General features: G+C 36.9%; 1 protein-coding gene and 1 long non-coding RNA gene across 5 annotated transcripts; both read right to left on the bottom strand.

The window, feature by feature from the left end:
- Positions 1 to 42048: 42048 nt before the first annotated feature.
- MINDY3 (MINDY lysine 48 deubiquitinase 3) lies at positions 42049 to 127835 on the bottom strand. 4 transcript variants are annotated; one of them, XM_045874354.3, is made up of 16 exons: positions 127508 to 127834; positions 115552 to 115631; positions 111860 to 111920; positions 109996 to 110169; positions 106706 to 106757; positions 105739 to 105853; positions 103054 to 103127; positions 102127 to 102206; positions 87803 to 87873; positions 82873 to 82953; positions 65346 to 65418; positions 50622 to 50694; positions 48446 to 48533; positions 48312 to 48340; positions 44830 to 44901; positions 42864 to 43002 (listed from the first exon to the last, which is right to left on the bottom strand). In XM_045874354.3, exons 1-15 carry the CDS (start codon positions 127599 to 127601, stop codon positions 44853 to 44855), a joined length of 1194 nt encoding a protein of 397 aa, XP_045730310.1. In that variant the 5' UTR covers positions 127602 to 127834; the 3' UTR covers positions 42864 to 43002; positions 44830 to 44852. The 4 variants fall into 4 exon arrangements, with proteins under 4 accessions (XP_045730309.1, XP_064448082.1, XP_045730310.1 ...); XM_045874353.2 differs by lacking the exon at positions 48312 to 48340 and having other exon boundaries at positions 42049 to 43002; XM_054507347.2 differs by lacking the exons at positions 42864 to 43002; positions 44830 to 44901 and adding an exon at positions 46970 to 48128 and having other exon boundaries at positions 127508 to 127835.
- LOC135364500 (uncharacterized) lies at positions 65996 to 82865 on the bottom strand. The gene is made up of 2 exons (XR_010411702.1): positions 76938 to 82865; positions 65996 to 75258 (listed from the first exon to the last, which is right to left on the bottom strand). It is a non-coding gene; the product is annotated as an uncharacterized LOC135364500 (long non-coding RNA).
- Positions 127836 to 144179: the final 16344 nt, after the last annotated feature.

Below are 144179 nucleotides of genomic sequence, written 5' to 3'. Positions count from 1 at the left end.
ATGTGATTAACTATTAGAGTAACTAATCAACTGTGAGATATGATGTATGTATTTTGCTGTTGAAACCGGTATCCTTGAATTTTATCCAGAAACCACCAGTTTAAATTTAAACTAGTAGATGTGTCCTTGGTAATCTGGTTGTATTTTAATTCTGAAATAATAATTGCACAAGCCAATATTGAGTCTTTAAAGTAGAAATTTTAAAGAGTGAAATAAGGTTGCTCTGTTTAGCATTGCCCATGGGGCTCCTTGCTTTGACTCTAATGACTAGTTCCAGTGACTGAGATGAAAATATTCTTTGACTTGGAAAATGATAGCACTAGGTGTTATTAACTTGCTGTAATGACCTTTTGACAAGGCAAAGTTTTTATTTTATTCTTTATTTTTTCTCCTTTTTACTGATTGCTTGCTTACCACATGGCCAGAAATTTTTGTCTCCTGTTGACCCCTCATAAGGACCTGTTGGCCTTACATGAATGGCACAGAGTTTGAATATAGGCAGATTTCCTAAGAAAAACTAACGAATTGACATCATTTATAAATCAGGCTCTTGCAAAGTTGGTTTGTGTGAAATGATCTCTCAAATGAGCTTACCCTTGGATTAAGTGAACAGCTTGAACTGCTGGATGTTTAGTCTGTATTTGGCCCAGATACTCCCTGAGATGGCTGTGAGAAGCTGTCCCTTTGGCTCCTCCCAATGACCCAGGTTCCCTGATGCTCCTGTCCTGATGGAGTCACCTTGTTCACTGTCTCTGAGCTTGGCCATGTGTCCATTGTTGGCCATTGAAACATCAACTAATGAAACATGAGTGGAGGCTTGCTTGGCATGAGCACTTTGAGGCTTGTGGTCCTCTTGGGCCACTCCTTTTGAGTCCAGCTTCTGTGTTGTGCAGAAGGTCAAGCAGCTGTGTGTTGAGGTCCATGTGGAAAAGAACAGAGGACCCTGGACACCACCCCATGTGAACTGCCAACTCAGCCACATCTGGTTCTAAGTGACTTTCTTTCTCAAGTTGTGTTCTCTCAATCCTCTAAAGGAAAAATTTGGAGTTCTCTTTATTTCCTCCCTTTTATTTGTACCCCATATCCCATTCAACCCTCCAAGCAGGTCCCATTGATCTTTCTTTCTGTGATTTTTCTAACATTCTGGAGAGTGATGCCAGGTTGATGTTTCTAAAAAATTTGTTTTCAAATGTTATGCCCAAATAGGGTATATTCCTTTTATTCCCATGTGAACTGCCAACTCAGCCACACGAGCAAGGCCATTTGGAATTTCCCACTACCCCAGCATCCCAGCCCCAACACATAATTTTCCCTTGATGAAATACCTTTGGCCTTTCTACCCTCATTTCAGTTTCATGTCCTTGACATACAAATAAAAATAGGCATAATACACCTTAATGCAGCATTTGCTGTACCCCAAGCACACAGATAACTGGTTCATTATCGTGTGATAACTCCGTGGTAGTGAAAGTGTCAAAACATTCCCCACCCCCCAGTCACCGGCTTAAACCATAATTTATCAAATGTTGTTTCCCATCCTTCAACAAATTCTTGGCTAGAGTAATTCATTGAGCAAATGCTTACTGAGTTCCCACTGTGTGTTAAACACTAGTGAACAAAACAAGCAAACATCCTTGTCCTTACTGAGCCTATATTCTAGTGGGAAAATACAGATAATAAAATAAATTAGTGTATCAGTTAGCTTAGAGTTAGTTATGTGGTAACGACCTTCAAAAACAATGACAAAGATTACATCATATGGCCTCTGTAGGTTGGCTGCTATTTCTGTGAGGCTTGGGATATCTGGGGGAAGAGAATTTCAAGAAAAGGGGAAGCAAGTGCAAAGGTCCTGAGGCAGGAGTGTGCAGGGTAATTTGAAAATTGGCCAAGAGGCCAGTTGTGGCTGGAACATATGAGTGTCTTTGTAGGGTGGTTATAGGAATAAGAAATGGGGCGTGGGTGGGTACAGATCATATCTGGCAATATTGACCAGTGTAAGGACTTAAGCTTTGATTCTGAACAAGAAAGGCAACCATTGGAGGGTTTTGAACAGGAGAGTGACATGATCTGAATTGCATTTTAACAGGACTCTTCTGTCTGCTGTGTTAAAAATAAGCTGTAGAGGGGCAAGGTTTTGGGAACCAGGATACCAGTGGGGTGAGGCTTTTTAAAACAATCTACAAAAAAGAGAGTGGTGGCTTATACCCAGAAGAAGCCGTGTGGTGATGAGAAGTGGCTGGATTATGGACATATTCTGGAGGTAAACCTGACGGGTTCCTTTGCTGGTTTGATTGTGGGGAGGGGGCAGGGTGGAGATTAAGAATTATTTTAAGAGTCCTTAACTTTCAGCTCACTTAAAGTTATGAAATGAATCTAGTCTAAAGCTTGAATTTCAAACTCCATATGAAGCTCATCTCTCTCCATTCCCCACCCTTACTGGGACTCTGCCTACTTTAGGGAGTGAGCAAAGTGCAGGGGATGATGCTCCAGTGTGCTGGACAAGGAGGGAAGGGATGTAACTGGAAGGTCTTGCTGCCCTCTCTTGGCTGGCTGTACTCCTTTCTTGGGTGACACTAACCTGCCATTGATCCTCTCATGGATGAGTTCCCAGTGGTGCTCGCTCCGGGGTGGGGGTGGGGGGCATGGAGGAGTTCTTTACAGTGGGCTGAGGGGCTCCCTTCTACAGTTGCCTGATGTGTGACATACTAGACTCCTGGGGGCTGCTATCCCAGCTGGGCCACCTGGACGTAGTTCAAGCACAACTACCCCTACCCTCCCCCCTCCCCACACACCACTGGTGTCCCAGTAAAAATGAAGGTCGTTCCACTGCTGGGTCAAGGTTTCTCCAGTTCTCTTCTGTCTTGTTCAGAACAGCATATGAACATATCCCCAGGCTGCTGTCTGAGAAGGTCTCTCAATGTTGCAGGCACCCACTGTTACAAAAAGTGTTTCCCCTGATGCCTCTTTCATTTGGTCTTAGGGAGGGGAGCCCAGTACCCACTCTCACACATGATTTGAGGAAATGCCCTTTGAATATTGCACTGCCCCAAGGACAGACCATCCCAGACACCTTTCCTCTCATTTTCTTACACAAAGAAAGGAGGAAAGTGGTGATAGGATGGTAGCTAGTGAACCAGTGTAGCATTGCTGAACTAGGAAGAACCAGTAGTAGAGGTGGCTGAGGATTGACTGCAGAAGGAAAGGTACTGATTGGCTTGGCTCCCTGCCCCTGGAGACCACAGACTCCCTGCTTGTCAGTCCAGCTTTGCCTTTGGCTTAGGGACAGGTAGGACCTACTCAAAGATTTGTGTTTGAGCCCCTGCTCTGCTACTTACTGGGGACCTTGAGCCTCAACCTCTGAGTTTTTGCTTTCTCACCTGTGGAATGGGGATGTAACATGAACTCTACCAGGTAGCCTCTGTCTGCCTTTCTGGATAGCCCTCCTACCTGCTGTTTGGAAAGAGTTCCCCCATCTTGGATTTCAGCCCTTTGGGAATGTCTGGTTCCGACTCCTAAATACCCCTGTCCTGGCTGTAACACCATTTCCTCTTAGAAACGTTGCACCAGGGTGTTTACGTTTAGCCTCCTCCCACCTGTCTTTATGAAATCTCAGCACTCTCCATGGCCTCTTCTTAAATATTTAAGCATGAGACCTCAACTCCTCAGTGCAAAATTCTGCTCCCAAACCCCACGTGCTTTTGCTCCACAAACGTAAGACTCCTCTGCAGCCAAACCAAAGCTGCTATTTGCTCAAAGTTTGGCTCCACAGGAGGAGAGAGAAACAATCCTTTATACCTAAAGCAGGCTTTTTTTTTTTTTCTTATGCCATCACCTGGGGTTTTTACCTAATCTAACCAACCCCGCTTCAGATTTCACCAGTCAAGATTCAGTGGGGCCACCCAATATCCTCATTTGTAGGAGTATGAGACCTCTAGTCGGTTGAATCTTTTTTTTTTTTTTTTTTTTAAAGATTTTCTTTATTTGAGAGAGGGAGAATGAGAGACAGAGAGCATGAGAGGGAGGAGGGTCAGAGGGAGAAGCAGACTCCCCGCCGAGCAGGGAGCCTGATGCGGGACTCGATCCAGGGACTCCAGGATCATGACCTGAGCCGAAGGCAGTCGCTTAACCAACTGAGCCACCCAGGCGCCCTAGTCGGTTGAATCTTAATATGTTACTTTATTCTTAATTATCTTTTACTGTAGTTGTATCAGGTGTCACATGTACTGAGGACAGTGGACTCCTCTGGAGGAAGGGGACTCTTATAACCCCAGCAGTTTAAGAGAAAAATCAATTCATGGGGCTCCTGGGTGGCTCCGTTGGTTAAGGATCTGCCCAGGGGCCTGGGATCGAGGCCCTGCACTGGGTTCCCGGTTCAGTGGAGAGTCCGCTTCTCCTTTTCTCTCTCTCTCTGCCTCTCCCATGCTCATGCTTGTGAGCACTCTCTCTCTCAAATAAATAAATGAAATCTTAAAAAAAAAAATTCATGAAATTTCCCTAATTCAAGCGGGTGATTATTAAAAAGGATTACAAATGAGTATTTTACACCATGGTTGAGTCCCGAGTTTGTTCAACAAGGTGTTATTAGAACCACAGAAGGGAATGAGATTTAGTGCTACCTCTTAGAAGCCCAAAACTTACTGCTGTGATTATTAGCATTGTAACTGAGGTCACAGACCTACATTGGGGAATGTACTGAAAACTGTCACTCTGTTCCATAAGAAGTTGGATGGTTTGAGAGCTTGAATATTTTAAATAGTTCTATTTTTTTCTGTCTAGTCCCAGAAGATTTGTGCACCATCTCCTTTAGAAAACGAGTATTTTTGGTTGATCAGGGTATGGAGTCATTATTTGGCAAGTGAATAACCTGAAAATCAATGATAAACATTGTAATTCCCACCACCTACTATTTACTTTGAGCCAGAAAATGCATGCAAAATGTTTAGAATTCCACAATAAGCCATTTCATAGGTGAGGAAAACAAGATAGAAACAAAACAACTTATTCAAGAATGCATAGCTAGTGAATGGAAGGACCAGTGTCAGGGGTCCACTATGCCCTCAGAAACGTCCACTAGGTTAGCCTTTGGTTCCAACTTCTTGCAAGGTTGTGTATTTCAATTAGGATTCTGGAACTCTGCCATATAGGAAAAAGTGGTACCAACTTTCTTGAAATTATAAAAATGAGTAGATGAGAAGTGTGACAGTAACTAAATAAAACGTTGTAGGAAATTTAGTACGTGAAAAAAAAACCACCTTTTTTTGTTTTTCTGGAGCACTGATTTTGACATGGCACATTTCCCCTCTTAAATTTTTAACATGATTATATGTGCATTTATGTGACAAAATGTTTTAATTTAATTCTGCAAGACAGCTAAAAATGGCTTGCATTTGCTCTTTCACTCAAAATATTTGTTTAGAATTAGTCAATTGGTTTAATATGTAACACCAGTGAGTGAGGACAAGAGAAGAAGTGCATTGACAGGGAGGAAAATGTTAATTACATAATGTAACCGCTGTGTTGATAGAATGAGTTAGTGTTCTTCAGTGGAGATGTTTAGTATTAATTCTGATTTGGAACGTGGTGAAAAAAATACTTGTACTGTGAGTCTTCTACTCAAATCAGAAGACTTTCATGGCAAAATACTTTTTTCATACTTAGAAAATTGTTTTAATTACATACCCTGATATGATACATACTATTTTTTTTTAAAGATTTTATTTATTTATTTGACAGAGAGAGAGATAGCGAGAGCAGGAACACAAGCAGGGGGAGTGGGAGAGGGAGAAGCAGGCTCCCCGCCGAGCAGGGAGCCCAACGCGGGGCTCGACCCCAGGACCCCGGGATCATGACCTGAGCCGAAGGCAGACGCTTAACGACTGAGCCACCCAGGCGCCTGATACATACTATGTTTATATGCCAGTAAATCATGTGATGTATTTTTTTTCCTCCAGTTAGATAGTTGTTTTTACAACTTCTGGGCTGGTGTAAATTTGGAATGCAGTACCAGTGTCTCCCAGTCCATATGGCAGTTCTGTGATTTTCACATTCCATCTTCTTCATGAGGAAGAGGTGAGCAGAAAAGAAAAAAACATCCATTGATCATCTAGTATGTGCTGGAATGCTTTATCTTTAATATGTTATTTAGTATGTACAGAAGTGACCACTAAATTCTTGTGAATGAAGATGAATGTCATTTTCAACTTCATCTTACATAAAATACAAATAAAAGTATTTAAATAAGTTGCCCAAATCCATGCTAGGAGCAAATATTCAGAGATGAGACCAGGCATTTTTGTGTCTCATTGTACCGAGCTGTGCAAAAGTCACCTTATCTTTGAAAGCATGGGTGGCATTGTTCTCTGGACTCAGGACCACCGTGGCCTACTGGTGGTCAGGGACAGGGTACAAGGGCCAGACAAAACCAGGCTTGTATCTCAGCTCTGCCATGTTCTGATCATGTGATTATGCACAGTAACTTCATCTCTAAACTTTAAGTACTACACTCGTAAAAGTGTAGTAGGGTTGTTGAAAAGTCTTAGGACCAGCCCAGTGGCTGACGCAGAGACACCATAAGAAATGGTGTCTCTAATTATAATCGAAAAATTTTGTGAAAGTAATACGTGACATACTGTCAGAACTAATGCTGAACTTGACCCGTGGTGTGACCTTTTTTACTAGTTGGCCTCTTTTTTCTGATTGTTACCAAGAATCTTATGCTGAGGAATTAAACAAGAGAAAATGTTTTCAATTGACTATGACTGAGTAGAAATGGGAGTCAAGAACAGTCACAACTTATCTCATTTGACTTGGGTAATAACTGTGTGAGACAGGTATAATTATTCCCATTTTACAGCAGAGGAATTGGAATTCAAACATTAGTGACCTAGCCAGCACACAGCCTGGTACCTAGCAGCTAGTCACTGCATGCTTTCTAAATGAGTAAGTCAAGTATGTAATAGAGCCAGGATTTAAAATCCGATTTTATAATCTCAAGTCCAGTGCTCTTTCTGCTTTATTGTCCGTCTTCCTGGAATGGACTGGGGTGAGCCTAAAAGATCAGTGGTATCCTGTGTTACTCATTCAGCAGTGTTTGATTTTGAAAGAAGAGGGATATGTTGGTTTCATAAGCCTTTATCTCTTTTGCTTAGTTCGTCGATAATTATTTATACATTCCTATCATCAGCCTTTTTTCAATTGAGATATAACTGATCTGTAACATTGTATTAGTCCAAGGTATATAATTTAATAATTTGATATATGTATACTGTATTGCAAAATGATAACCACAGTAAGTTTAGTTAACATCCATCACCACACATAGTTATAGACTTTTGTTCTTATGATGAGAACTTTGAAGATCTACTCTCTTAGCGATGTTCAAATACATTTTACAGTATTGTTAACTATATTCACCATGCTGTACATTACATCCTCAGGACTTATTTATCTTGTAACTGGAAGTTTGTACTTTTTGAGCACCTATGTCCATTTCACCCCCCTCCCAGCCCCCCCCAATCCAACCCCTGTCTCTGGCAACCACCAATAAGTTCTCTGAGTCTATGAGTTCACTTTTTTTTATCCACGTGTAAATGAGGTAATACAGTATTTATCTGTGTCTGACTTCTTTCACTCAGCATAATACCCTCTAGGTCCATCCATGTTGTCACAAATGGCAAGGTTTCCTTTTTTCTCCTGGGTGAATAGTATTCCATCGTAAACGTATACCACACCTTCTTTATCCATTCATCCAACGATGGACTTTTAGGTTGTTTACATATCTTGGCTCTTGTGAATAATGTTTCAGCAAACATGGGAGTGCATCCATCCCTTCGATAACATGTTTTCATTTCCTTTGGATACACACCCAGAAGTAGGATTTCTGGATTGTGTGACAGTTCTGTTTTTAAGTTTTTGAGGAATCTCCATACTGTTCTTCACAGTGGCCGAAGTGGTTTACAATCCCACCAACAGCACGCAAGGATTCCATTTTCTTCCCATTCTTGCCTATTTTGTTATCTCTTGTCTTTTTTTTTTTTTTTTAAGATTTTATTTATTTATTTGAGAGAGAGAGAGCACATGAGAGGGGGGAGGGTCAGAGGGAGAAGCAGACTCCCTGCCGAGCAGGGAGCCCGATGTGGGACTCGATCCTGGGACTCCAGGATCATGACCCGAGCTGAAGGCAGTCGCTCAACCAACTGAGCCACCCAGGCACCCTATCTCTTGTCTTCTTGATGATAACCATTCATACAGGTGTGAAGTGATAATGTAGTTTTGATTTGCATTTCACTGGTGATTACTGAATGCCTTTTCTTACACCTGTTGGCCATTTGGATGTCTTCTTTGGAAAAATGCCTACTCAGTTTTCTGTGCCCATTTTAAAATCCAATTGTTAGGGGTTTTTTGAAAATTGAGTTGTATGAGAGGTGCCTGGGTGGCTCAGTCAGTTAAGTGTCTGCCTTCAGTTCAGGTCATGATCTAGGAGTCCTACTCACTGGGGAGCCTGCTTATCCCTCTCTCTCTGCCCCTCCCCCTGCTTATGCTCTGCCTCTCTCTCTCACATAAAGAATAAATAAATAAATAATTTAAAAAATGGAATTGTATGAGTTCTTTATAAATTTTGGATATTCACTCATTATTTGATGGGCTTGCAAATACTCTCTCCCATTCTGTAGGTTGTCTTTTCATTTGTTGATGGTTTCTTTTGAGTGCAGGAGCTTTTAAGTTTAATGTAGTCCCATGTGTAGATTTTTTTTTTTTAAGATCTTATTTATTTGATAGAGAATGTGAGAGAGAGAGAGAGAGAGAGAGAGGGAATGCACATTGGCAGGCAGAGGGAGAGGGAGAAGCAGGCTCCCTGCTGAGCAGGGAGTCAGACACTGGGCTCGATCCCAGGACCCCTGGATCATGACCTGAGCTGAAGGCAGACACCCAAGCAACTGAACCACCACCCAGGTACTCCTCGATTTTTTTTTTTTTTTCATTTGTGCTTTTGGAGACATATCCAAAAAATCATTGCGGAGACTAATGTCAAGAAGCTTCTTCCTTATGTTTTCTTCTAGGAGTTTTATGATTGCAGGTGTTATGTTTAAGTCTTTAATCAATTTTGAGTTAATTTTTGTTGCTGGGGTAATACAAGGGTCCAATTTAATTTTTCTGTGTATGTTTATCCAGTTTTCCCATGACCATTTGTTGAAAAGATTAACTTTCCCTACCAGATGTTCCTGGCTTCCTTATCAAATATTAGTTGACTGCATATGTGGGGATTTAATTCTGGGCTCTCTATTCTGTTCTATTGGTCTGTGTGTCTATTTATATACCACACTGTTCTGATACTAGCTTTGTAGTATAGTTTGATGTCAGAAAATACGATGTCTGTCTTTTTTCTGATTTCTCATGATTGCTTTGGCTCTTTGGGGTCTTCTGTGGTACCATATAAATTTTGAGATCGTTTCTATTATTTCTGTGAAAAATGTCATTAGAATTTTGATAGAATTTTTTTCTGTAATTTTATTAATGTATCACATTGATTTGTATTTGTTGAACCCTCTTCGCATCCCAGGGATAAATCCCACTTGGTCATGGTGTGTGATCCTTATAGTAAATTCTTGAATTCAGTTTGCTAATATTTTGTTGAGCATTTTTGCATCTATGTTCATCTGGGATATCAGTCTATAGGTTTTTTTTTTTTTTTTTTTTTTTTTTTGGAGTGTCCTTACCTGGCTTTGGTATCAGGGTAATACTGGCCTTATAAAATGAGTTTGGAATGGTTTCTGCCTCTTCTAATTTTGGAGCAGTATGAGATGGATTGGTGTTAATTCTTCTTTAAACGTTTGGTAAAATTCACCAGTGAAGCCATCTGGTCATGGACTTTTCTTTGCTGGTAAGTTTCTAGTTATCAGTTCAATATCCTTACTAATAATTAGTCTGTTCAGATTTTCTATTCATGATTCAATTTTGATAGGTTGAATGTCTCCAGGCATTTATCCATTTCTTCTAGGTGTTTTGACATATAATGTTTATAATGGTCTCTTCTGATCCTTTGTATTTTGGTGGTATCCACTATAACTTCTTCACTTCCATTTCTGATTTCATTTGAGTCCTCTCTTTTTTTCTTGGTGAGACTGGCTAATTGTCACTTAAAAAAATCTTTTTGAAAACCCAGCTCTTAGTTTCACTGATCTTTTCTGTTTTCTCTTTAGTCTCTATTTCATTTATTTCCCACCTGACCTTTGCTCTTTTCTTTTTCTAAATTTGGATTTAGTTAGTTCTTCTTTTTCTAGTTTCTTGAGGTATAGTTAGGTCGTTTGAGAATGTGTTTCTTAATGTGTCAGTTGCTATAGACTTCCCTCCTACAACTGCTTTTGCTGCACCCCATAAGTGTTTATATATTGTATTTCCATTTTCATTTGTCTGCAGATATTTTCTGAACTCTCCCTTGATTTCTTCTTTGGCCCATTTACTACGTGTTGTTTAATCTCCATGTATTTTTTAAATTTTCCAGTTTTTCTTGTAATTGATTTCTAGTTTCATACCATTGTGATCAGAAAAGAAGCTTGATATGATTTTAGTCCTCTTAAATGTATTAAGATTTGTTTTATGATAGAACATGTGATTAATGCTGAATTATATTCCATTGTGCTTCAGAAGAATGCGCATTCTGCTCCTTTGGGATGGAATGTTGTGGAAATGTTGTGTAAGTCCATCTAGTCTAACATGTAGATTTTCTGTATAGATAATCCATTGTTGAAGGTGGGGCACTGAAGTCCCCTACTATTATTGTATTGCTGTATATATCTCCCTTCATACTGATTTTCTACTATTATTGTATTATCTTCTACTATTTTCTACTATTATTGTATTGCTATATTTTCTTTTTTTTTTTAAAGATTTTATTTATTTATTTGAGAGAGAGAATGAGATAGAGAGAGCATGAGATGGGGGAGGGTCAGAGGGAGAAGCAGACTCCCTGCCGAGCAGGGAGCCTGATGCAGGACTTGATCCTGGGACTCCAGGATCATGACCTGAGCCGAAGGCAGTCGCTTAACCAACTGAGCCACCCAGGCGCCCCTGTATTGCTGTATTTTCTACTATTATTGTATTGCTGTATATTTCTCCCTACTATTATTGTATTGCTGTATATTTCTCCCTACTATTATTGTATTACTGTATATTTCTCCCTTCATACTTGTTAGTATTTTTTCTTAATATATTTAGGTATATGTTGGTGCATAAATATTTACAAATGTTATATACTCTTGTTGGGTTATTCCTCTTTTTATATAATGACCTTTATCTCTCTTACTACAGTCTTTGTCTTAAAGTCTATTTTGTCTGATAAAAGTATAATATCTCTGCTTTGTTTTGGTTTCATTTGCATGGAATATCTCTTTCCATTCTTTCCTTTCAGTCTATGTGTGTCCTCAAAGCTGAGATGAGTCTCTTGTAGATGGCATATGGTTGGGTTTTGTTTTGTTTTTATCCCATTTAGCCTCTCTATGTCTTTTGATTGGATTATTCATTTACATTTAAGTAATTATTATTGATAGGCATAGACTTACTATTGTCATTTTGCTCATTGTTTCTGGCTGTTTTATAATTCCTTTATTCCTTCTTCCCTTGCTCTCTTTGTGATTTGATGATTTTTCCTTAAGAGTAGGCTTAGATCCTTTCTCTGCATCTTTTGTGTATGTACTATAGGTTTTTCCTTTGTGGTTAACATGAGGCTTACATAAAAATCTAATATTTATACCAGTCTAGTAATTTGATAACAACTTAAGTCTGAACACATTTTAAAACACTGCATTCTTCTATCTACATGTTTTACGATTTTCATGCCACAATTTATACATTTTTATCTTGTGTATCAACTAAAAAATTACTGTATTTTTAATTATTTTTACTCCTTTTGTCTTATTCATACTAGGTTTAGGAATGATTAGCCCACCACAATTGCATTAAGGTATTTAAATAAATATTTAACTTTGTCTATGAAATTTATATTTGAACATGTTTTCCTATTACTAATTAACATCTTTTTTTGTTTCAGCTTAAAGAATTCCCTTTAATATTTATTGTAAGACCAATCTAGTGGGGATGAACTCATTTAGTTTTCTAGACAGGAAACTATCTCTGCTTCAATTCTAAAGGAAAATTTTGCTGGGTAGGATATTCTTGGTTGTTGTTTTCCTTTCATCACTTTGAATATATTGTGCCACTTTCTTCTGGCCTGGAAAGTTTCTGCTGACAAAAAAACCTGATATTCTTATCATGGTTCCCTTATATGCAACAACTTATTTTTTTCTTGATGTTTTTAAGATCTCTACTTATCTTTGTCATTTTAATTACTATATGACTCTTTTATATCCTATATGACTCGGTGTGGGTATCTTTGGGTTCTTATTTGGAACTCTCTGAAATACCTGAACTTGGATATCTGTTTCCTTTGCCAGGTTAAGAAAGTTTTCAGCCATTATTCCTTTAAGTGTTCTACCTTTTCTGTCTCTTCTCCTTCTGGGACTCTATAATGCAATATTAGTTTACCTGATACTGTCCTCTAAATTCCTAAAGTGTCATCAGTTTTTTAATTTGCTGCTCTGATCGGATGAATTCCACTGCCCTTTTTAAGGGTAGTGCTAATCTTTTCTTTTGCTTCGTTTATTCGGTTGTTGAACCCATGTATTTTTTTTAGTTCAGTTACTATATTCTTCAGCTCTGTTTTCTGTTTGGTACTTTCTTAAATTGTCTATCTTGGTGAAATCTTACTTTGTTCATGCATTGTTCTCCCGACCTTGATGAGCATATTTATGACTATTATTTTGAACCCTTAATTCGGTGAATCACCTACCTCTTCATAACATCTTTTTCTGATGTTCTTTTTGTTCATGTGGAACATATTCCTGTTTCTTTATTTTCCCTGATTCTCCATGTTGGTTTTTATGTAGTAGATAAAATAGCCACCTTTCCCAGTCTTGATGGAGTATTCTCTTGCAGGAGATGAGCCTTATTGTTCTACCCTGTTATAGCTTTTATTTGTTTGTCAAACCTTTGTGATTGTCCCAACTCTCTGATTTGTTCTTTTTTTAAGTTTTTGTTTTAATTTCGGTTAATTAACAGTCAGTGTTATATTAATTTCAGGTATACAATATAGTGATTCAACAGGTTCCATACATCATCAAAACAAGTGCCTTCCTTAATCTCCATCACCATTACCCTTTCTACTTCCCCTCTGGTAACTGTCAGTTTGTTCTCTAAGAGTCTGAATCTTTCCCTTTGTTCATTTGTTTTGTTTCTTAAACTCCACATACGAGTGAGATCATATGGTATTTCCCTTTCTCTGACTGACTTATTTCACTTAGCATTATACTCTCTTGTTCCATCCATGTTGTTGCAAATGGCAAGATTTCATTCTTTCATGGTTGAGTAATACTCCATTGTGTGTGTGTGTGTGTGTGTGTGTGTATACCACTTCTTTATCATTCATCTATGAATGGACACCTGGGCTGCTTCCATAATTTGGCTATTGTAAATAATGCTGCATTAAACATAGAGGTACATGTATCCCTTTGAATTCATGTTCTTGTATTTTTTTTGGTAAATACTAAGTAGTGCGATTACTGCTAGTACCAAGTAGTAGTCCTATTTTTAACTTTTGAGGAACCTCCATACTGTTTTCCCCTGGTGACTGCACCAGCTTCCTTTACCACCAACAGTGTATGAGGGTTCCTTTTTCTCCACATACTCACCAACATTTGTTGTTTCTTGTGTTTTTGATTTTAGTCATTCTGACAGGTGTGAGGTGATATCTCATTGTAGTTTCGATTTGCATTTCCCTGATGATGAATGATGATGAGCATCTTTTCATATGTCTGTTGACCATTTGGATGTCTTCTTTGTAGAAATGTCCATTCATGTCTTTCATGTCTTTCCATTCTTTTAAGATTTATTTTTTTAGTCAGTGGTGGGGGGTGCAGACAGAGAGAGTGAGAGAGAGCACAAGCAGGGAGACAGGCAGAGAGAGGAGAGAGAGAAACCCAAGCAGACTCTATGCTGGCCCAACATGGGGCTCAATCCCACAACCCCAAGATCACAAATCAAGCTGAAATCAAGAGTTTTGGACTCACAACCACTGAGCCACCCAGGTGCCCCTCTCTGTACATTTGATTTTTTATTTTTATTTATTTATTTACTTTTTTTTAAATTAACATATAATGTATTATTTGTTTCAGGGGTACAGGTCTGTGATTCATCAGTCTTACACAATTCACAGCACTCACCATAGCACATACGCTCCCCAATGTCCATCACCCAGCACCCCATCCCTCCCACCCCCCTACACTCCAGCAACCCTCAGTTTGTTTCCTGAGATTAAGAGTCTCTTATGGTTGGTCTCCCTCTCTGGTTTTGTCTTGTTTCATTTTCCCCTCCCTTCCCCTGAGATCCTCGGTCTTTTTTCTCAAATTCCTTATATCAGTGAGAACATATAATTGTTTTTCTCTGATTGACTTATTTCGCTTAGCAAAATACCTTCTAGTTGCATCCACGTCATTGCAAATGGCAAGATTTCATTTTTTGATGGCTCCATAATATTCCGTGTGTGTGTGTGTGTGTGTATACAACTTCTTTATCCATTCATCTGTTGGACATCTAGGCTATTTCCATAGTTTGGCTATTGTGGACATTGCTGCTATAAACTTTGGGGTGCATGTGCCCCTTCAGATCACTACATTTGTATCTTTGGGGTAAATACCCAGTAGTGCATTTGCTGGGTCCTAGGGTAGCTCTATTTTCAACTTTTTGAGGAACCTCCAAACTGTTTTCCAGAGTGGCTGCACCAGCTTGCATTCCCACCAACAGTGTAGGAGGGCTCCCCTTTCTCCACATCCTCGCCAACATCTGTCGTTTCCAGACTTGTTAATTTTAGCCATTCTGACTGGTGTGGGGTGATATCTCATTAAGGTTTTGATTTGGATTTCCCTGAGCACTTTTCATGTGTCTGTTGGCCATTTGGATGTCTTCTTTGGAAAAGTGTCTGTTCATGTCTTCTGCCCATTTCTTGATTGGATTATTCTTTGGATGTTGAGTTTGATAAGTTCTTTATAGATTTTGGATACTAGCCCTTTATCTGAGATGTCATTTGTAAATATTTTCTCCCATTCTGTCTGTTGTCTTTTGGTTTTGTTGACTGTTTCCTTTACTGAGCAAAAGCTTTTTATCTTGATGAAGTCCCAATAGTTCATTTTTGCCCTTCCTTCCCTTGCCTTTGGCAATGTTTCTAGGAAGAAGTTGCTGCGGCTGAGGTCGGAGAGGTTGCTGCCTATGTTCTCCTAAAGGATTTTGATGGATTCCTGTCTCACACTGAGGGCTTTCAACCATTTTGAGTCTATTTTAGTGTGTGGTATGAGGAAATGGCCCAGTTTCATTCTTCTGCATGTGGCTATCCAATTTTCCCAGCACCATTTGTTGAAGAGACTTTTTTCCATTGGACATTCTTTCCTGCTTTGTCAAAGATCAGTTGACCATAGAGTTGAGGGTCCATTTCTGGGCTCTCTATTCTGTTCCATTGATCTATGTGTCTGTTTTTGTGCCAGGACCATACTGTCTTGATGATTACAGCTTTGTAATAGTGCTTGAAGTCTGGAATTGTAATGCCACCTGCTTTTCTTTTTTTTTTTTTTTCAACATTCCTCTAGCTATTTGGGGTCTTTTCTGGTTCCATACAAATTTTAGGATTATTTGTTCCATTTCTTTGAAAAAAGCTGATGGTATTTTGATAGGGATTGCATTAAATATGTAGATTGCTTTAGGTAGCATAGATATTTTCACAATATTTATTCTTCAAATCCATGAGCATGGAACATTTTTCCATTTCTTTGTGTTTCCTCAATTTTTAACATGGGTATTCTATAGTTTTCTGAGTACAGATCCTTTGCCTCTTTGGTTAGATTTGTTCCTAGGTATCTTACGATTTTTGGGTGCAATTATAAATGGGATCAACTCCTTAATTTCTCTTTCTTGTGTCGTCTTGTTGATGTATAGAAATGCAACTGATTTTTGTGCATTGATTTTATATCCTGCCACTTTACTGATCCTGTATGAATTCTAGCAGTTTGGGCATGGAGTATTTTGGGTTTTCCACATACAGTATCATATCATCTGCAAAAAGTGAGAGTTTCACTTCTTCTTTGCTGATTTGGATGCCTTTTATTTCTTTTTGTTGTCTGATTGCTGAGGCTAGGACTTCTAGTACTATGCTGAATAGCAGTGGTGATAGTGGACATCCCTGCCATATTCCCGACCTTAGGAGGAAAGCTCTCAGTTTTTCCCCACTGAGAATGATATTCGCTGTGGGTTTTCATAGATGGCTTTTATGATATTGAGGTATGTAGGTATCCCTACACTCTGAAGAATTTTGATCAAGAAAGGATGCTGTACTTTGTCAAATGCTTTTTCTGCATCATTGAGAAGATCATGTGGTTCTTGTTCTTTCTTTGATTAATGTATTGTATCACATTGATTTCCAGATGTTGAACCAACCTTATAACCCAGGAATAAATCCCACTTGGTCATGGTGAATAATCCTTTTAATGTACCATGGGATCCTATTGGCTAGTATTTTGGTGAGAATTTTTGCATCTATGTTCATCAGGGATATTGGTCTATAATTCTCCTTTTTGATGGGGTCTTTGTCTGGTTTTGGGATCAAGGTAATGGTGGCCTCATAAAATAAGTTTGAAAGTTTTCCTTCCATTTCTATTCTTTGAAACAGCTTCAGAAGAATAGGTATTCATTCTTCTTTAAATGTTTGGTATAATTCCCCTGGGAAGACATCTGGCCCTGGGCTCTTGTTTGTTGGGAGATTTTTGATGACTGCTTCAATTTCCTTAGTGGTTATGGGTCTGTTCAGGTTTTCTATTTCTTCCTGGTTCAGTTTTGGTAGTTGAGACATCTCTAGGAATGCATCCATTTCTTCCAGATTATCTAATTTGCTGGCATAGAGTTGCTCATAATATGTTCTTATAATTGTTTGTATTTCTTTGGTGTTGGTTGTGATCTCTCCTCTTTCATTCATGATTTTATTTATTTGGATCCTTTCTCTTTTCTTTTTGATAAGTCTGGCCAGGGCTTTATCAATCTTATTAATTCTTTCAAAGAACAAACTCCTAGTTTTGTTGATATGTTCTACTGATCTTTTGGTTTCTGTTTAATTAATTTCTGCTCTGATCTTTATTATATCTCTTCTCCTGCTGGGTTTAGGCTTTATTTGCTGTTCTTTCTCCAGCTCCTTTAGGTGTAGGGTTAGGTTGTGTATTTGAGAGTTTTTTTAAGATTTTATTTATTTATTCATGAGAGACAGAGAAAGAGAGAGACACACACACAGAGGGAGAAGCAGGCTCCCAAGGAGCAGGGAGCCTGATGCAGGACTCGATCCCAGGACTCTGGGATCATGACCTGAGCCGAAGGCAGATGCTTAACCATCTAAGCCACCCAGGCTCCGAGACCTTTCTTTTTTCTTGAGAAAGGCTTGTATTGCTATATACTTTCCTCTTAGGACCGCCTTTGCTGCATCCCAAAGATTTTGAAGAGTTGTGTTTTCATTTTCATTTATTTCCATGAATTTTTTTAATTCTTTCTTAATTTCCTGGTTGACCCATTCATTCTTTAGTAGGATGCTCTTTAGCCTCCATGTATTTGAGTTCTTTCCAACTTTCCTCTTGTGACTGAGTTCTAGTTTCACAGCATTGTGGTCCGAAAATATGCAGGGAATGATCCCAATCTTTTGGTACCAGTTGAGACCTAATTTGTGACCCAAGATGTGATCTATTCTGGAGAATGTTCCATGTGCAGTAGAGAAGAATGTGTATTCTGTTGCTTTGGGATGGAATGTTCTGAATATATCTGTGAGGTCCATCTGGTCCAGTGTGTCATTTAAAGTCTTTATTTCCTTGTTGATCTTCTGCTTAGATGATCTGTCCATTTGAGTGAGGGGCGTATTAAAGCCCCCTACTATTATTGTATTATTGTTGATGTGTTTCTTTGGTTTTGTTATTAACTGGCTTATATAATTGGCTGCTCCCATGTTAGGGGCATAGATATTTACAATTGTTAGATCTTCTTGTTGGATAGACCCTTTAAGTATGATATAGTGTCCTTCCTCATCTCTTATTATAGTCTTTGGTTTAAAATCTAATTTGTCTGATAGAAGGATTGCCACCCAGCTTTCTTTTGGTGTCCATTAGCATGGTAAATGGTTTTCCAGCCCCTCACTTTCAATCTGGGGGTGTCTTTGGGTCTAAAATGAGTCTCTTGCAGACAGCATATTGATGGGTCTTGTTTTTTGATCCAATCTGATGCCCTGTGTCTTTTGATTGGGGCATTTAGCCCATTTACATTCAGGGTAACTCTTGAAAGATAGGAATTTAGTGCCATTGTTTTGCCTGTAAAGTGATTGTTACTGTATATTGTTTCTGTTCCTTTCTGGTCTATGTTACTTTTAGGCTCTCTCTTCTCAGAGGATCCCTTTCAGTATTTCTTGTAGTGCTGGTTTGGTGTTTACAAATTCTTACAGTTTTTGTTTGTCCTGGAAGCTTTTTATCTCTCCTTCTATTTTCAATGACAGTCTAGCTGGATATAGTATTCTTGGCTGCATATTTTTCTCATTTAGTGCTCTGAATGTATCATGCCAGTCCTTTCTGGCCTGCCAGGTCTCTGTGGATAGGTCTGCTGCCAATCTAATGTTTCTACAATTGTAGGTTACAGATCTCTTCTCCCGAGCTGCTTTCAGGATTTTCTCTGTCTCTGAGACTCGTAAGTTTTACTATTAGATGTCGGAGTGTTGACCTATTTTTATTGATTTTGAAGGGGGTTCTCTGTGCCTCCTGGATTTTGATGCCTGTTTCCTTCCCCAAATTAGGGACGTTCTCCACTATAATTTGCTCCAATATACCTTCTCCCCCACTCTCTCTTTCTTCTTCTTCTGGGATCCCAATTATTCTGTTTCACTTTATGGTATCACTTCTCTCTCGAATTCTGCCCTCGTGATCCAGTAGTTGTTTATCTCTCTTTTTCTCAGCTTCTTTATTCTCCATCATTTGGTCTTCTATATCACTGATTCTCTCTTCTGCCTCATTTATCCTAGCAGTTAGAGCCTCCATTTTTGATTGCACTTCATTAATAGCCTTTTGATTTCAACTTGGTTAGATTTTAGTTCTTTTATTTCTCCAGAAAGGGATTCTCTAGTATCTTCTCTGCTTTTTTCAAGCCCAGCTAGTATCTTTATAATCGTCATTCTGAACTCTAGTTCCGATGTCTTACTAATGTCTGTATTGATTAGGTCCCTGGCAGTAGGCACTGCCTGTTGTTCTTTTTTTTGAGGTGAGTCTTCCCATCTTGTCATTTTGTCCAGAGAAAAATAGATGAATGAGAGAACAAAATGCTAAAAAAAAATGCTAAAAGGGTAACAATGACCCTAGAAAAATATACACTAATCAAATCAGAAGAGACCCGGAACAGGGGAGAAAAGAAAAGGGGAAAAAAAAGAATATGATGAGGCTGGTGAATATAACAGAGCTACACACTAGATTTTGGGTGTATTTTGGTCTGTTAGAAGAAATTGCCTCCTATAATTTTAAAGAAAGAAAAACTTATATATATGCAAAAGTAAGGGTAAATATGATGAAAGGATGGAATATGATTGTAAAGATGAAAATTAAAAGATTTTAAAAAAGGAATTGATAAGTTGATTGAAAAATCAAAATAAAGAGAGAATGTGATCATGTGGGAGACTAGGACAACATCATACACTAGATTTAGGGTAGAGTTTGGTCTGTTAGAAGAAACTGTATCCCAAAATTTTAAAGAAAAACATATATATACAAAAAATAATGTTAAATACAATGAAGAGACAGAATATGATTATAAAAATGAAAAATTAAAGAAGATTTTTAGAAAGGAATTGATAAGATGTTGGTTGAAAAAGGAAAGAAGAAAAATTCAACTAAACAAATAGAAAAAGAGAAAAATAAAATAAAAAAAAATTAACTTTGAAAGACTAAAGAATCATGGGAAAAAAGCCATGAATTCTATGTGCGGTATTCCCCTAGTGCTGGAGTTCTGCCGTTCTCATGGATTGGTAAACTTGGTCTTGGCCGGCTGTTCTCACTGATCTTCTGGGGGAGGGGCCTGTTGCCCTGGTTCCCAAATGTCTTTGCCGGAGGCGAAATTGCCCTGCCCTTGCCAGTCCGGGCTAAGTAATCTGCTCGGGTTTGCTCTCGGGAGCTTTTGTTCCCTGCAAGGTTTCTGCACAGCTTTGGAGGCTGCGAGTGAAAATGGCGGCTCCCAACTTCTGCCCTGGAGGAGCTGAGAACTCGGGGCCCCGCTCCTCAGTGAGCCCCCAGAGAAAAGTAGTCAATCACTCCCGTCTCCCCGGTCTCCGGCCGCACTCCACGCTCACCTGGCCAGTGACAGAGCGTTTCTATCTCTGGCACCCGACCCCCTGTGGAGTCTCCAAACCCAGCAGATCCCTGCCGTGCGTTCCTGTGCTGCTCCTCCCAGGGGAGAAAGGGGAGTCTCCCCAGATCTGCCGCTTGTTGGGTCCCTGCTGGAAGAGCAGTGGCCCGACTGTGCCACAGATCACGGTCTATGGCAACCCCGAACTGAGAGTCCGCTCCTTGGCTCCATCTCTGCAGCTAGCTTCCCCGCTCCGATACCTGGGAGCTCTGCCACACTCAGGCACCCCCGGTCTTCCTGTGACCCCGAGGGTCCTGAGATCATACTGTCCCATGAGGGTTCCACCCCCTGCTTAGGCACTGGAGCGATGTCCCTTAGTGGAGCAGACTTCTAAAAGTCCCGATTTTGGGCTCTGCAGCTCTGTCACTTGCCAGAAGCGGCCAACAGAGGCCCCCTCCCCCGCCGTCTATCCTCCCGAATATTGCCTTGGATTCACTTCTCTACATGTCCTACCTTCCAGAAAGTGGTCGCTTTTCTGTTCAGAGAGTTGCTGCTATTCTTTTCTTCAATCTCCTGTTGAGTTTGTAGGTGTTCAGAATGGTTTGATCCCTATCTAGCTGAATTCCTGAGACCAGATGAAATCCAGGCCTCCTACTCCTCTGCCATCTTGCTTCTGCCCTTTCTGTACATTTTAAATTGGACTATTTGTTTTTGGGGTGTTTAGTTCTTTATATATTTTGGATACTAACCCTGCATTGGATATGTTATTTGCAAGTATCTTTTCCCATTCAGTAGATTGCCTTTTAGTTTTGTTCATTGTTTCCTTTGCTGTGCAGAAACTTTTTAATCCCAAAAGTTTATTTTTGCTTTTGCTTTCCTTGCCTCAGGTGACCTGTCTAGAAATTATGTTCCTATGGCCAATGTCAGAGAAATGACTGCTTGTATGCGCTCTCTTCTAAGATTTTTATGGATTCAGGTCTCACATTTAGGTCTGTGATCCATTTTGAGTTCATTTTTGTGTATGGTGTAAGAAAGTGGTCCAGTTTCATTCTTTTGCAGATTACTGTCCAATTTTGTCAACACCATTTTTTTGAAGAGACTCTTTTTCCCATTAGATATTCTTATCTCCTTTGTTGAAGACTAATTGGCCATAAAATCGTGGGTTTATTTCTGGGCTCTCTATTCTGTTCCATTGATCTATGTGTCTGTTTTTGTGTCAGTACCATACTGTTTTAATTACTACAGCTTTGTAATATAACTTGAAGTCTGGAATCATCATACTTCTAGCTTTGCTTTTCTTTTTCAAGATTGCTTTGGCTAATCAGGATCTTTTGTGGTTCCATACAAATTTTAGGATTTTTTTGCTCTAGTTCTGTGAAAAATGCTATTGGTATTTTGATAGGGATTGCATTAAATGTATAAATTGCTTTGGGTAGTATAGACATTTTAGTTTTTGTTCTTGCAATCCATGAGCATGGAATGTCTTCCCATTTTTTTCTGTCTTCTTCATTATTTTCATCAATGTTTTATAGTTTTCAGAGTGCAGGTCTTTCACCTCTTTGGCTAGGTTTATTCTTATCTTATTATTTTTGGTGTAATTGTAAATGGGCTTGTTTTCTTAATTTCTCTTTATGCTGCTTCATTATTAGTGTATAGAAATGCAGTGGATTTTTGTACACTGATTTTGTATCTTGCAACTTTACTGAATTTATTTATCAGTTCCAATAATTTTTTGGTGGAGTCTTTAGGTTTTTTTTTTTTTTTTAAGATTTTATTTATTTAAGATAGTGTGAGAATGAGCAAGGGAGACGGGCAGAGGGAGAGGGAGAAGCAGGCTCCCTGCTGAGCAGGCAGCCTGATGCGGGGCTCAACCCCAAGACCCTGAGATCATGACCTGAGCCGAAGGCAGATGCTTAACCAATTGAGCCACGCAGATGCCCCTTTAGAGTTTTCTATATAGCATCATATCATCTGTAAATAGTGAATGTTTTACCTCTTTCTTACCGATTTGGATTTTTTCTATCTATCTATCTATCTATCTGTCTATCTATCTATCTATCTATCTATCTATCTATCATCTACTTATTGTCTAATTGCTGTGCCTAAGACTTTCAGTACTATGTTGAATAAAAGTGGATAGAGTGGTCATTGTTGTCTTGTTTCTGGCCTTAGGGGGAAAGCGCTCAGTGTTTCCCCATTAAGTATGATGTTCACTGTGAACTTTTCATAATTATGGGCTTTATTATGTTGAGGTATGTTCCCTCTAAACTAGTTTGTTAAGGGCTTTTATCATGAATGGACGTTGCACTTTGTCCACTGCTTTTTCTGCATCTATTGAAATGATCATATGGTTTTTATCCTTTCTCTTATTGGTGTGCTATCTCACATTGGTTGATTTGTGAATATTGAACCTTGCTTGTATCCCAGTAATAAATCCCACTTGATTGTGGTGAATGATTTTTTTAGTGTACTGTTTGCTAGTATTGAGGACTTTTCCATTTATGTGCAACAGAGATACTGGCCTGTAGTTCTCTCTCTCTCTCTCTCTCTCTCTCTTTTTTTTTTTTTGTGGTATCTTTATCTGGTTTTGCTATCAGGATGATACTGGCCTCATAGAATGTATTTGGAAGTTTTTCTTCTATTTTTTGGAACAGTTTGAGTAGAATAGGTATCAACTCATCTTTAAATGTTTGGTCCAATTTTTCTGTGAAGCCATCTGGTTCTGGACTTTTGTTTGTTGGGAGTTTCTTATTATTGACTCAATTTCCTTGCTGGTAATTGGTCTGTTCAAATTTTCTCTTTCTTTCTGCTTTAGTTTTGGTAGGTTATATGTTCATAGGAACTTATCTATTTCTTCTAGATTTTTCTAATTAGTTGGCATATAGTTTTTCATAATACTGTCTTAAAATTATTTGTATTCCTGTGCTCTTGGTTGTAATTTCTCCTCTTTCATTTGTGATTTTATTTTAGTCCTTTCTCTCTCTCTCTCTTTTTTATGAGTCTAGCTAAAAGTTTATCAGTTTTGTTGATCTTTTCAAAGGACCAGCTCCTGGTTTCATTGAGCTGTTCTATTTTTTTTTTTTAGTTTCTATATAATTTATTTCTGCTCTAATCTTTATTATTTCCTTCCTTCTGCTGGTATGGTTTTTTGTTGTTGTTGTTCTTTTTTAATTCCTTTGGTTTTAAGGTTAGCTTGTTGCAGATTTTTTCTTGCATCTTGAGGTAGGCCTGTATTGCTCTAAACTTCCCTCTTAAAACTGCTTTTGCTGCATCCCCAAAGTTTTGGACGATTGTGTTTGTTTTCATTTGTTTCCATGTAATTTTTGATTTAGATCCTGGAGTTTTAGAAGTCAGTTGACTCAGGACTAGGTGAACCTGGAGGGTGAATGATAGCCTGGTCCTTTCCCTTAAAAAGACAACAGCCTGAGGAGAGGCAACATAGAAGCACAGTTTGCACAATGGGAGGGAGATCTGCATGTTGGGGGTATTTCTCTGGCAACAAAGGAGCTGGTGAGTGCCATTTTGTTCCCTCAACCCAGCATAAAAACAGAGCCACCTGTGGGAGTTAGTGCTACAAAGACACTTGCTAACTAACCTGCTAGCAGTGTGCCTCACCCATAAGGTCTGAGGAATCACCCACTCCGAGCCTGCTGGCCTTGGTCCTGGGCTCAGCACCAATTTTGCTACACTCTGTGCACCCCACCCAGACACCAGCTGCACAGATACTGTATGCCCTATCCCTTATGCTCCATGCCCCACCACTATGCATAGATCATGTGTGCTGAACCCAGACCAGGCTACCACCACTACCATGCTCTACACCTCAGGCTTCCACAGCACTTCAGGGGATCTGACCTAGGACCAGTGCCAATTTTGCTAACACAACCGCCCCGCCCCCATGCCCTTCTGCAGTCATGCCCCCTCAGAGGTGGCCAGCCTGGGACCCACTAACATCATAGAGATCAAGCACAGCCTACAACAGGCAGAGAGTCAGTGCAGTCATTTGGACTGAAAGGAAAAGTGACTCAGACACAACTGAAGAATGCAAGCAAAACACATAGGAAACTCCTGAAGAAAGACCCCATTGAAGGAGTCACCCTTTTAAGCCAAGGGGCTTGCTCAGTGATCTTCTGTAACTGAGTTTCAGCTTCCCAAGAAGTGTTAATCCAGATATAGCAGGTGATGTTAGCCACAGCACAAAATCCTCCTTGCTCAGCTAAAAAATAATCAAGAGCTATCCTGTTACCAAATACAACTTTTGGCCAGAAAGTCTAAGGCTCTGTATTGGGCAGCTATTGCTCTAGCCACAGATTCTTCAGTAATTTCAAGAATTAAGAAGTTGATGATAGCCTCATTTACATTTATCTTTAGCCAGGGAAATAGGACCTGCCAGAAGGAGTGAATCCTGAATCATGAAAGCCTGCTAGTAGATCTTTTCTAACTTGACTATACAAAGTCAGGGGAGTTAACTAATGAGATATCTTTGCTTGTGGAAAGTTAGAAGCAGGGTTAGATTTTCTCAATGGCTGAAATATTGTTCTTAATGTCGTTCCAATGGCCTGGGAAGTACAAATGAGGGCATTATCTTTCCAGGGCAATGCTAGAGTAATGGAAAAGAAGAAGAAATATTTTTATATTCAGTTAAAGTAGAAAATCTTTATCAGTCATCTTGGGTAGAAGCAGTCTACCCCAATGTCAGCTACCTCTCTTCTGCATCAGTTTGATTTGGAGGTCCCGAGTGTCTATCCAGGACCCAGTGTTAGGTGACGACTTGTTCAACAATGAGATATTCATCCAAGGCTCAGCGCCTTCTAATTTTGCAGCCTTGTCAGTGGTCAGGATCAGTTGGTAAGGTACTTTCCCATGAGGTTTGAGGGCTGTTTTCCTCTGATGACATTTCCAGAACACCTAATCACCAGGCTTCACACTTGACCAACAGGATCCTTTAAATTGGAATCCAGGAAGGCTTCTTTATTTTTAAAGATTTTATTTATTTATTTGAGAGAGAGAATGAGACAGAGAGAGCATGAGAGGGGGGAAGGTCAGAGAGAGAAGCAGACCCCCTGCCGAGCAGGGAGCCCGATGCGGGACTCGATCCTGGGACTCCAGGATCATGACCTGAGCCGAAGGCAGTCGCTTAACCAACTGAGCCACCCAGGCGCCCAGGAAGGCTTCTTTAACCTGTTGATGATAGGCTTTAGCATAACACATTAAAGATTGACCAGAGCTGGTCATATTAGCATGAGATAATGAGAGATAATGAGAGATCAACAGAAAGTTGTATACCAATAGACACTGGTCTATCAGTGACTATCCTGTGTGGAAAGAGTTTGTTTTCCAAAGGGGATAGTGAGAACAGTCAGCAAGACTAAAAGCAATACCTTAGGCCAGGGGAAGTCTGGTAGCTTTGGTAAGTTTACTACTTTTAAGTCTGATGATCCCATTAGTCCTCCTGAGCTTGCCTGAAGATTGAGAATGGTAGGGACAATGGTAATTCCAAGAAGGTTGCAAGGTTTTTGTTAAGGCTCATATGATAGGAGCTCTATAAACTGGGTGCTTCCATCACTGTAGTTTGAGGAAGGTATAGCAAGTGGGAAACATTCTCTAACAGTTTCTTTATCATCAGCCTTGAATCAGAAAAAGCTTCAACCCATCCAGAAAACACACCTACAGTAACAAGAACAGATGGATAACTCATACTAAGTGGCAGTTGAATGAAGTACAGGGTGCAGGTGTTCAAGGGGTCCAGACAGAGGCCTGAAGCCTCTGGGAACAAAGCCAGTTTTTCTAGGATTATGGAACTAACAGGTCAGACATTGTTGGTAGAATGTTTAAAAAAATGTATAGGAGTCTCTGTCAGTGTCTATTCATAATTGGAGTCAGTTTAAATGCACTATGGTAGGTGAAGGAATGCAGAAACTGAAAAATGGGGCTGGTCAGGGCGCCAGCAAGGACGAAGTGGTTGTCTTGGGTTTCCCATAGCCCTGACTGCTAAAGCCATCGTTTACTCATCTTAATTTCTGACTCAGGAGCACACCATTGCCATACTAAAAGGATGGCAAAAGTCTGGCAATGAGGAGCCGTTTCTTGCAGGATGAGAATGGACTTTACACATGCTGCAATCTTAGAAATATGATCTAAAGAAGGCTTAGTATTACCTATTAAATGTTTCCCTTATAATTTACATATCAACTAAACCTAGTTACTTTACCAAGCCCTTTGGAATATTCCAGGTTAAAAAAGATTTCACTTAGAATTTGATTTTGGGAAAGGTTGTGAAAAAATATTAAAGTTTTTAAAGCACTTGCCTAAATTGGATCACAGATAATCATGAAACTTAATAATTTAAAGATAAACTTTCACAATCTGTTACCAAAAGCAGACCAGAAGTCCAAGAATACTGTTCTTTTAACAGAAAGAAAACCAAATTCTAAAACTGCGGCAGCTTACTTTTGATATTAAAATTCATTTTAAAATAAATTCATTTTAATTTTAGCCAGCTTGACTACACATTAGAGATTCCTTTTCCACAAACTTGCAACTTTCTGTTTTACATTCTGATGTTGTCTGATGTTTTTCCTCTTTAAATAATCACACTCGCTTTAGGACCAAATTGCTTTCTTTTCCCTCAACGACAAAGTGTATTTCCATTTCTCATAAATTCTCTTACTGAAAACAAATCCTACTTTCCTGGCGTACAAAGATGTTTTCCTTATTATTTTTAGTATATTTAATTACATCTATTATTTTGAATTCTTAATGCTCAGAAACCTTAATTTCTAGTGAAAACTAAGAAGTAAATGAGTCGAAACTGCTTTACCAGCATTCTTTAAATTTGCAAATTTATGAATATATTTCATAATTTCTAGAAACATATGCCTTTTTCAGTTTTCAAATATCTCACTAACACATCCAGTTATCTTCTGGTTTCTCTGTAGTAAGAAGCCAAAGTAGATAAACTTATGTACAGTAACTAATGTTGCATTATTTTATCTTACTGGGAAATAATCTAGATTTTCAATGAATTTAATTTTTTTTTTAAGATGTTACTTTTAAGTAACCTCTACACCCAACATGAGGCTTGAACCTACAACCCTGAGATCAAGAGTCGCCTGTTCTGACTGAGCCAGGCCAGGTGCCCCATAGATTTTCAATGAATTTAACTTAACTCATCATTTAGCAAACCTTTAAGGTTTCAAGTTACTAAGATTTGGGAAACTATTTAAAAAGCTTACTTAAAAATTTTTATTCCATCTACTTGTTCTTAACATTTATGTCTAGATTACCTATGAAAACTTCATTAAAAACTAGACAAAATTAACTACCATTCTAAGTAATTTTTGCTGACAAATTGCAACAGATATAACATGAATTTAACAGGTGAATTCAGGTAGAATAAAAGATGATTATCTGCATTATATTCAATATTGATAATTCTAAACATGTCTGTTTTAATTAAATTTTAATTTTACTGAAGATTAAACCCAGATCTTATGAACTTGAAAAACATTTGGGTTGTGTCCATTATATTTGAGAATTTAATTACATAGGTGCTTAATTTTTTTAGCCAATTAAATAGAGCTTACAAATTAATTTTAACAATACCATCTGGAGGTAGAAAACACCACATACCTGTAACACATATGGATTGACACACATGAACATGCAGAACCAGAGATCTTATGGCTTCTGTTTTAAAATTATTGTCATTGTTATAAAAGTTGGATCTAAATGTATTTTTCTGGTAGATGGAATACATTAAAGTTACCTGTCTAGATAGGTTAAGCTTTTCCACTTATATTTGGAGAACACAATTAAGATTTATATGTTGGGTGCCTGGGTGGCTCAGTCGTTAAGTGTCTGCCTTCGGCTCAGGTCATGATCCCAGGGTCCTGGGATCGAGTCCCACATCGGGCTCCCTGCTTCTCCCTCTCCTGCCCCCCCTGCTTGTGTTCCTGTTCTCGCTGTCTCTCTCTGTCATATAAATAAATAAAATCTTAAAAAAAAAAAGATTTATATGTCATCCCTTTGGCATATATATTTTATAAATATATGTATGTATACATATTTAAAATGTATATGAATTACCCCCCTGAAGTTTCTCTATCAAAGAGATGGGCTAGGTGAGAGTTCTTGGGAAGACTTTGGAAAAAATTTACCTATAACAGACAGGGCGAAGAATGCACACTCCTCTTGGAAGGACTTCGATTCCCTTAAGGTCAGAATTTTTACAATACTTAAAAGCCTTTTGAGATACATAGGGGAGGTTTTTGGAATTGGCACAAAGGATTGGCGGACTTTGAATCATTTCAGGAACCACACTTCTGGTTTTATGAAGACTAGATTTGTAGAACAAGGACAGTTTTTTTTTTTAATTTAATTTTATTATGTTATGTTAGTCACCATACATCATTAGTTTTTGTTGTAGTGTTCCATGATTCATTGTTTTTGTATAACACCCAGTGCTCCATGCAGTACATGCCCTCCTTAATACCCATCCCCCACCCCCTCCCCTCTAAAACCCTCAGTTTGTTTCTCAGAGTCCATAGTCTCTCATGGTTCATCTCTCCCTCCGATTTCCCCCCCTTCATTTTTCCCTTCCTTCTCCTAAAGTCCTCCATGCTATTCCTTATGTTCCACAAATAAGTGAAACCATATGATAATTGACTTTCTCTGCTTGACTTATTTCACTTAGCATAATCTCCTCCAGTCCCATCCATGGTGATGAAAAGTTGGGTATTCATCCTTTCTGATGGCTGAGTAATATTCCGTTGTATATATGGACCACATCTTCTTTATCCATTCATCCATTAAAGGGCATCTCAGCTCTTTCCACAGTTTGGCTATTGCGGACATTGCTGCTATGAACGTTGGGGTGCATACAGCCCTTCTTTTCACTACATCTGTGTCTTTGGGGTAAATACCCAGTAGTGCAATTGTTGGGTCATAGGGTAGCTCTATTTTTAATTTTCTGAGGAACCTCCACACTGTTTTCCAAAGTGGTTATACCAACTTGCATTCCCACCAACAGTGTAAGAGGGTTCCCCTTTCTCCACAACCTCTCCAACATTTGTTGTTTCTTTGCCTTGTCAATTTTTGCCCTTCTAACTAGTGTAAGGTGGTATCTCAATGTGGTTTTGATTTGAATTTCCCTGATGGCTCAATGATGATGAAAATTTTTTCATGTGTTTGTTAGCCATTTGTATGTCTTCTTTGGAGAAGTGTCTGTTCATGTCTTCTGCCCATTTTTTGACTTATTTGTTTTTTGGGTGTTGAGTTTGAGAATTTCTTTATAGATCTTGGAACCAACATTTTTTTTAAGATTTTATTTATTTGGCAGAGAGAGAGAGTGGCAGGCAGAGGGAGAAGCAGGCTCCCTGCTGAGCAAGGAGGTCGATGTGGGACTCGATCCCAGGACCCTGGGATCATTACCTGAGCCGAAGGCAGACACTTATCTGACTGAGCCACCCAGGCATCCCGGATACCAGCCCTTTATCTGTAGCGTCATTTGCAAAAATCTTCTCCCATTCTGTGGGTTGCCTCTTTATTTGTTGACTGTTTCCTTTGCTGTGCAGAAGCTTTTTATCTTAATGAAATCCCAAAAGTTCATTTTTGCTTTTGTTTCACTAGCCTTTGGAGATGTATCTTGAAAGAAGTTGCTGTGGCCGATGTCAAAGAGGTTACTGCCTACGTTCTCTAGGATTTTGATGGATTCCTGTCTCTCACTGAGGTCTTTCATCTATTTTGAGTTTATCTTTGTGTATGGTGTCAGAGAATGGTCGAGTTTCATTCTTCTGTATATAGCTGTCCAGTTTTCCCAGCACCATTTATTGAAGAGACTGTCTTTTTTCCATTGCATATTTTTTCCTGCTTTGTCAAAAATTATTTGACCATAGAGTTGAGGGTCCATATCTGGGCTCTCTATTCGGTTCCATTGGTCTATATGTCTGTTTTTGTGCCAGTACCATGCTGTCTTGGTGATCACAGCTTTGTAATATAGCTTGAAATCAGGCAACATGATGACCCCAGCTTTGTTTTTTAACATTTGCTTGGTGATTTGGGGACTTTTCTGATTCCATACACATTTTAGGATTGTTCATTCCAGCACTTTGAAAAATCTCATTAGAATTTTGACTGGGATGGCATTGAAGGTATAAATTGCTCTGGGTAGCATAGACATTTTAACAATGTTTATTCTTCTGATCCATGAGCATGGAATGTTTTTCCATCTTTTTGTGTCTTCTTCAATTTCTTTCATGAGCATTCTGTAGTTCCTAGAGTATAGATCCTTTACCTCTTTGGTTAGGTTCATTCCGAGGTATCTTATGATTTTTGGTGCTATTGTAAATGGAATCATTTCTCTAATTTCTCCTTCTACAGTTGCATTGTTAGTGTATAAGAAAGCAACTGATTTCTGTGCATTGATTTTTTTATCCTGCCACATTACTGAGTTGCTGTATGAGTTCTAGTAATTTGGGGGTGGAGTCTTTTGGGTTTTCCACATAAAGTATCGTGTCATCTGCGAGAAGAGAGAGTTTGACTTCTTCTTTGTCAATTTGAATACCTTTTATTTCTTTTTGTTGTCTGATGCTGATGCCAGGACTTCTAGTACTATGTTGAACAATAGTGGTGAGAGTGGGCATCCTTGACGTGTTCCTGATCTTACGGGAAAGGCTCTCATCGTTTCCCCATTGAGGATAATATTCGCTGTGGGTTTTTCATAGATGGATTTTATGAACTTAAGGAATGTTCATTCTATCCCTATACTCAGAAGAGTTTTAATCAGGAAAGGATGCTGTATTTTGTCAGATGCTTTTTCTGCATCAACTGAGAGGACCATATGGTTCTTCTCTCTCCTCTTATTAATGTGTTCTATCACATAGATTGATTTGCAAATGTTGAACCACCCTTACATCCCGGGGACAAATCCCACTTGGTCATGGTGGATGATCCTTTTAATGTATTGTTGGACCCTATTAGCTAGGATTTTGTTGAGGATTTTGGAATCCATATTCATCAGGGATATCAGTCTGAAATTCTCCTTTTTGATGGGGTCTTTGCTGGTTTGGGTATTAAGGTAATGCTGGCTTCATAGAATGAGTCTGGAAGCTTTCCTTCTGTTTCTGTTTTTTGAAACAGTTTCAGGAGAATAGGTATTATTTCTTCTTTGAATGTTTGGTAGAATTCCCCAGGGAATCCACCAGGCCCTGGACTCTTGTTTTTTGGGAGGTTTTTGATCCCTGCTTCAATCTCGTTACTGGTTATTGGCCTATTCACATTGTCAGTTTCTTCCTGTTTCACTCTTGGCAGTTTATAGGTTTCCAGGAAGGCATCCATTTCATCCATGTTGCTCAGCTTATTGGCATATAGTTGTTGATAAAAATTTCTAATAGTTGTTTCTGTTTCCTTGGTGTTAGCTGTGATCTCTCCCCTTTCATTCATAATTTTATTACTTTGGGTCCTTTCTCTTTTCTTTTGGATAAGTCTGGCCAGTGGTTTATCGATCTTATTAATTCTTTCAAAGAACCAGCTTCTAGTTTCATTGATCTGATCTACTGTGTTCCTGGTTTTTAATTCTAATTAAAATCTGCTCTAATCTTAATTATTTCTCTTCTAATGTGTGGCTTAGGCATCGTTTGTTGCCTTTTCTCTAGTTCTTTAAGGTGTAGAGTTAGATGGTGAATTCAGGATTTTTCTATTTTTTTGAGTGAGGCTTGGATGGCTATGTATTTCCCCCTTAGGACCGCCTTTGCAGTATCCCATAGGTTTTGGACTGATGTGTTTTTGTTCTCATTGGTTTCCATGAATTGTTTAAGTTCTTCCTTGATTTTCTGGTTGACCCAAACATTCTTGAGCAGAGTGGTCTTTAGCTTCTAAGTGTTTGAGTTTCTTCCAAATGTTTTCTTGTGATTGAGTTCCAGTTTTAAAGCATTATGGTCTGAGAATAAGCAGGGAATAATCTCAACCTGTTGGTATCTGTTGAGACCTGATTTGTGACCCAGTATGTGGTCTATTCTGGAGAAAGGTCCATGTGCGCTAGAGAAGAATAAGTATTCTGTTGTTTTAGGGTGAATGTTCTGTATATATCTATGAGGTCCATCTGGCCCAGTGTGTCATTCAAAGCTCTTGTTTCCTTATTGATTTTCTGCTTAGATGACCTGTCTATTGCTGAGAGTGGAGTATTGAAGTCTCCTACAATTAATGTATTATCATCAATATGACTCTTTAGATGGCTGCTCCCATGTTGGGGGTGTAGATATTTACAATTGTTAGATCTTCTTATTGGATAGACCCTTTAAGAATGATATAGTGTCCTTCTGTGTCTCTAACTACAGTCTTTAGTTTAAAATCTAATTTGTCTGATATAAGAATTGCTACCCTTGCTTTCTTTGAGGTCCGTTGGCATGGAAGATGGATCTCCATCCCTTCATTTTCAGTCTGGATGTATCTTTAGGTTCAAAATGAGTCTCTTGTAGATAGCATATGGATAGGTCCTGTCTTTTTATCCAATCTGCAACCCTGTGCTGTTCTATGGAGCATTTAGGCCGTTCACGTTGAGAGTGATTACTGAAAGATATGAATTAATTGTCATCATGGTGCCTGTGAAGACCTTGTTTTTATTGATTGTCCCTGTAAATTTCTTTTCTATATCACTCTTGGGGTCTTTGTCCTTTTATAGAACCCCCCTTAATATTTCTTGCAGGGCTGGCTTAGTGGTCACATATTCTTCCAGTTTCTGCCGGTCTTGGAAGCTCTGCATCTCTCCATCCATCCTAAATGACAGCCTTGCCAGATAAGGTATTCTTGGCTGCATGTTCTTCTCATTTAGTACCCTGAATATGTCTTGCCAGCCCTTTCTGGCTTGCCAGGTCTCTGTGGGTAGGTCTGGCGTTATTCTAAATTTCCTCCCTCTGTACGTAAGGAATCTCTTCCCCCTAACTGCCCTTAAGGTGGTTTCCATGGTTCTAAGATTTGCGAGTTTTATTATTACATGCCGGGCATTGGCCTGTTTTCCTTTATCTCGGGAGGGGTCCTCTCTGTGCCTCTAGCACATGAATGTTTGTTTCATTACCCAGATTAGGGAAGGTCTCAGCTACGATTTGCTCAAATATATCTTCTAGTCCTCTCTCTCTCCACCCCCTCAGGGATCCCAATAATTCTGACATTGGAACGTTTCATGGTGTCCCTTATTTTTCTGATTCTATTTTCATGGATTCTGAGTTTTTCCCTGGCCTCCTCTTTTACCTTTTTATCTATTAATTGGTCTTCAGGATCACTAATTCGTTCTTCTGCCTCACTTACCCTAGCTGTTAGATTATCTAGGTTAGATTGGATCTCACTGATCACATTTTTAAGTTTTGCCAATTCAGCTTTCATTTCTGCCCTTAGAGACTCTATGTTGCCATTAATCAATTTCTCCATTCTAGCTATTGTCTTCACAGTTGTGAGCCTGAATTCCATCTCCGACATCTGAATCCATTTGTAAATCTGTGGCATTAGTCATAGTCTCCGTGTCTTTCCTATTTTGGGGGCTCCTCCTCCTAGTCATTCTGTTGAGGGGTAGTTGAGGGAATGTAGAGAGTCCAAATTATTGACCACAATCCAAGCAAGATGCACCTGTTTTCTAGGGACCTTAGGGTTGCTGGCCTCTTGTTTTCCCAGCCTGTCTTCTGGGGGAGGTGCCTGCCGCAGTGTTACTCAGGCAACCGTGTTTGGGCAGATTTGCCGTGTCCCCTTTGGCAGGGGATGGGCTCAGTGAAAACTGTTTTTGGGGGGCTTTTGTTCTCTGGTGGCTTTCCCTGGCAGCTTTCTGCGTCTCTTCCGCGAGTCAGAGCAGAAGAGACCGTTTCCAGCCCCTCTGCCTCAGAGCAGAGAGATCGCAGTCTGTTCTTCAGTGAGTTCTCCAGGCTACACTATCTCCATTTCTGTCTGTGCTGCTATAAACTGCAGAGTCCTGGGTTGTGAGCCCCCCGCAGCGCTCCCAGTCCTCGCCACCAGGTCAGGGCACGTCTCTGCCCTTTGTGCTTCTAAAACCACCCCCAGTTTGCACACGTGGTCCCCTGCTCCTGGTTTCCATCAGGAAGCTGCCCTAAAGTCCTTTCCCCGCCGCTAGCAGTCTGCGAGTCTGTGCCCCGTCCCCAACGTGGGAGGCTGTTGCTCACCGGGGATGTAGGATGCCCACGGCCAGGCTCCCTCCCGCTACCATTTATCCTCTGGTATCTGCCCAGAGAATCACAGGACCGCCTGCGATAGTCTGTTTGTAGAGATCCAGATCTATCTTCTTACATCTCAGGCTGATTTTGTGGGTTTTCAGAGTGGTCTGGTAGATATCCAGCTCAATTCCGGGGACTGGTTGGAATAGGGTCTCCTACTCATCCTCCATCTTTTCCGCCCTCCAAGGACAGTTTTTAATTCCTCAAAGAATTGGGTTGCCATCTAAATGATATTAAAGACTAACCTCTATCCACCTATGTTAGAATGACTTTTTTTTCCCTCTGGCTACCTTTATTTTAAAAAGTAATTTCATAATAGTCACTTCAGAGTGGAAAAGCAGTTCAGACAGAGAATTACTAGGATGAGTACTCAAATGAAAGAGGGGAACATCAGGAGTTATAGCAGTCTTACAATCTTTAGTTCTAGGTATCTTTTCCTGTTTTTCCTTAGCTTTTTTTCCGTAATGAATTTCAGTGAAACTACTTTGGAAATTTGAAAACTTCAGGATACTTCTTCATGCCAGTTAAAATAGGTATCCCATTCCACTTAACTAGAATCCTTGCTTTCAAGTGCATTTCTTAAGTGATCTTACTAACTGGAACATTCCTCACAATGATCATTGTATTTCTAAGTCGTAATTCCCCTGAGGGCTGGTAGCAGTTTGGTAGGACCCTAGCTGGAAATGGAGTTAACCCACATTTCTGTCTGGCCTTATTTTGTCCACCCCCATCTCCATCTAATGGTTACCAAGCCAAGTTCCTCAGGAGATGAAACAAGCTTAGTAAGATTTTGCTGTATTTGCTAGGTATCTGCAATTTTTGGGACTCTAGTTCTGAGATGTAAAATACACAGGTGTGCTGGAAAGTGGTATGCTTGACTCTTGAGAATCTAAGGATCCCATTAGCTAAGCCTTTGGGTTTCTCAGAACTGATACCTAGAAGAAGGACTGTGCCTCAGGGTTGGAGATTGTGTGTGATTCACAGTGTATCTCATTGCACAGAAGTTTTCTTGAGGTTGGTGGGTGACATAGTGTCAATCTAACCCTTGCTGTGGCCAAATTTTCTATCACGGGAGTCTTCTTAAGGTGGTGAGCACCCTAACAGCCTTTAAATGATTGACCTGTGCCCACCAATTTTTGCAGCTTTTTGGTCTTCAAGATCCCTGTTAGCAATAGCTTTTATCTACACTAAAGAAGGCAAACAAACTTGCACCTTAATGTATCTGGAGTAATCAAGAGATGTTACTGTGTCTGGGACACAAGGAGGCCCTTTGTGCACCACCAATTTTCATGGAACCTTACCAACATTTTCCACCTAGGGAATTGTGGTCTGAAAGGCTAGGGGCTTAGCTCTAGCAGCCCCTTCTGCCAGCTCAGTGGGGCTCTGTGCAAAATTGCCAGCTCATTTGGGCTCCAGGCATAACCATCAGCGCTCTCAAGCTGACCTGCCCTGTAAAGGAAATACAACTAGTTTGGGAGCTCAAATGTAAAAAACAAAACACAACAAAACAAAAAACTGGAGCTCACAACTGAGAGAAGCTTACCCACAGCCCTCAGAAATGGCAAGAAAGTGAACTCAAAAGCTTCTTGGGTTCCATGCCTGTGTTTGTCTCCAAATGCTATTGGAGTTCACTTAGGATCCCATTGCTATTAAATCTGTTAAAAAAAAATCAAGTAAAATTTAAAGATCTAACTGGCTTTAAGAAATGACTCATGAATCAAGCAGCATCCCATCTAGTAAATGGGGAGAGGGGGTGGGCTTTGAGGAGTTGTATAAAATGGAAGGTTTTTATAGGAAGGAGGGTGGGCCAAGAAAGTAATTAGCAAAATAAAAGGAAGGATTGTTTCAGGCAAGATCACCTTCTCTTACAAGGAAGTTCAAGGGATCTTATTTTGCATACCATTTCATCTTCCTTTGGGGATGAAGACAGCCCATGTGGCAAGTCATCTCATTGATGCTGACCAGAAAATTCCAATTTATCAATAACCAGTTTAACCTAAGTCATCACATTTTGGGCCTGTGATTTTCTTTTTAAGAGCTCTAATAGTTTTTTTTTTTTTTGGTAGAGTCTTGAGGGTTTTCTATTTATAGTATATCATCTGGAAATAGTTTTACTTCTTCCTTACCAATTTGATGCCTTTTATTTCTTTTTCTTGTCTGATTGCTGTGGCTAGAACTTCCAGTACTATGTTGAATAAAAGTGGAGAGAGTGGACATCCTTTACTTGTTGCTCATCTTAGAGTAAAACCTTTTAGCTTTTCACCATTGAGTATGATGTAAGCTATGGGTTTGTTATAATGGCCTTTATTATGTTTCTTCTATTCCTACTTTGTTGAAAGTTTCTATCATGAATGGATGTTGAATTTTGTCAAATGCTTTTTCTGCATCTATTGAGATGATCATATGATTTATTTTTTTATTTTTTTTTTATTTTTTAAGATTTTTTATTTATTTATTTGAGAGAGAGAGAATGAGAGAGGCTGAGTACATGAGAGGGGGGAGGGTCAGAGGGAGAAGCAGGCCCCCCGCCGAGCAGGGAGCCCGATGCGGGACTCGATCCAGGGACTCCAGGATCATGACCTGAGCCGAAGGCAGTCGCTTAACCAACTGAGCCACCCAGGCACCCCATATGATTTTTATCCTTCATTTTCTTAATGTGGTTTATCTTGTTGATTGATTTGCAAATACTAAATCATTGGAATAAATTTCATTTGGTTGTGGTGAATGATCCTCTTAATGTGTTTTTGAATTTGGTTTGCTAATATTTTGTTGAGGACTTTTGCATCTATGTTCATCAGAGGTATTGGTAATTTTCTTTTTTGTAATATCTTTGTCTGGTTTTGGTATCAGGGTAATGCTGGCCTCATAGACTGATTAGAAGCATTTCTTCCTCTTGTATTTATTTGGAATAGTTTGAGAAGTATAGGTTACTTACTTGTCTGTAACTGTTTGGTAGAATTCACCACTGAAGTCATCTGGTCCTGTACTTTTGTTTGTGGGGAGATTTTTTTTTTTTCTTAACTGACTCAACTTGGTTACTAGTAATCAGTCTGTTTAGATTTTCTATTTCTTCCTGATTCAGTCTTAGAAGTTTACATATTTGTACATTTCAGGAATTTTTCCACATCTCCTAGGTTGTCCAGTTTGTTGGAAAGTAAAATTGTTCATAACAGTCTCTCATAATCTTTTGTATTTCTTTTGTGGCAGTTGTAACTTTTCTTTCACTGATCATTCTTTCTTGAATTTCTCTCTTTATCTTGAATATTCTGACTAAAGGTTTGTCACTATTTTTAAAAATCTTTTCCAAGAGTCTGCTCTTAGTTTCATTGATCTTTTCTATTATTTTTTTAGTTCTTTTATTTCTGCTCTGATCTTTATTATTTTCTTCCTCCTACTAACATAGGGCTGTTTTCTTTAAACATAGGCCTATATTGCTATACACTTCCCTTTTAGAGCTGCTTTTGCTGCCTCCCAAACATTTTGAACTCTAGTGTTTACATTTTAATTTCTCTCCAGATATTTTTTGATTCCCTCTTTGATTTCTTGATTGACCTGTTGGATGTTTAGTAGCATATTGTGTAGCCTCCATTTGTTTGTATTTCTTCCAGTTCTTGAAATTGATTTCTAGTTTCATACCATTATATATCTGTTAATGTTAAACTACTGATTTTTTTTTTTAAAGATTTTATTTATTTATTTGACAGAGAGAGACACAGCGAGAGAGGAACACAAGCAGGGGGAGTGGGAGAGGGAGAAGCAGGCTCCCCGCAGAGCAGGGAGCCCGATGCGGGACTCGATCCCAGGACCCTGGGATCATGACCTGAGCTGAAGGCAGTCGCTTAACCAACTGAGCCACCCAGGCGCCCCAAACTACTGATTTTATCTTAAACGAACTTAATACTTCTGCAGTACTCACTAGTTATGTATTACATATAAACACATTGTACACACACACATACAAATTTATTGATGGGTTTCATATTGTATAGGATTTTTGTTTTCATGACCATCGGAAATATTTGATTTTTAATCTTTCTTATAAAGTCTTTGTCAGATTCTGTTCTCCTCTCAGCACCATTTTGGCTTCATAAAATAAATACTCTTTTGTCTATTTCCTGGGGGTACTGGTTTACAATTTGTATTATCTTTTCCTCAGTGTTTGGAAGCATTTGCTAGTGAAACCCTATAGGCCAAGAGTTTTCTTTGAGGGAAGGCTTTAAAGTATTGATTAAACTTCTTTAACGGATGTAAGATTTTCTTCTTGTGTCAGTTGTTTTATTTCTTATATAATTAGTCCATTCATCTAAAATTTTAAATTTATTGGCATAATAAATATCCTCCAGTACTTTTAATACCTAGAGAATTTCTAGTGTGTTATTTCATTCTTAATTTTTTTCACTATTTTTAGATTTTACTTACATTGAAGTTACTTAACATATAGCATATTATTAGTTTTAGAGGTAGAATTTAGTGACTCATCAGTGGCATATAACACCCAGTGCTCATTACATTAAGTGCCCTCCATTTAATGCCCATCACCCAGTTACCTCATGCCCCCAGCCACCTCCCCTCCAGCAACCCTGTTTGTTTCCTATAGTTAAGAGTCTCTTACGGTTTGCCTCCCACTCTATTTTTATCTTTTTTTCCATCCTTTCATCAGTTTTGTTTCTTAAATTCAACATATGAGTGAAATCGTATGGTATTTGTCTTTCCTTGACTTATTTGGCTTTGCATAATACACTTTAATTCCATCTGTTGTTGCAAATGGCAAGATTTCATTCTTTTTGATGGATGAGTAATATGCCACCGTGTGTGTGTGTGTGTGTGTGTGTATGTATACACATAGGATCCATATTCAGCAAATGTTAACTTCTGGATTTTTTTTTTCCCTATTATGTATCTGCTTATTTCATTTTCCTTTTTTATTCTCACAGTTCAATGTTTTTTAGCCTGTTCAGAATTATGCAACCATCACCATGATCTAGTCTAGAACATTTTTATCACCCCCCCAAAAAACTCCATACACACTAGCAGTTATTCTCCAATTATGTTCTCTTCTCCATTTATCCTCAACCCCTGGTGATTGCTAATCCCATTGCTGTTTCTATGGCTTGCCCATTCTGGACATTTCACAAAAATAGAATCATATAATATATGATCTTTTTGTGATAGGCTTCTTTAACTTAACTGTAATGTTTTCAAGGTTCATCTATGTTGTAGCATGTGTAAATCTTTTTTGGTCAAATATTCAGTTGTATGTATATATTTTCCCATCCATCATTTGATGGACATTTAGGTTGTTGCCATTTTGGGTGAGTATGAATAACATTACTATGAACGCCCACATAAAAGATTTTGTGTAAACGTTTTGTGCAAATATATGTAGCTAGTATTGAATGGCTGGATCATATGCTAACTCTGTATTTAACTCTTTGAGAAACCATACAACTATTTTCCTAAAGTGACTTTACCATTTCGTATCTCCACCAACACGAGGGTCCCAATTTCTCTAATCTTTGCTAAAGACTTGTCTTTTTGATTTTTAGATATTCTAGTGGGTGTGAAATGGTTATTTTGTGGTTTTGATTGGATTTTGCTTAATAACTATGTTGAGCATCTTTTCATGTGTTTACTAGCTGGACATTTGTGTATCATCTTTGGAGATACAGCTCTTCAAATCATTTGCCCATTGAAAAATACTTGTTTTTTATTTAAATTATGAATTCTTTATATACTCTAGATACAAATTCCCTATGATACCTATGATTTCTCCCCATTCTATGGGGAGAAAACATTTCTTCATGAGGTCTTTTGACACACAAAGGTTTTAGTTTTGGTTAAGTCCAGACAATCTTTTTCTATCTGGTATTTTGAGAAACTGTTGCTATGGGTTCAAGGTCATGAAGACTTACTCTTTATAGTTTTAGCTCTTACAATTAGACCTCTGATCATTTTAAGTTATTTTTTGCATATGGTGTGAGGTAGGAGTACAAATGTTCTTTTGTATGTGAATACCTCTTTTTATCTTGTTTACTTTCTTTGGTTTATTTTGAGACGAAAGCTTAGCTTTCCAATTTCCAAACCTTTAATTTAAAGCTGTTCATTTCCCTCTAAGTATTGCTTTAGTCACATCCATAATTTTTGCTTTTAATCATTCAGTAAAACATGTTCTAACTTCCGATTTTTCTTTGACCCTTGCGTTATTTGTAAGTGTGCTACTTAATTTCCCAACTTTTGGGATTTCTCTAGACTGCTTTATGGCCCAACATATAGTCGATCTTGGTAAGCATCTCACATGCATGTGTAAAGAAAATGTATCCACAGCCTTAAGTGTAGTGTTCTATATCTGTCTCTTAGGTCGAGCTAAGGTCCAGTCATGTGAGTAAAGACCCCTCCAGTCTCCCAGCTGAGCCTCTAGATTGAGAAGCAGACAAGCCCTCCCCACTGTGCTCTACAGTCTACAGCCACAGAATTTGTAAAATGATTGTTTTATGCCACGAAGCTTTGGGGATGGTTTGTTATATAACAATCATAAAAAGTAAACACTATTTTGTAGGCTCAACGTTTACGGGAAAATCTATGCTTTTTCATAATCCTATGGAATTTGGGACCAGAGTTAGCACAATGTGTTTTATATACATTTGGAAGAAGCCAAGAGTAACAACAAAAAGACATTGCACAGCTGTAATTCTAGTAGCTAGTATCACACTCCTGAACATAATGTCACCAAAATTTTTCTTATGCTAAAACCTACTTATATTAGAATTGTTAACATTTATCAAAATAAAATTTAAATAAAACCCCAAATTCACAGAGCAAATACATATTCAGCTAAACAATGAAGGTAAAATTTAGTTTTGTTTTTTTTTTTAAAGATTTTTTATTTATTTATTTAAGAGTGGGAGTGAGGGAGAGGGAGCAGGCCCCACCGAGCAGAGAGCCCAACATGGGGCTTGATTCCAGGACTCTGGGATCATGACCTGAGTTGAAGGCAGACACTTAACTGAGTTCCACAGGTGCCCATAAAATTCAGTTCTTAAATTCCTAAGAGGATACTTGACAAATGCTTCTCAAGTGAAGGAAGGAATGTATTTCTGGCTATTCACATTTCAAATTGCTGGGCAACACCTATTGAAATAAAGTAAAATCTCTCTTTAAAATAAACAGGATGGGGCTTCTGTTAACTTTGTCTACTCAGGTTCTAGTACTCCTGGCTGTCCAAGTAAGTTACAGAACTCTGAGGTCAGCATATGGTTTGGTCTCCTTTTCAAGGTGTTGTGGAAGTTCATTAGGCATTTGTTCTATGATGTACTCTCAGGATTGCTGGGCAGACACACTGTTGAGTATTAGTTTCTTTTGAGTCACTAATAGAAAAAATGCCAAGTTACAGTTAAAGAAAAAAAAATGTTTATTTAGACCATCCACCAGGATCATAATAAATAATGTAATATACTAATGTAATAACAGATGTTCTCATGCATTTATCACATAAATATACAAGAAAGCTGGCTTACAGGGCTGCTGGGACAAATTTGGAAAAGTGTATTTGGCAATACAGTAAGTTAACAGTGTTAAGACTATCAACAGATTCTCTTACCTATCATTTTTTTTGAAATACATCCTCTAAATATCAGTGAATAAATGGTAGTTTCTACTTTTTATAAACATGCCAGAGCTAAGCCAATTGGCAAAGAATCCAGGTTGATAATTTATCAGTATTCCTAATGGAAACCAGATTGTAGAGAAGAAACAACAAAGATTTAACTCTTGTGCATTTCAATGTGGAGGCTGATAGACTGCAAGCCAGAATCACTGAAACCATAAAATGTCTGAATGAAATAAAAACCCAAAGTAGTTTATAAATAGTAACTTTGATACTCAATATACAAATGCTGTATAGTATTAGGATGTTTACACTTCAATAAATGATCAATTATCTGACTGTAAAAGTGATGAACCCTGATTAAAGCTAGTAAATTTGCTAGTAAATTTCACATAAAGAGTTAAAATAGGATAACCTTTAACATAAAGCTTTAAAACAAATAATTTAAACATATCTTAAACACCGAAAATGTGTTTTTAATTGTTATTTACAGTTAATCAGTGATACCAGTGTATAGCTTAATGTAGCCGACTGCCAGTCTTGCATCCCTTTCAACATCTGCTATTACAATATTCCTTATAAATAGGCAAATTAGTTTAGTGAAGGAGAGCGATCTGTGGTCCACAGTAATTCAATGTATGGCCATTTGGTTTGGAGACAGCGTTTAATAGGAGTGTCATCTGTTTGTAGCATGGGATCTTCAAAACCCATAACAACTGCGGTCCCTTCAACATACATTACCTGTTGAACAAAGCAAGCCACAAAGGTCAACCAATATTCTTAGCCAATTCTTATGAAGGATATAAAACTTTGCATAGGCTAGCAAACAAGGCGTTGCATATTGTTTCATATGGAACTGTATATTTAATTTTATTTTGATAGATAAGAGCAAGAATATTTGCTTACTAGTTAATGTGAAAATATATTTGGAAACAAAATGATGATACACATTTTAACTGATAGCTTGGCAGTTGATTTTTATTTTTTTTTTTAAAGATTTTATTTTTTTGACAGAGACATAGCGAGAGCAGGAACACAAGCAGGGGGAGTGGGAGAGGGAGAAGCAGGCTTCCCGCAGAGCAGGGAGCCCGATGTGGGACTCGATCCCAGGACCCTGGGATCATGACCTGAGCCGAAGGCAGACGCTTAACGACTGAGCCACCCAGGCGCCCTTTGGCAGTTGATTTTTAGCTTAAGATCATGATTTAAAAAATGTGAATCCCAGGCACCTGGGTGGCTCAGTCGGTTAAGCGACTGCCTTCGGCTCAGGTCATGATCCCAGGGTCCTGGGATCGAGTCCCACATCGGGCTCCCTGCTCTGCAGGGAGCCTGCTTCTCCCTCTCCCCCTGCTTGTGTTCCCTCTCTCGCTGTGTCTCTCTCTGTCAAATAAATAAATAAAATCTTTATCACAAAAAACCTGCATGTATTTTAGGATTCACTTTTTTTTAAAGGAAAAAATCATCCTTTAATTAACATATACCATTTGGAAGAAATGTTTATTTATATAACATATACTTCTTCCTGCTTTAACATGGAGGCACTGGAATGGAAATGCTGTCTCATGAGATGAGAAACTGTAATAGAAATAGAGCTATATATTCAGAGGAGGACTTCACTTTCTTTCAATTTAAAAGTGTTAAATTTCCAGAGCTGGAGGCAAATTTGCTATTGTAATTATGAAATGCTATTCATGAGTGTACTCCGTACTGCATGAAAAATCACGGAGAAAAGAAGGGTGTTGGGACAGAAACAAAAAAAATTGGCAGAAAACTAGCCAGGTAGCTTATATGCAGTGGCGATGATCATATAAAATATACATGGGCAGATGGATATTGGAAACACGTTTTATTCTGATTTAATTGCAATAAACTTTCAGACCTATGAAATAATATACTAATACCCCACCCCGTTATAAGGGCTCACTGTGTACATTAAATGAGTCAGTCATTAATCTCTTTTTGTAGGAAGAGAAATTCCAAATGTAAAATTTAAAAGGAACAGATACAGACTGCCTTCTTCCAAAGTACATGTATGTTTATATATTCAGTGTTTGGTACACATGATAGTAATTATGTTCTTCCAATATAAAAGCTATAAGCTTTCTTAGTTTTAACTGGGAGTTTCCATAAAAACACATTTGCATCTTTATTTGCATTAATATATTACTTTCTAGTTGTGATGAAATAAATTTAATACAATGAGACTACAACTCACATTTTTAACTCCCCACAGTACAACTTCCATTTCTGAAAAATTGTCCACAAAGAATTTAACTCAAGTTATTACAATTATCAGATAAAACAGGACCTATTTCATGGGCAAAACTTGATTTAGTAATATCTATACAGCCAAGAGTAACAAAATGTAGTTATTTTGTCACAGTGAAACTATTGTTCCAAAACTCCAGTGAGGATCTCAATGACTAACATATACTGATCAGATCAAAATATAACCAGTTTTAAAATACGCTGTAACAGTAAAGAGAGTAGAGACTCTTAGAAAGTTTTATGGGAATCAAACCTTGTGATATACTCAAGGTGAAGACAAATTACTCTGAATGACCATACCTTCTCATTATAATTTGACTGCTTCAATCCATTGTAGTGATAGACAGTAAAAGACTCTGGACCACTGGAGCCCTATTATAAATAAAATACTATTAAAACTTTAAAGTATACTTTTATATTAGGCAATTTCTAATTAGCAGTTGAAAGGAAAATTTTGGTTGGAAAATCATTTGCTGAAACAAGAAACTTAAGACTTTATCTACTAGAAAACAAAAACTGAAATAGTTGCTTCTGGGGAAGACGCAGGAAAGTGGGGAAGTATTGATTTTTATCATAAGCTCTTCTGTACTGGTTTATTTTTTTTTAAAGGACAGGGTTCTAAAGCACAAAAATATTTCCTAAAATCTTACCTCTCTTTTACTGGTTGTAAATAATTTGTTCCTCTCAATAAATACGTAAGAGCAGTAATGTCACTTTTCGTTAGCCTGCAAACATCTCTGTACCAATATTTTCCATTCGGCTTACCATACTGAATTAGGGGTTTCCATCCACCCTCCCCCATCTAAATATTGTCAACTTTGAAATAGTGAGAAGAGCCTTGTGGGAAATGAAAACACAAATTATAGTGCTGAGAGCCTTTAATAATATCCAATAAAGAAGTGAAATCCTATAAATTCCTATTTTACTAAACTTGCAGGAAATCTGATCATGTTATCCCTACTGCCTTAACCTTCTGGTCTCAGCTAAAGATCAAGTTCAATTCTCCTAACCTGGTATTCAAGGCCATTAATGGTCTGGCCCCACCTGAGGTACCTGGCTCCAGTTATTTCCCTCAAGGCCTAGGGCCTTGTGTTCCTTGCCTTATCTGATTGATGTACGGATGCACATGGGACAAAAACTGGTCCTGGTCCGTATTAGAATTTGTTCCATTTCTGGAACTAAGAGAAGAGAGCTGCTGGCAACAGTGGCTTCAATGTTCTAGAGAAAGGAGGGGAGTGGGACAGACGGCCCCAGTCCTCCCTCCTTCCGTTCCTGAATGCCTGTAAGCTACTCCTCACAATTCTTACCTTTTCCTCCCACTGCAGTCAATTCAGACTGTGATTTGCAACCAAGAATCCTAAAATACAGGACCTAATCTACCTTTTCTGCCATTTCTCCATCTACTCGGTTGTCTGAATTTTCTGTTTCAGACAAACGTATTAAGTCATTTTCCCATGAAAAGACTTTTTGTTGTTGGCTCTTTGTACATTCATTTTTTTTTTTTTTTTTTTAAACTTCTTGAAAGTTGAGAAGAGATCTAATAAAGCAGCGTGCTTGGGTGGCTCAGTTAGGTAAGCTCAGGTCGGCTTCGGCTCAGGTCATGGTCCCAGGGTCCTGGGATGGAGCGCCACATCGGGCTCCCTGCTCAGCGGGGAGCCTGCTTCTCCCTCGGTCTCTCCCCCACCATGCTCTCTCTCTCTCAAATAAATAAAATCTTAAAAAAAGAGATCTAATAAATCTAAGCTTATAATTCTTTGTATCCTACTCAAAATGCTTTACAAAAAATAGAAAAATCAATAATGTGATCATTTTCTTAATTGTATACATGAGTTGATGTAGAATTAGTCTCTTAGATAATTTGGCTGTTTATTTTCAGAGTACTTAGAAAGTAAACATGATACACAATTTATATTCTTTAGTTCCACTCATTAACAATTGGCAGAAAATGCTAAAATATCAACAGAAAGTAACTGTAACACAGTGGCCAGTACCTACCCTGGACTGCTGAATTAGCCACTGTCTAGCTGTATGACTTCAAGCTATTTTCTTACATTCTCTAATCCTCAATTTCCTCACTGACAAAATGGAGGGACTATAGTACCTAAATTATAAGGCACACAGTACCCCGGGCACAGTTATGAGCTTTAAAAAAATGGTAGTTGCTTCTGCTATTCTTATTATAAACAAATTGCCTTGAAATGCTTCTCTGTATTCCTCTGCAGCCCCCCTAACCTCCCTCTCCAATTTGCCTTTCCTCCAGGCAAAGAAATTGCTCTTCCCTAGCACCTACTTTAAGCATTTGTGGATTACTCAAGTTAGGTATTTTCCTGGCTGCCCTTCTGACCCCAGTTTTGCAACTTTACTTGATTAAATGTTTACTGAGTTTCACAAAATTGGTCTGTTAGGTACAAAGGAGTATAAAGATGACCTCAGTGGTGTGGGTGGTGGTCAGAAGAGATGCGCCACAGAAAGTTCAGAAGAGTGAGAGTAGGTGGGAGTGTGACCAGTCTTCCTCAGAAGCAGCAGGTCTCAAACTCTGGCACCTGGAGAAGGGACCTGAGGACTTGCATTTCTAATAAGCTTTTGGAGATTACACTTTGAAAGAACCAGGGGATTTAAATTACCTCAAGGAATACTACAATTAAAAATTTGATTTCTTGAACTACTAAGTTCTTAGAATATTTACAAATACTACTATGTAATAAATCACATCTGAAAAGAGTTGGTAACTATCCCACTTTGTTTATATTTCCCAAGCACTTTTCAAAATCTGCGCACAAATTTAGGGCAATAGTTTTTAATTTAATGCTATAAAGTTAATGCTATCATTTACTGAACATTAAGATATCTAAAACAGAGAGGATACCACAATCCAGTAGTCATTTTAATAATGTCAGAAAAGAGTATTTTTTTTTTCCATGAAGCATTTACCAAAATTTAAAGAAGTCTTGCTATCCTGTGATATACTGACTTTTTGAATTTCACCTCACTTTCTTTCCTCACATTAACCATAGCAGATCCAGATTCAGAAAATATGGGTTCTCTTTTAATTACCAAGACTGAATGTCAATAATGTCTACTCTGTTAAAGATAATTTAAACCTGAAACATCAAATTAACACTTATATCTTGACATTTTCCCTCCATCATTTTAAGCTTGGCAGTACATGTCCTTTATAAGGGAGGTGAAATAGAAACTGGCATTTCTATTGAAACAATGATCTTTAACATAAACCACAATGGTATCTGATGAAACGATCCCACTATATCTGGCCTAAATTTAGCATCTGGTTTAGCAGTAAAATCCTTCACTGAGATAGGAAACACGAAGAAAAGACAGGCGTAGGCTACAGAATGGGCTTTGTCAATGATGTAGTCATAACTCAGGAGTATTGAGACTAGCTCCTCTCAAGACCCAGTGGAAGACAAGTCCTAATATGAAATAGCACAGCTCCTCTCAAAGGGTCTTCTTTTACTCAACTAAAATGCTCCTGGAACTTAGGCGTTTCCCCAACATATGTACTCCTTTACCTTCTCTATTTATTTAAATGTATTTAAAAAGTTTCCAAAAGATACATACCATCTATGAATAACAGTGACCTGAGAGAAGGAAAATAGGGTGCAGGTGGATAAAGAGGCTCTTTCTCTTTTTACTCCACCTGTTTCTTAATGTGTATATAGTGGTGCATGTATACTCTTCCACTACCCCCTCCCCAGAAATTTTGTATTACTGTTTTGGAACACACATACCCTTCTACCCTCTCTGTATGGAAAAGTACTTACATCATAACTGTGCTTTCTTCGTCTTCTATCTGCATGTTAGACCATTTTACATGAATAGAAAAGAAATGCTGAAACAATCACAAAATGCTCATCCCAGTAGAACAAAACATTAACTATTTCTTCAACTATGTTACCTGATCAGGAAAAAATTCTTGAAGGAATGGACCCAATAATATGATCCCTAATCCTTCTGGATCTAATTTATTCTTCATGAGATTTATACTATGGGGAGGGAAAAAAAGAAAAAAAATCAGTGGATACCAAAGGAGAAAAAGCTTATTTTCCTTCTTTCATAAAGATTAAATAACTAGTACTATAACACATCTGACTGCCAAAAATCTTAAGAGCTGTTCTTTTTAGACCCTTAATGACAAATACACAGGAATGACATCTAATTCGCCAAAACTTGGTTATTTTTAAACCAGAGTGCTCTCTGTTACTATTTAGAATTTAAATGATGATGACGACTTTGGAACATGGTCCCTTATTAGGTAAAGTAATTTAAAAAGCTTGGCTTGTAAAGGCAGGCTTATAACCTCCCACAGGCCATTCTCTTTGCTTCATAGTATGCCTAAATTTAACAATCATATGAGGCATTTAACTTAAAAAAATGTTTAAGCTCAAAGAGAAGAAGAAACAGTATCAAAAGGCACATCAGATAATCAAAAACATCTCCCAAAAGACTTACTTTCAAGAACCAAATGTGAAGGAAGCTTAAAATTTAAGCTTAGACGATGTAACCTGGAGGGTAAAGGTGAAGAGGTAAAGAGAGCTGAGGTGTAGTGAAGGACAGTGAGCGGCATGGACTATAGTATTCCAGAAGCAGTCTCCAGTGAATGGTGCTTTGCTTAGCCCTTGCCATTTAGGTGGAGCCAAGGCTGGTGAAAGGGGTTATGTGTGACTAGGAGGGCAGAGTTGTAAAAATGAAAATGGTCTTTGCAGAAAATTTTCATTTTCCATGTTCTCTCCCCAATCCTACATCCCAGGGTAAATATACCTCGTTCTACAATGCAAAGGATATGACGGTTGAGTGGGTCTGAGTAAAGGCAGCAGGTTAGGACATGAAACAAACGAAGGCAAGGTCATATTTAATGTATTTAATTCATTAATCCTAAGGAGGTGCTGTTCGTTTATAGGCCATCACATATTTTAAATGTGAGTAGACCAAAATACAGAACGAAGAACTCCGTCCAGTCTAACTTAGTATACTAACTTTATAATTCAAGGTATGTTATGTATTCTGATGAAAAAAGGAAAATTAAGTAGATGATAGCTTGAGTTCAATTCTCTTTTGCAAATTACAGTCAATAAACAAGACGGCTTCTACTTGGAAATCCATTCAGAATAAATACATATTTCGTAAAATTGCAAATCATAATTACAATTATACCATTTATTGGACAAGTTCAATCTTCTGAATTGAGTTCCTCTTTAAGTTGGAAACAATTAATAATATCATAGCTCTAGGTAGCAAGAGACAAATTAACTCAGATGTGAGCAATTTGAAAATGTTTGTGTTTCATACTCTCAAAGAAAATACACCAAGCTATTTAAGAACAGTTATATATATCTAGTTCTAAAAACTGCGTATATTAATATGTTTGATGATGCTTTTGCTGAATCTTTTCCTGTGATGTTTTGTAAGCTCTAATTTGTTCATTGTCAGATAACTTTCAGACTGAAAATAAACTGCAGAAGGAGGAAAAGTTAGTATAGATCATAGGTGATCTTTAAATTTTCCTATTTGAGCAAAAGATGTATCCCCTTACTGAGAGATTCTCCTGGATAACAAAAAGCACAAATTTATGAAAGAAGTTATAGATGTATCAATGTACAAAATATAAAAGAATAAAGAGGACATGATATTAACATTTGGCAAGACTGAAAACTATATTCCATAACATACTGGGGTTGCTTACAAAGGTTTAGGTCAGTCAATTTAATGATATAGAATGTCCAGTGTCTTCAATCAAATGTCTTTAAGACCAAGTCAGAAGGTTGCTGGTCCTTTAAGCAGGGCGACTAGCAATACGGACATTATAGGTAATTGTCATTACTTTCAGATATGAACAAAATTTAAAAAAAATGGAAAAGGTTTTGTAGTGAGAAAAAACAATAGAAAAAGAGTTTGTTGAGTCTCTGCTATAAATACGGATTAGTTTGATTTCTTCCTAAATCTTTGCTTTATATAAAGAACTAAGCTGCCGATATGCAGGTTTAGATTTTTAAAAAAGGCCAAAATGTGTGTACTGTTTTAAATGTAATGGAATCCTTTTGAGTCAGTTAAATAATATTTCCTATTTAGCTTACTATTCAGGATCTGAAACAAGGTCCAATGCTTTCATCACATCTTCTAGAAGTGAATCAGGTATAAATCCATTATCTGGGGGAAAAAAAAATAGCATTAGCATCTTGAATAAGAGTTTGCTTCAAGAAATGCTATGAGAAAAATCAAGTGCCTATTATTACTCTCTTCTTTGAGTTTTCTTAGGCACAGAGGCAATGAGTTATTTTTCTAATAAAAAAAACTCCACATGACTTCTACCTGAGAATTCCAAGGAAACTTGAAAGTCAAATTACTCCTTTTTAAAGAGGCTTATAAATTTCAACGATAAAAGTGTTTTTCTATTTAAAGTTTTCATAATTATTTAGTAATTTTGTCTTTGAATAACAATGTGAACCTTTAAATTCCCTTTAAGAAATCCAATTAAAATAAGTCTTTACCAACAAATTCCTTTAGTTACAATGTTGGTTATAATGTCATTCTTTTTGAAAGAATGTTAATGATGTGCTGTTATTTAGATATCTGACAATACAGGACCAAGAGCTATCCCTGTAACAGACTTCATTTAAATAAAAGCCATAGATTTAGTGGGAAAAATTCAAAAGTTGAAATGCAGAACAGAATCAAATGGTTGATGAAGACTAGTTTATGGAAAAAACTCCTTTTCTTGGGCTTGCTGAGGAAATAGCATTGGGAAAGGGCCCAAACTTGGATGATGCAATAGCACATGACACACAAAGAAGGCGTGTAGGGTCATTTGAAATCACTGTTTGAACAAGCAAGTTCATTCCCTTAAATGTGCAATGTCTGAGTTTCTCTACCCATTTACTCATTCCTGGAGACTGTTTCAGCTTTAAATCAACTTTCTACACAATATCCTTTTCAGGAATTAGATAATTTAGAAACAAAGTCTTGTCATGGAGAACAAGATGTACAAAAGACCCGCTTCTATAATCATACTGCAGAATAAAATGTGGTTCTTTCAGGATGTGGCATGGACTCTACCAGAAAGGAAAGAAGTTATGATTTTACAGTCTTAAACCTCTTAAGCAGATGCTTAGCCATTTGAAGAAAAATGGGCCTTGACTAAAAGGCCAAGAATCATTTAGGATTTTTTTTTAAAGATTTTATTCATTTATTTGACAGAGCGCACAAGCAGTGGGAGTGGGAGAGGAAGCAGACTCCCCACTGAGCAGGGAGCCCGATGCAGGACTCAATCCCAGAACCCTGAGATCATGACCTGAGCCGAAGGCAGAAGCTTAACCGACTGAGCCACCTAGGTCCCCCTCATTTAGGATAGCCCCTCATTTAGGATAATTAAACATGTATAATTTTTAAAAGTGAAGGTTTAAATCCAAATTTTCAAGTTACCAGTAATTTGAGGCATAGAGAGTAAGTAAAGAACTTGTCAGAAGGTACATGTGAAAATATTCAAGCTTTGTAAGCTTAAATTTGCTCAGGTTAGAAGGTAGAAAACTCATTTGTTTAGCTAAGTCACAGCTAAAACCTCAGCATTCAAAATGTAAAACAGGCTTTATTTGGCCACTAGTTGACCAGAACAATTCTCCGCATAGGTTTCCTTGTTTTTTGGGCTATCGTGTATATCCACCTGATAAACAGTCTGTATTACAATGTTCCTCAGGAGCCCTGAATGGTGGGAGGTCTTATCTCTTCTTAACATAAATTAGAGACTCAGCTCCCACCCAGATAAGGAGCTAACTAGCACTATAGAGAGGCAAACAACAACTAGGAAAACAACCTTCTTCACTCAAACACGATTAACCTCAAACATAGATATTCCAACATATTTTTAAGATACCTATGAGTATCTTAAGGACAGACATTCTAGAGAACAACAGTAACTACCAACTCAGTGATTCTACATTTAGTGCATACAGTATTTTAAAGCTAGACTATAATGTAATTTTCATAATATACCAAAGACTTTTACTATACCTCCAATTAGAAGAGGCGATTTGGAAAACTCCTTACCAAAAAACCTTTATAGTGATGTTACTTTATTCTTGAATTCATACCAAATAAAGTATCAGACAAATTCTTTAGAAAAAGAAATCCTTAAGTCTGAAAGCAGATGAAGCTTAGGACATCTAGTATTTAGGCAATGAATGCCTGAGAGATGAGTAAAGTAGAGATGCAATGATAAGCCCTTGGTACCAAGAGCAGAGGAAATACCAGTGAGGACCATTTGCTGACCAGTTACCCAGACCTCATCAGCACTCTACAGCTTGAATGCATAGGTAACTTAACCAGATGAGCATAAAATGGACTTCCACAGGCTTTAAGGCTCAGAACAATGAGGAACAGGAGGTGGAGAGAGGACAAGAGGGTGCACCAGTTGTGATCTTAAGCAGTTAAATTGTTTTAAAACACTTGAAAAGGGGAAAAGCGGGCGCCTGGGTGGCTCAGTTGGTTAAGCGACTGCCTTCGGCTCAGGTCATGATCCTGGAGTCCCGGGATCGAGTCCCGCATTGGGCTCCCTGCTCGGTGGGAGTCTGCTTCTCCCTCTCCCACTCCTCGTTTGTGTTCCCTCTCTTGCTGTGTCTTTCTCTGTCAAATAAATAAATAAAATCTTTAAAAAAAAATAAAAAAGGGGGAAAAGCTGTGTGTTTAAAAATTAGAAGCTTTAACTGTAAATTAGCTTTGCAGTTAAGTGAGTCATTTCCTGATCAGCTCACCATTTACACTGAATCCTGATTTCTGTTCTGAAAGCCAAGGGAATAAAAGGGAGAGCCTGGCAAGTGCTGTCACTGGTTAAACTGCTGCAGGAGGAAAGCAAATCCCAGGAATTAACAGAGAAGGCAGGAGACTTGTGAGGGGATGGGGTAGAACACAGCAGCACTTAGGACTGTTAACATTTTCAAACCACTGTAGGTGTGAGAGTCAAGTTTCTTGGGAATAGAAAATAAAATTGAGATCTAAAGGTAATTTAATGCCATTTGTTTTAGTCAAATAGTAAATTCCTTTTTACTAAACACTATATTATACTTTACCTAATCCTATTAAAAATTTAATAACGTATAGCTGCAATTTAATATAACCTATAGAAAAAAGTATGCAACTTTTGTCCCTAGGCGAAATTAAGACATTTTCATTTTCAGTGTTCCTTGGCCTCTTTGCCTTAGTATTACTACTGGTTTGCTCATCTGGCTCCCCAGTAGATGTGAGTTCCTGCCAAGCAGAGGTTGCTTGTCACAACAGCTGCTCAACAACTCTTGTTATATTTAATTATTCAAGCTAATCCTAACTTAAAGTTTCAACAAAGTACTCTGTTCAGGCACCATGGTTCATCCAAAAATGCTTTGTAAACATATGAAAAATCAGAAAGAAAGGAGTAGTTAATTTATGGCTTGTCTTGCAGAACCACCTGTATTATGTGATAGGAAAGATACAAAACAAAACATGGTGGCGGGACACAGAGAAACCTACACCAAACAGCGCTGACCTTGCTACAGCAAGGTGAGGATGGGGGGCGGGGGGGAGGGGAGTAGCAAGGGAACAGAGAAGAAAATGGTATCATTTAAGAGGAATAGAGAGGACTGAATTGAACAAAAGGCAATTTCTAAAGAATGTCTAAGGGCTGATGAATAGTAAACAGTCACTGTATCTCATCAACCTAAAGAAATAGCATTTAAGGGGCTCTTTTTAAATCCAAATACATATCCCTTGCCCAAACTGGGCTGCTTCCTGAAATGTAATTATACCAGGGGGGAGGGCTGAGGGAGAATAATAAGAGAAAACAGAACAAATCCCATTGTGTGTAATACACAAACCTGTGTCTATCATTTCAAATACCATCTATGTAGAATTCAGTGCTTTGAAGAAGACTAAGCTCTGTGCCACCTGTTTTTTTTTTTAAACAACGACATGGTCAATTTATTGAGTACTTGAATAATCCATGTGAAGTAGGTATTAAGTCCATTTTAGGGAGGAGAAAACTGAGGTTAGGAACGTGTCCAACATCACACAGCTGAGTAACAGAGGTGGGATTTGAATCCAGGCTGTCGGATACCAACAGAAGTGTTCTTAGCAGTTTAGGAAGCCGTTTGACTTTTAATTTTGAATTGTAGCTGATATTTAGTGTATGTATATGTGTGTGTGTGTGTATACACACACACACACGGACTCAATTGTATGTTACAAATGTTCACTGTGAGAAGCATATTACAGTATTGACTGTATTCCCTGTGCTGTACTTCTCATCCTTGTGGCTTCAATTTTGGAATTGAAGTTTGTACCTCATGATCCCCTTCACCCATTTTGCCCCCCCCCCGCAACCTCCTCTCATTTGGCCACCATCGATTTGAGTCCGTTTCTCTTGTCACCATTGTTGTTGTACTGCTGGCTTGTTCCTTGGTTTTTTAGATTCTACATCTAAGTAAAATCATATGGTATTGTTCTTTCTCTGTCTGGCTTATTTCACTTAGCCTTATACCCTTTAGGTCCGTCGATGTTGTTGTGAACGACAAGATTTCATTCTTTTTTATGGCTGAGTAACATTCCTGTGTATATACCACATTTTTATCCATTCTTCTATAGACACTTGGGTTGCCTCCATAGCTTGACTATTATAAATAATGCTGCAGTAAACACAGGGGTGTCTCTGTCTTTTCAAATCAATGTTTTCCTTATCTTCTGGTAAATATCCAGAAGTGGAATTACTGTATCATGTAGTACTTGTATTTTTAGTTTTTTGAGGAAACTCCATACTGCTGTCCATAATGCACCAGCCTGCATTCCACCCCCCCTGCATGAGGGTCCCTTTTTTTCGATATCCTTGTCAACACTTAATTTGTGTTTTTGATACCAGATAATTCTGACTGATGTGAGGTGATACCATGATTTTGATTTGCATTTCCACTAATGTGATGTTGAGCATCTTTTCATCTGTCTGTTGGCCATCTGTAGGTCTTTTTTGGGAAAATGTGTATGGCGGGGATGTGTTTTTTTGGTGTTGAACTGTATGAGTTCTTTATATATTTTGGATACTACTCCCTTATCAGATATATCATTTGCAAATACCTTCTCTCATTCAGTGCTTGCCTTTTTGTTTTGCTGGTTTCCTTTGCTGTGCAAAAACTTTTTAGTTTGATGTAGTGCCAATAGTTTATTTTTTTTGTTTCCCTTGAGGAGACAGATCCAGGAAAATAGTGCTAAGTTTGATATCCAAACTACTGCCAATTTGGGTTTTTTGGGGGTTCATTTTTAGGAGTTTATGGTTTCAGGTCTCATATTTAAGTCTTTAATCCAGTTTGAGTTTATTTTTGTGTAGGGTTTAAGAAAGTGGTCGTTTTTCCAGCCCCATTTATTTTAGAGATTGTCTTTTCCTTATTGTATATTCCTGCCTCCTTTGTCATAGATTAACTGACCACATAAGCATGGGTTTATTTCTGGGGTCTCTATCCTGTTTCATTGATCTGTATGCCACACCATACCGTTTTGATTATTATAGCTTTGTATTATATCTTGAAATCGTGATACTTCCAACTTTGTTCATCTTTCTCAAGCTTGCTATGGCTTTTGTGGCTCAACATGCAATTTAGGATTTTTTGTTCAAGTTCTGTGAATAGGGATTTCACTGAATCTGTAGATTGCTTGGGGTGATATCAATAATTTTAACAATATTCTTCCAATTCAAGAGCCTGGTCTATCTTTCCATTTGTGTTTTCTTAAATTTCTTTTATCAATGTCAATGTCTTGCAATTTTCAGAGTACAGGTCTTTTGCCTCCTTGGTTAGATTTATTACTAGGTATTTTATTCTGTTTGATAGAGTTGTAAATGGCATGGTTTCCTTCCTTTCCCTTCTTATTAATTATTTCTGTATATTGATTTTGTATCCTACAACCTTCCTGAGGCAGAGTCCTTGTGATTTTTATATATAGTTGTTATGTCATCTGAAAATAGTTTTACTTCTTCCTTACCCATCTGGATGCCTTTTATATCTTGTCTGATTGCTGCACCTTCCACTACTATGCTGAATAAAAGCGGTGAGAGTGGGCATCCTTGTCTTGTTCCTGATCTGTATTCTGCCTACAAGAAACTCCATACCTAAGGACACATACAGACTGAAAGTGAAGGGATGGGAAAAGGTATTTCATACAAATGAAGTTTAAAAAAAAAAAGCAAGATAGCAATACTTATACCAGACAAAATATAGACTTTAAAACAAAGGCAGCAACAAGACAAAGAAGGTCATTACATAATGATCAAGGGATCCTTCCAACAGAAGACATGGGAATTGTAAATATCTAATTATATAAAGCAAAAATTAACAGACCTCAAGGGAGACAATGAGAGTACTACAGTAATAGGAGGAGACTTTAACACCCCACTTACATCAGAATATTATTCTTTTATCCAGTCAGCCTATAGCCTTTCATTGGAGCATTTAGTCCATTTACATTTAACGTTAATTTTTATAGTTATGTATGTATTGCCATTGTGCTGTGGTTTTCTTTAGTGTTTGAATTGCTTTCTCTTTGTGTATCTTTTGGTTATCATGGGGTTCATATACAGCATGCTGTGTGTGTCTATATTAAGTTCAAACACATTCTAAAAGCATTAAATATTTATTATTCCCTAGTCCACATTTTATGTATACAATGTCCTGTTTACATATTTTTTTGCATCTTGACTAATTTTTGTACATGTAATTGATTTCACTGCTTTTGTGTTTTAACCTCCATATTGACTTTATACATAATCTACTACCTTTACTATAATGTTTGCATTTACTAGTGAAACTTTTTCTTTTCATAATTAATTTTCTTCTAGTTGTGGCCTTTTAAAGGAGTTCCTCGAACCTTTCTTGTAAGGCTGGTTTACTGGTGAGACCCTCCTTTAACTGGTTGCTGTGCTTTGATATTCTTGGCTCTAAGTTTTTTTTTTTTCCTTTCAGCACTTGAACATATTAAGCCACTGACTTCTGGCCTGCAAAGTTTCTGCTGAAAAAATTAGCTGATAGCCTTATAGGGTTTCCCTTGTGAAAACTGAAAAGATCTTCTTCACCAAAACATGTTACTGTAATCAAGCTCTCAAAAATCAAAGACTGAGAACTTTGAAAGCAGCAACAGAAGGAATCTCAATAAGGCCAGGAGAGCACGTGCTCAAAAGAAAAACCTGTCAACAAGAATACTTTACTTGTCCTTCCTTTCTGAATTACAATTTTACTGGGAAAGCTAAGGGAATTTATCACCGTGTACCCACCTTATAAGAAATACTAGGGTTTTTAAGGCTGAAATGACACTAAATTAGTAACATGAAAATGTAAGTATAAAAGTCAATAATAAAGGTGACTATACAGTCAAATTCAAAATCCTCTATTGGAAGTGTAACAGAAGACTGTTTATGTCAAACACGTCAAGGAACTAGAAAGAAATGAAGTCCCACATTAATGGAAGGAGAAAAAAGGAACAAGAATCGGAGTGGAAATAAATGAAATAGAAAAACTAAGAGCTGTTTTTTTGAATTTAGATGCACCAAGAAAATAAGACACGATTCAAAGAAAATCAGAATCAAAGACACAACACCTGATACCACGATCACAGAAAATACAAATGATCAGAGGAGACTATCAACAATTATATACTAAATAATGGGACAACTAGACAAGAAGAAACAGATAAATTCTTAGAAACCTACAACAGACTAACTGTGAGTAAGGAAATTGAATCAGTAATCAAAAAACCTGTCAAAAGTCCAGGATCTGGTGGCTTCACTGATGAATTCTAAATGTTAAAAGAATACATACCAATTCTTCTCAAACTCTTCCAAAAAGAGAAGAGGCAGGAATATTCCCAAACTAGACAAAAAATGGCACAAGAAAGGAAAATTGCAGGCCAAGATCCCTGATAAATACAGATGCAAAAATCTTCAACAAAGTATTAGCAAATCAAATTCAACAATACGCTAAAGGTATGATACACCACGATCAAGTGGGATGCCAGGATGGTTTAACATCCACAGCTCAATCAATATAATATACCATGTTAACAGAATGAAGGATAAAAAAATCTTCTCAACAGATGGAGAAAAAGCTTTTGACAAAATTGAACATCCATTCACAATTCAAACTCTCAACATAGCAGATATTTATAAAGGGAACTACCTCGACACAATAAAAGGCCATGTTTAACAAACCTACAGCTACTATCACACTCAATAGTGAAAAGCTGAAACCTTTTCCTCTAAGGTAAGGAACAAAGGTGTCTACCCTCACCATTTTTAGTCAACATAGTATTAGAAGTCCTAGCCAAGCAATTAGGCAAGAAAAGGCATCCAAATTGGTAAGGATGAAGTAAAACTGTCACTATGTGCAGAGTACTAAAAAATGGTTTAACAAATTCAGTGAGGTTGCAGAATACAAAAACCTGTTGCATTTCTATACACTAATAAAAATAATCCCATTACTATTGCATTAAAAGAAATAGGAATTTAATAAGTTAAAGAGCTATAATACATTAAAGAAAGAAAGATACAAATCTGTGCTTATGGATTGGAAGGATTAATACTGTTAAAATGTCCATAGCAAGCTACAGATTCAATGCAATCCCTATCAAAATACCAACGGCATATTTCACAGAACTACAATAAACAATTCTAAAATTTGTATGGAACCACAAAGACCCCAAATACCCAAAGAAATCTTGAGAAAGAAGAACAAAGCTGGAGGCATCACACTTCCTGATAGCAAAGTACATTACAAAGTTACAGTAATCAAGAGTATGATACTAGCATAAAAATAGACACATAATGGCAGAGAATAGAGATGTAAACCCACAAATGGCCAATTCATAACAAAGGAACACACAAAAGGAAAGGACAGTCTGTCTCTTCTATGAATGGCATTAGGAAATTTGGGAGAGCTACATGCAAAAGAATGAAACTGGACCACTGTCTTATACCATACATAAAAATTCAGTATCAGAAAACATGCAACTCCTATTAGAAAACATAGATGGAAAGCTCTAGGACATGGCTTAGCTATGACTTCCTACCAAATGGAAGAAAATATTTGCAAATGATATATCTGATATGGGGTCGATATCTAAAATACATAAACTCATACAACTCAACAGCAGAATACCTGAACAATCTGATTAAAATATGGGTAGAGGATCTGGATGGACATTTCTCTGAAACAGATACACAGATGGCCAACAGGTATATGAAGAGGTACTCAACATCACTCGTCATCAGGTAAATGCAAATCAAAACTACAATGCATTATTACCTTACACTTGTTGAATGGCTATTATCAAAAAGACAAGAAATAAGTGTTGGCAAGGATGTAGAGAAAAGGGAACATTGGTGCACTGTTGGTGCAGCCACTCTGGAAAGTAGTATGGAAGTGCCTTAAAAAATTAAAAACCTAGGGGCACCTGGGTGGCTCTGTCGTTGGGTGTCTGCCTTCGGCTCGTGGTCCCGGAGTCCTGGGATCGAGCCCCACATCGGGCTCCCTGCTCAGTGGGGGGGCCTGCTTCTCCCTCTCTCACTCCCCCTGCTTGTGTTCCTTCTCTCGCTGTGTCTCTCTCTATCAAATGAATAAAATCTTTGGAAAAAAAAAAAAATTAAAAACCTAACTCCAAAAGGTATGTGCACCTCCATGTTCACTGCAGCATTATTTATAATAGCCGAGATATGGAAGCTAAGTGTCCATCAATGGATGAGTGGGAAAAAAAAATATTCTATTGTGAGTGCGCATATATATATATATATATCACTCATCAATAAAAAAGGAAATCTTGCCATTTTCTACAACATCATGGAAGGCGAGGGTATTAGGCTAAGTGAAATACATCAAAGAAAGACAAATGCTATGTGATCTCTGTTACATAGGGAATCTAAAAACAAAAGTTGGCTCACAGATAAAGAGAACAGACTTATTGCTTTGGGGCAGGATTGGTGGTAGGGGATAGAGAATGTAAAGGTTGAAGGGTGTCAAACGTGTAGGCTTCAAGTTACAAAATAAAGGGATGTAATGTACAGCAGGGTGATTACAGGTAATATTGTACTGCATATTTGAAAGATGCTCAAAGAATAGACTTTAAAATGTCTCACCACAAGAAAAAAACCTTTGTGAGCATTTCACAATATACACAGTCATTATGTTGTGCAGCTGAAATAGTCTTACGTCAATTATACCTCAATGAACAAACAAAACAAAACGTTCACACCCTGTAATGGTGTGTAAATCACTTTGAACTCTAGCATATAGGTTAAGAGGCAAAAGTGTTAAAAGTAATTATGGCTACAATACGTTAATGAATACACAGTATAAAGAGATGTATACTGGGACATCAAAATAAATTATGAGTACGGCACATAAATGGGCAGAACTTTGTGATGTAACTGAAGTTAAACTGTTACCAGCTTAAAATGGATGGCTGTAAGACATACGATGAAAGCCTCACGGTAATCACAGAGCAAACACCTGTAATAAATGAAGAATCAAAGCATACTGCTATAAAATCAAGTCACAAGACAGCAAGAGAAGAAAGGAACTACAAAACTGTAGTCAGAAAGCAATTAAGAAAATAGCAATAATAAGTCCTTACCTATCAATAAATTCTCCAATGAAAAGAGTAGCTACATGGATTAAAAAAAAAACAAAACCCAACTATATGCTGCCTACAAAAACTCTCAGAGGGATCAAAAAAAGATTTTCCATGCAAATGGAAACCAAAGAGAACAGGGCTAACTATACTTATATCAGATAAAATACTTTAAGTTAAAAACCATTACAGGAGAAAAGGTCACAATATAATGATAAAGGGATCAATTCATCAGGAGGATATAACAATTGTAAACCTTTATGTACCATATTTTGGAGCACCTCAATTTAGTAAACACTCCTTAACACGGGGGAGAATTTTAGACAGCAATGAAATAAAAGTGGGGTATTGAATTCCTCTACTATTAACAATGATGATCGATGCAGAAAATCAGTAAGGGAACAGTGGACTTAAATGACACTTTAGACATATACAGAAGATTCTATTCAACAGCAGTAGAATGCATATTCTTCTTAAGTGCACATGGAACATCCTGGATAGATCACATGATAGATCACAAAAAATGTCTTAGCAAATTTAGGAAGATTGAGATCATACCAAATATCTTTTCTGACCAGCAAGGTATGAAATTAGAAATCAGTAACAAAGCTGGAAAATTCACAAAGTCATGGAGATTCAACAACATGCTCCTGAACAACCAATGCGTCGAAGAAGAACTCAAATGGAAAATCAAGAAATATTGTCAAATGAAAATGGAAGCACAACATATCAAGACCTATGAGATGCTGCAAAAGCAGTTTTAAGAGAAGTTTAAGAAAGACCTCAACTTCACATTACACCTCAAAAAACTAGAAAACAAAGACAAACTAAGTCCACAGTTAGCAGAAAGAAGGAAATACCAAAGATCAGAATGGAAATAAATGAAAGAGAGACCAGGAAACCAATAGAAAAGATGAGACTAAGAGCTTGGTTTGGAAAAAACAGACAAGCCTCTAGCTATATACACCAAGAAAGAGAGGGCTCAAAATCAGAAACGAAAGAGGAAACGTTACAACTTGATGCCAGAGAAAGTATCAGAAGAGACTATTATGAACAATCATGCACCAACAAACTAGACCACCTAGAATAAATGAATTTCTAGAAATATATAACCTACCAAGACAGAATCATGAAGACACACAAAATCTGAACAGATCACTAACAAAAAGGAGATTGACAAAGTAATCCAAAACCTTTTAACAAACAAAAGCCCAGGAACAGATGGTTTCACTGGTGAATCTACCAAACACTTAAAGAATTAATGCCAGTTCCTCTCAAAGTGTACCAAAAAAACTGAAGATGAGGGTATACTCCTCAACTATTTTATGAGGCCGGTATTATCCTGATACCAAAGCCAGACACTTCAAGGACACTTCAAGAAAAGAAAACTATAGGTTAATATCCCTGATGAATGCAGATGCAAAAATTATCAATAAAATATTAGTAAACCAAACCCAACAGCACATTAAAAAGATCATACATGATGATCAAGTGGGATTTATTCCAGGGATGCAAGGATGGTTTGACATACAGAAATCAATAAATGTGGTACATGTCACATTAATAAAATTAAAATATGATCATCTCAATATGCAGAAAAAGCATTTGGCATAATGGAAATCCTTTCATGAGAAAAACGCTCAAAAAATTTCTTATAGAGGTTATGTTCCTTAGTGTAATAAGGGGCACAGATGACAAACCTTCAGGTAATATCATACTCAATGATGAAAAAAAGTCCTTGCCAGGGCAATTGGGTAAGAAAAAGAAAGAAAAGGCATTCATACAGATGACATGATCTTATAAAACTCTAGAGACTCCCTTAAACCACTGTTAGAACTAATAAATGGTTTCATTTTATATGCAGGATACAAAATCAACGTACTGATACCAGTTGCATTTTTATACACGAACGGACTAGCTGAAAGAGAAAGTAAAGCAATCCCATTTACAATAGCTTTGGAACAATGAAATATTTAGGAATAAGTTTAACCATGGAGATGTAAGACATATACACCAAAAATGAAGACACTGATGAGAGATCAAAGATGATACATAATGGAAAGGTATCCTGTATACTTGGATTGGAAGAATACTGTGAAAATGTCCATAGTACCCAAAGCGATCTACAGAGTCAATGCAATCCCTATCAACATTCCAAAGAAATTTGTCACAGATAGAAAAAATTTGTTTGGAATCACAGAAGACTGCATAGCCAAAGCAATCCTGAGAAAGAGAAATAAAGCCAAAGGTGTCATACTACCTGGTTTTCAACCTGTATTACACAGCTATAATAATCAAAAGAGTATGGTTCTGGCATAAAAACAGGCACATAGACCAGTTCAGCAGAGTAGAGAGCCCAGGTTTAACCCCATTCATATATGGTCAACTAATTTTTGACAGGGATGCCACAAACACACACTGAGGAAAGGATTGTCTCTTCAATAAATGGTGCTGGGAAAACTCGGTATCTCCATGAGATGGCTATGAAATGGAACGAAACTGGACCCCTTATATGACTCACAAAAATTAACTTGAAATGGATCAGAGACTTAAATGTAAGACCTGAAACTGTAAAACTCCTCTAAGAAAACATAGGAAAAAAAACCCTCATCATTGGTCTTGGCAGTGATTTCTAGGATAAGACATCAAAACACAAGCAAAAAACCCCTAAAATAAACAAGTGGGGTCACATTAAAGAGCCTCTGCACAGCAAAGGAAACAACAAATTGAAAAGACAACCTACAGAATGGAAGAAAATCTTCCCAAAGCCTCTATCTGATAATGTGTTTGGGGCGTTAACCCCTTAAGAATTCACAGAATTCACTAGCAAAAAATAAAATAATCCAATTAAAAAAGAACAATGGGTCTGAAGAGACATTTTTCTAAAGACAACAAATAGCCCATAGACATATGAAAAGATACTCTATATCACTAATCATCAAGGAAGTGCAAATCAAAACTACAATGAGGCATCACCTCACACCTGTTAGGATGGCTTTTATCCAAAGAGGTAAATGTTGATGCATATGTGGAGAAAAGAGCACCAGTATATACTGCTAGAGAAAATATGAAATGGTACACCTACTAAAGAAAACATATAAAAAAAATTACTCAAAAAATAATTGAAAACAGAACTACCATACGATGTAGCAATCCTAGTGGTAGGTATTATCTGATGGTACTGAAATCAATAGTTTGAAGAGCTATCTGCACTACCCCAGTCACTACAGCATTATTCACAACAGCCAAGATGTGAAAACAACCTACCTGTCCACCAGGGGATGAATGGATAAAGAAGATGTGGTTTATATACCTATATATACAATGGAATATTGATTAGCCATGATAATGAAGGAACTCCTACCTTCTGAAAAAACATGGATGGACCTCAAGGGCATTACGCTAAGTGAAATAAGTCAGACAAATAAAAAGAAATACTGCACAATGTCACTTGTATGTGGAATCTAAGAAGGCTGAATTTGTAAAAAAAAGAGAAGAATGATGGTTACCGGGGGCTGGGGAGGTAGGTTAGTGAGGGAGGTGTTTTAAGATGTTCCTTGCAACTAGTAGATAAATAAGTTCTGGAGAGCTAATGCACAGCATAGTTATTATAGTATAACATATTGTGCTATAAATAAACTTCAAAGTTGCTAAGAGACTAGATCTTGTCACCACAGAAAAATGGTAACTATGTGACATGACAGAGGTGTTAGCTAATGCTACCGTAATTACCATTCTGTAATATATAAATTATCAAAGCAACACTTTGTATACCCACAATTTACAGAATATTTGTCTATTTCAATTTTAAAAAGTATTCTGGAAGACTTATTTAATATTAATTTGAATAACAGAATAAAGGAATACCTTTTCAAAAAGCTTGTTTAGAAGGTGATATTTTCCTGTTTAACGCAGACTTTCAGAAGTCAAGATGCAAGTAATCATAACTGTTACCCCAAGAAACCTGCAAACCTTACACCATGTGAGAATTTGACAATCATTAAGCATCCTTATTTGTTCCCATTTTTACGTTTCCAATTTAAAATTTTCAAGAAATGCAACCTACATTTTATTCAATAATCCAAAAATACTTTTGAATAAAACTCAGGTATCAATCCATTTCAAACATATAAAGATATAAAACACCGAGTCAATGATAATAAAAGAAAATCTTTTACCTTCTGGATCATAGGTTTGAAAAACTCTCCTGGCTTGTTCTGAAGGAGCCTCGGGAGCAACTAAAGCCATGTCCTGAAAAGAAAAAAAGCCTGCTATCAACCAGCCACAATAATATCACGGCCTTAAAAATAAACAGAACAAATATGAGGCTAGGGTGAGGAAATTAGGAAATCGAGAGTCAGAAGATTTTGAGTGATATTTCTATCAGATGTGTGTGACTAGGTAAGTCACAAACTCTCTGGGCCTTAATTGGACATTTGAAAAATGGGAATAATAGTGCAACCACAGGCAATTATTGTGAGCATGATACTGAAGCTTTATATAAAAACATGTGGAAAATCTAGTATTAAATAATTACTATAAAAATGCAACCTGCAAAAAGTAATGACTTACACTTTTGCTTTAATCGTTGTTCAAATAAAAAGAAATAAAACTTACAATATATCTAGTTTTCAAATATTTAAGAATTAAATCCAGAGATATGATAGCAAGCAATTACACAGAAATACATTTGGTATTTATTACTTTGGTAAACCTATTATAGCAATACCTAGCCACAGATCAATAATCAAGTTTTGCATGTCCAGAAGTTTAATTTTTCTTAACTCAGAGGAAATATCTTGAAGGCAGATTTCTTTTTCCCATAAAATTCTCTATCACGACTAATTTCTTTGCATAGTAAGCAATATTACAATTTATCAAAAAAAATCACAGAATTCAATGTTATCTTAGACTCTTCACAAACCTTTGCTCCACATATTTAAACTGTTACGAAATTCTATCTGACTGATAGAAATCTAGACTCTGAGCTACAGTTGTTTTCCTCTATTCGTAGCGTTGGCCTGAGCTTTTGTCTAAAATTGTGTTCACTCATACAAACCTCATTAGAGAACAAGTTTCTAACTATCCCCTTTTACCTTCTTGAATCCTCTTTAACAAGTTATAGGATAAAACTGTTAAATACAATTTGAAATGCTATTCCTCTGTGGAAATAAATTTTTATAGTAACTTTTGGCCTAATCACCGCCCCCCTCTTTATCTTGAAGATGAAGGAACAAAGTGTAAGAATCAATTAGTGTAGTTCTTACGATGAGACGAGGTGCTTCAGTTTGTATGGAAATAGAAGTCAAATGGAAACGGGAAAACAACAGATGCAAGCCCTTACACATATTTCACATAATAAAGTTAAAAAGTGCTATTTTATAACACAGTAAAATTTGGGAATGTACAATTCTTTCCCATTTACTATCCCTTGATAGCAACTTTTAGGGTCTCCTTTCCCTGCACTTTCAATATTACTTTGCAGATAACTGCATGTCAAGTGGCATGTTTTCATCTGGCCTTTCAAACCCTTTCTGATTTTATCACCCAGTCCTTCATTGCTGGATACTTGGACAATGTCTGATCTTTCGCTGTGATAAACACAGCCGCACCAAATAAACCTGAACATGTAATTTTCATACATGCACAGTTTTATCTGTAGGATCGAGCACCAGAGTAGGACTGCTGGGTCAAAGGAAGAATGCATTTGTAATTTGGGTTGATAATGCCAGACTCTTGGGTTATGTTTATTTAGCCTATTTAAAATAGTATTTCTTAAACATTCTTTCCTTTTTATAATACATCACCAGTACGGCCTTAGCCCTATAATTAACTTCGTATTGACGCTAGGATTGCCATGTTGTCAGCTCTCTGATTTAGGGAGCAATTACTAACACTGGGGCTATTATTATGATCCCCTAGCTACTTTTATCACTTCCAACTGTAATTACAAAAGTTGCTCCATGTAGTTCACTGTAAGCTTTAGTTTTCTTAACTATTTCCAACCCCACTTCTTTTCGATTCTTCCCTTTAGCATGGCTGTTGGAATTTGGGGATTTGTCACTAAAATTCTGGATGAGGAGAAGGTAGAGCTGCAGATGAGATTTTACCCAAGGGTAAACTTATACTGGCCCAAGATGAGGATACATTCTTTCTATTAACCATCTGCTGCATTTCAACCTTTGTTATTAGTAAGTGATGAGGAAAAGCTTAAAATGGGTGTTAAAACAGGACTTTGAATTATCTAAATAAAGGGAAAGGAAATACTGTTTTTCTCGGTCACAAAAGAAAATCTTTTCAGGGGAAGAGGGGGCAAAGAATACAGCTGAAGTATTACTTTAATATTCTTACAAAATGAAATTTTGGGAAATTACTGTTGAGCTAACGAGGAAGAGTCCAGTGTTAGCCACAGAAAAAGGCTTACATCAAATTCTCTGGCATTAAATATGTCAGAAAATGCAGGTGCGTGAAAGAACTGAAAGTGAACTACCTGATGCCTTATCTCTAAGCTCTAAGTGCAATAAATAAAAAAATATGCTAACGTAGAGAAGAATTAAAACAGATTTAATGAAATGTTCACTGCATATCGCTTACCTCTGGTTATGAACATAAAAAAAAACTTAGGCTTTAGAAAATGTATTATTCTTGTTTGAACAGGCTATATATGCTGGCCTGATCTAGAAGATCATTTGAAGCTTGGGCACAACTCCCAGTGTACTCTGGTTTAACAAATGTTCATTTAGAACATTTGGGGGCTGGCGTACTTTTTCTGTAATGGGCCAGAGAGTAAATAGGGCCATATGATCTCAGCAGCAAGACAATACAATAATACATAAATAAGCATGGATGTGTTCCAGTAAATTATTTTACAAAACTAGCTGGTGGCTTCGTCTGGCCTGTGGGCCAGTCTGCTGCCCCACGCTGTAGAGAATATATTATTTCCCCAAGTGCACTGGCACTTATATTCAACATCCTTCTTTCTGACACATCTGGGAATACAAAGGTGTCCCTTAACAAGTTTTACGAAGAAGATACTTTGCTCTCAGCTCAAAAGAGGGTAGGGAATCCTAGCTGGAAGGAATTAGCAGAGCTGTGGGTGGGGGACTAGAACTGTGAGAAAAGCCGCAGTGAGGAAGGGAAATCAGCCTTGATGAAAGAATGAGTCTGATTGTGAACACCAGGGATTAGGAGGTGACGGTTATGTATCCAAATAGAGCACATGGAGTTCTCCTAATGCTGAGCACACTACGAACACTCCATGCCTGCCAACTGCAAGATGCTCATAGGCCAGTGGGAGCAGGACCTGAGCACTGGAGGAGGCCAGGGCTGGAGAACCTACGAGGTGAGACACAGAAACGGAGGACAGATTACTTTAAAGATGTCAGAATGGAGGACTGCAGAAAGGAACTGTGGTTGAAGTTCAGAAGTGTAAAATAAGTAGCTCCAAACCCTGGATGTGAGCAAACAACCCAGATGTGAACTACCTCAAGAGAAATTCCTTTTCTCCTCCCAAAATAAAACCCAATGGCACTGGTCAGGTTCCACATAATGAACCCAGCAACTGTAATGGTGATTACTAATAAAGTAAATTACGTCATGATCTTTTTTTAAATCTTGTTTTGCTCCTTTTGTCTCAATGATATACTAATAGCTAACTGGCTAAACTCCTTAGAAATTAACTGTTTTTAATCATACCACTCATTTTAGGATGTGTTTATGCTAGAGGGACAAAAGAAAAGGAAAAGCACCCCCCAATATTAAATTCCAATGAAAACATTCCAAAAGTTTTCATCCACAAATCAAAGCCAGTATAGTCTTCCCAACTGATTACTGGCTTGCCTATTTTGACTGTTTACAACGCTTTTAGATTATCATAGAAAATGATGTTTTGTTAAAGGTTGTTTAAGTTTATGTAATGTTTAAATGTTTATGGATGAAATCTGGGGAAGTTATAAAACTACCTATTCCCATTAAAGTGTTCCATGTTGAACACTTTAACTTTCCAATTTGATTTAAAATGACAAATACCAACACTAATTTTGGCCAATTTATTTAACTTAAAGACTTCTGAACAAGGTTCCTGGTTTAAGGATCTTGAACAGAATGATCCATGTGGTGAATCTGGTAATATATTAAATGTCAAATGTATTTCATACTTGCATGGCACGTTTGAATGGGAAGTAAAGAATTCATTCAACTGAGAAAGTGTCCTTTATAATCTTAAGACAAAATATTTTAGTGAGGGATACAACTGCTCTATTTTTGTCGCTGACCATAAAGGATGAAGTTAAAGAGAACTCTCAGTAACAGTTGTAGTGTGAGGAATAATGCGAGAACTTTACCTTTCAGGTTTCCATTTCTAGGACTTCATATAGCAATAGCTTTTATATATTTAATACATTTTTTTGCATACAACTACGCACACACCCACAATGTTCTGAATACTGGCTGGCAAGCCTGTTAAATGGTAAAGACCTAGGTTGTATGTTTATGGTCACAATCTAATGGAAAAGAGAAAAATATGCTACTATATGCTTATGTTGATGAACAGTATTGAGAAAATTACCTCCTAAAATAAAATCCAAACATACATCAACCCCCTGCCCTCTGAAAACCACTGAGTTATAAACAGAGTTTCTAATGATGTAATTCCAAGTTATCCAAGTCAACAAGGCTAGCTGTAAGCATTTTCTTTTCTTTATCCTAGCTTTATTAAGCAGAACAAAATTTCCATGGGTATTGCATCTGAAACTCTTTTAGGTACCTCCACTGGGAAAAGATACTAAACCTAATAGTTATTAGTGTTTTAGTTATCTAAACTCTGATTTACCATCAACATTATTTTTACTCTAAAAGTAGTTCTCTACTTGGTCAAATATCATCAGATACTTTTATCAGAGGAATGTCAGAACAAACAATTTCAATTTAGCCAATTTACTGGCCAACAGGGATTGCTAAACAATATAGCTTTTTAAAATTATCTAGCTCCAACCAACTTTCCTTAACTGACAAAGTGCTATAGAAGAGAAGGGGAAAAAGAAAGCCAAGCTGTAATGGGACTATCTAATATCCTATAGTCATGAAACAAGTATCTCTTTTTCATGTAGTTCTGTCTGCACTATTCCTCTAATTATTCGCTGTTCACCATAAACCTTTTAAAATGTTGTAACATTAGCTATCCTTCTAAACACCTACTGAAATATAAGGCAGGCCTGTGTTCAGTTCGTTGGCTAGGTATAAGTAGCTCATGACTGAAAAAAGGTCTTATTTAAAGTTTATTCATTATACCTTTCATCATTATCAAGATAAATCTCCTAAGTAATCAAAGAACCTGTGAGAGTTTTACCTAACTTCAGGAATGATCACACACATATAACATTTTAGCTCGCAGACATTTCATAGTGCCACAAAGAGCTCTTCAAAAGAAAAAAGTTAACTGGTACCTAATTTCCCTTTAAGCTTTAAGTAATGTTTCGCTTTAAAGTCACTTTATATTTCATATTGACTCACACTCACTAACTACATTTCTGGAAATATTTTGGGAATCACTACGAAACCAATTTTAAATCAATTACCAAATGCTCTCAAGTACATCATACTCTTCAGTGCAAATGTCAGAAACAATTCAGGTAGTGCCACGTCAACTGAAAGTAGCTAGGACAGTGGACTTTTTCCTTATTCTTCCATTACTTCTCCCAAAATGGGCAAAAGCCCCTGGCTCTCTCCACAACAGCCCGTTGCTGTGTAGTGCTGATCTGTGTTGCATTAGCAGAGAAGTCAGGGAAGGAACATAAAGAAAAGCCCTTCAAGATTCTTTCTCCAAAAAAAAACCACTCTAAATGTACAAGCAGAAATACGGCAGTAGGAGGAAATCTCCAATGGACATGATTAGAATCATTACTATTATTAATACTAATGAACGGGCTTCTTTTTCTCCCTATTGTCGTAACTATACAACTCACCTTAATAATCCTAGCCTTTCTCAACTGGTTTCTGCCAAAGAATTCATCCCTAAGGCCTAACGCTTTGAGTAATGACTCTGCTGGGTTATCTATAATCATTTTCTGTGTTCTCTTGCTTATGTGAAGAAGCAGGTGAAGAAGCTGTTAGCCTTTCAACTACTGAATTTCATGAAGAGAACAGCTAACCTAAGCCATTCCTCTCTCCGCACATGAATACCTACATAATTCAAGAAAACCTCTTTTCCGACTTCTTTAAATGGTTTAAGTTAATATTCAATGATCACTTGGATAAAAAATCAGAAAATTCCTCCTTATTTCTAAGTAAAGACTCTATCATTTGAATCGTTTTAAATTCAGTTAAAACACCTGGACACAGAGTAACTTATGGTGCTAGGTGGTATTGTTGTTCTCAATTTCTTGCATCTCCCAGCCTTGTAAGAGGATTATTTATCAAGGCCTGTGGCTATGGGCTGTGAAGTACCTCTCTGGGAGGGGTCTACTTCCTACCCTCACTGACATAGGTTTGGCCAGGTGACTTCTTTTGGCCAGAGCAATATAAGCAAAAGTGACATTCTGCTAGCTCCTAGAAGCTTGAAGTGCCCACCTGTGGCTTTGCCAAGTGTCTTTCTCTTTTCCCTCTACCAGGAGAATTGCACATTTCTGACAGGCTGCACCTTCAGTCCAGATCTTAGAATGAAGAAGGCACATGGAACACACCTGCAGCCACCATGTAAACTAAGAGAGAAATAAGCTCTGGTGTGTGTTTGGGGAGAAGGGGTATGGTGGGAGCAGTGTACCCAGTATAGGCAAATATGGGGTGCACTGTCTGTAGAGGATTTAAATATAACAAAACTCACCTTATTGAAATGCTTTCATAATCACCAACACATGCAGGGAAATCTAAATAATTCTAGTGGTCTAATATCCCTCCTGCCTGGGATGGACTGCTCTCATTGCCGCCTTCTTTTTTTTTTTTTTTTTTTAATATTTTATTTATTTATTTGAGAGAGCAAGAATGAGAGAGAGAGAGAGAGAGAGAGCACATGAGAGGGGGGAGGGTCAGAGGGAGAAGCAGACTCCCTGCCGAGCAGGGAGCCCGATGCGGGACTCGATCCAGGCACTCCAGGATCATGACCTGAGCCGAAGGCAGTCGCTTAACCAACTGAGCCACCCAGGTGCCCGCCTCCTTCTTGAATATGGAATAAATCACTGGAATTTCAGGGTTGTTACTTCAAGAAACTGGCAAAAGGAATTAAAATCTCATATTCTGGCTGGGGCTTTATTTTGCTTGCGCCACATGTACATTTGCTCTTCCTGTTCATAGTTGGCCTACCTCTTCCTCTTGTCTTTCCCTTCATGTATACCCTCTGACATTGATTGTAATACTGTAAGCTGCATAAAGGGGAATCTCCACATATATAGACTTTCTACGTTTCATATGAAAATGAATGCCTACGAAGATTACACTGTAGTCCATATAACACTATGTAATTTAAGCTTGGCAGGCTTGCATTAGTTATCAATGCAAAGTAAGGGACAACCCTGACCATACACCCTTCCCTCGCCCACAAATCCTTCCCTTTATATTATTTGAAACAGGGTTTGACTATGAAAAATAGTCACAATATTCAAATTTCTAATACTCTTAAGTTTTATCAGAGCTTTACGGAAAAGTTCTACTTGTTCGTTACGAAGGTTATTCTACTTTCATGTACATGCTTTACATTCATGCCTTGGAAATTCACATTAAGCCTTCCATATCAAGCTAAGCATGCAGACACAGTAGGGTGAAGATGGTCTGGGAATAAAGGATTATTCCAGCTGGTCCCATATCTGATCCCAACCTTTGCTTCCTTCTTAGTCTTCTAGCACAACCAGTATGGTTCAGCCATACCAAACCAATTACTATTCCCCAAATACAGCATGGACTGTCACATCCCCCATCTCGTCCTTTCGCTTTATCTTTTCTCCAAGCCTAGAATATTGCCCTTACTTCATATTAAGTCAAAAACTTATCATGTCCTTTAATTCAAGTATCATATCCTGTGCACTCACCTCTGCCCTCTTCCAGTCTCTATTCCACCCTTGTGTAATTATTTGTTTTTTGTTATCCTAAGGGACAGAAAAAGTGAAAGGCTACGGCGCTCACTAGTATATAACTCTGGAGAGGTTATTTTTCACTGGCCCCAGGCTAGAAAATGTAGATGAGAAACGGTACTTACCTCACAGGGGTGCCCTGAGGACTAAATGAGGAATGCATGCAAGATGGTTAGCATAATGCCTGACACAGGCGCCGCTCAGTAAACGGAAACAGAAAATTACTACACCGCATCATTCATCTTTGCACTTCAAGAGGACTTAGTACAATGCCTAATGGTAGCTATACTGGGTCCTGTGGTAAAACAGGTAAAGCGCAGTTCACATCAGTGATCACAAGGAGGTAAAAAGCTGGAAGAAATTTTAGGGGCAACAAGGGAGTAAGAGAAGCAGGAGTCAAAACACAAAAGACATCAAGGCTGGACCATGAATAATGAGCAGGATTTTGGTCACATTCTGGGCAGAGGGTGACATATATAAAAACACAGAGAAATAAAATCACAAACTTGCTAACACTATCATACATTATATACATTAAGACCTTTTGCTCTATTCTGCTAGCCAGTGTATCTACTGCAATTATTTCCATCAATTATAGACAGACACCTAGAGATGTCAACCTATCAACACCGATTCTAATTAAAACTCATGACAGAACACCTACTGTAGGCCTTTTTATCAATGATATTTTACCTTGTTTGGATAATTATATGACTACTGTCACAAAAAAATATTAGAAACAAATTGAAAGGGAAAGAGGGATGGCCTTCAGTCAGCAGGCTGACATGACTGACATGATTAACAAGCAAAATCCTAAAAATAAAAACCAGACACAGAAACGGCTGCCTAAGGGCATTCAGAGTAGTATGAAAGAGAAGGTAAGAGCAATTTGTCACTTTAAGGAGGCAAGAATATTTATAATATATTTTGAAACATCTCTGATAAAAACAGTTAAAAATAAAATTTATGACGGCTCAAATCCTTGGCATAACCCTACAGATAGCTGATGAGGGTTAGCTCCAAAGTGTGCTAAGCAGTTAGCAGTCTGTGGTTAAAAATTCACAGTTTTTCAATAATTTAAATAAATGAAAATTGTTAATTTATGTAGACTTCTACCCAAACTTTCCAAGTCGTTCAAATACCAGATGCTATTCTTACGTTAGAGGATAGGTGTTAGAAGCACACATGACAAGTTATGACTTTAACTATAAAAATAAATACTTTAGGTCTCAAATCCATTTCTTTTCTATAGTAGAGAAGGCATGACATTGAAACATAAGCACAGACTCACAAATCTACTTAAGATAAATGGATGGGGTGACTAACTACATTAATATAGCAAACTGCAACATTCTACATGTTACAGAATGCCCACCTGTGAATTTAACCTGCCTTCCACGTTCCACGACTTTGACCCAACAAGGAAAGACACACAGAGCCTGAATTTTCTTTATAACAAAGTCTCTAAAGCATTGTTTCACTTTTTCTTAAAATTGTGTTTATGACATGTAGAGAAATGTATTAATGGTCAAGTAGGGCTGTCCAGTTTTTAAACAGATAAAAAAAGAAACCTAACACTTAATCACAGTAGTCTTCCTAACGTTACATCCAAGGATGAACACACAAAAGGAGCTTGCCCTGGAGAAAAAATTCTAAACAGACTCCCAGTAACAGATACCACCATAAGAGTAGTCAGCTCATGCAGGAACAGTTACATGTTTTGTTCCTCCTTCGCATTCAGTTCAGTTTCTTTATATATTCTGAGTTTCAACAGTCATGTGTTTTCATCTTATGTGTTCTTACCTAAAAGGAAAACTGCTTTATCACAGCAAAGGTCAAAGGTGATACTCTGCACACACACACAGTCCTTTTTATAACCATAAAAGAGAACAAAAAGAGATGTAAAACTCATCCCTCCAACTTCAAAAGACAGTATGAAATGGATTACCAGGGAAATTAGTCACCGATCTTCCGAAGATGAAACTAGATGTTACATAGGTGAGTTCCAGCTATTTTTATATTGAACCAGCAGCTGTCATCCCACATTGAGATTGAAATGCACAATAAAAACAAAAACAACAAATTTATTTTGTCTACTTTATACACATATAATTCTAACAAAATCAAAAGTGTATTTTCAAACATAAAGCCCTCATCTTCAATTTGCTCTAAACATTAATTTCATAATTAGTTCCAATTCACGAGGGAATAATGAAAATGACCCAAATAATTTAATCTTAAAACCAAAATATAAAAAAAGGAAGACAAAAAATCAAAGGGAAAATTGATGGTTAGAGAGAAGAAAAAGGTAAGTAGACAACTGCCCAAATATTCTGTCAGGTGATATTTGGGCATTTAAAGTATATATGTTTCAGTAGGAAAAGACCTGACTCCTAAAAGATTATTTAAAAATGTTACACAGACTATTTTAACAATAAGAGCTATTTTTTTTTTTAATTAAGGGAAATGATTCAAAAAAGATAAGTTTAAAAATATAGGTTCTGTATTCAAGCATCTACTACTCAAAATCATTTCTTTTACCTGTGCAGTAAGTTCTTAAGTTTTCAATTTATCAAAAGTACCATGGTACTTGAATTAAAAATAAAAGTAGCATGGTACGATGACTTTTAACATACTACCCATACCTATAAGGCACACTCTCTCACAATGTACCGATCTGAAAATTTTATTCTGTCATGGCTCAAATGATTTGCTTGGAGAATTCTCCACCCTACTTAATGGAAATTAAGTTTCCTTCTTTGAAGAAGTCCATTTTCACCCACATCCTCTTATTACACAGTTCTGTGGGACCCCTGCTGCTTGATGAATCTGAGTTCCTATGCGATCCCTGCAGTTAATATTGAGGAGCAATAGCACATAACCTATAAAAGTCCCACTTATACAGGATGGCTTCTATGTATGTTTTGCAACCACATCCTCTAAGATACATCAAAGAGTACAATATCATATTTGTTGTTTCCAAGATACAGAGGTTTAATAAGAAGAAAGATCACTTTGTCTAAGTCAGATGGAAGAGTAAGGATTTATAAAATGTGGCAGATAGTTAAATTTAAAAACTTAAAGGAGATAAAAAAGATGGTTATAATCTGAAGTTTTAGCTGCTCATAAAAAGTCAATTATTAAATTTACTTTTACCATTGATTTTCAAATAAGATTGAATTGTGAAAAATCTCTACCTACCCTACAAAATGTGTTGAATGATCTCCATGGGTCAGGAAGAGGGTTCCAATAAAATAAAAAAGTTATTTTTTTATTTTGGGCCACTGGACATCTCAAATATCTGGGTAACTTTATTAAGTAAACAGTTTGGCACTCAAATTTAAAATCACAAACTTTACACCTCTTTTAAAATAAACTATAAACTTATTTTACTGAATAGGAACAATTTTCTTACCCATCCTCAAACCATGAACAGAAATTTTAAATATGATAGAGTATATGTGACAATGCTTATTTATAAATACTCATCAAAGTTGTTTTTATTCACTAATCTGGAGAAAGAATCTGTATGTGTATTCAAGTTGATAAGGCAGAAGAGCAAAAGCGAGTTCTTCTGTTTTAGTCTCCGTATAGATATTGAATACATTAACTGTTATTTCTTGATTTATAAGCTTAGAGATCTATTGAATTCTTACGATCAAAGACAACTTAGTATTCCTAAGTCCCCATCTCTCCCCCTTATTCACATACCAACATGGTTATATCACAGTTTTTGCTGAGAAAAATCTTCAGTGTTTTCTGGAATTCATTTGTTCAACAAAAATTTACTGAGCACCAACACTGTGTCTGGCACTGTTCTAGGCAGTGGAAAACAGCAGGAGATGAGACAAAAATCCTGCCTTCAGAGAAAGACAGATATATAAAACAAATATATGGTATGCACCTAAAACCAGAATATATTAAAAACTCTTAAAATTCAATAACAGAAAAACCAACAACCCAATTCAAAAATAGGCAAAGGACTTGAATAAACATTTCTCCAAAGAATATATACAAATGGCCAAAAAGTATATTAAATAAATGATGAACATCATTAGTCACTAATTAGGGAAATGCAAATCAAAATTACAATGACCACTTAACACTCACTAGGATGGTTATAATAATAATAAAAAGGAAAGAGGAAAATAACAAGTGTTGGAACCCTTGTATATTGCTGATGTGAATGTAAAATGGTGTAGCTGCTGTGGAAACAGTTTCCCAAAAAGCTAAACATAGAATTGTCATATGACCCAGCAATTCCAGTTCTAAATATTTACCAAAAAGAATTGAAAACAGGGACTCAAACAAGTGCTTGTAGAGAAACATTCGCATTATTCACGCTAGCCAAAGGTGGAAGCAGACCAAATGTCCACTGAGCAGATAACTGAATTGTGTTCTGTGCATACACCAGAGTATCGTTCAGCCACAAAAGGGACTGAAGTAGTGATAATAACGTGCTGCAAAGAGGACGGACCTCAAAAACATTACACTCAATGGAAGAATCCCCAACAAAAGGTCACATGTTGTAGGATTCCTTTTATAGGAAATATCCACGATAGGTAAATTCATAGAGATTGAAAGCAAATTGGTGGTTACTGGGGTTCTGGAGAGAAGGAATGCTTAATGGATATGGGGTTTTACTTTGGAGTGATGGAAATGTTTTGGAACTAGTTACAGGTGGTGGTCGCACAACACCCTGAATGTACTGAATGCCACTAAATTGTTCACTTGAAAATGGTTAATTTTGTTATGTGAATTTCACCTCAATTAAAATATACCTATATCTGTGAGAATGTTAATGAAAAGGTGGGGGGAGTAAGGGGTTGACCTCTTAGAAAAGGTAACCAGGGAAGGTTTACTAAGGAGGTGACTTTTGAATACAGACCTGAAGGAAGAAAAGAATCCTGTATATAGACACCTGAGGCAGGACCATTTTAGGCGAAGGGAACAGCACGTGCAAAGGGCTTGCATCATTCCTGACTTAGAGGAAAGATCAGCGTGGCCAAGCAAGACAGGAAGGGGAGTAGTAGGAAATGTGATTAGAAAGGCAATCAGATGAGGTGAGGTAGGGCCTACTAAGTTATTCTAAGGACTTTGGCTTTTATGCTTAATGAAGGGGAACCAATGTAGGGTTTCGAGCATAAGAGTAACATGAAGTGACTTACATTTTAACAGGGCCATTTTAGTTGCTGAATTGAGAAGATACTATAGCTCCTCAAAGGGCAACAGCATAGTCCTCAGTTAGGAAGCTACTGCCAACGATCTAGGGGAGAGATTTCTCCAATTTGTCTTTCAATTCTTTCAGTAACTTTTCAGTTTCTAGTTTGTCTGTCAAATGTTCTTTCCTCATAGCCTCCAGAATTTCATGGATATAATAACTTCTCTTACAGTTTTTGGTTTTTTGAAGTTTTCTTCTGAGCCCTATACTGTCCTATACTATCTCCATTCTTTCTTTTTTTTTTTTTAATTTATTTTATTGAGTTCCTTTCCCCCTATTAAGTTTTTTTATTATGTTATATTACCATACATTACATCATTAGTTTTTGATGTAGTGTTCCATGATTCATTGTTCACCCAGTGCTCCATGCAGTACGTGCCCTCTTTAATACCCATCACCAGGCTAACCCATCCACGTACTCCCCCTATTGCTTTGATTTCTGTTTTTCATGTAAGCATTCCAAGCATTGCCCATGTGGGTGGGGCTTGTAAACCGCACTGTGGGGTTATGTGGCTGGGCCATTTTGTTGAGATACCCCAAACTACAGTGTCTCAGTCTTTACTCTTGACTGGGTCAACGAGCCCAATGAAAAATTGCTTTAATCATGAGTGGGTACATTCAACAAGAGCAAAGCTGCTGAGCTCTTTCTGAGACTCTACGATTAATCATTAAAAACACTCATCTCATTAGCTTTCTCTAACTCTCATCTATCCAATCCAATCTGTCACCAAGTCCTGTCAGTTTACCACAGGAATGGATCTCTCAAATTTATGTACTTCCATTAATGTCTACCATCATTACCCTGGCCAAACCACATCCCCTGCTTACCTAGAATACTACAAAAGTCTTCTTTACCCACTCCCTAGGTTATCCTTCAGGATGTCTGTTTTCCACAATCAGCCATAGTCATCTCCAAAATGCAAATTTAATCCTGTTTCTTTCCTTCCTATTTCCCCCAAAACTATTCCCACAACCGATTTTTGCTGTCATTACTCTTTGAACAGAGTCTTTCTAGTCAAAGACCTGTTTTTGCTTCTGTACCCTCATCTTACACCTTGCCCCTCGAATCCTCAGTGCTCCCGCTCTTCTCTTCCAGTTTGTTCCCACCATAGTCCTTGGCTCCTATTTCTTGTCTAGGGAAGGCTTTTTTCCCTCTTCCCATAATTTCATCTTACTAATGCCTTGATGCTCATTATAGACATCAGTTCTTCAAGGAAACATTCCTAATCTTCCAAAACTAAGATACATTCTTAAGAGTTTTATAGACCTGTACTTTGTCAGCCCTCATCATAGTTATAATTTTATAGCTTTATAAGTGATTCTTTGATGAATGCCTCCCCCATTAGAATGTATACCTCCTTAAGAACAGAAGCACATCTATTTTTGCTCACCACTGTCTTCACAGCACCTGGCATAATGCCAGGCACATACTATACGCCCAGTAAATTTCTGACAAATGAATATACACACGAAGGAGGACAGTTGCAACTACCATCACCTCCGGTGTGTCACATCAAGAATTGCACTGCTTTCCAAAAGCATTTTAAAATGTTAAATTACAGAACGCTTTGAAAATTGTGACCTTTAAACATGCTTTTTTACTTAATCATAATCAGCACAAAGAGATCATCACATGAAATACATATCCATACAAACATATCAGTTTTACAGAAAAAGACCTCAGCATTTACATTATGCTCCTGTTTGTTGCAGGCCATGGAACATAAAGTGAGAGAATCCCCCAAAAGAAATAAACCCAAACTCAAAAATAAATAAGAAAAACAAACCTCTAGACTACTTTTTGAGTAACAAAAACAAGGCCAAAATTACTTGGTCAAATATAGAAATATCAAAGAATGATCAAATAATAGGTCTTATAATGTAAAGAACAGCACAATTTACGTATTTTCTATCTGACGAAGACTACATAAATACTACTTTATTTAAAAAAATTTTAAACTGGACCTAATAAATGTTATGAAGCATTACTGATCTCATTCACTACTTATGTGATCTCCCAGCTTTTATCTCAAAGGGAAAAATTCTTTATTTGCAACTCTTTTTAAAGAACCATGTTCAAACAGTCTAAATTCAGTTGTTTTAAAATACACTGAAGAGGAAGTACTCATGCTTTTAAGAAGCTTCAGAATGAGTCATGAAAAAATATTTTTAGAAGATATAAATATCACTGGAACCCAAGTACGGAAAATTTATGCACAGGCTTTATTCATTGAACTAATGAATCCCTACACTATGTGCCAGACTATGTACCAGATCCAGAGATACAAAGGTAAGTACCAAAACAATTAGTATAAAGTCAAGACTTCTAAAAGAGAAAAAAGGTACTTGATATATGTGATTCTTATTATATAGTTGAAGACCCTAAATAGTTGAAGACCCTAAAATCTTACCATAAAATTCTTTCTAATCACTTTCTGCGTTTGTGCATTTTCCAATCAGGATTATCGGTAGCTCCAGGGATGCAAGTAAATGGAGATTTGAAAATGTTGTCTGACTTAGGAGGCGTACACGGAGCTTGTTCTGTGAGACAGGGGTTTTTCTCTCTATGCACGTCACATCTCTCATTCAACGTTTTGTTGCACGTGGTTGAGGTCTGTGATTAAGATGAGTGAGAGGGTCCCTGCCCTACACAAGGCTCTCTGGACACACAAAAAAAGGTATGGGAAGTAGGAACTATGCACTGTGTGATAAATGCAATTGCACAACAGATCAAATGCTATGGAAACAACGAAGAACACCAAGCAGGTGGGTAGAAAGTGTATGTTTCATAGAAAAGAAGGTATCTATCAAAAGACCTAACAGATGCTAAAATACAAAATGCCTGGGTATGTGTATAGCTCAGTTGACACTGTTCCTTCCATTAACCTTCTGTAAAATCTCTTCTGATACTTAACAACAAATTCATTTCTTAAATATCAATCATAAAATTTAAGATTTAAAATATTTTCATCTCATTATGTTTTATATATGAAACTTATATTGTTTCATAGAATTTATTAGCTTTCCTGTGCTAAAAAAATGGGGCTGGAGATAAAAATAATAATTGGCTTGAAACTACATTTTTGCATGTAAATTGGAACTGATTTTCTTTTCTGGAAATTTAGAACACTTGACACAAAATTTAGTCACTGATGAAATCTTCCCTCTGGAATTCAAAGTTGTTTAGTTTTTATAGTTTACATTATGTTTTTAACTTCTTTTCTAAAACAGCAAAAGCTTTCAGACTAAATTTAACTTAGTACTTTTACTACTGTAGTTCTGTCGAAGTCTGTACTTTTTGAGTTATATTTTATAGCTTTTTATGTTTAAGGTAAGTACGTGTCTTGCTCTAAATCCACTCACTAGATTTTGGCAGCACATTAAAAGTAACCCAGTAATAAGTGAGGAAACAGATCCCCACAACTTAGCACGTCAGCTCACTCTTTGGTATAATTTATATGAGTCATACTTCTTTCAGACTAGTAAAATTACACTAACAAGTACAATCTAAAAAAGCACATGGGGTAATCAGCAAAGTCCTCTAGACATAAGGAACCTCAAAATAAACAATTCTGTATTTTCTCCCTTTACTCCAACATCAGCAACTCCATGTTCAATAAATGCAGAATAATGACGATGGCAGTGAGGATGATGATGGCAACAGCCAAAATTTCCCGGGCACTTAACTCACATTAGGTAATGCTAAACATTTTATATTTAAACCTGACGACAAATCTAAGAGTGAGGTATTATCAGAAACCCTTATTTTAAAGACATGGGAAAAGAGGCTGAACAACATTTGGAAGTGGGAAGGCTAGGATTCAAACGAAGTCTGTCTCACTCCAAAGCTCTTAACCACTCCATGTGGAGAAAGAAATACTATCATTAAAGGATGAAATTTAGAAACAGGTTTGTTTTAAGAATTTGAAAATAAACATATTCAAATGCATTTAATCTATGTCAATACTGTAACCATATATATATCAAAACTGTAGAATTTATTACATCTTAAAAGAACACTCCTATACCACTGAACTATTAATAGATTTAAAAATATTTTCCTAGATGTTATAAAATTATATTATGTAAATTAGTCTTAACCTCTCTACAGAAGAGCACTCTAAAACTTTTAGTTATTTAACAGTGATTTCTGAAAAATATTGAAAACCAAAGCTCTAAAGTTATAAAAGATAAAGAAATTATAACTAAATCATGACAGAGTTTACTGAAATAATTGTAAAATAGAGCAGTGTAACAATATTTTCTTTACTATTAATTTTTTAGATTTTGGAACAATCCACTTGTTAGTAGGAATACACTGAATTTTGCACAAAGATCCAAACTAAATATGGACTTAGATTACTCGTTGCCTGATGTCATACTTAAAAAAAAAAAAAAAAAAAAAGTCCTGCTATATAAGCATACCTTGGCAAAAAATACGGTGAGGTGAGTTTCACTGCCAACAATCCAAATAGGGAATTTTGGAGATTTCAAGTAAGAACCAACCTAGAACAAAGGTAGCAAAATAAACAAATGAAAATTTTATACTGCCTGCTGAATATTTGCCCACGAATATTAGAAGCATAACTGAAGTGTCCAATTCATACTTAAATGGAATAATGTATTGTGCCAGAATGCCTCACCCATAAAGGTCAAATGCTGAATGTAAAAATCAATGTTATAAAGACAGCCAGGGCTAAGCTTATATCATACCTTTACCTCAGAGTAACAATAATACAGATTTAACACAGCTGGAAAAACTTAGTTTAGCCCTAAGAATCATTCTCAGGTTTTACTAAAGTTGCTAAACAGAATGACCACTTCTAGATTTTCAGCTTTGTTCTCAAATCCTTAAACTACAAACTTGATGATAATTACTTTATCAGGAGAGCAATTATAAATTAACAAATGAATATACTTACGAATAAATAACGTAAAGGGAAAAAGCCTTAAGCACACCCTGTCTTCAAAGAACCAGGGCAATATGATAATCTCTCTAAAGCAAAATATATAGTCCAAAATATTTAAAAATATGAACGAATCCTGTCACTTGATTCTTCATGGTTGGAGGTAAGTTCTAAGTTCTACAATATGAAGTCTCCTTACAACGTACAAAAAGTTACACTTACAGCCTGTCTCATGGCTATATATTTAATCTATAAAAACCACAGTATCCAAAGTTTGAGAGTCTCATTTTTGTGTGTGACTGAGAAAGTTTAAAATCAAAACAAAAAAACAGACTTGGGAAATCCCATCATGTTCACATCAATCAATTCTATACTCTTATGAGGACAGAGAGTACAACTTAAAAACAACCTTACCAATCTAATTTGGTTTATTTTCTTTTCTCACACAGACTCCCTGGAATGGGGAAATGCCAAGTGGCTACCTGCAGCAAACAGGGCCATTCTTCCCTCATTAGTCAACAGCCCTGACAGGATCCCTGCTTTCAACCACCACGATGGCTCTTTGGAATTTATCTAATCATTAGGAAGTGGGAAATAGGTACTCTCTCGTATTCATGGACAGAAGCACCAGTATCTTTGTCCTATGATGGGAAGGATGAGTGGGATGTGATGGCAATGGTGAACTAGGAGAGCAGGAAGGATGATGGTTTGGGGAAAACAGAGAGTAAGAGCAAAGGACAAAGACAAAGGAAAAGCTCTGATCACAGGTTCAGAGTAGAAGGGATTTCAGAGGTGCTCAGCATAAGGCCTTCAATTTTACATCAGAAACAAATATACAGGATCAGTGCCTTGTCTGAATTCAAACAGGTAACTAGTACAGAGCGGGAATTAAAACTCAGGTTTTCTGACTCCTCATGTGGTAGCAGCCTCTTGTGGTGAAAAGTTTAGTGGTTCTTTAATTTCTCTTTTAGAAAATGTGTGTTTGTGTGTTATTTAATTAAGGTAGAAGTAAAATATGAGGATAATATATGGTAGGATCAAAAGGTAAATGAATGAACTCATTAAGTGTCTTATACTAATATAAATAAGTTAGAGTGCATAAATAGTGCAGCCCCTTTGGAAAAACAGTCTGACAGCTCCTCAGCAAGTTAAGCATGTAATTACTATATGACAAACAATTTCACTCCTGGGTATACATCCAAAAGAAATGAGAACATGTTCACAAAAAATTTATATACATGGATGTTCCTAGCAGTATTATTTATAGCAGCACAAAGCAGAAACAACCCAAATGTTCATCAGCTGATGAACAGATAAACAAAACTGATATATAATACAACAGAATATTTGGTCATAAACAGAACAAAGTACTAATACATGTTCAAACAAGAGCAAACACTGAAAACGTTAAGTGAAAAGAAGCCAGACACTAAAGGCTACAGATTATGATTCCATTTAGATGAAATGTCCAGAATAGGCAAAACCACAGAGAAATGAAGCTGCCAGAGGCTGGGGAGGAGTGGGGAAGTGACTGCTAATGGGTTTAGAGGATCTTGTGAGAGTTAAGAAAAACATTCTGAAATTAGGTAAGTGGTGATGGTTGCACAACCTTGTGAAAAACCACTGAACCGCACACTTTAAAATGGTGAGTTTTATAGTATGTGAGTTATCTATTAAAAAAAGGGCACAGAAGGGCGCCTGAGTGGCTCAGGTGGTTAAGTGTCTGCCTTCAGCTCGGGTCATGATCCCAGTGTCCTGGGATCAAGCCCCGTGTTGGGCTCCCTGCTCAGTGGGGAGTCTGCTTCTCCCTCTACCTTTGCCCCTCCCCCCCCCCCACCCTAGCACTCTCTTCTCTCTCTCCCTGAAATAAAATCTTAACAAAAAGGGGGGGGGGGGGCAGTCAAAAGCACTCATTTACCTTCTTCATTCATTTTGTGTGTGTAGACTTGCATTTGTGTTAATGAACACATATAGTCAAAATGATATGAAAATGTTGATTTCTAAAGAGCAATTTGCTATAATATTAAAAAACGGGAAATGTTCAGGTTCATAAAACTAATAACACAGTGATTTCCTTAATGTTATTCTCTAAATGTTCGGTGAAAAGTAAATGTCTACAGGTTTTCAGAGGGACATCTACAGTTACGTACAGATGAACACACCAGTGTAACACAGTTTTTCCAAAAAAGCTGTATCACACCACCCCAACCACTTCCCTTCCAGGTCTCCCACACTCCGGGCCACTCTGTATTGCCCTAAGTGCCCTGGAGCCAGGTGTCAGACAAGCAGATTTACCCCTGAACCTTAGAACTCACTGAAACTATCTAATCCACAGGGAGCCCATGAAACCTACCTAACTCCATCCCAACATCCATACCAAAGCCGCCCCCTATGGTCGCACCTCACCATTGCCCTGTCCACAGGTATAATCCCCTCGGTGGCCCTGTCTGGTAGCCCTCCCTTGTTTGGAAGTGAAAGTAACGGAGAGTTCTGCCTTTCATCTATCTGAGTACCACTGTGTTGTGTCCGGCCATTAAAAGAATCTTTAAATCTTATAAACTACCAGTTACTGCTAGAACTCTAGAGCAATATGTAATAGGAGAATACACAGCCACTACTGTTTTCCCACTAACATCTAAGGAGGAAAACAGGCATTCCCCTGTTCTACCTAACAGCTAAAGAAAAGCAAAAACATGATTTAGAAAAGCTTACAATTCTGGTGAAATCGGCCATTTATTCATTCATTCAACAAATGTTTACTGAACACTGTATATGTACCCAGAAAGACAACGTCACTGGCTTCAGAGAGTCTATAATCCACTGGGGATGACAATAAAAAAGCAAATTCAAGATTAAAAAAATAAGTAAACAGAAAAGATCATTACAGAGTGATTATTCTTAGGACATTGTGAAAAAGAGTCACTGAAGGAATGGCTGAGGAAAAGGTCTCTGAGGCACCACTTTAAGTAGGACCTGAAAGGGAGAGGGAGCTGTCCATTTACAAGCTGGAGTATTCCAGGCAGACATGACAGCAACTATGAATGAAGTTATCAGGCAGGAAAGGGCTTGGGTGTGTTTGAGAGTCTGGCAGGAAACCAGCAGGGCTAGAGCACAGCAGTGGAGAGGGCAAAGCAACTGAAGAGGGACAGACAGGACCTAGATCAGGGCGTTACAGGCCAGACGATGAAGATTTCACAGTGTATCATCTCCACACCCGATCCTCCTGCAAAACACACACACGCTTTATAAAAAACAGCTTTATTCAAATATCCTTGACATATGAACACTGTGTATATTAAAAGTGTGCAACTTAATGTTTTTGTATATGTATACACTGTGAAAAGATCACCACAATCAAGTTAATTAACATAGTCTTCACTTCTATGTAGTTATCATTTGTACGTGTGTGCACATGCACCCAGGCATGCACACACACTTTTTGGATCGATGAATGTTTGTGTGTGTTTCTTGGGAGAATGGGATGCAGCCTGATGCTCTGGTTGCCACGCTACTTCAGAATAGCTTTAGCTTGTAAATTAAAGTCACCAAAAATAAAAGAGTTACTACTGTGATACAATACGATCCCTACTAACGGATAAGGGCAGGATGAAACCTATTTGATTATCATACCCATATCACTCCTTTCCAAGCGTTGTCAGGAAAGAGGAATACTTCCAGTTAAAAGACAGACAGACAGACAGAAAGAGGGCAAGACACCGTTATTTTACTAAATCACCATCACCTGAACCACTGCTAGGGACCCACCATTCTAAAATGGAAAAGAAAATTAGATCTACTTCTTCCTTCCTCCAAAATCAGGCCATCTCATTAAGTGTAATGATTTGAACCCCGTTTAAAACTATTTGGAACATCCAATAGTTATTTCAGATGATGCAGGAAAACAATGAAATATTTATCAATAAATGAGAAGTTCATGGCAGTTCCTAACCTTAGCCCATGTGCTAAAGAATTTAATGCTGTGAAATGCTTGGAATTTGCTTTTTTTAAGTGTGAAATCATTTTTCAGATGGAAAAGACAAAAGTTCAAACTTCAGGCATCTAGCAAATTCTTTTTCTTTGCCTGGTAAGTATTACCAGTTGTTTCCGTGAAGTATACTATTATGAGGAAGAAACAATACATCCTCTTCCCCTGGTTTACCAAAAAATATATTTTCAATAATGGTGTGTCTATTTTTATGAACTGTTTTTTACTGGGCTCTGCCCTCTACCCTCAGAAAGGAATAAACCTCACAAAGAGGAAACTTGGCATGATCAGCCAACTTAATTCTACCCTTAATATGCCTGTCAGTTTAGGAAAGGAGATCAGGAAAGAACTGAGAAGTACATAGTAAAAGCAGTAAGCTACATGTCATCATAGGAGAAAATACTGTCCACAACAGTGGAGGTGTGAATAAAAACATTGAAAAATACTGTAAAAATCAACTTACCTTACAGTATCTTAAAGCTTCCATTAATGTTAAGAATCCTACAGCAGCTTGTTCATGTATACCAAGAAGTTCTACAAAAAAAAGTTTGTACTGCATTAACATACATAAATCTGAAAACTACTTAATATAAATATAGATGTATACATATATACATTTTACACCAAAATTTTTACTTTTCCCCAAAAGTATACTTTAAAAATTTAAAATGATATAATTATCCCAAAAGTATAATTTCCCCAAAAGTATACTTTAAAAATTTAAAATGATATAATTATCATTATATTACTACTTATTACAAAATACCATTAGATCATGTTTGTGGTGGGTGATGTGATGCTTCAGATGTACATTAAATGTATTTTTATAAAACCTTATATTCAACTTTAACTTTTAAAATGAAGACACTGTCCCCTCTGAAACCCAAGGAATTACTGACAAAAATAAAGAAGAGATACTTAATAATATCCAGGCAAAACAGCCAACTTGAATGAGTTTGACTTAAACAAATAAATATGCTAATCTTTATTTGTAAAATTTATCACTGTATAGCAGTGAACCTACTTGCACAATACTTAAAACACGGGTATTTGATACCATCCATTTCTCCTATAAACAAATACAGTGTGCTTAAGATTTGGGAAATAAAGACAAATGGAACAAGGTGTCTGCCTTACAAAGACTAAGTTTATCAAGACAAGAAAAGAATGTGTCTTTTTTCTGTTTACATATACGTATACACTGTGTGTGTATATATATATATATTAAAAGATTTAATTATTTATTTGAGATAGAGCAAGAGCGAGCAGGCCTGAGAGAGGGTAGGGGCAGAGGGACAGGGAGAGGATCTCAAGCAGGCTGCATGCTGATCACACAGTCCGATGAGGGGTGGGGTGGGGGTACCTGGGCTGAGTCCATGACCCTGAGATCACAACCTGAGCCGAAACCAAGAGACCGACCCTTAACCAACTGAGCTACCCAGGTGCCCCATATACACTTTATCTTGTGATAAAAGAACATCTGCTTACTATATTAGGGAAGGTGTATATTGGAATTTGTTTTTTTAAGTGTGAAATCATTTTTCAGATGGAAAAGACAGAAGTTAAAACTTTTGTGAGGGGGGCCTGGGTGGCTCAGTAGGTTGAGTGTCCAACTCTTAATTTCGGCTCAGGTCATGATCTCATAGGTTGAGGGACTGAGCCCCACATGGGGCTCTGCACTCACGGGGGAGTCTGCTTGAGGATTCTCTCTCTCCCCTCCCTGTCCCCTCCAGCTCTCTCTCAAATGAATAAGTAAATCTATTTTTAATAACGATTTTATTTACTTGAGAGAGAGCAAGAGTGAGAGAGATCACAGAGGGAGATGGAGAAGCAGGCTTCCCGCTGAGCAGAGAGCCCCATGTGGGGCTTGATCCCAAAACCCTGGGATCAAGACCTGAGCCGAAGGCAGATGCATAACCCACTGAGCTACCCAGGCATCCCTAAATAAATCTTTAAAAAAGAAAAAAACAAATGGGACAACATTTGAGTTGAATCTTTAAGCATATGTAGGAATTTGCAGGTCACCAAGAAGAGAATATGAAGAAAATTCAAGGCGGAGGAAATAACAAAGTATGAAAAGTTATGTATTTAATGTTTGAATATGTCAAACCTTTCTTTAAAGGTTTCTAGCCTGGGGAACCTGATAAATGGTGATTAACTAAAAGAAAGTTAAGTAAAGGAAATTAAGTCCTGAAGTGGTATGGAGAGAGAACACGACTTTGGTTTTAGACAAGCTGGGATGGAGAAAACTTCAGGACTTCTAGCTAGAGATGGATTCACAACTGGAAGTAAGGCTCAGGAACACAGAAGAGAGGTCAGGGTTGGATACAGAGCTTTGGGAATCAGCAGAGAGATGAGAATTGAGGTCATGCATGTGGATAATAAAGAACAAAGCTCAGAAAATGAAGAATAGATTATTCCACAACAGAGATGTAATTATAATGATAATCAAATCTTTTATAGACTAGCTTTCAGCTAACGTAATTAAATGGAAATGTAATAGTAATTTGGGTCCATATATATTTCTAAAAAGCATTTTTTTTCTGGTTAAAAATTATGCCCATTGTAAATACAATGTATTTATAACTTTGTTTCCTTTTTACCATCTGGTCATGTTTTGTCCATTTTTCTATTAAGATATTGTATTTTTCTAATTAATGTAATATCATCAACTCTTGGTCATACTATGTATCCTTAAATAACAACATTCAGACAGTATAAGCTAAGAACTGGTTGTTGAACCTTTTGGATTTGCAAGTCCAAAATTAACAATGTGTATGTAATAATATATATAGTTTGTATTTTTTCACTAGCTTCTTACAGGTACTTGGGAGGTATAACAATAGTTCTCAAATTGTGTTTTAGGATTCTTAGGGGTCCACAAGACCCTTTTAGAGACTACATGAAATCAAAATGCTTTCCATTAGAAAAACATTAATTGCTTTTTTCTCTTAAGCTTTCATGAGTGTAGAGTGAAGTTTTCCAGAGGCCAAATGATATGTTTGTTCTACCTCAAAAGATTGAATCTATAAACAGATATGTCCACTAATAACCTTAACCTAGACACTGAAGGGGTTTACAAACAATGTCACTCTTCTTACTAATTTTCTTCTCATTTTAGAAAAGTTACTTATTATAAATATTTATATTAACAAGTAATGGGTATATTACTGTTATTTTAAAATGAGTTAATACATCTTTTTAAATTTCTCAGTCTTAATTTTTAAGAAGAAAAATACTGCACATTATTTGGTTATAACTCATATAAGCAAAAGCTCTTTGGGATTTTGAATCATTTGTTTTTTAAATTTTTTTAGAGAAAGACAGCCTGGGGGGGAAGGGCAGAAGGAGAGAGAGAATCTTACGGAAGTTCCATGCCCAGTGTGGAACCTGATGGGGCTTGATCTCATGACCCTGAAATCATGACCTAAGCCAAAATCAAGTCAGATGCTTAACCGACTGAGCCATCCAGGTGCCCCAAGATCTTCTATCATTTTTAAAAGTGTCAAGAGCAAAATAAATAAATAAATAAATAAATAAAACAAAACAAACACAAACCCACGAAAAAAACCCCACAAAAAACCAAAACCCAAAACAAAACAAAAACAAGTGTCAAGGGCATGAAACCAAACAACATGTGAATCACTGGATTATTGCATTCAAAGGAAAAAAAAGGGAGTGCGGGTGAGCAACCCTAATAGGTAAAAATGGTACTCCATTACCTTACTAATTTTTCCTTCCTCTTCCTTCTGAGGTTTAAGCACTAAATGTTTTCAAGTTCAAAGAATACATATGTTGAGAAACATTTCCACACTTTAATTTCTAAAATCAGATCACCACCTAGTGTTATGATTAGATACTACAATATCTATTTCCTCGGAATTTTAAACAAATACCTGAAACAGTATATTTATAATAATATCATGCTACCAACTCTAGCAAACTAGCTGTTCATAATTCTTGGGTAATGAATTATTCAGATTAGGTCAGTAAGCACATATTTAGGCATGTAGTTTAAATGGCAATACTTAAAAATTACTATTTCTTTAAACAAAATGAATATATATTTAAAATTTTTATCTTTAGTAGCTAATGTGCGTCCTTAGGAGTATTTATTAGTTTACGAAGTTGTAAATGTAGTGAGGATATATCAATCTCACATAGTACAATTTACAGAACTTACTTATGTAAGACTTGTAAATTGACTTCAAGACTTATTAAGACATTTGCAGAACACCCTAATAATTGTGTCCTTATATTTTTAGAATTTTCTAACTTTGCTTAGCCTTGCATTTAAGATTAATCATGTTGAGTCCCTATCAACCCTATCTGCTTCAGTCAGTGAGACCGTATATACATGCAAAGTTTTATATTCCTCAGTTTGCCTCTCTTTCTTCTTCTCTTCCACTTCAGCTGTCACTTCTCACTGCTGTCAGTGCATCTACGGAAGGCCCACTTGGCCTTTTAAATTTGATGCTGACTTGGAAACCAGATAACTGCACTGCATTTATTTAAGAAACATACCCTGAGTGCCAAGTATTGGGAGAAAAAAAACAAAAAAACAATGCTGCATATTGCAGGAATACAAAGCTACCATGGGGACTACAAAGATGAAGCAAGACAAGATCCTTTTTGCAAACCATATATCTGATAAGGGGTTAACAACCAAAATACATAAGGAACTCTTAAAACTCAGCTGCAAAAACCCAAATAATCCAATTAAAAATTGGGCAAAGAACATCAAGAGACATTTCTTCAAAGAATACATATAAATGGCCAACAATTCATGAAAAGATGCTCAACATCACTAATCATAAGAGTTGCAAATTAAAACCCAACAGAGGTATCACCTCACACCTGTTAGGATGGCCATTATCAAAAAGAAAGTCAAAACAAATCATAAGTTGGGGCGCCTGGGTGGCTCAGTCGTTAAGCGTCTGCCTTCGGCTCAGGTCATGATCCCAGGGTCCTGGGATCGGAGCCCCGCCTCGGGCTCCCTGCTTGGCGGGAGGCCTGCTTCTCCCTCTCCCACTTCCCCTGTTTGTGTTCCCTCTCTCACTGTGCCTCTGTCAAATAAATAAATTAAAAAAAAAAACAAAAAAAACAAATCATAAGTTGTTGGTGAGGATATGTAGAAATTAGAACCCTTGTACACTGTTGGTGGGAATGTAAAATGGTATAGCAACTATGGAAAACAGTATGGAGGTTCCTCAAAAAGTTAAAAATACATCTACTGTGACAGAGCCATTCCACCTCTGGGTATTCAATCCAAAAGAATTGAAATCAGAAACTCAAAGAGATATCTGCACTTTCATGTTCACTGCAGCAGTACTTACAGCAGCTAAGATGTTGAAACAACCTAAAAGTCCAGCAACGAATGGATGGATGTGGAAATTGTGGTATATACAGATGATGGAATATTACTCAGGCTTAAAAAAGAAGGAAATCCTATCATATGTGGCAACAGGAATGAACTTTCAGGATACTATGCTAAGTGAAATATACAAGTCAGAGAAGGAGAAATACCGCACGATTCCACTTAGATGAGGTATTCGAAATAGTCAAATTCAAAGAAGTAGAGCAGAATGATGGCTGCCAGGAAATAGAAGGAGGAGGAAATGGGGAGTTGTTATTCAACAAAGTTGCAGTCATGTAAGGTAAGTTCTAGATATCTACTGTACAACTTTGTGCTTAGGGTTAATTCTGTATCTTAACTTAAAAAATCATTATGAGGGTAGATCTCATGCTAAATGTTCTTACTACAATTAAAAAAATTCCCCCCCAATAGTAGGTATCAAAGTAGAATGTGTTAAGTGCCATGAAAACAAAATGCTCAGAGGTAAAGATACATCACTTTCGGCCATGAGAATCAGGAGGCTATCCATGGAGGGATGGCATATGAAGCAGGCAGTGAAGGACTGCATAGGCACAAATGGGAGGGATACAGGTCTTTGGCAAAAGGCATAGCATGAACAAAGAAATAAAAGCAAGTGGCATAATTTTTTTCAAGCATAGGTTTCTGATGGTTGGAAAATAAGCTAGAATGAAATTATACAGGGTCCTTGAGTAAGTAAGGTAAAAAATCTGTAGTTAGAAAAATTAAAAAAGAATGGACTTATTTGCAAGAATGTTAGAACAGCTAAACTACAAAGCAGTAAGATACTGAGAAAGATTCGGCTATCTCACTGATATATAAATTGCATAAATATAAACAATCTGACCTATGAACCTATGAATCTATTTTTGAAAGTGAAAAGCTTTTCAAACCCATTTACTGGTTGTTATATTCCTAAGAAGTCAGGTTGCTACAGTGTTGACATATAGCTAGGGTTGCCCAATTTAGCAAATAAAAACACAAGACGCCCAGTTAAATTTAAACTTCTGATAAAAAAAACAAGTAATTTTTTTAGTAAAACTATATTCCAAATGTTGAATGGCACATACTTATACTAAAAATGATTTATCTGCAAATAAATTTAGCTTGGAGTCCTGTATTTTATCTGGCAACTTAGCTCCAGCTAATTAACTTTTATAGTAATAAAATATAGAGAAAATAAGCACTTCTGCCCCTTTCTCAAATTTTGATAAACGAAACACTTCAAATTTGTATACCAACTAGCCACTTAATTGCAATTCATATTACTTAAAATCAAAATGATCTTAATTTTCAGTTTAGATTCTCTTAGTATCCTAAGTTCATCAACGTTCAATGAACTATTTAATTGTAGCCTGGATGGACTGTGATAATGATTTCTATTAAAAGGAAAAAGAAAGCAAGCTCTGGGTTTCTGATTGATAAGAGCTGACTCTCTCAATCCCATAAAATGAAGAAAACATTCAAATAATCAAATAAACATAAACAATAAATGTACAATACATACAATAACACAGCGCACAAATACAACAGAATGCCTTAAAGGTAGGAAAGAGACCATCGAAAAACCGATCTATAGGCAAACAAAGCAAAGAAAATCTCTGTTCAAAAGACATGCATTAGTACAAAATAAAGACAGATGGCAGGTAGACTGGGGCCAAACCACAAAAGGCTTTGAGAGCCTTCGTAAAGAGTCGAAGTGCATGGGGAAGCCAGTCACTGAATGGTTTTAAGTGAGAAACTGTCATGATCTGACTTAGTTTTTAAAATATCCCACTAGCCACTGTGACAGACTAGAGTGTGGGCAAAAATGAAATTAAGTGATGAGTTCTACTGCAGGTTTATGTGTACTCTATCGTAGAAGCAAAAGATAGTTTAACAGTTGAGGTAGAATAAAGTACATGGATTCGGGAACTATAGAACCTATATGATCAACACTATATACTTTCATTAAAAGGTACAAAAAAGCCCAATCTAAATGGGAAGACTTACTACTGTAAAGATGGCACTTCTTTAAAATAATCTACAAATTTAACATAACTCATTCGAATTCTCACGAATTTCTTAAAACTGCAACTTAAAAAGCTGAAAGAAGTTCAATTGGACTAAAAAATGTAAAAATGGCTATAATAATTTTACATTATTATATTTTTATTATAATAATAGTAGGAAATGTGCTGACAAATATCAAAGAACATAAAACTAGGCAATAAGGTAGTTTTGGCAAAGAACTCACAAATAGATTAGTGGAATAGAAGAGTACAAAGAGTGTTTCATAAATATGGGAAAATCTGTTATTTGATCAAGTAGGTGTGTCAGGTGGAGAAACGACAAGTTAGGATATCAGGCAATTCTTTGGGAAAAAGTAAAAAAGTAGATCTCTATACCATACCACTCACAAATAAATAATCCAAATGGATTTAAGAATTAAACATTAAAAAAAAGGCCTACAAAATCATTTGAAGAGAATACTAGGAAATATTAGTTTAATATTGTGGTGGGAGAAATACAAAACTGATTCAAGAAAAAAATTAAAACAGAAGCCATAACAGAAAAGATGAAATGATTTATCTTTACAAAAATGAAAAACTTGGGTATGATAAAAGATACCATTAACAAAGTTAAGGGACAGAAAAGGCTGAGGGAAAATATTTGCAACATATTTTTAAAACAAAAAGAAAGAATTTATAAAGAGTTCCTAGCAATTGCGAGTAAGACAATAACCTTTCCCTTCAAAATGCCAAAAGCTAGAAAGAAGCAATTCCCAGAAGAGGAAATACTAAAAGCTGACAAACACACAAAAAAGATGATCAAGCACAGGCTCATGAGGAATCAGAAATGTGAATTATCAGTAAGATGACATAATAAAGATGCATGGTTCTGAGTATTGGCCAGGATACAGAAAAACAGGAAGCCCCCTACATCGTTAAAAGCCAAGTTGATACATTAGCAGTTGGTAAAGCAGACTTTAGAAGGTAATCTGGCTTTATCTATCAGTTTTACAAATGTTCTTCAAAGATTAAATATATGAGTTAGCATATGACCCAGGATTTTCATTCATAGATACCAAAGAAAAATCAAAACATATATCCTCACAAAAGCTTACATAAATATTCCTAACTAACCACATTATTCAGGACAGCCAAGTGGAAACAAGCTGAATGCCCATCAATTGACTAATGAATACATAAAATATGGTCTCTCTACACAATGGAATGTTATTCACCAATAAAAAGGAGTACAGTGCTGGTATTATGCTAAAACATGGATGAACCTTGAAAACACTCCAAGTAAAAGAAGCCAGTCACAGGAGACCAGATATTATATGATTCTATTTACAGAACTACTTATAGAACTACCTATAGAACTATTTATAAGAAATCCCCAGTTTTGGCAAATCTATGGAGACAGAAAACATTAATTGTTGCTAGGAGCTGAGGGGCAGGCGATTATGAGGAGTGGTTGCAAATGGGCACAAAAAAATGTTCTAATATTGATCTGGTGATGATTACATAACTCTAAGACTATATTAAAAACCACAGAATTGAAATACATACATACATACCATGGAATTTACATTTTAAATAGTATCACGTGTGGTATGTGAATTCTATCTTGATAAAGCTATTAGTAACAAAAATTAACATGCCTAAATTTTTATCACATTCTACTTTTAGAAATCTATCCTATAGGAATATTTGAGTATGTAAAAATTTATATATAAAAATGTTCTCTGCAGTTTTTGTTTATAACAGTCAAAAATGGTAACAATATACATGTTCACCATAAGCAAACTAAAGGCAAAAGACAAACTAGGAAAAATATGTTGATTGTACGTTATATTATATATATATATATATACACATATATAAAAATATATGACAGATCAAGCATTGATACCCTTAATAGTTAAAGGCAAGAAAAATGCCCTATTTCCTTCTTGGACTTTCCTAGATATATATAATATTCATTTTCTCTCCAACTGCCAGATAGATGCTTACTGCCAGGAAAAAGCCTAACTATAAGCTTTACCGGTTGGATCCACTCTAAATCACTCTATGTAAACTCATCTCTACCTCTTACTGCTGACTGCACTTTTAAGAATCTCTCCCATGATCCATTTTTTCACTCCTTCTTAAAGCAGTGGACTCAAACTCTTTCTCTCCTTTTATGCCTCCAACTTTACCTCTGTCCATTCATTCTCAGAAGACTTCAAAGTTCTCCCTATTTTAATCTTTCACACTTCAAATGTCTTTTTCTTTTCTCAGCACATTCTTTCTTCGTATTTTAGAAGAACTGTGCATCTTTCCAAGGTTACTGTTACTCCTGACCCCATTTACTTTGATTAAAAGTGGCTCCCTTCCCTTGGCCAACAAACAATTTTATTTTTATTTTTTATTATGTTATGTTAATCACCATACATTACATCCTTAGTTTTTGATGTAGTGTTCCATGATTCATTATTTGCGTATAACACCCAGTGCTCCATGCAGAACATGCCCTCTTTAATACCCACCACCAGGCTAACCCATCCTCCCACCCGCCCCCCCAGAACCCTCAGTTTGTTTTTCAGAGTCCATCGTCTCTCATGGTTTGTGTCCACCTCCGATTTCCCCCCTCATTCTTCCCCTCCTGCTTTTTTTTTTTTAAACATATTATTTGTTTCAGAGGTACAGATCTGTGATTCAACAGTCTTGCACAATTCACAGTGCTCACCATTGCACATACCCTCCCCAATGTCGATCACCCAGCCACCCCATCCCTCCCACTCCCCACCACTCAAGCAACCCCCAGTTTGTTTCCTGAGATTAAGAATTCCTCATATCAGTGAGGTCATATGATGTCTTTCTCTGATTGACTTATTTCGCTCAGCGTAACACTCCAGTTCCATCCACATCGTTGCAAATGGCAAGATCTCATTCCTTTTGATGGCTGCATAATATTCCATTGTATATATATATACCACATCTTCTTTATCCATTCATCTGTCGATGGACATCTTGGCTCTTTCCACAGTTTGGCTATTGTGGACATTGCTGCTATAAACATCGGGCCAACAAACAATTTAAGTGATTTCTATACCTTAAAACAAAAACTACATTCACCATCTCTTCACCTGGGCAATCAATTCCACTTTCCCTCTTTCACCAGTAAAATTTCCTTGCTTACATGGCTGAAATATTTACTCCCTATGATCTGGTTTCTACCTCAGTTGTTCTTGTAACGCGAAGACCTTGTGAACTGCTAAATTCATAGCCTATTCTTAGTCCTCATTCTCCTTGAATGAGAAATACAGCATGGCTCATTCACTGACTCTGTTTCATGGACAAGAATCTTTGGATTAAATTCTCAAAATCAGTATCTCTCCATAAATGAGGCAACTAACTACCTCTCACGGTATGAAATTTAGTAAGATAAACTTTTCCCACATCATCTTACATATTTATTACTGCGCTCGATTCTGTGAAACGTAGTATAAGAGGCAGCCTATCGTAATGATTAAGTATGCTTGTTACATGGACTCAGACTACGGTTGTTCAAATCTCAGCTCTATTTATTAAGCTGTGTGAAATGAAGCAAGATACTTAAACACTCTGTGCCTTAGTTTCCTCTATGATCTTCACAAAGTAGTTCTAAGAATGAAGTGAGTAAATGGGGGGAAAATACAGTAATTAGGTACTAAGAGCAGTGCTTAGCACTGTTAAATAAATGTTCACCACTGCTGTACAATGAGTACTCCTGACCATCATCAGTAGCTGTACCCGCTCTTCAAAGGAAATGAAATACTTGAGGACAAAGACTGTTTTTTCCGCCACCAAAAGATCCACAGACACTTCAAGTCTGCTTGCCATGTTTCTTCATGTGTTCATTTATTCAATAAGCTTTATCGGAAAACCTACTAGTTATTTGTACTTTACTCTCATGCATCTCATCAGTTGAATTCTATAGCTTCTACCTTCCTGTAGTCTCTCCAACAGAGGCAGAACGTGCTATGGTGGAATGAGCACAGGCTTTGGATGTGGTCCAAAGCAGTTTATGCCTCTGCTGTTTGATGCCGGGCAAATTACTCAATCATCTGAGGCTCGCCTTTTATCTATCAAAGTTAAGATACATATCTAAAAACATACTGGTTAGCACAAAGTACATAAATACTGGTTGCTCTTTTTTCTTCTATTCCAAATACCTTCAGTGACTGTCTTCCTGATGCTTGCCATCTAAAATGTAAACTTCTTAGTATTCAAGATCCTCTGAGTTCTTACTCAGCCCCACATTTATGATCCTTCCTCTTACTAGTGTCCTTCACAGATCCAGTGCTTTCATCTGCTGGTCCTCAAACCTGCCTGCACATCAGAATCATCCTGGGGTAATTTTAAAATTATTATGCCCAGGCTCTACCACTTAGGGATCCTAACATTTATTTACTCTCGGTTGAGGCCATAGCATGGACATATTTTTAAGCTCCCCAGTGGTCAGGTGTAGTCAGGATTAAGAACCAGGGTGCTAGTCTGATCTGTCTCCAGCCCCTAAACACAACCTGCAATTTTTCACAAAATGCCCTCTCGCTCATTCCATCTCGCCCCATTAAAATGTTAACTCCTACTTAAAGTATTTCTGTTTACCCCAACATAATCACAGTAGAAGTTTTCTCCTTCCTCTGTAATACTTTGTTTCAACATGCTTCATTTCACATTGCATTATAGTTATTTGTGTGCACGTTCTTAATTCCCCAGACTAGGTATGTGTGCTTTTGAGGGAAAGTTAAGTTCTCCCTATGGGCCAGTTGAGGCATTTTAGAAATATGATCTTAATCTTCATAACATCCCTTTGAGGAAGGCATTAAACCTCCGTATTTTATAACTAAGTAAATTGAAGCTAGGAGAAGTAAAGTGGCTTGCCTAAGGATTTTACAACTAGTAACTCTTTAATTATACTTTTTCTTTGTATATTACATATATCACAACCTCCTCCCATGTTGTCAGATCAGAAAAACATCCAATAAATGCCGAATAACATACAGATTTTTAAGTTTGGTGACTGAAAACAAATTCAACTTCAAGTCAACATTCCTAACAATTAAGGGAAAATGAAAGAAATAATGCCCTGCCTATTTTCTTTTCCAAGATAAGTACTTTAAAGTCATTGCTTAGTTTTGATAGTTAAACTATACTGAAAAAAAATTCACAGCGAGACAATAGCTTTCAAAGCTAATACTTCAAGCAATAGAAAAGAATCAATTTGTACACATCAAGAACCAAAACTTGGATAAGTAACTAATACTCTATGGGGAAAGTAACAAATTCACAGCAAGAAAAAAAGCCTATGGGAGGATAGGTGAGGAAAAGCCTAGGGAGACAGAACAGCCTGGGTCTGAAAGTAGGAGAGTCTTAGGAGCATTTGCAGAATGAAGAGAAAGGAGGACCATGATAACTAGTATCAAGAGCCAGAGCAATGCACCAAAGTCCAGGTGGAAAGACTTATGAGCTGTAGAATTATGAGGAGTAGCCAACACAGGGACAGGTGGGATGAGATACCTCAACCCAAGTTCAACAGGAACCAGATATTCCTTCCCTGATCATCTGAGATGATCTAAGATACTTCAGGCCCCAGAAACCGTAGGGGGAAGGAAAAAGAGAGGGTGTGTAGAAGCCATGTGGGTGAGGGCATATTACTGAAGAAAGAATGACATACCTTTAACTGGCAGGATTAAATGCCTTCACAGCTTTGAATCAGAGGGAGGTTCAAGAATAGAATGGGCTCACTTACAAAAAACAGAGCAAGGTAATTTGTGTAGTTTTTTTGTCCATGAGTTTTTTGTCCTTTGCCAAAAATCAGCAAAACTAGGTTCTCATTCTAACCTAAACACGAGTGAATAATTTGCCTATTTTATCTCATGTATGGTGGGAAGGTAGTTATTACATTTCTTAAATAAATGAAGGGCTGGATTGTGCTATGGTGCTTTTAAACCTGAAATTCTATAATTTTTACTGACCTTTCCCTCTCTTAATATTATATCCTTTCCTGTTTCTTCACTATACCTATTTTTAAAATTTGAGAAAAATTCAAATTTAAGATCAAGATTCCCTCATTTAAATGGGAGTAAAAAGCAGCAACTCAATCATAATATTTGCTTCTGCTATCTGGTGACAGTCTCATCTCATTATTATAAATTTTATAATATTATAAAATATAAATATTATAAATAAATTTCTTTGTGAACTGTAGAAACTACAGAAGCTTCCCATCCTATGCTTTACATACTCCAAAAAGAGATACATAGTAGTTAATATAAGTTGAATGAGGGGTGCCTGGCTGGCTCAGTCGTTAAGCGTCTGCCTTCAGCTCAGGTCATGATCCCAGGGTCCTGGGATCGAGCCCCGCATCGGGCTCCCTGCTCAGCGGGAAGCCTGCTTCTCCCTCTCCTGCTCCCCCTGCTTGTGTTCCCTCTCTCGCTGTCTCTCTCTCTGTCAAATAAATAAATAAAATCTTTAAAAAAAAAAAAATAAGTTGAATGAGTAAATAACCGAATTTAGACTGACCCGGTAATAAGCTGAAGGGAATTTTATTCGGAACTATCTATCGGCTCTTAAGTGGATGAACTGGCCAATAATGTGTTTCACTTCAAGGTCCCTGGGAACGCACGAAACTACAGCAAAGAAATCACTGAGACCAGAAATGGAGGTGTGGTGGAGGGGGTGGTAGTTTAAAATTCTCAGATAACATTAAATCTGCCCAGCATTTTAAAGGAAATTATACACACTAAATGTAATATAGGAAAAAACCACTAGACTCACCAAATATTTCAAAGTGCGTTACTTGTAATTCTCAATATTAAGAAAATGCAATAGGGGCGCCTGGGTGGCTCAGTTGGTTAGGCGACTGCCTTCGGCTCAGGTCATGATCCTGGAGTCCCTGGATCGAGTCCCACATCGGGCTCCCTGCTCGGCGGGGAGTCTGCTTCTCCCTCTGACCCTAACCCCTCTCATGTGCTCTCTCTCAAATAAATAAATAAAATCTTTAAAAAAAAAAAAAGAAAATGCAATAATGTCTGAGATTTACAGATACCACTGGATAAATATGTACTAGATTTATAGATAAAAAGAGATCTACACCTTCTAATGAAGTTAGTTCTGCAATCCCATCTAGTATTTCATACTAGAGAAAACTAAAGGTGGGAGGAGTAACTTGACTAAAGTCTTACACTTGGAATTTGAATCCAAGTTTGTCTGCCTCCAAACTCCATTCCACACTCTTTAAGTGACAGTGCCTTGAAGACAGGGAAGGATTCTTCTATATTAAAGCACTTATGTTAACCTCTAAGTAACACAGAGCCATTAAGTAGATGAGTAACAGTCAACCATACTCTAAGGAAATAGTCCTCATCAAAGAGTAAACACAGCAAAAAATATACTTACTCATTCCTGAGCATTCTCTATCACCATCCCACACATTAGAAACAGCATGTCCCGTCAGTAGGAGGTTAATTAAACTTTGGCTATTAATAAAAATTTAAAAGTAATTAAAGCATGAATAAACTAGTTTTCACATCAAATGATCCCTGTGGTAAAGCATAAAGTAACGACTTCTACATTATGTTGGTTAAGAAACAAAGTTAGGGAATACCTTCCATTTTTATTTTATACACTCAACTGAACAACAGCTTTCGAAATGTATCACTGAGTGTATCATCACAACGGTATCTACTGTTCTATATATTCATCTAAATTTAACAACTTTAAGATATCACGTTTAAAAAAAAGATACCACGTTTAAATGGATGGAAAAAAGATTACTTAGACTAATAACTTAATATTTATAATCATCTATAAATATATATGTAATTATTATTTTTTGTTTGATGGTCAATTGAATTTTAACATCGGAGGCACAAAGATCTAAAGAGAAGGACTTATGCAATAGAGTGGGTTAACTATCACTGTTTCACTGATTTTAATAGAACTGTAAAGAGCTTGGGGGAACGGTTTCAGAGAAAAATAAGGAAAAAATATTTCCCTCAAGCAGGAAAGCATTTACAAATAGGTAAGGATACACTTAAAAATTCATTAAAAAATTAAGTGGAACATAAAGCAGAATTTGTTAAAATACCACCCGCTGTCATCTTTAAAGAAAATATGTGCCACGGTAAGTGCAATGCATACATAAATGTGAAGTGGAAATTATCATTTCGTACATAAAGCCAGCAATGCATAAAGCACAGACTACTCAAATCCACATACTTTATGCTGTCAACACTGACGGAAGTATCTGACTCAGATTATCTTTAAGTCAAGTTTCTAAAAACTTAAGTCCATGTAGGGAGAGAACAGATTTCAGTTAATTACCTGCCATGTCCATATACAGGATCTATCAAAGGTTCATTTGAATCTTCAATTTCATTTTTTATGTTTTCAATGCCCTAAAGGAACCAAAAAATTCATTGACTTATTTTAAAAACTAAAAATGAAAATTACAGTAGTTTACAAACTGACCATTTTTTACTATAAATGAATAAAACACATTTATTTAAGTAACTTTTCTCCCAAAAAATTATCCAGATTTGATGTGGGAGAACACATGAGATGATAATGGTTAAGAAGGAGCTCCTCTAAGAATATCTTTTCTTTCCTCGGCTCTATACAAAGAGCACTGACTGTCTCATGGGTAATAGATCTCACGGCATGTTGGTGCAAGGGGTACTGAGAGATGTTTAAGTTTCGGGAGGAGAAAATTATTAAATCCTAAGAGTTAATATTCATTTAATTTCAGGCTAAAGTAAATTCAGACTTAATATGTCTGCTAAGGCATCTGAAGTATTAGGCCTTTTAAAAAACTTATTGGTATTAAAGACATACACGAGTGTTGATAGCGATGTCTATTTAAATACACAAAATGTCTAAGTGGTACAGAAGAAAACAGAGTTGATTGTGCATTCTCAGAAATATCAGTAATTTAAACATGTACTGACAAAATAAAGTGTAAAACTAGGAGGGCAGGAACTTATTTTCTTAAAAACCAATTTTCTGATATTTTTTTAATTCCTCAAAAGGGCATCCAAATCCCCAGAAGTCTAAGTAAGTACAAGACCTGGTCATTTTCATTTCATCAGCCCTGAAAGAACAAAGAATAACTGCCTGTCACCGTGCTATTCACCCAACTTTAACCACTGGTTCTATCAGATTAAGGGCATTTCTAAGGATTAAATATTGTAGGACAATACAAACAAGTATGAGATTTTGCACTTGCTGCCTTGTAAACAATACAAAGCAGGCCATGATAAAGCCAAAAGCAATAATAAGAACAAGTGACAATCACTGGTGAGGGAGGGGACATCATCTCAAAGACCAGCTCAAGTAAGAACAACTAGACATGATGGTTTATTGGCTGTAAAGGGAAGAGGAGGTATCAAAAGTTTTGAGAATAAAAAATGGGGGGAATAATGAACAGTCAAAGCCAAACTCCTAAGAGATCAGTCATCTCAGATCCCACCCTCATTGCTCTTCACATCTAACCAACTACAAAGTACTTTTGCTTCTTTCTCTTAAACGTGCTCCGAAAATGTTTTTAAATTTCCAAATTTAGAACATGCTTCTAAATATGCTTTCTTCTCCATTTCCACGGTCACTGCCCTAGCTGAGGTTCACTATTCAGTAACCACTCTTTCTTGTCTTCCTGACTCTAGTCTTCAACCCCACCACCAACTCCCTCTTGTAGAACTCTAACCTCAATTTAAGGAACCTTATCAACAAAAAGATCTTATTACCGTGTCCAAAATTTTTGCTCCGTTCTAATTTCGGCCAGGTGAGACTGCCAGTTATTTTTTGCTCAGACTACAAGGCCCTTCACATTCTGAGCCTTTTTTACGTAAGTGCACTGTCTCATCTCCCATTATTGCCTTCCTGGTATATTATGCTGCAGTAATAATACTGAACTCCTTATAGTTCTTCCGGTGTTACACCCCCAAATTCATTATGCCTTTATACTTGCTGTTTCCATGGCTCAGAAAATCTTCCCACAGCTTTTCCATTTAGAAAACTTTTCCTCATCCATCAAGACGCTATACCCACCACACCGTCCCTACTATATAGTCTGTCCTTGATTCCACCAAAAAAAAAAAGAAAGAAAAGAAAACCAAACCTAAGACTCAGACATACCTTCTTCTATTTTCCCCCCATGCTTTGTGCATGCAACAAATAAACATCTAAAAACAGTGTCATCATGGAATTATTAATGTGTCAATTTATTTTTTATAGTACTGAAGAGGAATCATTTAAAAAAATTGTTTCTCTCATAATTCCAACCTTTAGCAGAGAGTCAATGCCCAATAAACATCTGTCAAATGACAGAAGTCTGATAGCAGACATGGTAAATCTAGCAGGATTCTCAACTGAGACTAACAGGCTGTTAGAGATAGGAGATTAGCAGTTGGGGGAAAAAAAGGTAGGACAGGAAGTGTACACACTGGAATTAACCACATAAAAGTAAGTTGAGAGAATAAAATGCCCATAAAAGAAAAAGCACACAGTAGACAGGGACTGAAAACTTCTGCAATATAAAAACTTAGACGGGGAGAGAAAAGAGGAGTTAACAGGGAAAGAAGAAAATGAAGCTATCAAAAAAAAGGGGGGGAGAGGAAGTGGGATCATTAGACATTAAAAAAAGGGAACTAGCACAGTGATTTATCAGTAAGTTAAGAGAGGGACTGAGCATCAGAAAGAGCTTCCAGAAGGCATTAAGGTGTCAAATGCAAGATACTGTTAAGATGAAAGAAAATAAAATTCAGAAGAACTGAGTGCATTTCATAATTAGAACATTACTGATAACCTCTATAACACAGAAGATCAGGGGTAAAACTAAGTTTGAAAGTGGTTAGGTACTAAGTGAGTGGTGAGGAAAGAGAACTTGATGATTCCTTATTATCAGCCTAAGAGATTTTTAATCTGAGATTTAGAAACAGTATGAAAAATAAAATTACTCATCACAGCATGAAAAACAGTACTGAACTCTAATAAAAGCCAGAAGAAACAAACCTTTGTCAGTAACACAGAATACAGAAAAAGCAATACTCCAAATCTGTTTCCCCACATTGAATACTGGTCCAAGACAGCATCTTTTAATTCTGATAAACTTCTGAATGATCTTTTTCTAGGGGGAAAAAAGAATTAAGTGTTAGTATTATGACAAGAATGACTACACTGACAAATGGGAATATTTTTAAATCGTCTTATAAACTATATATGTACAAATGAGATTTCTGGGTCTCAAATTTTCAAATACAAATTTAGCCACTAAAAGCAAAAGCTATTGCTGACAAATGTCGCTAAATATATACCATTAAAATAGAATGCCTACTTGGCAGGAAAACTCTTCATCACTTAGGTGAACTGTCTGGCATCAATAAATTCTACAATAATTATACATTTTTAAAGAATGAAATAGCTCTAAGAAGTGTTCAAGAAAAAAGAAAACTTGACTCTGTAAAGCCTGAAAATTATGTAATAAATATCTGAATACCAAAGATAAGGTGTACATTTGTGGCTTCTTTTAAAAGAAATTAATGTCGTATTTCAAGTGCCACCTGTAATTCTATCAATGTAGCTATCCTTACCTTTTACAATAAAAAGTTTAACGCTCTAATGAAAATATGGCACTTTTGACGAGAATCATAGAAGGCATATTTTGGCAAATGAAATAGTAATTCAAATATTTATACTATTAGAAATCTTTGTATTCATTCAGGTCAGAGAAACATTAAGCTAGAATGATTTTTTTCGTTGTAATGATGAAGAAGCTTTTAATATAAAAAAGTATTCTGGTAGTTAGCTAATTTAGGAATCAGAATAATTTAAGTAAACATTTATAAATTATTATTAAAAAGAACTGAAAACAAATTAATCCTCAAGTATATAAATCTAAGTACCTTTCCACAGTATGAACAGACTTAAAATGGCAATGTGTCCACAAGGTAAGTATTTTAAATGTTCCAATGTTACTTACTGAATTAATGCATGAAATCGCTCAAAGCCAAGCTCTTCGACAGCCAAGGCAGCTATACATAAAAGACACTTTTCAGCACTACACATGGCAAATAAATGACACAAGATACACACAGCAGGCTGTAAATACTTTCAAGCAATCAAAATTTTCCCTATTTCCTTATTCCCTTAAAATTCTCAGTTTATTTTCAACTTTACTATAACACAAATTTATATTTCAGGATCTTAGTTACCATGATTATAACTAAAATGGACATACTACTGAGAATGTAGAGGGTAATTAAATAAACATTTATTTTCAATTCAGTTAGGCTAGTATATAAAATATGAGAAATTATTGAGAGTGCTTCACACATCACTGAAATGTGTCCTGCACTTTTAAATAATCTTTCAATTCACAGATCCAAATAAAATCACCATAGCTAATCTTCCTTCTTTATAACATAAAATCTTTAGGTTAATGTTTAATTATTAAACTAATGTGTATAAAAAGGCATAGCACTTTGAAACTACACAGGTTCAACGACAGCTTTAAGTTTGTTTCCGCATTTGTTTGTACAACTGTTAGAGAAGTTTTCAGTAACTTATTTAGATTATGATCATTAATACAGTACAATTATAAATTAAAAAAAAACAGGAAATAAATCATTTAAATCCAAGGTAATGTTTATGTAGCACTTTATACCAAGTGCCAGAGCCCTTTCTAAATGCTCTGCAGGTCTTATCTCATTTAATCCTCTAACAACCCTATCATCCCCATTTTACAGAAGAGGAACTAAGGCAGAGAAGAAGCCTCCCTGGAGCACAACGCAACAAACAGCAGAGCCGAGATTTGAATCCAGAGAGTCTTGGCTCCCTTTACAAAGATAACATCTTTAAAGATCTCATACATGAATCAAGATACTCTAAATTTATCACAATGAACAATTTCATATATATTTTATAAGGCAAATCTTAGTACTTTAAATATTCTTACTAGAGAATGAAATAAATTCATTATGAATTCAAAATTTGGATTTTTTTGAATTACAATTAAAAATGTTTCTTTAGGCTATCGTTTTAAAATCATTTTAATTTTCAAATGTTTTAAACTACTTTTAAAAATCTTTACCAGTCCAAATGGGTTAATTTCAATAAGCTTTTGACATGTGTGGGAAACAAACTGAAATTGAACCTGAGCATTCACTACTGCAAACAAGTGTGCGTTACCAAAAGCCAAAAACTACACACACCACACAAGCCAATGAAATTAATGTTTGTGCACAATGTACTACTGACAAAGGGGAAAACAACTCACATGTAAAATTTCAGTATAAAATAAAAATTCGACCTAACCTTTTCCAAATTGTACTAATTTGCTGTGCAGCGCTTGATTACCTAAATAATTCTACTGGGTATACACTATGAAAGTAGACATAAAGATAGTAATTTAGAAAAAAGAGGCAAGCAAAATAAAAAGCTTAGCAGGCAGGATGGTGAAAAAATATAAAACACAAGAAAAAGAACATAGCTGGGAACAAAGGAAAGAACAGGTAAAAGATTGTTATACGGAATAAAAACTTTAATGTAAGTTCTTTACATTTGTCAACATCTAAGGTAAATTCTCAAATTTTCAGTTAACAAAACTTTTCAAATTTTTACAGTCCTAAAAACAGATTTAATATGGTTTTATTTCATATCCATTTTTAAAATGGGGCAAAGCAAATTGGAAAACTACTATGTTTTTTGAAGAGAAATTAAATCTAATATGCCCACCTAAATTAGTTACTCAAGTACCAAAGTTAATACATTATGAGGCTATTTAACCTAGAGCGATTTAACCTCTACCTACAAAAATGTACAGTAGTATACCCCATTGGTAAGTACAGTGTACTACAAAAATACTAACAAAAAATATTAAAAGATCTTACTATTTTCTTGCATATTAATATATAGATTGGCTTTATGCAGATATTCTTTAAAACAACTTTTAATTAGTTCAACTGTTCCTCTATCAGAATTTTAATGTCCTAAATGCAACTATTAAACACGCTTTCATGAAACCCAGTAAAACCTGGAAAATATTTTAAAGCCAACCTTAAGATTTTTGACTATCATCCTTGTGAATATTTTCCACTTGTTTTCTTCAACTGTCATCATCAACTCTCAAAGTATGTTAAATTCTTTTTGAAAGGCTATGTTTAAAGAGGCCTCAAACAGAAACATCGTTCAACTGTTTAAATTTTAAAAATTATTCCTTGCAAATGTACTCCTAGTAGAATTTGCCCCTATAACTGTAGGAGAAAGAAGACGCTGACATATCAGTCATTTCAGCCTGTGGAGACAATAGTGCCTCAGGGATTATCCTACATGGAAATCGAGATTATGTCATGAGTAATCAAAATTTACTCTCTATAAATCAGGTGTCCAATTTCTTTAAAAATAATTTCTGCAGAGATGATAGTTAATGGAATGCATCATAGGTAGGATAAGTCACTTCTTCAATATAAGCACGTGGAACTACCAATTATCAAAAGTCACACACTAGCAAGAGAATTCCTGAAAAGTAAAACAGGAATAGCAATTCTTTATCTACCTTCAGTACCACCAGAAGTCTCCATTTTACTAGTGTATTCTGGCAGTTTTGAGGTCGATTGCATAAGAATTTTCAAAGGCTAAATTCCACAGCATATTTTTTATGAATAAGAATAGCTAATAGAGAAATTTTAAATAATAATAATAAAAAAAAAACTTAAATGAAGGAATAATTAAAATCCTTTTTTTAAAACTACCTTAAAATGATCCATATATGTAGACTGTATTACATAATGTCCAAAAAGTTCAGGAGGAAAAGAAACAATATGTAATGAAGAATAATGTACCCATCTCTGCTCTAAGAAACTAAAGATATTTAAGAAATTTTCTAATGTCCCCCAAAATCCTTTTCTTCCAATACTAAGAAAACCAACATTAAAGCATCTAAAACTAAAGTAAGTAGGATTATGTTCTTTAAACTTTTTAAATGAGAGTTCCAAAGCTCCGAAGAGATTGTCATCAAGCAGAAATTAACTTTTAGAAAAGTTTAAAAGATGCAATTTTTTTTTCTAAAAATGACACGGTAAGTGCAATATCCTCCAACAACTAAAATAACTGACAGGGAAATGAAAAATAATAAGGCTCATGAATTAAGCTCAGGCTAAAAAAAGAGATGTGTTATGAAAATTTTAAAATATTTTTTCTTTAAAATTTTCAATAGTTTTATTAAAACAAAGGTACAAGAAATTTACTTCAGGAAATAAAAATGTATCTTACAAGAATGTTCCACTTGGCAACTAGACTCTGCACGACTCCCAGAAATACTAGCCGTTTCCTCAGCTGTCTTTCCTCTTAACCAGGAAACCAAGCAGTATGATCCAGAGTTGTCACAACAAGCACTTTCTAAAATATCACATAAGGTATGACAAAGGAGTTCCTTCCGCTCTTCCTCTAAAAATAACCAAAGTATCAGTTATAATGGTTTTCTCTGAAAAGAAAAAATCCTGTCATGGATAACAATATTAAGACTTTTAACTTAATAATGAAATTCAAGCATTTTAAGTGGAGGATTCCTCCCCCCCAATAAACAATCTGTTTAAAAAAAAAAAAACAATGTGCTTGAGGATTAATATGTCATCACTATTAAATATTGCCATTAATTAGAAAAAGAATCCTGAAAAATGAAGAATTAAACATTAGGAGAAAGAATACGTTACTTGGAATAACCGGGTACTGATCGCTCCCCTTCCTTATGCTGCAATGGGAGCCCTGGAGCCATGAGGTCTCCTTGACTGCAGAACCAAGCACAGTGTGAGGGCCTGCTGAGACTTCTATTTTTTCCTCATTTCTGAGTTAGTCTAATGTCTTTGGTCTCCTTGTCCCAAAGGGGTAAGGATAATGAGATAATACATAGTCAGCACATACAATACCACAATTCTTTACATTAGCAGACGCCATCATGGTTATGCTGCATAATACAGAAGCTCCCGATACTATACTGCAGTGATTTGGACATTAGACTTTTATAGAAAAGGGCAATCAGAAAATGCTCAGACAACTTCTTCCTGAGCCTTAGCCACCTCCCCTTTTCAAGCAGTATAGCTCTCCAAAGGTAGTACTGCCCCTGAAACTTTCAAAGGGGATATGATGTGTACACATCCTATGTAAAATTGTGTGCTAGGGGGAGAATTCTACTTCTCTTAATAGATCAGCAGTTCTTTAAAGGCAAGAATTAGGTCATTTTATAACCACCACGACATTTACATTTATGACAATGCTATATATTTTATCAATGTGAATATATTCCTGTATAACAAATATCACAAATTTTATAAATAAAACACTGATGTTAATAATAGTATCTCTTGGTTTCTTCTCTACAATTTATTTTGCATTTCAGCTATTAATTAATAAAAAATACATGAGTGACACTTCAGCTCTTAAGTTCACAATCATTAGAAGATTCTAAGGGTATGGTTTGGAATGGAAACTGTTTTGCCTTTATATATCAAACTAGGATTATACCATTCTTCCAGAAGTTATTGTGATGTTCCCAGGAAATTGTTCACTTACTGAAGGAAAGACTTTGTAAACTGTCAAGTGGAATGCAAATGTTTGTTATTATCCGGTAGCACCACACAGCTCTCTGACCTGTTCATATTGCAGAAGCTAGAACAGCTCGTTTGCAGTTTAATCCAGAGATATCTGCAGTGTTATCTGCACTGTTTAAGGCACTGTACTAAAAGCTGCAGGAATACAAAGACAACTCAGTTCTTGCTCAGAGCTAAGTAACACAAAACAAACACAAATGACTATTCCTTATGGTATGCTATCATTTAACAGTTCAGGGAAATGGCACCACTTTTTAGTGAGAGGCCAAAGGTTTTTGTCCTTAGTTCTATTATCCTGTCTTAGACCTCCTGGGTAAACCAAATTTGGGAATACACATATTAACATTTGGAGTCACTGTTGATGAAAATCTCTGAAACACTGAAAAAAATAAACCTCAAGAAAAAATATCCCGTTTATAGTTTATTTTTTAAGATAAATAATTTCAGTTAAACTACTGCCACTGAAAGCTGCACAGATCATCTATAAATTAGAAGGTGAAGGAAAAGTTTATAGAAGACCACTACCATACCTGGGCAATCCCTCCAAGAAGACTTCTCTGAAGAGAACAGGAGCTTCTTCAAAAGAAATGCCTTTACACAATTAAAGGAATAATTATTAGAATGCATTATAAACATACCTTACTCTATTATTTTAAAATGGAAAAAAAAAACCCTAATTTGTACCCCTTTATGATCTACTAAGTAGTGCTATAAAAATTTCAGATAGTTTCCCTTCACATTCAACAGTAATTGAGCATATTATTCAGAATATACTACTATATAAACTTGATTCTAGATCCGTAAAATTCTTCTTTCATGATACGTATTTTCTGGCAAATAGAAGAACTGACTCAATTGACTCAAAATAACAGACGCATAACATAACACATAAAGAAACTCATTGTCCATTCACAAAGTGAAGACCCTAGAAACAGGAAAAAGGCTACATTTCTCTTAGATTCCTTGGGGAAAAAGAAATCAAAATACAAACGTGGTTCTGCTCTATTAGCTCTGATTTGTGATATGAGAATATCACTACAAGTCTCATCACTTTATTATGAGTTCCAACTTCTGGTTTAACTAAAAAAAGTTACAAGATTTAAAAAAAAAAACAACAAACTGACCTCTCACCTTTCCTTAAGTGAGTCAAGTGTGTTATACTAATGATTTGATAGAAAGCAGTTCAGTAGTGTTTCCTTCTCAAAATGCAGTTTACGGACCACTTCCACCCTCGTCACCTGACTTGTTTATTAAAAATGAAGACCCTTATGTGCCACCTGCTGTATCTGAATTTCCACGGGGCAGATCCAAGAAAAACGTTACTTCGATGCTTCTCACTTACATATTTGAAAGCAGTAGTGTGCCGATAAGAGGACTGCTTTTAGTCAGACACACCTAGGTATGCATCTTGGTTCCACTACTTAACTAAAAATAATAATAGCATAAACTTTAAAAGGCTGCAGTGAGGATTATATGAAATAATCTACGTAATACACTTAGCACAGTACCTGCCACCTAATAAGCAATCATTTCAAAATATTTTAACAAAAAACTAAGTAATATTCTACAACATTCTTATAGAAGTAAAATCTACCAATACTATAATCAAGTGTTTCTGACTTTTCCCCAGTACGGCAACAACCAAAAAACTGAGGAGTATAACTACATTCCAAAATTTGGGAAAAATGAGGTGGGATACCCATTATTTCACCACTAATACGAACGCTGTTAGCATTTTGATATGCTTTCTTCCAGTCTTTCTTTCATACCTGTTTTATTTTTTATTACAAGTGAGAAGCATAACAGGTATGTGACTATGTTTCCCATTTTTGTTTTCCCACAGGATTCCTAACTGTAATTCTTAATCACTAAATGTCTACTGAGCTATCAAAATGTACTCAAACATCGTTTCATGTGTAAATTACATTACAGTATATTAGGTTTATAATTTTTTCTTTTACTACTATAAAAACTTACTGAACACAACCTTTTCCATATTAAGGATTACTTTTTTAAGATTCATAGAAGTACAATGATTTCATCAAAAAAAATCTGCATTATGCTTCCTGTTATAATGTAAATTCCCTCCCCAAATCAAAGTACAAATGTACTATATGGTAATATGAATATGCCAGCACCATCCTACCCATATATGCACTGGCAATTATTTTATATTTAAAAATTAGAAAGAGTAACCAATAGAATATAGTTACAGTTTTATTTGTGCTTTTTTGAATTCCCAGTGAGGTTGAACATCTTGATTCTCTGGTTGTCTATCATTATTCCACCTGTGATGACTGCATACACATCATTTCACCACTGGAGTTTTAGTGTTTTCTAACCAATTTGTACAAGTTCTTTGTGTAAGAAGACAATATCCACTTACTGCAATATTAATTCACTGCAAATATTTTTCTGAGCCTGGAACTCATCCTTTCTCTATACATCAGTTTAGTTTTTCTCTGATTAAATATTATATCAAGAACATATTTGGTATATGGTATCAGATGATCTAAATTCATTTTTCCCCTCATATTGGCAACCAGGCGTATCAGTGACATTCATTAAATTTCATTTTATTCTACCACTGATTTGTAGTATGTGATAAATTCTTGGTAAATTGCTATATGTAATGTGGTTTACTCCTGTTTTAATTACTGGGTTCCATAATATGCCTATTCTTCTGGCAATAGTACCATGTTTTAATTTTTATAGTTTAAAAAAGTTTTAATATCTAGACTTGCTCATTTCCCTTCATTAGGCTTAATGGTTTAGTTTTGACTTTTACATTGAAATATTAAAAAAAAAAAACACCAAAATTCTTCTATGATTGAAAAGATTTATGTGACTATGAAACTAAATTACTACCTCAAAGATACAAGAGGGCTTTGAACATTACAATTATCCCTTGCAAAAAACAGCTATCATTGTGGAAATATACTGAATTTTATAAAAGAGGGAGCTCCTATGGTATACCTTGCATTTAACAACATTCATACTTTTAGTAAAACCCAGAAGGGGCGGTATTAATATAATCTAATTTAAACACAGACAGGACAACGAATCTTCAAAATCAGATAGTAAGATTCTGCAAGCAACCAAAACCTGTCCCCAGCATAACAGTGTAACAACTCTAATATTAATTTACAGTTAAATTTTATTCTTTATATTCAGTTACTCCCAGGCAACGTTCAAACATTCAAACTTTTCTTAATTTTTTTTAATAATTCTACTAATGCAAAAAAAAAAAAAATCAATTTTACCCTTTAAAGAAATAAAATGATGACCTATAAAGGTTCTATTTTGGAATCAGGCATGAAAGGAGATTTTTTTGCCTCCTTCAGAGATAAATTTTTAATTTAATAATGTGGAGTATAAGGCTTGAGACAAATTTACTTTGCAGCTAACAGTTCAGGAATGTGTTCCTTATGCCCAATGAATAATAAATATCACATTAAATATGTATTTTCAAAACATGCTGATTAAAACATAATAAATTCCAGCTTCTCTTAGCACAGATGTGAAGTGACACTGCTGCTCAGACATTTTAAGTATTACAGTAAACTGAAAATTCAATTTGTGGTTTTAACAACGTAACATCTGCAGCAAATCGGCCTTTGAAATTCGAACAATACGTTAGGATTCAAAATCATATATATATATATAAATATATTCAGATTAACACTATCTTGCCCAAAGACCTTTTTAAAAAATTTTGGAAATTCTGTTTGAAGTCAGTTATTACTAATTTTATTTTAAAAGCCAACAGTCTAAAACTGTAAATACAGCTTATTTTAAAAATGTATAAGGTTTTAGAGCATGAAAATATTATTTATCGTCAACTTTGTAGGAAAATCATTTTTACAGAAAGAACAAATGAAAAGAATTGCTATGATATACCTAACAATAGCATAAAACATTACGACTTGACAGGATCACTGTATTAGAAAGATGTCATTATCATTAATTCCTCATTTTCTGAAGGTCAGGGAACACCTATTATGTTTTCTTGAAAATAAAGACAGTCCAAAGGCTATTGCTGCATAACCTGCTTCTGTTCTGCATTCATTTTTTATTTTGGATATTTATAGCAATTTACATGAACAAAAGTTAAGAGATAACTGATCATGTCTCATTACATATAGACAGTAGAAAACGAAAAGTCAAGTATGAAACGTCTGAACATGTCCCCCTAAGGAGTTGGTAAAGCAGTCTGTGTTACCTGAACAGGTGCAATAACAGCACAGGGGCCACCTTCAAACTGCTCTAATGCAGATCCCTCTGCTTCACTAAACACAAACCCTAAAAATGGAAGCAAGTAGCAAAGATTAAACAGGTAATTCAAACAGCAGCCCAAAGAATTTTTAACGTACTTTGCTTTGAGAAAGGTCACTTATTACAAAAGCAAAATATCTCCAATTTATTCAGGCACAGTGGTTCTTAATTTTGGGGGGGGATCAAGAAACTCGCTGAAAAAAGATCTGGAGCCTATGCTCCCACCCTGTGCCCCAAATGCATGTAAACACACACACACACTCACGCGTGCGCACACAAAATTTGCACCTAGGGATCCCTCTAAGTGAACTAAGGGGATAAAGTGTGGACCTTAGTAAAAGAATACTAAATTAAATACTTTATTTGATGAAAGACAAGTCTATCTACTGAATTCAAATAGAATTTTTAGGATCCTTTCCATATAGAATATTTTTTCAACCAAATCTTTGAGTCACATTCTATAAGCCAAAAATTAAAGGCATCATAGACAGGGAATGTGCTCATACTAGCTCCTATCTCAATTTCACTGTTACCCAAGCAGCACCGACTGAGAGCAACTAGTAGATGTTCCTACAGACAGCATAGGGCCAGAAGTCCAGAGGACTGAGTTACTATCTGTATCACTGTTGGGAAATCATTTCGCCTCCCTAGGTCTCTGTGTACTTATCTTTAAAATGATCGTTTCCAATTCCAACACGCTAGGAATATGTAAAGTTTCACTAATGGTTGTAGTTCACTCATTCATCCCACGAACACTTAATGAACATAAAATACTACAGCAAGCATCTAGGACGTATGCATGAATGACAAAGTCCCTGGTCTGCAGGAGCCAACAGTATAGGTGAACATGGACATATGAACAAATAAACAATAAAGAAGAAGTGAATGTTAAAACAGAAGTATGGGGGCGCTTGGGTGGCTCAGTCGTGAAGCGTCTGCCTTCGGCTCAGGTCTTGATGGGATCGAACCCTGCATCGGGCTCCCTGCTCCGCGGGAAGGCTGCTTCTCCCTCTCCCACTTCCCCTGCTTTGTGTTCCCTCTCTCTGTCAAACAAATAAAATCTTAAAAAAAAAACAGAAGTATGAAGACAGTATTATGGATACAGAAAGGAACGATTTACTCTGCCTGAGTCAAGTCACAACAGGTGACTTTGAGGCTGATCTTGAACAGGAATTTGTGAGGACGAGGATGAAGCATGACTTTCAGGTACAGAAAACTTACCTTTATTAAAGGAAAAAGGTTTGGTAAGAACAAGACAAGTTTATGGGGCAGGGGGAAATTTAACGTAGCTTAAGGGTAGCAGGGGGGTAGGATGGGAGAGATGGTAAATGGGAGGAGGGAAAGCCGACAAGAGGTTAATACTGGGAAGGGCCAGACCCTGACAAGTACTAATTGAACTGTAATATGTTTAATACTGTTTTTTTTTTTCCTTTTTTAAAGGAATAGAATGGGGATGAGACTGTTTCAACAGCCATACAGAGATGTTATCGACCGAATAAAACTGACAATAGTATGGAGAGGGGAAACTCTATCTAAATAGTATTTCTTAGGTAAAAATTAAGATTTGATGAGTATGTGCAAGTGGGGCAAAGAAATGAGAGCAGATTCTGAAGTTTCTAGCTTGAGACACCAGGTGATAACAATTGAGATAAGAAACAGCAGAGCCGCCCATTCCATCCCACCTCTGCTCTCTTAACCTTTCAATCCCTCTCTTTCAAACAGTACTTAAACATGTCTCACATATTTAAAAAACAAAAAATCCTCCTTAAGAATCCACCCAAATTTCTTTTTAGTAAAGAGTTGGAAACTTATGTAAACACAAAAACCTGCACACAGATGTTTACAGCTCCTTTATTCATAATTGCTAATACTTGGAAGCAACTAAGTTGTCCTTCAGTAACTGAATGGGGGGGTAAATGAACTGCGGTACATCCAGACAACAAAATATAATTCAGCACTAAAAAATAAATGAGCTTAAAAGTCATGAAAAGACATGGAGGAACCTTAAGTGCATATTACTCAATGATGTAACCAACTGGAAAAGGCTACATACTGTATGATTCCAACTATAGGATATCCTAGAAAAGGCAGAACTATGAAGACCATAAAAAGATGAGTGGTTTCTGGGGATTGGTGGAGGGAGAAAGGGAAGAGGGATGATACACAAAGCACAGATTTTTAGGGCAGTGAAAATACTGTGAAACCATATTATACATTTGTCCAAACCCAGAGAATGTACAACACCAAGAGTGAACTGTAAACTGTGGACCTTGGGTGATAATGATGTGTCAGTGCAGGTTCATCAATTAACAAATATTCCACCCTGGGGTGTAACGCTAATAGGGGAGCCTACGCATGTTGTGGGAGCAGGAGGTATATGAGAAACCTCTGTAGCTTCCCCCACAGTTTTGCTGTCAACCGAAAACTGCTCTAAAAAAGTAAAGTCTAAATTTAAAAAATCCAGCTGACCATTAAAAAAAAAAAACACACCAAAAACTCCAACCACCACCCTCTCAAAGCCCACCTACTTGTCTTATATGCACTCTCTCAATCTCCTTACAATTATTCAACCTTACAATATTATTCTCCTTATAATTTATTTAACCCCCAAAATTTGGTTTTCAACCTCTGACTACACCAAATTCATTCTCACCAAGTTCATCAGTGACCAATACAGGCAAATTCTCAAGTCTTTTCTTATTTACTCTCCAGAGAATCACCTGAAATGCTGACCATGGACTTCTTCTGAAAAACCTTTGCCCCTTGGCTTTACTGGTCTCTCTTGCTGCAAATTTTCCTTTTCAGTTTCTTCTCAGTTCCCTTGGTCAACTCCTCTTCAATGCTAATGTTCCTCATGCCTTGGCTTTAGGATCTATGGTTCTTTCATTCCATATATTTTCCTTAGGTAACTCATCTACTCTCAAGATTTCCATTACTGGTTATAATGAGAGAATTCTCAAATAGAGCCCAGATTATAATTCCAGACATAAACAGAGTTTAGTTTTCTTAACATGGTCCTGTATGATATGATTTCTACCTAAATCTCCTACCTCATCCTTTGCCACTCTTCCTCTTGGGACTTCAGGCATGCTGAGCATCTTTCAGGTCCTCAAATATCCATTTTCTGTCAGGTTTCTTACCCTTTGAACATACTGTGCCCTGCACTTGAAACACCTGCTAATCCTTTCTTTGTCATCTTGAGGCAAGATCCTCTTGGTTCAAGACCCCACAACATGACTTGTATCAGTCCATTTCTATCCCATCTCTGGTCTACCCTGAGGTTCAAACCACTGTCATCTCTCATCTAGAATACTGTTAAGTTTCCAAGTAGATGCCCCCATTCCTCCCCACTTACCCCACCCCCCATCCTTATATGTTCACCATAGAGTTACCAGAGGAATATTTCAGACTTGGAAATCGGATTTTGTCATAGCCTACTTAATACATTTCAGTGGCTTCTCGTGTGACTTTAGAACATCCCAAGGGCTTTACTTTAGCCCTAGTGCTTGCTGTTCCTTCTATATGCATTTCCCCTTCTCTCTTTAGAAACCTGAATCCTTCTCATTATTAAGGACTCATTTTAGGTGTTAACTTCTCAGAGATATTCCCTGATAAACCTAAGTAGGTCTCTCCTACCATCAGCATAACCAGTACTTTTCATAATCTATGATTACTTCATTATTGCTTGTTTACTTGTTTATTATTTGCCTTACAGGTATCTTGCCTGTTCTGCTGACCAGTTTTCCTAGTATAGTTAATGCTCAATAAATGCTTTTTCAACTGTTGCAAGGAAAGATAACAGGGGAGCCTGTTTCTAGGTGTGCCAAGTTCAGTTGTGAGATAACCATTTGGCAACATTTATTTAACATTTTATTTATTTATTTGAGAGAGAGTGAAAGTGAGAGAGATCACAGAGGGAGAGGGAGAAGCAGACTCATCGCTGGGAGGAGAGCCCGATGCCAGGCTTGATCCCAGGACCCTGAGTTCATGACCTGAGCCGAAGGCAGATGCTTAACTGAATGGGCCACTCAAGCACCATTTGGCAACATTTCTTAGAAGTGGGGAAATATGGGTCTGAAGCTCAGGGCAGGGATTAGGATTAAACACAGCAATCTGAATCATCCTCAACACTGGCAGTCAAAGTAAATGAGAACAAGTAAACAAAAATAATGGAGTTGGGAACATTAAAAAATAAGCAGAGGCTGAGTCAGCGAAGATGGACAAAGACTGGAAAGGTAAGAGAAAAACACACTGAAGTCCTCCAGGAAGCAAAGAGTAGTCACTTGCTACAAATGCCGCTGAGTAGAGTAAAAACATAAATTAAAACACTGGATTAAGCACATCACTGGAAATACAAAAAAAGAAATCTAGAGCACTGGAGAGAGTAAGTGATTTAAAGTGATTCAGAATACAAGGAGAAAGAGTAAAAGCAAACTACTTTTTAAACAAATGAAGGCAAAAAATATGGTAACTTGAAGGGTAGCTGGATAAAGAATTATTATTTATATAGACTGAAGGGCATGAGTTTAAAAACAGGAAAAGAGTGATTACATGGCAAAGAGGAATTTCAAAGACTCCAAGTCTTAGAGTTGTGGTGTGGTTGGGGGGTGTGTGAGGGGGGAAGGACTGGATAAAGAGAGGTTCTCAAAGTGTGGTCTATGGAAACTTGGAAATCTGAGACTGTTTCAGGGGATCTACTAGGGGTAAAAATAATTCTCATAAGGATACTAAGACATTATTTGCCCTTTACACTGTGTTGACATTCAGAGCCATGGTACAAAAGCAGATGTAGGTGTGACTGCTGGTGTCTCAGCACACACACGAAGGCAGCGTCATTAAACTGTATTAGCAGTTACCATACCAGTAAACAAAACCACCCTCTCTCAAACACACATACACAAAAGCCAATTTAACTAAAGAATGCCCTCACTGATGCTAATTTTATTAAATCTTGACCTTGAATAAAGCGTCCTTTTTCAAGCTATTCTGCATGACAAAAAGGAAACTACCCACAAAGCACCTGTGCTACATACCTTGATGATGACTGATCTTTGTCTCAAGAAAAAGCATGTGTGTAATTTTCTGAATTGCAAGCTGTAAGTACTTTTTTTGTAGAGCACTGTTTTTATTCTGAAGAGCTACTGACAAACTATGATTATTCAGACTTGGGTATGTGGCAAACCCTTTCTCAGAAGTGAATGAAGTGAGCCTGATACTTCAAGAAAAATAACTTTCAGTTACATTCGCCAGTGATAAAATTTCAGGCTTTCAAGCATAACTAAAATTTTGGAAAACCTGCATCTACCACTGTGAACTTGACATCTCAATTCTTAGATATTTTTCTAATGAGATCAGCGGTGATAGTAATAAATGTGATTTTTGATACTGAAATGTGTTATCATTTGGAATGTCTGAATAAACCACTGGACCAATAACTTTCAAATGACTGATGCATGCTGTTAGAAATGAATGCATGGGTAAAGATCCATTCAAAGTACAAGACAAACCAATGGTTTTCAATTTAACAGAGTACAAAAAATTCATTCATGTGGTTTCAGATTGCGTATTGAGAATAACCTCTAAGAAACTACTGTCAAGTTTTGGTGTAGTAGCAAAGACAAATATCCACAATTACCTGAAAAGGCTGTTGTATGACTCCTACCTTACCAATTACAATCTTGGTGAGGCTGGATTTTCTGCATACACTTCCTAACAACATATTACAACAGATTGAACAGAGAAGCAAATGTGAGGATCCAAGCTGTCTTCTAATGAGCCAGACATTAGAGGGACTTACAGAAATGTAAAACAATGCCTCAGGTCTCATTAATTTTATTTTTCATACTGAAGTCCTTAATAATTTCTCAGAGTATAATGGGGCCCCAAGTTAAAAAAACTTGAAAGCCACTGGCCTAGCAGAAGAAGTGAATCTTAGCAGGCTTCTAAATTAAATATATAGGCAAAGAGGAAGTGATATTACTGAATAAGAATGAGGGGAATAGGGCGCCTGGGTGGCTCAGTTGGTTAAGAAGGAGGGGAATGAGAGAGAGAGAGAGAGAAAGAACTGAGGAGAATGTTAATTCTAAAAAACAGGAAAAGCTGACAAGATAAAGAACTGAGAGAAATGCTGAGGGCTCAGCTAAGGTTTGATTACTGCATTTGTATTGATGCTGACCACAATTTTCTCCATTGATATGTAGCAGCCTGGGAGAAACGAAATGATGACAGGCTATATGGAGGATGAGAAACAGGTATGATGCACAGGACAAATGAGCTCTAAGGGTGCTGGTTATCATGTCAAGACAATCAAATTTGAGGTCCAACACAGGAACAAGAGATGAAGCCAAGAGGCCCCCCACTCTGTCCAGTTCTGTTCCTACTGGAAATAAGCAAAGGATCTCTGACGTTGGGCCTAAGGGCAGAGGCGAAAACTAGAATCTATCAAACATTCAGGATATGTAATAAACATGAATCAGGAATGAATTCTTACCTTCCTTAAAATTACTAATAATGTAATGCAGTTTTCAAGATCCATGGGTGGGGCTTAGAGCTGAAATGAACTACAATGAGTTGCTTTTGTATAAAAATCCCATGGCGAGAATTCTAGGCAGATCTGCTGTACTCCAAATTCTGTTTAATTATGTATACATGTTTGAGTGTGCTAACTGATAATGAGCAAAAGGCTATAATGAAATAAAGTCAACTAAATGTAAATTAAGTATTCTATGCTAAAACAGGACTAGGCTAAGTAGGCTTCTTCCTTTATAATAAGGTTTCACTTGAGTTTAATTTTTTAGGATATAGTTATTTTTCTTGTATTCTTATATTCAAATTATCTCCTACTTTTAAAAGGAATTATCTTTTCACAAAATGGTTTTTTCTGATTAGATCTGAAATTAGCCATCTAAAGCATCTGATCCTAAATACATAATTTTGTATCACATTCCACAGTACTACATAGAAATCTGTTTTATAGCTCATAACTAATCTAAACCTGAGCCATGAACCTCTTTGTAATTTTCCAATCTTTTACTTTCATATGACTTACTATGCATATATACGTTATTCAAATCATTTTTTTTAACTTCTGCCTCCATAATTCTAGGCTCCCAAGTAAACAAAGCCCTTAGGAAGACTTGGTTTGTCATTACAAACTCAATGTATATTGGTTGAGTCAAATCTGAACTGTGCCTTAGTTTCCTCCTCTATAAAAATGAGGAAAACTACATTTATCCTTTGCTATCTCGCAGGGTTATTGCAAGGATTAAATAAGAATTCCAAAAACTGTAAAGCATAATGCAATGTAAGATATTATGATAGATACTTTGAACTAAAAAACAAAAGTATTTGTATTCAAAGTACCAAGAAATTAACTTTGTCATATAAGCTTACAAATTTTAAGTTTAAAAGAACGGGATCTTAGGTGACATGATTCAGGTAGGCTGGAGAAAGGAGTATATCCTTGAGAGAAATAAGAGGCATCCAACAACAAAAACCTCTGAAGTGATATGATCCACATTATTCTCATTTTGGAAGAAAAATTAATTAATAATGGTGTATTAGGGTGCCTGGGTGGCTCAGTCGGTTAAGTGTCTGACTCTTGGTTTCAGCTCAGGTCATGATCTCAGGGTCATGAGAAAGAGCCCCATGTTGGGCTCTGCCCTGGGCTGGGAGCCCGCTAAAAATTCTAGCTCCCTCTGCCCCTCCCTCTACTTGTGCATGCTTGCTCACCTTCTCTCAATAATAACAACAATAATAATTATACTGGTTTATCATTTACTTTGGTAAAATGTTAAATCATTATAATAAATGTATTAACTTGTAAATACATTTGATACTTATATTTTAACTGATCCCTCACTTATCATGTTGTTAAATTTTATTTTTTTCATATTACATAACAAAAATTGTCCTATATCAAAAGTCCAAACTCTTAATTTCAGCCAACTACAGCTCCATTCCCCTTCCACCTCCATGAGGCCCCCCAAAACAATGAACTGGTATAAACAGGAATTGTGTTTCTCTCTCTTGGGTTAACCTTATACACTAAACAATAAAATAACTTAAAGCTTAGGAGAAAGAGGGGGGAAAAGGAAAAAAAAAAAAGGTTTCTCAGAGCTTATAATCTAGATCAGGGGTTGACCTGTTTCTGTAAATGCAGTTTTGGAACACAGCCATACCTATATTATCTAGGGCTGCTTTTGCTGCAATGGCAGAGAGGAGACAGAAACAACAAATGCAGCTGACTCTTTTACAGAAAAAGTCTGCCAAACACTGAACTAGACAATCAATACTGAAAAGAAAACAAATTCCCAGTAAGTCAAAATGTTTTCATTTATAATAAGATTTATGCTTACTCCTATCAGATCTAGATGACTCTTATTTTGGTTCTGCTGGGAGTTGGTCTATCGCACCACTTGCTACCATCCCCAGTACTACTATCCTGGTCTAAGCCACCATCTCTACCCCAATGGATTACTGCAAATGTCTCTTGTTTGATCTTGCTGTCTCACTCAAGCCACTACACTTTATCCTCAAACACAGCAGTCAGTTTAAAAACTTGTCATGTCATTTCTCTCCTCTGCTCCAAACCTTGCAATGACCTCTCATTTCATTCAGAATAAACGCCAAAGTCCTTACCATGGCCTATAAGGCTTTACTGGCCATTGTATGAAAATTATTTTTTACATCATCTTTTATTACTCTCCCCTTCCCTCATTCCCTCTTCAGCTGAACTAGTTTCCTTCCTGCTCCTTGAACAAAAAGCCAGGAATACTCTGCATCAAGTCTTTTATAATGGCTATTCTCACTGCCTAGAACACTCTTCAGATAACTGCATAACTAACTCAGTTGCTTCTAGTGTTTGCTCAAATCTCCTCTTAAAATAAGGCCTAGCCACACCACCCCATTCCACAACTCCCTATTTCTTTACCTTCTAACTATTACATGTACTTCATTTGTGCTATGCTTATTATTTGTCTGCCTTCCCATCCTACCTACCAAGTCTAACCTGCAGAGGCCTAGGAACACCGATATAGTTTGTGGGAAAGGGGCGAGGATAAATGGTGCTTCTGAATAAGAGGTAGAAAATACGCACTTTTCTTAAAAAATGATCACAGGCAATTGAGCAGGAGGGAAGGAGGCAGGAGTAGAGACTCAATTTCCAAGTTAGAAAATAACAACTGCAAATCTTTAAATTATGTGACTTACTGTCTTTCAAAGAAAAACTGGCAAAAAAAAAAAAAAAAAACCCACACAAACCAAAACCCCATAAAACCCTGTTTTTTTCCGCAAAGAAAAAGGAATTGCAGAAGAGAATTATCTAAAACTGCCAAATGAATTAAACTATGTGCCACTTCTGTGGCTCACTGATTTCACGTATTATCTGAAACTGCCAGATCAATTAAGAAAAAAACCCAACTCTGTGCTGCAGCAACTCCTGCAGCTTGTTTTAATGTATCAAAAAAAAAAAAAAAAATTTAATGTGATCAACATGGGTTCATAAATGGAATATGCCTCAACATAATTTTACAAATATTTACCCTAAACATCTTACACTTTAACTTGCTTCCAAAAACTTGTAAGATTACAGTTGTCAAAGCACAGTTACAGACTAGAAAATAGAGCCAAAGTTGGTGTCACATTACAAATGCATTAAAGCAAATGCAGCAAAGCAAGGTCTTGTGCCTATTCTCATAATCCCAAATGACTGCCAAAGCAATCTTTAGCAATGATTTCTGTCTCTAAATGAATAAATGAATACAACAGTTAACGTCGCAAAGCCAGTAACAACCTTCCTCTGATTCAGAGGTGGTAACTTAAAAATACATATTTGGTCACCTGAAAATCTTGATCAGTGTAAGACCATGAGGAATTATATATCCACAATATAAACATACTCTAAAAAGAAAAAAAAAATCCTTTATTTTTAAATGGCAATGACTGAATGAATCTTAAGGAACTTCTTGTGGCACAGCATTTTCGAATGTCATTATAAAGTTGTATTTTAAATAATGATCATGTATCCTCTATGCTTCAATATAAAATAAAAGTAAAAAAATAATGATTATTCATCAAATAAACAATTTCTTGTAATTGTCAGGTCACGGCTAGAGAGTGATCTTTGGCTTAGCCTACAATTAAACGCTTTTTAAATTAAGTCTTAAGAACCTCCATTGTCTTGAGTGTTTACTGTATGTCAGATATCGTGCTAAGTGCCTCAATGGACTTACATGCCTTCAATCCTCACAACGACCCTGTAAGGTTGACACTACTATTATCTGCATTTTACAGAGAAGGAAACTGAGGCTTAAGTAAATTAAACAACTTGAATCTGGAACCAAAGCACACCTGTTCCAAAGCCTTCTCTTAACCATTATTAGAATGGCCTCTGAATTCTCCTGGAATCTGCACCACAGCATTAACATAAACAAGGCTGAATACTATCTTATTCTATGTTGTAAAAGCTTAATTAATGCTAACTACTTACACAGGAAGTAAATTTTTTCTTAATCCTTCACAGCCTTGTGTACTTCTGGGCTGTTCACTATTAGGATAAATTAAGTCAAAGTAGAAAGTAAGCTTTTTAAAATCTGCAAATGCAAGAGCCCAAGATTTCAGAAAATATTACTTCAGTGACGTAATTAAAATGTGTAAAAAGAACCAAACTAATTACATGTTAAGGTTTGGAAACTCAAAGGAATATAGTGCTGTATTAGGAACTGGGAGCCTTGTAATTCACTCCCATTCTATAAATTTGTGCAACTTTGTCCTGTTTAGCCCCACCACTCATCTTCCTGATCAGCAAAAAAAGAGTGATGGACTAAATAAGCTGACTGTAATACATTATGAGTCTAATTTTACCAGCTCTTAAATGAGGCATATCTGGGAGAGGAAGGGATTTACTTAAACCCCGAATTTTTGTTACAAAATACACACTATGAGGTAGGAACTTGGATTTACTATGCTAAAATTGCCCCAAATCCTTTGAGAACAGGTATTCTCTAAATAAATGATTTAATAATAAGAATGAGTAACTATTATTTACTGGCCTGTGATGTTTTACATACTTACATTACCAATCCTTCGGACTCCAAAGGCTCTTAACCTCACTTAACTTCACCAGTCTTTCTGAAGTCACCTTAAATAGTGTGCAATGTTGTGTTTTATTATAATTTCAGAATCACAGATAATTGCTAGCATCAAGTACCTAACGCAGGGCCTGGCACAGTGCAGAAATTCAATAAATGGTAGTTTTTATTTCATTAGTATTCGTATTAATAAAACTTCTTACATAACTCAAAATCCTGTCTGGATAATTAGACCAGCACAGAAAGTGCTATGATCCACATTTCCCTTTTAACTGTAATATATACTAAACCATCTCAAAGCCCGGGATGCTTTGGGTCAAGAGAGCACCTGATGGCAAGCCACACGATATTCATACACCGAGGACTACGGCTAACCACGTAATTAAAATACAAACAACAGAGCTGCTTTCTGGAATTAGCCACTTTGACTTTCCCGTGGACTTCGCTCTCTCCAAAATTAATCCAGACACAAACGTCAGGAAGCCTTGTTCGTGGGTAATGACTCAGGGGGCCGCAACACTTCCCGAGAAACTGACACCGGGGCACCGAGCGCACCCTCAGTGTCGCACACTGCAGCCCAACAACCAGCCCTGCTCTCCGGCCGGAGGGCAGCCCAGGGAGCGGCAGAGGCGCTTCGGGGCTTTAGCGTAACCATTTAGCTGTTACCATTCTCCTACCCAACCACTCCCCCCAAGGCAGGCAGGGCGTTTCTAGAAAGTCCAGTTTCAGAACTGAGCAGGGCAACCGGGACAGAGTGCGGGGCAAGACAGGGGGCACAGCAAGCGGCTGGAAGTCAGAGCCCAGCCAGGGTACCTTGCGTCCAGCGGCAGAAGATGGTGTCAGAGAGACCGGGGCTGCTCTTGGTGCCCCACACCAGCTCCATCAGCTCTTTAGTCAGTTCGGACATGATGGGGTACCGGCGAGCGGGTCTTCGCTTTCAGGACTCCTGCCCCGGAACATGGGGAAGGGGCGCCTTCGGAGACAGGAGTTGCGGGACGGCAGCGGCAAAAGAGCTCGGGGGTCGGACGCGAGGAAGACGAAAGGAGAGAGATCTACTTGCAAAGACCGCCTGTCAAGCCAGCCAAAGCGGCAGCAAGGAGTTTCCTGTACCGGAAGTGCCGGGCCACTTCCGGCTCCCCTTTCGCTACCGCCCCCCACGCCAGGAGGGCCCCGGAGTCACCTCCCCGGAAGCGGAAGTGGGGGGGCAGGAAGAGCTTCGGACCTCTCGGGAGGTCGCCCGCCTTCCTGAGCTCAGCCCCGGGCCTTAGGTGGGGTGGTACCTTTTGTGCTGGCGGACACGCCGCGTTCCCTGGGCGTTGGCATGTTTTTTACCATCCAGGAACACCTTCCTCGGCGCACTGCCGTGGTCTTAGCTGTAGGCTCTGAGGACCAAACCTTAGGGCCTGAACATAGCCTAGTCTTTAAAATTTGTAATATTAGTTATACTGAACTACACTCTAAGACGATGGTTGGGTCTCAGCGAGGAAACATCCATGTTTGTGTGGAGAGCCACCAATAACGTAAAGGCTGTCAGCCTGTATGCCTCGATAAATCGTATAAAGTCTAGCCAACTATTATATACATTACCGAAGGGTGTGGTGTAATGTGCATTATAGAAATATCTCTGCAGGATGTAATGCAGAATTACAAAGCTATTTATAGGGAAACAGATTCAAAGCAGCCTGTAGTGGTAACTTCTCTGTAACTTGCTTATGACCGTTACCTTCATCCTAGTATTTGCAAAGAATTACTTAACTCATCCTAGTATTTGCAAAGAATTACTTACTTATACTACGGATATAAATTTATGGAAGTCAAGGGCTTGTCTTATTCATAGTACCTAGTATGGTGCATTGAACATTGCTGGATCAATAAGTATTAGTAGAAGGAATGATACTTGCCTTTACTGGAATTTAAAAATTCATTATCTTTCAGCATGTGAGGGATCAGGGGAAGTAGTACTGACTGGTCCAGTTAAATATCTAATGTTTGCTTGGTGGTTTACAATTTATAGGTTTATTTCACTTCCTGCAAGACATAGAAGGGTCTATGTTCATAGAGGATGTAAGTGGCAGACCTCTAAGTTCAGAGGTGTTTGCTGCAATTGTTTTCTTTCCATTACTATACAGGTAGTTATAGATTGGATTAACTATCTATAGATATGGGGGAAAAGGGCTAAACTTCCAAAATGTAATTTTAAAAATAGAATATTTCTTGATCTGTGATTTTTCTAAGTTTCCAGCTACAAAGAGCTGGCAAAATCTGTCCTTTCCACTTTTAGGTTGTATTCTTTATTTGCAATGTTTAAGATTTTTTAATTAGCAGGGCATATTTTTAACAAGGAATATTTGATTAATGTTAAATTATTTATGTTGTTTATTTCATTAGTTATAACATCTAAAATGTGAACTTGCTTAAATACAATAGAAATGCAAATTAATATTTAAAATTTTCTTATTCACTGTATATAAACATAATACATATTGAAAGCAGTCAAGTTTGTTGCATTTATATCTGGTACAGGACAATAATGCCTTTCTCTTACCAAAATAACTTGAAAATTATATAAATTTACCTTGAAGTATGTATATTGCTCCATATTTTAGCACATATTTATTTCTTAGTACCATCTATGTGTATCATTAAGATGTACACAGGTTGCATGAATGAGCTTTAGTCCTAAAAGAGAGTCCTAAAAAAATCAGAAACTTTCTGTTCATATGTAAATTTTATTAGTAATATTTCCCTTTAATTCAAATTCAAGTCAGTGCACAGCCATAAAACTGGGCTGAGATTTCCATCATGATTAATTCCCTTGAGCCTTCTTTACTACTTCACAGCAACAGAATTAATTACTCCATCAAATCCTAACTCTGTGTTTAGTTTCCTGTCTTTCCCAGAAATTCTCTGTCAAACAAAGCACAATGACTTCATTACCTGGTTCCCAGCAACTACCATGGAAAGAAGAATTCTCCAACTGGAAGCCCTCAAACACCCAATTTAGTGTATTTACATTCCATTTACCTAAGCAAAATCAGATCTTTAAAAAACCTACCCTACAATATGATTAATACATTCTAGGCAAGTTACTCAAACAATCCCATAACTCACTTACTAATAAAACTATTTTTTAAAAAAGATTTTATTTATTTATTTGACAAAGAGAGACACAGCGAGAGAGGGAACACAAGCAGGGGGAGTGCAAGAGGGTGAAGCAGGCTCCCCGCTGAGCAGGGAGCCCGATGCGGGGCTCGATCCCAGGACCCCTGGATCATGACCTAAGCCGAAGGCAGACGCCCAACGACTGAGCCACCCAGGTGCCCCATAAAACTATTTTTTAATATGCCCTACATCTTCCAATAACAGCATAAATCTATCAAACAAGTGAAATTCTTTCCTTTGCATTAGCCTGACGTCATCTCAGCAGGATAATTTTCCTACTAAGCATTTAAACCCACCATTGTCATTCTAAAATATGGCATAGTGCATCATTTCCCAAAGCATCTTCTACTAGCATTAATACATGCTGGAAAAGGGGTTCTATCATTAAATTCTGGGTTAAATAAAGTTAATTGTTCACTGCAACTCAGAGAGAGGATTGTGTTCAGGGTTAAAAGTCATTTGAACAATTTTATTCACTGAGCTTCTCACATAGTTTATGTTCTGCAGAATACTGTTTGAGAATCACTGGTATAATGGAATAGGCTTTTGATTGGAATGAGAAAATATGAATGTTATGAATATGAATATGATTAAGAGGTATAAACTTAAATTTAAAAAAAGAAAATATGAATGTTACTTATGTGAGTACTAACTGTGGCCTTGGATGAGTCATTTTAACTATACTATTTTTTTATCTATAAATTAAAAGAACTACCTTTAGATAATCTCTTAAAATGTCATTCACTTCAGATTCTGTCCACTTCTATGATTTAAAAAATTGTCTGCTAAGAAGTTAAGATATATGGTAAGAGTGAGAAGAAAAAGAATGTCGAGCATATAGAATAAACAAATAATTTAGCATTATTCTTCACTAACACATTATTCTTCACTAACCACTAAAAGAGGTTATTTGCCACTTAACACTTACTTGTGCTAACATTATGGAATGAGAAGATTAAGTCCCAAATTGTATGTTAATCCAAGACTGGCTATATTAAATAGGTACAGAATATTTGCATACTTGGATGTGTCATAGGCACCTTGCACTTGCTATGTGTCAAATAAAACATCTTTTTCCATAAAACCTACTCCTTTTTCAATGTTTCATAATCAGTGAATAGTACCATCCTCTACAAACAAGCACATTTTTCAGTGTTCTCAATTTTGATAGGATGAATAAACAACCTCTTTGAGGCTCAGTTGCCACATTCATAAAGGAAGGTCATTAATAATAATTACATCATATAATGATTATGAGATTTAACAGAAAACATCTTATGTAAAAGAAATATGCAACTGAAAAATACTAATCTTATGTTAGCTATGTTAAGGGCTTGAACAAAGTACCATAGGAGCAAAGATGGAAGATGAGTTATTTCTGCATTTGAGCGGGAATTTTGACTAGAGAAGAAAGGGAGGACGCGCATTTTTGACACAAAATACTATTATGGCAGGAGCTTGGCATTTGTATCACTAGAAAGAGATGAGTCAGGAATGTCAGGTTAAGGAGGGTGCCATAGACTGAATTGTGTCCCCTCCGAATCCATATGTTGGATGGATTACACCCTCAGTGTAACTGTATTTAGAGACTGTTCCTTAAAAGAGGTAATTAAGTCAAATGAGGTCATAAAGATGGGGCCCTAGCCCAATGGTGTCCTAATAAGAACAGGAAGACACCAGAGATCTCTCTCATCCCACATGCACAGAGACAAGAGGCTATGTGAGAACACAGTAAGAAGGTGGCTGTCTATAAGCCAGGAGGAACCATTAACCAGCCCTGATGGCACTTGGATCTTTGTACTTGCAGCCTTCAAAATTGTGAGAAAATTAATTTCTGCTACTTAAGTCACCCAATATTTGGTATTTTGTTATAGCAGTCTGAGCAGACTAATATAAAGGGCCAGAATCTTAATAACAGTGAATACTATCTTACATAGTTAAGCAGCTAATATTTATTGACCACATTTTATGCCAGTCACGGTACTAAGGAATTTACATGTATTACAGTATAGAACCCTCACCATTCTGAAAAAAGTACTACAGTGATCTCTTAGGAGGGTAAAAACTTTGCCCTGAGTCATGCAATACATGGAAAACTAGGATGCAAATCCGGATTTTTCTGACCCAGAACCTGTACTGAAACAAAAAGTTCAGAACACAGGCGGTTTGATTCCAGAGCCTGTGGCCTTTAATACTACTCAGTTCTTAATAGTATGGACTTTACTCTAAACATAATAGGAGCTAGTTAAGATTTTTCAATGGTGTAGTAATAACATCATCCTTGTAATTATAACTGGCAGTATGCAGTGAGGACAATGATTTAAAATGGGAAAGCCTGGAAACAGCTAAACCAGTTAGGAAGATACTGCAATAATCCTTGAAGAGATGCTTAGGACTTAAAGTAGAACAGTATTAGTGGCAATTTCAGTGAGGGGCAAATCCCTTGGACACTTTAGAAGTAGAATGGATAAAACTTGGTGATTTACTATGAAAGGAAGGGGACATTAAAAATTTAATAAAACTTAACTATGCTTAAATACAAGATTAGCATCTCTGTTGATCAGAAATAGAATAGAAACACAAATGGGGATCAAAGCTATAGGTGGGCTTGGTTCCAGATATGGAAACAGGAGTAAATAAGTAGGAGTTTGTCTTCCGAAGGCTGAAGTTTCCTGAAGCTACTACCTAGAAACTGGATTTGAGGAGGCTGACCCTGCTCCAGAAAGCAAGCTATGACCACTGTATTATACTGTGTTCCTGGTAATAAAGAGGGTGTAGGAGAATAAGTAGATCTAAAGAGAACAGGGAGGAAGTGTATTAATTTTCCATTGCAATCATAACAAATTACCGCAAAATTTAGTGACTTAACAACACAAATGTATTTCCTTAGTTCTGAAGGTCATATGTCCGACAAGGGTCTCACCAGGCTAAAGCTAAGGCTATTCTTTCTATAGGCTTTGGAAAAGGTTCATTTCCTTGCCTCTTCCAGCTTCTAGAAGCTGCCTGCATTCCACGGCTTGTCACCCCCTTCTTCCACCTTTAAAGCTAACAAAAGCTAGTTGCATTCTTCTAACATCACACCACTCTGAGTTCCTCCTCTTGTTCCTCTTCCAGCTTTAAGGACTCATGTGATTACACTGAGTCCCCGCAGCTGCTCTGGGATAATGCCCTTATTTTAAGGTCAGCTAATTAACAACCTTAATTTCCTTTGCAACCTAATTCCCCTTTTCCACATAATCTACACAAGTTATATTCACAATTTCCAAGGATTAGGACCTGAACATCTTTGGATGGAGGTATTCTTCTGTCCGCCAAATGGAATGAGAGATAATGATCAGTGTCTCAAGGGCATTGATATGAAGATGTTCATTAGATGTTCACTAAAATTTGGGGTCTAGCATTTATCCATCCAATAAGTATTTACCTACTGTCTACTATACAGGCACTTTTCTCTCTCTATATATATACACACACTGGGGATCCAGTAGTTAAAAAATTGACAAATATTCTTACCCTCATCAAATTTACATTCTAATATGGATAACATACAAAAAAGAAATAAATGAAGTATTTGGTGTGTTACATTAAACCCTCTGTAGAAAGTAAAGCAGAGAAGGAGAGCTCTGGGTGAGGAGTAGGGGTTGCAATTTTATCTAGTCCTTCCCTAACTCGTGATAAAGTTGCATGTAAGCAGAACCATGAAAGAGTGAGCCAAGATATACAATAATAAAATAGTTCAGGCAGAGGAAATATCACCTGCAAAGACAAAAGGAGAGAAAGCCAGGTTAGCTGGCAGAACTGCAGGCTGCACACTGAGGTTGGGGACAAATGAGGAAATAGCCTTTTTTCTTTGCTGCAACTTTCCTACTGGGGCTTGTTAGGGGTCCACCCAGCTTCTTTCTCTCCCACAGATATCTTGGGAACCACAAGGTCTGTAAGATTATATGGTGGAAGAGGCAGAGGGGTTTTACTGCAGCCTGACCTCGCAGCAAGGTATCTTTTTGCACTTGACTCCACTCAAGAATTCATGTGCCACATGATAAATGAGACAGAATATCGTGCTCAGGTATGGAATGTACTGCCTCTGAAGCATAAAGCAGGCTACTAAGCATTGTGCTCTTTTCTTAGTGGTTGGAGGTACAAGGTACATAACTTATCTGTTATTTTGGAGGGACGTCCAGAAACGCCCGGACCAATAAACCCAGAAACGTTTCACTGATTTGATAGGACTCCTGTATCTTTGTAGAGTTTATCCTTCACCCTCTGGAGCACATTTCTTACCAGGCATCCAGAGTACAGCTGACCCTTGAATAACACAGGTTTGAATTGCACAGATCTATTTAATATGTGGATTTTTAAAATTTAGTACAGTACTATGAATTTGCTCTTATGACTTTCTTTTTTTAAATTTTTTAAAAGATTTTATTTATTTATTTGACAGAGAGAGAGAGAACAAGGTCACAAGTAGGCAGACAGGCAGGCAGGCAGGCAGGCAGAGGGAGAGGGAGAAGCATGCTCCCTGCTGAGCACGGAGCCCGATGCAGGGCTCAATCCCAGGACACTGGGATTATGACCTGAGCCGAAGGCAGACACTTAACTGACTGAGCCACCCAGACACCCCAGCTCTTATGATTTTCTTAATAACATTTTATTTTCTCTAGCTGACTTCATTTTAAGAGTACAGTCTATAACACATATAGTATACAAAATACATGATAATTGACTGCTTATTTTATTTGAAAGTCTTCCTGCCAAGAGTAGGCTCTTAGTAGTTAGGTTTTTGAAGAGTCAAAAGTTGTACACAAATTTTCAATTGCATGAGAAGTCAGCACTTCTAAACCCCTCTGTTGTTCAAGGATCAACTGTACTTGCCATTTCTTAGTTATCAGGTCCAATTAACATGATGTTATGTATAGCAGCCAGCTTCCAAGCCTGTCCCCAGTGATTCTCTCCCCTTGCTATTCCTCTATTTCTGCATTCCTCTCTCACATTGAATAGGGCAATCTTTCCAGGGCAAGGTCATGAAAACTTCTTCCTTGCTTTCTTAGGGGATGCTGCCTGCTATGTTATAAGGGCCCTCAAGTAGCCCTATGGAGAGATCCATCTAAGATTTCTTCTTAATCATTAGCACCCATTTGCCAGCCAGATGGGTGAGCCAGTTTGAAAGTGGGACTTCCACCACCAGTCAAGACTTCAGATGACTGCAGCCCTGACAAACACCGTGACTGTAAAATCCTCAGAGACCGTGAGCCAAAACCTAACTTTCTCCCAAATTCCTGATCAACAGAAACCATGTGAGGTAATAAATGTTTATTGGTATTTTAAGTCCTAAGGTTTGGGGCACTTCATTATGTAGCAACAGATAATACATCATCAATATACTGTACCAGTGTGATGTTCATGGAATTTCTAGATGGTCCTGATCTCTTGGGGCTATCTTGTAACAGAAAGCAGTAGACATAATACAAATTTGGGGCAAGATAACGCATATGTATTGTAGTCCATCCCATGTGAAAGTGAACTGCCTCTGATCCTTCTTACAGAAAAGTATCGAAGAAACACATTTATTTTATCAGTAGTCACATTCCACACATCCAAAGTTGTATGAATCTACTGTAGTAAAGATACCAAAGCCCACACAGAAGCTGCAAGAAGGGCTATTCTTTAGCTGTTTGTAGTAATCTACCAACATCCACCTTTATTCATCCAGTTCTGAAAGGGACCAGACTGGTGAATTAAATGGGGACTATGATGGAGATCACTATTCCGCATCCTTTAAGTCTTTTAGCATGGCACTAATCTTTGACATTCTTTCCAGAATGAAATACTGTATTTGATTTTCTGTCTTGGTTGAAGGGAGCCATCTCAGGGTAGCTAGTCTCTGAAATGGCTCTCAGTGCCCTTTACCTCCTGCCATCCATGCCCTGTGTAGTCCCTTCCAACAGTGAATAGGGCTGAGGTGTGTGACCTCAGAAGATAAGATACTGCAGAAATGATATTGTGTGATTTCTGAAGCTAAGTCATAAAGGGTGTTAAAATTTCTGCCTTAGTTCTTTTGGATCTCTTATTCATGGAGAAGCCAGCTAACATGTCATGACATACTGAGATAGTCTCACGGAGAGGCCCACATAGAGAAGAACTGAAACCTTCCCCCAATAGCCAACATCAGCTTGATAGCCATGGGAGTGAGCCGTCTTCCAGTGGATCCTCCAGATCATTTGTGCTTTCAGATCACTGCAGCCGCAGCTGATGTCTGACTGAACCTCATAAGTAACCCTGAGCCAGAACTACCCAGCCAAGCTGCACCTAAATTCTTGTCTAAAGAAACTAAGAGATAGAAGATACTTATTGTTATTCTAAACCACTACATTTGGGCATAATTGTTTATGTAGCAATAGATAATTAATAGAGATTTTGATATTGGGACTGTGATGCCACTCAAATAAAAAAATCTAAAAAATGTGCGCATTGCTTTGAAACTAGGAAGGAGGTAAAAGGTGGAAGACCTTTAGAAGAAATGTTAGGGAAATGGCAGCAATGAGACTGTTTATGGTAGCCAGGTGATCCCAAGGAGATGGACAGTGAGGGCTTAAAGGACAGTGAGAAAAATACTATTGGAAACTAGAGAGAAGGGGATCCCTGTGTAACATGCCGTCTCCCTCACTAACGTGGAAAGTAGAAAATTTCCTTAGTGAACTGGGTAACGTCTAGGCACACTGTTGAACATGACAATTGGCTTCTTCTTGTTGCCTGTAGTAAAATCCAAGAAGAGAGAGATATGCTCATGAAATAACTGTTAAACATGAAAATCAAGGATTTGCTGGTTTGGAGAATTCCTGGACTTTCCATAGGACGAATGATGTAAACATTTAAAAATGGATTCCAGGCAAAGATTAAGTGCAGGAAAAGTTCAGGAAAATATGGTCTAAAGATGAAGAGGACAATGTGCCTGTAAAGACCTTAGAAAAATCAGTCAAACAAAAGTCCTTGTAATGTTTTAAAGTCGTGTCTCATGGACCTTCTACTTTAAATAGTCGGGCTTCTAAGAATCTAAAATGTGTTATACTTCAGTAGCTTCACTGGGAAGTCCAATTAGAAAAAGGGTTATCTCAAAGAGACTTGCAGTGTGGCTATTATCTAAAGGACTAAACTTCAGTAAGATTCCTAGGAGAACCACAAAGATTTTAAAAATAAACATATTTTGTTCTCTTCTAGGATTTTTATGGTTTCAGGTCTCACATTTAGGTCTTTAATCCATTTTAAATTTATTTTTGTGTATGATATAAGAAGGTGGCCCAGTTTCATTCTTTTGCATGTTGCTGTCCAGTTTTTCCAACACCATTTGTTGAAGAGACTATCTTTTCCCGCACTGGATATTCTTTCCTGCTTTGTCAAGGATTAACTGACCATATAGTTGTGAGTTCATTTCTGGTATGGAAGTGTTGAATCATATATTGTATACCTGAAACTAATATTACACTGTATGTTAACTAACTGAAATTAAAATAAAAACTTAAAAAAACACTAATGTATAATTTGAAAATAATCATACTTGTGGAAGCAGCACTAATTTGAACTGAAAGGAACAGGGACAATAAAAATAAAAATTGAACTTTGAATCCTCAAATTCATGTAGGAAGAAGGCTGAGAACATGACCAGTTGTAAACTTGAGATACCCTTCATAGCAAAGGAAGGGTAGAACCAAAAGTTCAGAAGGCAGATCCAGAACCACACTGAATCATTCCCAAGACTTAACTCCTAATCAAGGATCTATGAACATGTGTCTGATGTTCTAGATTTTAGAAATGGGCCCATAACTCCTGTGTACCTCCTGTTTTACCAGTTTTATATGGAAGAGTCTGTGGTAGTTATCCTATCCCTGCCCCACCATTTTGATGGATGTGCAGACCAGATAACTGTCTCTTCATTCACTAGTCTTCAGAAACTACATTCAAGGAAGCTCATACATGCTTGTCCCTAATTTAGATGATGAAGTCCGTGGAATTCAAGCTGATGTGGCAAGGGTATGAGACTTTATGAATATTCATGTGTAGGAGAGACTTGAATTATTAAAAGCCAAATGGTGGTCTGTGGGACTCAGCCTCCATGATGGTAACCATAATTCATGCTTCTTGATATTCATGCCCTTGAGTGGTTTCCTACCACTGGATGGGACTGAACTGTGTGACCAGTGCAGTATTGTGGAAGTAATGGTACCTGATTTCTAAAACTAGGTCATGAAAAGTATTGAAGTTTTTGCCTGATCTCTTGGATCTTCCACTTTGTGGGAAGCCAGCTGCCATAATGGGAAGATATGTAAGCTGTCTGTGGATAGGCACATATAGAGAGGACGTGAGGCTGCATATCCTATCCCAAACCTCAGGATCCCACTTTATTATGAGGGCCCTGACCTAGGCAAGGAGAATCTGGCCTCCTCTGAATTTTTGATATTCTCACAAATAAATTCTATATCTAGCCTTTAGCTTTGTTTACTCCCTTACTGTAAGAAATTTTGTTTTTAATGCTGCCAAGGAGAATTTTGAGTCTCATACTTTGTCTTAGACTGCTGATTAATAAACCTGAGCCTGTAATTTTCTTTCTTCAATGTCCCAATGGTATTTACAAAGTGGTCAGTCTTTGTAATCCTATTTCACTCAGTAGATACTGGTTGCCATCCTGGCTCCAGTTTGATCCAGGATAATTTTTTTTGTGGAAAAGGGCAGCTGTAAACTTTAACTGTCAGTAATTTTCAGTAGCTGGGCGTGGGCTACACTGACTGATTCAATGAAAAGAACCTTGGGGGAAACCAATAGAATCCATTACAGGAATGAAAAGTAAAAAAGCCTTTGGCAACATCATACTTAGTGGAGAAACTAGAAAATTTTCCCTTTTAGATTGGCAACAAGAAAAGGATGCCTGCTATTGTCACTCTCATTCAACATAATAAATGAGGTCATAGTCAGCAAGGCAAGAAAAAGAAATGAAAGGGTGAATAAGATAGAAACAAAACTGTCATTATTCATAGCCTGCCCCATGTTGCATTCTATAGGTAGTACTTTTTCCCTGAATTTCTGTAGCAAAGTTTGCCTTTAATGCTCAAGATCTTTCTCTCCCAATGTCACTTATGCTTTCCTTTAGGGCTTGCCTATCTGTGAGTCCCTCACAGCACATACTGAATGCCACTTTGGATAGATTGAAGCTCATATTAATGAATATGAAGTTCAGCTGTTTAATTTTTATCAATATAAGAATATAATTCTTTTTCCATATTCTGGAAGAAGAATGGCAACTTCTGTTGGGTAAAACTTATAAACTGGATAGAATGAGACAGCCAGAAAAGAAATGTTCTGCAGGATTTAAACCAAGTCAGCAATGGTAAAACTGGATAGGAAAATTGGTTCCAAGAGTTGAAACTGCTTTTAATCTCAGAACGTCTCCCAGTTTTCTTGGTTATCTCAAGTAGGAGCTGTCCAAATTTGCTTGACTCAAGTTCGTATTGGAGTGCTAAGTATAAAACCAGAGAAAGTTGAATTAGTGTCATGATCACTCATGGCAGAATGCCACGCTTGCTGTGGGATGAATGACCTCTGCCCCTAAACCTTTCAGTGCCATACATTGTGCAACACTGGGAGGCAGCTTTAGGTGAGATTGGAGCCTAGATGGGCCAACGTCTGGTTCACATTAGCAAAGAATAGTAGATCTCTGAGGCTGCTTCTATTTTCTTTGCTTTTTATTTTGAAACTTGTTATTATAAAAAATTTCAAATATGCAAAAAATGAAGGGAATTATAAACACCTATCTCTTAGATTTAACAATTAAATCATTGGTTTCATCTGTTTTTGGTAAATTTTTAAATATAAATTAAAGATATTATAACAATATACTCCTAATTATTTCAGTATGCATCTCTAAAACTAAGACACTTTTCTATATAACCACAACAGTATTATCACACCTAACAAAATTAATCATTCCCTAAAATAATTTAATATTATTTAATATTATCCATATGATTCTATTAGTTCATACAATTCCTTTTAAATCTAGTTTCTTCAGACCGTGATTCAATCAATGGCAATATATAGTATTAGTATACCATCCTATGTATCACTAATAGATTAAGAGATTAATTCATTGTTGTATCCATCCACAATCTGAAAAACTTCTTAAAAAATCTAGTTGATCAGTCATTCAGAGAGAATGTTAAATCTCCCACTGTTAAGGAGGATTTGTCAATATTTTTCTTATTGTGACAGATATAGCTTTATATTTTGCTATATTTTATATTAGGTGTCCATGAATTTAAAATTGCTATCTCTATCTGGAAAATTATTCCTTTAGCTATAAGTAATTACCTGAATTAGTATAAGTAGTGGTAGTATTTGATACTTAGTTCTGGATACCATAGCTGGTCTGCTGCCTTGGTGAGCAAGATCCCTAGCCCTCCCCAGCTCTGGATGCCCTGGGGCACAGAAAAAAAGGCAACAGAATATAAAGGAACGAGGCCTAGAATTATGACAAATATTGGAGGAGCTGCTGAAACTCTCTGGGTCATAGGGGTTGGCAAGTGTCCCAGTTTATGTTCCCCCTCTTCCTTGGTAGTGTGGACAAGAGCAAGGTTCTAGACTCTATAGTCAGCCTGCTGCCTCAGTGAGTCCTGGTCACCTAGACCACACCAGCTCCAGCCATTCTACCTATATGGTCCCAACATGGTGCACATTGCGACACTCCTGTTTCTACAGCTCCAGCCATTGCACTGGGAACACTCCAGGTCTCTGTCACTTCAAATCCAGACAGCTTGCTAGGGCACCCCTGGTGCAGAGTGCTCAGGAACCAAATACTAACACATACATAAAGAGAGAAATTGACAGTAATACAATAATAGTAGGTGACTTTAACACCCACTTAAATCAATGGACAGATCATCCAGGTAAAAAAGTTAATAAGGAAACAGTGTCTTTTGAATAGCACTTTATATCAGATGGCCTTAACAGATATAAACAGAACATTCCATCCAAAAACAATAGAATACACATTCCTTTCAAGTGCATGTGGAACATTCTCCAGGATACATCCATGTTGGAGGCATCACAATCCCAGATTTCAAGATATACTACAAAGTTGTAATAATAAGAAAAGTATGGTACTGGCACAAAGTAGACACATAGATCAATAGAACAGAATAGAGAGCCCAGAAATAAACCCACACTTATATGGTCAATTAATCTATGAAAACATTGCAGGAATATACAATGGGGAAAAGACAGTCTCTTCAATAAATGGTGTTGGAAAAACTGGATAACTACATGCAAAAGAATGAAACTGAACCACATTCTTACATCATATACAAAAATAAACTCAAAATGAATTAAGGACCTGAACGTGAGAACTCAAGCCATAAAACTTCTGAAAGAAAACATGGGCAGTAATGTCTTCGACCTCAGCTGTAGTAACATTTTTCCAGAGGTGTCTTGTCAGGCAAGGAAACAAAAACAAAAATAAACTATTGGGACTACACCAAAGAATATCTTTTGCACAGAGAAGGGACCCACCAACAAAACAGAAAGGCAACTTACTGAATGGGAGAAAATATTTGAAAAAGATATATTTGGTAAGGGATCAATAACCAAAATATATAAAGAACTCATACAACTCAACACCTTAGAAACAAATAATCCAATTAAAAAAGGGGCAGAGGACCTATTGAATAGACATTTTTCCAAAGAAGGCGTACAAATGGCCAAGAGACACATAAAAAGATGCTCAACATCACTAATCATCAGGGAAATGCAAATCAAAACCATAATGAGATATTACCTTACACCTGTCAGAATGGCTAGAATCAGGGGCGCCTGGGTGGCTCAGTCGTTAAGCGTCTGCCTTCGGCTCAGGTCATGATCCCGGGGTCCTGGGATCGAGCCCCGCATCAGGCTCTCTGCTCAGCGGGGAGCCTGCTTCTCCCTCTCCCCCTCTGCCTGTGTTCCCTCTCTCACTGTCTCTCTCTGTCAAATAAATAAAATCTTAAAAAAAAAAAAGAATGGCTAGAATCAAAAAGACAAGCAATAACAAGTGTTGGTGAGGATGTGGGAAAAAAGGAATCTTTTGTGCTGTTGGTGGGGATGTAATTGGTACAGCTACTATTGAAAACAATTTAGAGATTCCTTTAATTAATTAAAACAGAATTACCATATGCTCTAGTCATTCCACTACTGGATGTTCACACGAGGAAAACAAATACACTAGATAGAAAAGATATATGCACCTTTTTGTTGATTGCAACATTATTGAAAATAGCCAAGATATAGAAGCAACCCAAGTGTCCATCCAAAGATGAATGGATAAAGAAGAAATGATATATGCAATGGAATATTACTCAGCCATAAAAAGGATAAGATCTTGCCATTTGCAATAAGATGGGTGGATCTAGAAGATACTATGCTAAGTGAAATAAGTCAGACAGAGAAAGACAAATATCATATGACTTCACTTATACATGGAATCTAAACAAAACAAAACAAAAAGTAGAAACAGACTCATATATATTGAGAACAATTTGAAGGTTCCCAGAGGTGAAGGGGAAAAAGGGATGGGTAAAATGGGTGAAGGGGAGTGGAAAATACAGGATTCCAGTTATGGAATGAAACAGTGAAGTGGAAAAAAGATACAGCATAGGGAATATAGTCAATGATATTGTTAATTTGTTGTATGGCAACAGAAAGTAGCAGCTAAGCTTGTGGTGAGCATAGCATAATGTATAGACTTGTTGAATCACCATGCTGTACACCCAAAACTAATGTAATGTTATGTGTCAAGCCTACATCAATAAAAGTAAAATAAAATAAAATAAAATAAAATAAAATAATAAAATAAAATACATGAATAATGTGAGAGTTGTTTTCTCCCATTGCTTAAGCATAACATTCTACCATTGTCTGCTGTTTACTGTTTCTTTTGGGAAGTCTGTGGTTTATGTAGTTGTCATTTCTTTTAGGAAATCTGTCTTGTCTCTCCGCTTGCACATGAGAGTACTTCTTTACCTTTGGCTTTCTGTGTTTCATTGTGTTGTGTAGGTGTGGTTCTTTTCTATTTATCCTGCTTGGTATTTGTTACATTTTCAAATTCGAGATTTATGTTTTTCATCAACTTGGGAAATATATCAACCACTTAAATTTTAATATTTTCTCTCAGTCATTCCACTTATTGTCTATCTCTGGAAATCTGAAGAAACACACATTAGGTTATATATAAATGATATATACCATTTAATATTCTATGTTTCAAATTGTCTTTCATATTTTTCATTTCTTTATCTGTCTCTGCAGCATTATATATGTGAAATAAAGTCTTATATTTATTAATTCTCTACTTAACTTTGTTTTACCTGCTTTTAACCAACTTATTGAATTTTAAATATCAATGATTGTTTTTAATTTGTACAAATCAAAATATTTGGTTGTTTTTCAGATTTGCCAGAGCTTTCTAATAGTGTTATCTGACTCACTTATGATGAAATGTTTCTTTGTTGGTTTTACGATTTTGGATTATAAGCATATTTTCTGTGAAGCTTTATTTGTGAGAATCTTGTATGGCTGTATGATCTAGATGATTTGTCCTTCAAAGAGATTTTGAATTTCATTCATCCAGATATTCCAGTGATATTGTACAGTAATGGAGCCATAGACTAATTTTGTCTTGCTTTCTCAGCTGAAACATTCCTGGGCCATATACATAGTGGAAATAAGAACTTCATCCTGTCAGAGGAAAACTCCAATATCACAAATTCTTAAGCCCAACTTATTATTGATCCATCTAGATTCGCATCAACACAAACTTCCTTGTCATTTTCCCAAGTTGGTGGGTGTATTTTTTTTCTATTCTGTACTTTTACTCAAGGTACAGCTATTTGAAAGGTTCACTTTCATCTAAAAACATCATACAAGTTCAAGTTACTATCTTTTGATTTGACTCTTAAAACCCAAGAACTTTGAAAGCAATCCCTATCCCCCAAACACAGATACACATTCCTTCAGGACAGTTGGGGGATATTTAGTTCATTGGCTATGGCTCTTCTTTTGGGGATCTTCTTCAGGTTTGGTGTATGGGGATGTCTCCTGCTTTCTTGTAAGGGTAAGTATGCACTGGAGAGTATATTTTCCTTATTATAAAGTTTATTTTTAAATGTTTTTACTGGATGTTATCCAGTCCAACATATTTCCAGAAAATGAAGTCTAGATTCCCCAAAATGTGTTCTGCAGATCCCTAATATTCAATCCAGTGTGATTATGTGTTATATGAAAAAATAATTCTTACAATATTTTCTTC

Source organism: Mirounga angustirostris, unplaced genomic scaffold (genome assembly GCF_029215605.1).
Source record: "Mirounga angustirostris isolate CCGP_5_RB_7025 unplaced genomic scaffold, mMirAng1.0.hap1 SCAF_5, whole genome shotgun sequence".
NCBI classification, from domain to species: Eukaryota; Metazoa; Chordata; class Mammalia; order Carnivora; family Phocidae; genus Mirounga; species Mirounga angustirostris.
Note: the sequence above shows the minus strand (reverse complement) of the source record. Positions and strands in the feature narration are given on the sequence as shown.

Coding starts and splice junctions, on each gene's coding strand:
- MINDY3 (XM_045874353.2), bottom strand. CDS start 127,601: ATGTCCGAACTGACTAAAGAGCTGATGGAGCTGGTGTGGGGCACCAAG. Junction 111,921..115,551: donor CTGTTATTGCACCTGTTCAG/GTAACACAGACT, acceptor AATTGTGTAAAG/GCATTTCTTTTGAAGAAGCT. Junction 102,207..103,053: donor CCTGTATATGGACATGGCAG/GTAATTAACTGA, acceptor TTTTATTAATAG/CCAAAGTTTAATTAACCTCC.